Here is a 144,179-nt window from a genome sequence, read left to right on the forward strand (position 1 = left end):
TCATTTATTTGTAACTATCTGTCTGCATGAATTCTGTGCACCCATTCCTTAAAATAATCATTTTATTGCGGACCAGGGCTAAGAACTGCTTTGAACTAAATATGAGATTGGAGTTGTTGAAAACTATGCAAGCAGTATCTGGATTGCAGCTCTAAATTTAAGTGAATGTGGACATCTGATTAGGATTTCTTAAGGGAGCCCATCTTTATTTGTATTCCTCTTCTTAGAATTGAAACTGAGGCAGACCCACACACATCCAAAACTCCTTTGAATAATGTTTTGGCATTTCACATGCTCTTGATGTCACCTGTTGGGAAATTAGTCGTTACAACATGGTCTCTGACTTATACTGTTAATATGCCTTTACTTTATTCCTGAGCTCTAAATAGTCTGTGATGGGCAACTTTCCTAAGGCTCTAACATTCCTTTATGACCTACTGCCTACATTCATAGCCATCTGTGGTATGTTGTTTCCCTTACTTTACTATGAACTTGGTCCTGCTATTGAAAGCATATTTATTGTTTTATTAGCATACACTAATTGCATGTAACAACCAGTTTCAATGTGACATTTTCATACATTTATATAATGTATTTTGATCAAATTTGTATCCCATTATCCTTCCTTGTCCCTTCCTCTTCTCACTGATCCCTTTCCTCCTCTTGTCTATTCTCCTCTTCTACTGCCATAGCTTGAAGGAGGAGGATTTCATGAGACCACACTCCTTGCGGAGAATTAATAGTTAACAGTAGCTAAGGGAGAGTGGATCATTAGTCCTCAGATTTCCCTAAGGGTTTCTAGGCAATTAATGGTTGCTACGAGAACAAGAAGCATTTTCTTCTGGCTGTAGCCACTGGAATCTACTCAAAGACCTATAGAGAATCCCTTCCCATCCTCCTGTAAGCACCCCTAATGAAATTTATAGAATCAAGCCTGAAAACCTTTTTAATATATTAAAAATCATTTTAAATGTTCTTTACAAGGAAGTATTTGTCTGCATATCAAATCCACTATACAGAAGAAAAATGACATCAGTAACCATATTTACAAGTATATAACTAGACTAAGCACAAATGGAAATTCCCTTAAATTCTTAGTATTTAAAAATTAAATATGCTTGAAGAGTGACTTTGGACACACAGAAATGCATCTTCCTAGCTTGTAACGAGAGTTTAGTATTAATTGGTTCTACATTAAAATTTGTTTGTCTAAATGACACATCATTTGATAAATATCTCATGCTTAAGGTTAAGTAGATTCTGTGTAGGGGAAGAACAATAGATTTTTGATTAAGTATGTGCCTACTTTATTGATATGTAAGAAATAAAATGTAATTTCAGTATTCTGCTATAATTATATTCTTATAAATAAACTAACCATTTTATTATTGTTGCATTATTTAATTATGTTATTATTCTCTTTATTAGTCATTTGAAAACATTTCAATTGTACTGAACATAGAGGGGAGAGTTGTTTTCATATCGCAGAATGTGTCACCTCTTCTTGGCCACCATCCAGTAAGTTCTTTCATTTTTTGGGGAAAAGGGTCACTTTGGTTTTCTCTTTATAGGTTATTTCTTTTTAGTTTCATATAAGTCACTAGTGTCTAACTATGCCCATTTTATCATCATCTCTACAGGTTTCAGTGTTAATTCAATAAAAACAAATTCTAGTTTGAGGTAAAAACAATACAATTTCAATTTTGTTTGTGGTTTTGCGAAGAAGACTGGTTTTGGTTTGCTTTACCTGGAACTGATGAGTCACATAACTCAGATATTTTTGTTGTTGTTTTTGAAACAGAGTTTCTCTGTGTAGCTTTGGATCCTGTAGACCAGGCTGGCCTCAAACTCACAGAGATCCACCTGCCTCTGCCTAGCGATTGCTGGGATTAAAGGCGTACACCACCACCACCCGGCTCATACCTCAATTTATAGGGTGGCCTGCATCTCCACACAAGTATAACATGTATTTTTTGATGTAGCAGTTGCTTTGGAATCAGTCATGAGCATCTAAGTGCCTGCTGTAAGGGAAGGCAGCTCTCACCAAGATGAATGTGGTATGGGGCCTGCTAACATACTGAACGTGCAACAAGGGAATGACATGATTTATTTATGCTGGCTTACAGCATCTATTGTAGGTCGAATTTTTCTGTATCCTAATTTCTTATTTAATTTATTTAAAAAAATCTTACATCTTTTTAAATTTTATGTATACAAACATTTTGTCTGCAGGTATGTTTGTGCACCATGTACAAACCTGGTGACTGCAGAGGTCAGAAGATAGCATTAGATCACTTAGAACTGGAATGACACACACTTGTGAGCTGTTGTGTCAGTGCTGAGAACTGAATCCATGTCCTATACAAAAGTAACAAGTGCTTGTCATTGCCAATCTATCTCTCCTGTCTACCTCCCTTTTTATAAAAATGTATGTTAACTACTAAGTAGTTATGTATACATGTGTTTAATTTTTAAGATTTAAATTCATTTGTGTATGTGAAAGACAGTGAATGAATGCCACATGTGTGAAACTACCTTCAGAATTCAGAAGACAGCATTAGATCCTAAGGAGCTGGAATTCCAAGTGAGCTGTCTGACATGGATGCTATAAACTGAACTGGGATCCTCTGTAAGAACAACAAAGGCTCTTCTGAACCATCTCTCCAAGCCCCTTTTCTGCATCTTTATATTGAAGAGTAAATTATGAATAAATGAGCCATTTTCCCCTTAGATTCTTCCGTATACTAATTCTCAGGGAGAGGGGTAGGGTCTCATAAGTCCATCCCCTTAACTATTCTTAACTACCTGTAAACCACCAAGGAGGAGCATGGACTTTAGTTACTGCTAACTACCTGTAAATTCCCATGGTCTCATAGTTCTCATGAGATCCCCTCCCTCCAACATGTGATCATAGAATGGGTATGGTACATGGGTGGAGTAAAAGGGTTCATGGGAATGAGAAAGAAGATAAGGTAATGGGGCAATCCTTCTCAAAGTCTGTATCATTTGGTGAGGTTGCTATGTATATCTGAGTGGTTTTCACTGTATATTTCACATTACACAAAGTTGCCTCCTCAACCACAGATCTATAGTTGAAGCATGGAAACTATTAAAATTTATCATATATCCTAGAGTTATGTCAGAAGTAGATTAGAAACTATTCCACGGAAAACTCAAATATTATTCACCTTTTTTTCCTAATTAAATGAAATTCATCATCAGCTGAGATTACTTTTTCCTACTATATGAGGATTTCTTATTCTGATAGTGCTGGCTATATTATTCTGATGGTTTTATGTAGTTTGTTCAAAAGTTTCATACTCTTTAATATCTGTGGTAAAGCACACACACACACACACACACACACACACACACACACACGTGCTTACGCATCACATAATGTAAAGTATCTGAAGCAGAGACCTCAAACAATATGTACTTGATTACCTGAGACTGACCTAAATAAAAATAACAGTATAAGATCAAGGATGTAATTTAGTTGGTACAGTGCTTGCCCACCATATACAAAGCCCTTGTTTTGATCCAGCACTACATAAACTGGGAGAAGAAGGCTGGAGGGTGAGAATTTGAGTCTATGCAATGAGTTTAAAACCAGCCTGGCATTCATGAGATAGTGTCTAAAATGCATAAATAAAAATACGTTTGCATAAACACTAAAAGGGAATGAAAATTTGTTTATTAGACAGGATAAAGAAAGTCTACCTGAGGCAGTATTTAATGCCTTCTCATTAAATCTAATCATTATTCATTTTCATAATAAATTTTAATCTTAGAAGTTTACACAGAGTCATTCTCCTGAGTAGTCCTTAAGCAAACAAACCTTTTCATGCATACAGTTCATTATGTGAAGAGGTTCTCAGGCTTGGGACGTTTGGAGACATGAGCTTACAGCACTGTAGAGGATTAGGAATGATGAGTCTGTGGCCTTGGTTTCCAACCTCGGCCTTCTGTAGAGGCTCTTACCCTTCACTGGGCCTTTTCTGCCTTTCTGATACAAGTTTAGTATGAAGAAAAACATGCTTCTTGCCAAGATACTCAGAAAATGAAACTGACCAGTGTAAGTTCCTTTCTTCTTGTGGAATGACTGAGACCAAACTGACATTTGTGTGACAACTCATAGCTATTCAAATTTCACTTTTGAAAACGTCCTCATTTATTTTGCTGTTATTTCTTGCTTCATAAACTTTAAGTACTTTGAACTTTCTACTTGTGTAATAAGAAGAGTGAGTGCCAGACATAGAAAAAAATAACAGAAGACTAATCTTTCTTTTTCCCCCTTCCTGCCCCTCTCCCTTCAACACTGGCCTCCCTCTTTATGTATATGTGTATACATGTACACATGCACACAGGACTATGGGATGATTGCTAATGTTCACTGTTTGACTTGGTGATTGATTATAAGGCTTATTGCAGCCCAAGTTGGTCTTGAATCATAATGGTACTCCTTTCTTGGCTTTTAAAATGCTGTGGTTACAGGTATTAACGACCATACATCTAGGAAGGATTCATGTGTATGTGTGTGATTACAATCATGAATATTTTTAAAGCACATTAGCACATATTGTACGTATATGACAAACTGTATTCTTATTGAACTCATGGAAATTATAATTCACATAATGTTCATCTTCTGTAATGTTTACTCCCCATAAAACCATTAATCACTTCATATATAGTGTCTATAAGGAAGAACATTTCTGTAGCACATTTTGTGGGATGGGTGGAAGTTGAGTTTGAAGCAGTTATGGTGTAATAAAAAGAATAATAAGCACGAATAAAATCGAGAATAATTTTTCATCTTGTAGGGAATAATGAAGGTTCACTATGTGTAAATATATAGACAGTGTCTGTTTAAGGTGATTATTTTATCATTTATTGGATGGTAAAATCAATGAAAGTCCAGATTAATAAGAGATAAATTAGTCTGGGGATTTGAATTGTATTTTATAAATGAGCCAATGAAAACATTTTTATTGAAAAGTAAGTATTTCTTTATGGTATTGGGAATTAAGCATTCCCCATCAAAATAAACAAGTTTAGATTAAAATGCAGAGAGGGTTTGGGACTTGAAAGTGTGGTGAGGAAGGTACAAAAGAGAAAGGATTCACACTGAAGAGTGAGGAAGTAAGCAAACGAAGGCAAGGCTGTGTGGTGTTTCCCATTCACATTCAGTTGCTTGGATCAAGATCCAAGACAACACTATGGAAGAATAGCTGGATTTTTTTCAGGCATGTAGCCCAGAGGGAAAGAACACATGGTGATGCTTACAATGTCGGTGATCTCTGACATGGTTAGAGAAGACTTCAACTGCTTGTGGGAGATAATGTACAGGAAAACTGTGTCCAGAATGGATTGTAGCATCGGGTATTTGTTGGGGGATAATGAAAACTGGCTGAAGCACAATGCCAATAAGCATAAATGGACAAGGGGAAAGCTAAATTTACTGATGCTAGGGAGACAGAATAGAGTAATTGCATTAGTATAGAAAGCAAAATCTTCTTGCTCTCTCTCCCTTCTCCAGGAAGATATTGTGGGGAAGAGTTTATTAAATATTCTCCTTGATGAAGAAAAAGATGAAATATCTCAGAAGATTGTTCTTAAACTTCCCTTGGCACACTCAGGTATGTATACATGGTTTTGTTTTCATTTAATTTCTGAGGTGTTGAGTGACAAGTAACACTCAATTGAATAATTTCTTGCTTTCTTACCCATTACTAATTTTACTAAAATTAGTCACTGTAGCTGCTGATCATATATTTATTTTAGTTTATAGCTTATAATATCAAACACTATTTTCCTAACATTTAAAAAATTCTCTGGAGGGGACTTGGAGAGGAGCTAATGGCTGCTTACCCTCATCTTAAGAACTAATGACAGTTGATGGATTCTGGTGGAAGGAAGTGGGTTTTCTTCAAGGATGTGGTCTCTGGCAGGCTGACCATGATCTATTGCAGTGATTCTCAACCTTCCTAATGGTATGACTCTTTAATATAGTTACTCATGCCGTGCTGAACCTAACCATAAAATTGTTTTTGTTGTGACTTCATAACTCCAATTTTGCTATTGTTATGAATTATAATGTAAATATCTGTGTTTTCCGATGGTCTTAGGTGACCCCTGTGAAAGGTTCATTTTTCTCCCAAAGGAGTTATGACCCACAGGTTAAGAACCACTTCTCTACAGGATGCTTAACTTTCAGAAGTATAAGGGTTGCACAAATTGGAATTGTGTGGGGTTTTTTTTGACACAAAATTGGGAAGTACTGGGTGGGGATGTAGAACTGGATCTGAAAGTAGCTAAGAGGACTGGGATATGAACATGATCAAAATATATCACATGCATATATGAAGTTATTAAAGAATCAATAAAAGTAATTTGTTGAAAAATCATCCCCAAACCTGTCTTGTTCTTTACCTTATACCCCAATTACAGCAGTATTTCTCTAATTGCACTAGTGCTATATAAATACCTGTGTATTATATTCTAGCTAGTACCCTATTCTACAGATTATAGCCCTGTGAGTACTAGCATTTGTGGAAAGAAAACTGTATTCCTTAAAATGTTGTCTTGAGCCAGGTGACACATGCCTTTAATCCCAGCAGTTGGGAGCTAGTGGCAGTCAGATGTCAGTAAATTCGAGGTTAGCCTGCTCTCCAGAGCAAGTTTCAGAACAGCCACGACTACATGGAGAAACCCTCTCACCCCAAAAAAATGTTGTTTTGACTACGGAAGATTTCTATTATCTGAAATAATCCATCTGACTATATAACTTTGTTTCTTGCTCTCTTTAGTTGGAAGACTTATTGAATTTTGCTGCTATTTAAGAAAAGGAATTGTAGGCCAGGATTCCCAGAACAGAGGAGTGGACAAATACGAGTATGTGAAATTCATCTTGTACCTGCAGGATTCTTATGATGGTAAGCAACCCAGCCCATGATCTTTAAATGTTGTTCAGGAATGATGTATTCCTGATTGCTAGTACACGTGTTCTTATATTATTGGTATTTACAAAATCTCTGATAACCCTACACTCACAATTTATGGCTACACTTATTGGACATTTTAAAAATAGTGGAATTTATAAGGCTATAAGGTGGAGTCATATAGAATCATGGTGGATTACATTGCTAAAGGACAACTGTCTCCTCTTACAAATAAGGATAAAATTTAAAACATATTCAAAAAAGTTTAATTCACTGCCTGGCTTAAAGGGAACTCCATGAATACTCAAAGTTACAAATGGATTTCGTAAATCACACCACAGATTTGATTAAATGATGTCTAGAATTCTAACATCCTACAAAGGGCAAATATATAAAATATAGACACTAATGTTCTGTATAGTGACCTGGGAAAAGAAGTTTTTCATTTCTCCAGAAATTTCAATAGGTAAAAATTATGCTCTTCCCACATTTATGGCATGTGTGCCATGGGGCCTGGTGTATAATTTTTGAGGTTTAAGAAAGCGCAAGCTGATAATCAACATACATAATTCAAATTAACTGCTTCAGGTCATAAAACATCTGAGGTAATCAGTGGTAAGATATGCTTTGTGCTTCAGGTACCCAAATGATTGTTCAAATATTTCTCATGTTTCTTGAAAGTTAAAGGGGAAAGATCTTTAAAAAACACTTAGACAAATCCATGCACATCTACACACACACACATACACATGCACACGCACACACACACACACACACACACACACACACACACACACACACCATATTCCTTTTAGAGAGTACCACAACAATCCATGGGGCAACAGCAAAAAACTGATTTGACATCAGTACAAATTCACGTTGATTTTCAGTATGAGTGCCTCAAATTTTAGTTCTAACCATTTGAAGAGCTGGAGTGGAATGGAAGGAAGACAAGGAAAATGCCATGGTTCAGAATCTTGAAAAATGCCAATGGAATGGTAAAGGACATTGTAATGTGGCAGTTGTGTGTCTCCTTGCTTATCTGGTATATCTTTTACTTTAATTATCATTTTGTCTACCACCCTTAGAGTCGTTTGTATTTTTTGGAAACTATGGCCCTAGTAGCAGAAACATTTGGTCATCAACTCCAAGGCAGTTATGGGAGCAAAAGTACTATCTTGTGGGAACCATTTCAGTTCTTCGTACAAAGGCTGGATCAGTGAGTATGCTGCGTGTTTCTCCCTCTTTGAAGAGCACATCATTTTCAGCCTCTGGACATTAGTACACAAACACTCTGTATTCAACAAAGAGAGAAAAATGTGTATTTCTGTTAGGAAGTGAGTTTCCATGCAAACAGCTGCTCTTTTTTCCCTAGGTCGTTAACTGTAAAGGTGTTTTATCTGTCAAAGGAAAAGCTAGATTTTAGAATCCAAATGGTAGCTATAAATTCCTTTAGTTCATTTTTCGATAACATGGGATACTTTCCATGTCCTAGTTATTGTGGTAAGTGCCAGGGGGAATACACAGAGGTAGACAATAAACAAAGTATTGATGGCAAATGTCATAAGGGTGAGATTTGGTAGGGTATCTCTTTCTGGTGATTAGTGTTTGTAGTACAGGACCCCAAGGATGATAACAAAGTCAATCTTGGCAAAGAGTTCCTTGACCCCAGTTTGTAGAGTTTGAAGGAACAAAATTGGTTATGTTCTTCAAATAAGGGAAAGAGATCTGGGTATAGTGGAGACAGTCAAGAGACAGATTGTACAGAACTTCACTATCTGTAGTAATGCATATGGCATTTGTACTAAGTACACTGGCAAGCAGAGGGGGTAGTGTGATCTGGACGGAAATCACTAGGATGCTTATAGGTGGGTCATGAAAAATAAAGAAACAAGAATGAAACTGAACAGATATGGATGGCCGATCTGGATTCGTTGTAGTCCAGGATTTGGGATGAATGGAGGCACTATCAGCAGATACAGGCAGGACTAGAACATTGTAGACTGGGCAGGGCTGGTGGCCCAGATAGTAGAGCATTCAATTTTAAAATAAACCACTTCTCTGCATTGAAAGCAATGAGGAAAGTGGTATAGAGGGGAGAACTGAAGGAAGCTTGTCTGATTTGATTGCCTCGCTCATTCTTCCTTTGTACTAACCCACTGGGACCTGAATTCTATCATCTATGAGAACTCAGACTTCTAGGATGTGGGACTTGGCCCCAAGATCCACTTGCTCTTTTGAGAAATAGAAAACAAATCTTACCTGGCTCACCCACATCCCACTCGTTTCCATCACGACACCAGGAAGTCTTTTTTGTAATTTCCTCCAGTTTTTCTCTCTGGGCCGCTATGATATTGTCTCTATATTGGTGGATATTTTGGAAAACAAATACGAAGGGAACAAAGAGATAGTGGCATAAAATAGTGAGCAGTGAGCTTGAGTCAAAGAGAAGTTCTTCTGGATATACTAGTGTCAGGCTAAACCATTTTATGTGTGTGCCTTGTTTTCATACCTGTAACCCAAGTGTTTTCCTCATGTTGACATGTGGATCAGTTGTAATTTGAATATGTAATGTAAGCTATAAATGTAAAGTAAGTTTTAGCTTACAAATACATTTAGGTGCCAATTATGTGGCTGGGAGATGGTGTAGCTGTACTCTGTACAAGGCTGTAGGTTTGTTTCTCAGAGTTGCAAAATGATGATGACAACAATGGAAACTAATTTGGTAATTTTTCTTCAGGAACATCCCATTAAAATTGAACCTCCTATTATAATTGTTGACTCAGATGATGACAGTACTATACAGCATGACAGGTAAGATATCATGGCTGTAAGTAACGCTGAGCTGAAAACTATGTTTTGCTAAATAAAACCCAAGCAATAGAAAGATCATCTAAGGATTTTAATGAATCTAAAAATAACCAATTTGTTAGTGTGAACCTATCTTATTATATAATATACTTTATAGTTTTCTAACAGAATAGAGATGATTGTCCTTTTATTTTTAATTTTTAAATATTTATATAGAAAAGTGCATATTTTCTTGTCAATCTATCATTTATCTATCTGTGTGCATGTTTGATAAAAATTAATAATATTCTGCAACCAAAGCACTGGGTTGAAAAAAAGTCAGGGATGACAGAAGTTATCAATCTTCAATAATTGGTTTAAAATGAGGAAGAGGATGAGTCTGGGTCTAGTACCGTTGTCTGTTGGGCTTACAACCACATGCTCTCACAGCCCCCAAAGCCTTCCAAGACACTTTTGAATTCTGCTCTTCTGTGAACTTTCAACAAGGAACTCTACAGACACTGAAAGTGGATTAGTGGTTGCTTCTGGCCAGGTATTGCATGTGGGTGGGGACAGACAGGAATGATTGCTAGAACAGTATAGACTTTTCCTAAGATATGAAAATGTCCTTAAACTCACTTGGGGTTGGAGATTTCTCTTTGTGTTTTGCCCAGAAACTGCAAAGCTTTTGGTCACCAGCACCAAAAATAAATAAATAAATAAATAAATAAATAAATAAATTCATACATACAAAAGGACTAAAAACCTCAATCACTATATAATGTGAATGTGGCAGAAATCACTGATTGAAAGGCTTTAATTGAATTGTATGTAAGCTTTTCCCTGGGGCTGGTAAAGAAGGGAGCACAGTTGATAGAGTGCTTGCCTAGCATTAACCTAGAGTAGTTAGTATCACAAGCCTATAATATCAGACTTGAGAGGTGGTGGCAGGCAGATCAGTCTTTTAAAGAATTATGTGTCTGTGTATTTTGCCTGCCTGTATGTCTGTCACATGTATATAGTGCCCATGGAGGCCAGAAGGGGGATTACAGTTGTAAGCTACCATGTCTGTGCTGGGAATTGAACCTGGATCCTCTGAAAGGATAGCCAGTGCTCCTACCTGCTGAGTTATCATCCCTCCAGCCCCCAGATCAGAATTTTAAGGTCTTCATTGGTAACATGCTGAGTTTAAGGCTATTTTTGGATACATGAGATCCTGCCTCCAAATCAACATGTATGTGTGTATATATGCACATAATACATATATGTGTGTATGTTTGTTGTCTTAGGATATTTTAAGTATTTAGATATAAAAATGCATGACTTTATGTTTAAATATTTTCACACTGGAAATCAAACCAAGAAGAATAAATATTAAATATTTCATGTCCAAATCATTTATGCAAATGAATGCAATAACTCATTAACTGGCTTTCCCCCCCCTGTTTTATCTCCTCTGAATGCACATATGCACTTAGAATTTCCCAGGTATCATTTATCACATTTACTGTTAGGTTATCTTAAGTTTTAGCTTTTTTGTTTGTTTGTTTTTTTTTTTTTTTTGATTTTTAAAACCTCATTTCAGCCTCTCATATTTTTGAGTGAAGGGATTTTTCTGTTGTTTGGCCTCTCAGATATAATCCTGTTTTGTGTGTGTGTATGTGTGTGTGTTCATGTGTTTTACAATGTTAGGATTAATGAGAATTTTAGACTTGTTGGCTAAGTGTTCTTCTACTGAATCAATCACACCTTTAATCCACAGTACATTTTATAGGTAGGCATACAAAGTAATGGGTTTACATTATGACATTTCCATACTTACCTACTTTCATATAAAATAGATTTTTAACTCATCTACTATTATATAAAATTGATTTTAATATAATATTCTTATTAAATCTTCAAGAATTTCACCCAAGTGTATTTAGGTAATATTCTCTTCTTAACTCTTCCTAGATCCATTCTCTCACCTGTGGTGATATATAGTTTATGATTCATTAGAGCTTGCCTGAGGGTTCAAAATGCAAATCTAGCCACAAGCCATAGAGCCAGGCAATGGTGATACACACCTTTAATCCCAGGACTCAAGAGACAAGCAGATGGATCTCTATTAGTTCAAGGCCACACTGAGCTACATGAAATTGAACTAGTTTAAAAGAGAAACAGCTCATAGAAAGGTGATCTCAGCACCTTGGCCTCAAGTTAGAGATAGGGGTTTATGAGTTCCTCTCCATTCCATGCTGGAATGTTGACTGCTCTGACCTTGTGTAGATTTTATACAGGCTACACCACTACCATGACTTCCTTCATAAGTGCAGTGATCCTGTGATGGTCAAGATGACACTGTTTTCATCCTTGATCTGTGGCTCTTACAGTCTTCTTGCCCTACCTTTTGCAACAGTCCCTAAGCCTACAGGCAGATGGTCATATAGATGTAGCAGGTATGTCTAACACTCTAGTAACACTTATTCTCTGAACTTTGACCAGTTGTGAGTTTCTATGTTAACCACTGAATACACCAATAAGAAACTTCTTTGATGAGTTCTTACACATATACTAATCTGTAGGCATAAAGATATGAATTTAGAGAGCAGTTTGATACTATGTTCCTATAGCAAAATAATGGCCAGTAGATTCAACCTTGGGTCTGGTGAGCTCCCTGACCTTGTGTTCAAGGTTACATTTATAGTACTAGGCATGTGTTTTTCCTTCTGTGGTGTGGCCTTCAATCCATTCAGAAATGTGTTGGTTGTCCACATAATATTCATGATACTATTGCAAACATGGATATACCTTGCTATGCCAGTCATTATTGATCACAGTGCTCACAGCTGAGAAGACTATTGATGACTTTTTCCTCCATCAGACTATGTAACTCCTTCCAGTACTGTGAAATCTATCCAGCAGAGAAAAAACTTCCTAGCTAGTACACAAAACACATTTTAATAATGATTTCTTTGTGGCTTTATTAAGGCTCCGAAAACGACGCAGGAGTAATGAAATTGAAAGAAATTGCCAAGCTGAAAATGTGAATATGGAATATCCTGGATCAGACAATGAAGTATGTAAATTGACATCCATTGAGTAGAACCCTGGGCCTTTATCACTGTAATGTTATTATTTATGTTTCCAACATAGAAAGACTTTCATTTCAGTGACTGTACTGTGAGCAAGACCGTGTCCTACAGTATGCTTTTTTTTCATATTGTAAGTAATGACCATGCTTAGAATAGTCCCTGCAAAACTTAGAAAAAAATCAAGCTAATCTCCTTTTCCAGATATTATTAAAAGTGTTTATCTTTGTATTTCATAAATAAAGGTAGGAATTTGGGTATGTAATGCAAGAACTCAGGGCAATGAAGTAGGAGGGTGGCTGCAAATTTCAGTCCAGATTGGGATACATAGTGAGTTACAAGAGATCCTGGACTAATAAGTGATATTTTGTCTCAAAAAAAGTTTATCAAGGCTCAATGGGTAGCAGAACTTCCAGTGAGAATATGAGGACCAAAATTTAAGTCCCCAACACCCACATAAAAATCTGGGAGTAACTGCTCATATTTGCAACCCTCGCCCTATAGAACAATGGTTCTATGCCTTCTTAATATTGTGACCCTTTACTACAGTTCCTCATGTTATGGTGACCTGCCATCATGGAGTTATTTTCATTGCTACATCATAACTGTAATTTTGCTAGTTATGAATCATAATGTAAATGTTTTGGAGATAGCGGTTTCCCCAAGGGTCATGACCCACAGTTTGAGAACAACTGCTGTAGAGCGTGGAGACAAGAAAACTGCTGGAACTCACTGAGTGCCAGACCTCGATATAGGTTCAATAAGACGTTTGGACTTAAAAGAATAAGATAGTAATAGAGCAGGACACCCAGTATCATTCACAAGCATATGCATTTACACACACACAGACACACACACACACGGGGGGGGGGGTATATTGCTCTGTTTGCTACACTAGGCTCTATGAGGAAATTTCAGACCATATTGCACATCCCAGTGTAGGCAGTATGTGATCCCTAATTAGCTTTTCTTGTTCTTATACTTTCCTTAAAGCGTTTCTTTATTATCATTCATTCTTCATTGTTTACTGGAATGAATCAATCAGGGATAAACATTAATACAAATATAAAATCTGGCCTTCCTCGTGGTGGTCTGAAACTCAACTCCAATACAATATTATAATAAAACTTTAAGAAGAGATGTATAGAGGGACAGGCATTTCCCAATGGTACTCAGTAAAGATATCTTTCTTTCCTTGCCATTCCATGTTGCACTTAGCCTAGATGATATTATGCACTCACCACAGAAGAGTGCTTTGTTCTGATCTCTGTGAGTACCAGGCTCATACACGGTATACAGACTGCAAAAACAACATATTCATACAGGTGAAATAAAAGCCTTTTTAAAAGTAGGGTATGTAAATAACATAGTCCCAAACTAGGGTTATAGTCTACTGTTAAGTACTGACCTTGCATACTCTAAACAAGTACAACAGAGTCAAAGATTCCACCTCTAAAGAAGTACTTAAACTGAACCTAGCGTTTTGTTCAGAAAAGAACAAAACAGAAGAAATAAGATAAAAGACCAAATAGAGATATCAAAGACAGAGGGGCCACCACACTCCACTTGAACTTTAAACAAAATGATACTGAACAAGTTGAATGGCAGTTGAATATAAGGTCAACAGAATATCTTTATAAGTAACGAGAAGATTGCCATATTTTCAATATTGTAGTAAGTAGTGCAGGTCGCAGAACACTTGAGCAGTCAGGTTATGCCTATTTCCTGAAGGTGAGATGCTTTGTATGATCCAAGAAACAGGTTTCTAAAAGAAAAATTGCCATAGAACTATATCTTAAGCCAACCCTACCCATCCAAAGACAAAAACAAACAAACCAAAAAAAAAAAAAAAAAAAAAAAAACAAAACCACCACCCTGGAACCAACTAAATGTTTAGGCAGAGATGTACTGGATTTGACTGATGAACACATTTCATAGGAGGAGTGGTCCATGTTCTATGTAAAATGGATCAGGTTGAAGGTAGTTAAGGAGATAGAGCTAACCATACTAATTATTAGGAATAAAATATGCAAATTCCTACCTTATCAAGCAAGGTCTGGCATGAAGATCACCAAAATGGTGATCACTAGAGTCTGAGGAGATAGCTTAGTCCATAAAGTGCATGCCTTGTAAAGACAATGTCTTGAAATCATCCCCAGAACAAACCTCAACATGGTGTATATAACAGCATAGTGCTTTGCACTTATAATCCCAGTGCTGAAGAGGCAAGGGCAGGCAGAGCTCTGGGGTTTGTTTTTCAGCCAGACTAGCTTGGATAATGTAAGAAACTAGATACCTATGGTTGTCATGTAGCTTGCAAATGCATGTTCATATGTGCACAAGCACTTACACATATGTATATGTATAATCATACACACACATTATTTGTAGAAACCCTGGTGGCAGGCTGTTTCATAAAGCCTTGCAATGCTGAAGAGGCTGTTCTGTTTACTCTTGCAGTACTGGGATGCCACAGCGAGCAAAAGCTCCTATTTGCCACATTGTCAAGAACTGTAATGTAGTTGGTGGAAATTAAACTCAGGTCCTGTGGAAGCACAGCCAGTGTGCTTGAGCATTAAGCCATTTTTTCCAGTCCCGTTAAATTGTATTTTAATCTTAAAGAACTTTCTATTTAAGGTTAGTTTCTTGGTAAGTAGGCTGGTCCCAAGGTGAACATCCATAAATGGTTTAAATTAGCATTTGAATAAAACATAGCAACCTTAGGGAAACTGACAGCAATGGATTCCTTTTCTACAGCCAAAAAAAAAAAAAAAAAAAAAAAAAAAAATTCTGATCCCACCCCATTTAATCAGCCTAAAACATTAATTATCGCACACTTGGCTTTCAGCATACTCTGAATGAGCAGGAACTCTGGGAAATCCCATAAGTGGGTACAGCCCTATAGTTTTTGAAGCTTAGTACCTTCCAATTATTTTTAGGGATATATGTGAGGATTTTGTGTTAGCTTTTCAATTGACTGAAGTATGTTTAAAATCATGTTTGAAGTTTGAAGCTCTGCCTGTGTTTCCATTCCTTTGTGTCTTATTCTATCTGCTTAGTGAAATGTGTTCTCTTCTTTTGGAAATCCAGGTTGAGATTATAGATATTCGACCAGCCACTCAACAAATGCCATTTGAATTAGTTCCCAACAGGACACCATCTCCATCTCCATCAAGTACATGCACAAATCCAAGTATAATTTCAAGCACGAGCACAACCACAAGCACAAACACAAGCATGTCGTCCACAGATTTTACAGCATCAGCAGCAGCAGCAGCAGCAGCAGTAGCAGCAGCATTATCATCACGTAAGTGCAACCAGATAGTCACATGTGAACTAAATAAATGAGATGACCTTTGAGGTGGTTTCAAGGTTTAAAATATAGTGTCCAGTTCATAATGGTATGAAATTGCAGGTGTCAAGTCCAACTCTGCTCATTTTCTGTATTTTTTTGAGATGATAATTTCAGAGCAATAAAGTATCTTCTCACAGATTCAAGCAATTGGGACTGTTTCACGTTTTAGAATTCCCAGCTAGAAATGTCCTCCTTCTTGTTGAATTAATATTGTTCACTTGCTTTTGATTTTAAAAATGCAAACATTGTGAAAGATCTGTCTTTGAAGAAATAACATTTTATCGTTATGTACATACAGCATATTTTACTGCAGCAACATATTTTTGTTAATGTTTTGGGACAGAGTCTTGATGTATAATTCACCCTGTTCTAGAAGTCACAGCAATAATTTTCCCTCCACTGGTGAGTGCTAGAATGATAGAATTACAGGCATGTGTTTTGCCAGAATTTTAATGGAAATGGAGGTGAAGTGGGTTAATCCCTCAAAAAAAATACTGCTGTTTCATTTATGTATTTCAGTAACAAAGTCCTAATTACACAATTGTCTAAAAATTGCAACATTAGAGAAAACGACAGGTATCCTGCGTGTATCTTATTTTAGAGATTTGTATTGTAGAATTTTCTTGTACTGTGGTTAATCATTTATTTTGCTCTTTTTTTCTCAGTTCCAGATGTAGTTTTAAGGTTTAAATAGCTTTAAATTTTTTAGTAAAAATACATCCATTATTTCTGTAAGTTTCAGATTTCTATGTGAAAACAGCACAAGGGTGTTATGAAAGAGAGAGGGGAGAGAGAGAGAGAGAGAGAAAGAGAGAGAGAGAGAGAGAGAGAGAGAGAGAGAGAATTTCTTACATTTACAGGAGCAATGATTGCTCTTAACGTACTTATCTGGATTTATGTTTACATTGTTCTGTGGAATTAAATTCATTACTGTTAAACCAACTGTGAACAAATCTCTATAAGCTCTCACAGCTGTCCTTTCCACTCAAAAGAGCACATCCAGATATCTAGCAACAAACTTTGAAACTGAGTAGCTTCTGGGTCCCTTGCTATGGCTTACTAATATTTATTTGATTTTTTTTCAATTTGGAACCAGAAAATTGCAAATATACTATTACAGTGCAAAAGTGATTTGGAAATGTTTGATAATAGAAGAGTTTAGTCAAAATTCTGAACACTTAAACCATCAAGAAACTAGAATTTTCCAAAATTACTAAAATGGAGACTCTAAAACTAATACAGTGATTGAAGGACAGTTTGATTGTGTCCATAGCATTCTGGTGAGTTGTGCATCCTGAAGCTGAGTAGAGAAGTTGGAAGATGCCTGGTGGGTCACTCTGCCTGAGCCTGATGTTTATATTTTGTATTATTTTTCATTTTGAAATAAATTTGGACTTAGAGAAAAGTTTCAATTTAGTACTCAGGAGGCAGAGCCAAAAGGATCAGGAGTTCAAGGCCATACTTGGCTACACAATGAGTTCAAGGCCACCCTGGGATTCAAGAGGCCCTGTCACAAAAAATAAAATAATTTGAGTTGAAAGAACATTACAGAGAAAATGGACAAAGGGGGTAAATTCTAGCCATTTTATTCTGATTCCCTTAGTGCTACACATCACATAATCAAAACACCATTGGGTTTCATGCCTCTTCCTAATGTGAAGCCTTTTCCATCTGTCTTCTTGCACTTAAGAAATATTCAGTTAACAATTTTACATGTCATAGAAGGAAACAAATCCATTTCCTTTCATGACACTTGATGAATGCACTACAGGATTTTACTTTATCCATCAGATAAATCAGAAGTATATCCTGGTTGCTTTCAAGCTTTTGATGATTATAAATAATGTTATTACAAACATTTTCACAGAAGTTTTGTGTGAAATTTTTAGTTTGCTTAGGTAAATACCTGATGGTGAGACTTCAAGGTCATATAGGAAGTGTGTCAAATGGATTTTCAAAATGGTGTAATAATTCTTTGTTGTTGTCGTCCGTGTTGCTTTACTCAGCTATTAAAGCAAAGGTGTATTTCAATGCTTACATGGCGATCTGTAACTTATTTCAGCTTTATTATTTGGAGGATATCAAATATCCTGAAGTAGAGCACAAAGGATGTTGCCATGAAAGGTTACTAATAACTGGGCTGGATTTACGCACTAGTATAAACTGGGACACGGACAGAGAGAATGTCAGATATTATTTGCCCTTTACTTTCTGATATGAATGACTCTTAAAAATAGTATTCTCTGAATGATTCCTAGTGCCTGGCACATCTTCTTAAACATGAAATTAAACTATACTGCTCTGTTATATAAAGCTGGCACACAAACTATACTGCTCTGTTATATAAAGCTGGCACACTTTACTGTTATAGTCATGTTGTCCTCTGTGCTTCCTTCTTTAGCCTGTGCGATAGAGCCAAAGAACATGCTAGATCCTGTGGACATGGAATTTGAAGTAAGTTCAGAATTCCTTCTGGATGACAGCCATGAAGAACAGGCATACCTAGAACATGATGAAAGTAGTGATGAGGATGTGGAGAAACCCTTGGAAGAGGCAGAGGGATCCAATCTCAAGGAGCATGTTATCAATGACACTTATAGTGCTTCTTCAGATGACGATTGCTGTATAATAGAAGATGTTGAAGACAAAAAAGGCCCTAAGACCAAAGAAGTCATCGTGGACCAAGGACGAGGACATCAAAAGGCAGTTGAGACAGCCCCAAAGCGTCAAGGAACAGCAGTACAGCCTGTGCGCCCAGAGGCAGTGGTGGGACCTATGGTCCGGAAAGATTTGCCAGCCTGTGATGCAGTTGAGGTACATCTGAAAGTCTTTCACAATTCGTTTTTCTCTTTGATCTTAAATCCACTCTGTTTACTTACACAGAAAGCATGATCTGTATTTTTCAAAAGCATATCACGGTTTGTGATGTACTAGGTTTTTAGGTACAGATGACAACCTCTTAAACCCTTACAAACAGGGAGGCTGGGTATTCTCTATGGTACACCACACACCTATTGAACAACATCTTGTTAAATATACAGGGATGTTTTATGCTTCTGACAAAATTGGAAGTGGGAAGTTGAGCTGCTCTGAAAATGCAGCTTTTCTAAGGGCCCAGCATTTCATCACTTGTGAGGTGATGGTAACTATCTCAAGAAAAAACAGCTTTCTTGACAACGAATTCCATGCTTGCCTTCAGCATGCATAAACACAACCTACATTTCTCCTCTTCTGCTCTGTATATCTTCTGTCCTTGAGACTGTGGATATAACCATGGATTTGGATAATCATTTTTATTAATTTATTTTATTTTGTATTTTTATTGTGCATATCGATCCCAGTTCCCCCTCCATCCCCCCTTCCCTTCCTCTTTTCCTCTCTCCCACCCTCTCATGCCCCCCGATCACCCTCCCTTCCACATGTAGGGTGATAACCTCCAGGAGGGCTCATCTAAATCTGTCAAGTCATTTGGAGTAGGGACTAGGCCCTCCTTCCTGCCTCTAGGCTAAGGGAGTATCCCTCCATGGGGAATGTGCCCCCAAAGTCCTTTTGTGCACCAGGAATACATCGTGGTTCCATTATCTGAGGTCCCTTAGACTGCCCAGGCCTTTCAACTGAGACCTGTGTTCCGGGGGTCTGAGTCAGTCCCATGCTGGATTCCCAGCTATCAGTCTGGGGGTCCATTAGCTCCTCCTTGTTCAGGTCAGCTGTCTCTATGGGTTTCTGTAGCCTGGTCTTGTCCTCCCTCTCTGCATCCGGATTCCAGTTTGGCTCAGTGTTTAGTTGTGGGTGTTTGCTTCTGTTTCCATCAGCTACTAGATGAGGGCTCCATGATGGTGGATAAGTTAGTCGTTGGGCATTTATGGTAGCCTTTCCACTGTTCCTCAAATTATTAGTTGGTCTCTCTCTCTCTCTCTCCCCCCTCTCTCTCTCCTCTCATCTGTTTCTCCTATGACTCAATCTTCTTAGTCTCACATTTTTTCCTCTTCTCCCCTTCTCTTTCTCCTAGTTCCCTCTCCACTCACTGCTCCCCACTCCCAGTGCTCTGTATAACTTGTCCCTTTCCCCTTTTGTGAGAAACCTTATGTGAAACTCTTAGAATACTCTTTGTATCCTAGGTTCTCTGCCGGTGTGAACTATAGGCTGGGAACCCTTTGCTCTAGGTCTAAAATCCATACATGAATGAGTACATACCATGTTCCTCTTTTTGTGACTGGGTTACCTCATTCAGGATAGTTTCCTCAAGTTCCATCCACTTGCCTGTGAATTTCAAGATTCCATTTTTCCCCCCACAGAGTAGTATTCCATTGTGTAGATGTGCCACATCTTCTTGATCCATTCATCTAGGTTGCTTCCAGGTTCTTGCTATTACAAATAATGCTGCTATGAACATAGTTGAGCACATGTCTTTGTTGGATGGATGTGGATCATTTGGGTATATGCCTAAGAGTGGGATTGCCAGGTCCTGTGGTAGACTGATTCCCATTTTCCTGAGGAACTGCCATACTGATCTTCAAAATGGCTGTACAAGTTTGCACTCCCACCAGCAGTGGAGGAGTGTTCCCCTGTCTCCACATCCTCTCCGGCATAAGTTGTCATTGGTGTTTCTAATTTTAGCCATTCTGGCAGGGGTAAGATGGTATCTCAAAGGTGTTTTGATTTGTATTTCCCTGATAGCTAAGGATGTTGAGCACTTTCTTAAGTGTCTTTCAGCCTTTTGGATTTCCTATTAAGTTCTGTACCCCATTTTTTAATAGAGTGACTTGGTGTTTTATTGACTAGTTTCTTGAGTTCTTTGTAAATTTTGGATATCAGCCCTCTGTCAGATGTAAGGTTGGTGAAGATATTTTCCAAGTCTGTGGGCTGCCATTTATTCTTGTCAACTGTGTCCTTTACCTTACAGAAGCTTCTCAGTTTGAGGAGGTCCCATTTATTAATGGTCAATCTCAGTGTCTGTGCTACTGGAGTTATATTCAGAAATCAGTCTACTGAATCAATTCGTTCAAGGGTACCTCCCACTTTCTCTTCTAAGAGGTTTTGTGAGGCTGGATTTATGTTGAGGTCTTTGATCCATTTGGACTTGAGTTTTGTGCATGGTGATAGACATGGGTCTATCTGCAGTCTTCTACACACCATCATCCAGTTCTGCCAGCTCCATTTGTTGAAGATGCTTTCTTTCCCCCATTGTACACTGTTAGCTGTTTTTAAAAAATCAGGTGTTTGTATGTGTGTGGGTTAATATCAGGATTTTCCATTTGATTCCATTGGTCTACTTGTCTAGTTTTTGCCAATACCAGGCTGTTTTCAGGACTATAGCTCTGTAGTAGAGCTTAAAGTCAGGGATGGTGATGCCTCCTGAAGTTCCTTATTGTACAGGGTTGTTTTGGCTGTCCTGGATCTTTTGTTTTTCCATATAAAGTAGAGTATTATACTTTCAAGGTCAGTGAAGAATTGTCCTGGGATTTTAATGGGGATTGCATTAAATCTGTAGATTGCTTTTGGCAAGATTGCCATTTATACTATGTTTATCCTACCTGTCCAAGAGCATGGGAGATCTTTTCATTTTCTGTTATCTTATTTAATTTCTGTCTTTAAAGACACAAAGTTCTTGCTATATATGTCTTTCATTTGGTTGGTAGTGTTACCCCAAGACACTTTATGCTGTTTGTGGCTACTGTAAAGGGTGATGTTTCTCTTATTTCTTTCTCAGACATTTGTCATCTGAATAAAGTAGGGCTACTGATTTTCTTGAGTTTATCTTGTATTCTGCTAGTTTGCTGAAGATGTTTATCAGCTAGCTATAGGAGCTTAATGGTAGAGTTTTTTGGGTTGCTCATGTAAACTATCAGATCATCTGCAAATAGAGAAAGTTTGACTTCTTCCTTTCCAATTTGTAGTCCCTTGATCTCTTTTTGTTGTATTATTGCTTTAGCTAGAACTTAAAGTACAATACTGAAGAGATGTGGAAAGAGAGGGCAGCCTTGTCTTGGTCCTGATTTTAGAGGAATTGCCTTAAGCTCTCCATTCAGTTTGATGTTGATTGTTGGTTTACTGTATATTGCTTTTATTATGTTTAGGTATGTTCCTGTTATCCCTTGTCTCTCCAAGACCTTTATCATGAAAGGGTGTTGAATTTTGTCGAAGGCTTTTTCAGCATCTAGGGAGGTGATCTTGTGGTTTTTCTCTTTCAGTTTGTTTATATGGTGGATCACGTTGATAGATTTCTGTATGTTAAACCATCCCTGCAACCCAGGCATGAAGCTTACTTGGTCATGATGGATGATTTCTCTGATGTATTCTTGGATTATGTTTGCCAGTATTTTATTGAGTATTTTTGCATTAATGTTCATGAGGGATATTGATCTGTAGTTCTCTTTCTTAGTTGTGTCTTTGTGTGGCTTGGGTACTAAGGTAATTGTGGCCTCATAAAGAGTTTGGTAATGGACCTTCTGTTTCTATTGTGTGGGACAATTTGAGGAGTATTGGTATTAGCTCTTCTCTGAATTTCTGGTAGAATTCTGCACTGAAGCCATCTGGCCCTGGGCTTTTTTTTTGGTTGGAAGTCTCTTGATGACTACTTCTATTACATTGGGGGTTAGAGGTCTATTTAAGTTGTTTGTCTGTTCTTGATTTAATTTTGGTAAGGGATTGTTATCCAGAAATTTGTCCATTTCCTTTGAATTTTCAAATTTTGTGGAGTACAGGTTTTCAAGTATGACCTGAAAGTTGTCTGGATTTCTTCAGTGTCCGTTGTTATGTCCCCTTTTTGTTTCTGATTTTGTTAATTTGCATGTTCTCTCTCTGCTTTTTGGTTAGTTTGGATAAAGGTTTGTTTTGTTGATTTTCTTGAAAAAAAAAAACTCTTCGTTGCATTGATTTTTTTTTCTATTGTTTTCCTTGTTTGTACTTTATTTATTTCAGCCCTCAAATTGATTATTTCGTGGCATCTACTCCTCCAGGGTGAGTTTGCCTTTTTTTGTTCTAAGGCATTCAGTTGTGCTGTTAATTCTCTAATGTGATTATCCTCCATATTCTTCATATGGGCACTTAGTGCAATGAACTTCCCTCATAATACAGCTTTCAAGGTGTCCCGAAAGTTTGGGTATGTTGTGTCCTCATCCTTATTGAATTTTAGGAAGTCCTTAATAGCTTTCTTTATTTCTTCTTTGACTCATGTATGGTGCAATTGCACATCATTCAGTTTCCATGAGTTTGTAGGGTTTCTGCGATTTGTATTGTTGTTGAATTCCAACTTTAAAGCATGGTGGTCTGATAAAATACAGGGGACTATTCTAATTTTTTTTGTATCTGTTGAGGTCTGTTATGTCGTCTAGCATGTGGTCCATTTTAGAGAAGGTTACATGTGGAGAAAAGAAGGTATATTTTTTTGTGTTTGGATGGATTGTTCTACAGTAGTCAGTTAAACCAATTGAGCCCTAACTTCTGTTAGTTCTTTTGTTCCTTTGCTAAATTTGTAACTGGTGGTCCTGTCTAGTGGTGAGTGTGTTGTGTTGAAGTCTCCCACTATAAGTGTATGAGGTTTTATGTGATCTTCGAGTTTTAGTAGCATTTCTTTATGAATATGGGTGCCTTTGTATTTGGGGCATAGATGTTCAGAATTGAGAGTTTGTGCTGATGGATTTCTCTGTGATGAATATGAAATGACCGTCTTCATCTCTTTAATTGATTTTGGTTCGAAGTATAACTTGTTAGATAGATATTAGGATAGCCATACCTCCTTGCTTCTTGGGTCCATTTGATTGGATGATCTTTTCCCAACCCTTTACCCTGAAGTAATATCAGTCTTTGAAGCTTAGATGTGTTTCTTGTATGCAGCAAAAGGATGGATTCTGTCTTCATATCCATTTTGTTAGCCTGTGATTTTTTTTTATAGGTGAGTTAAGACTATTAATGTTGAGGGAAAGTAAGGACCATTAATTGTTAATTCTTGTTTGTTTTAGATATGTTGTTGATACTATTGTGAATATATTTGCCCTACTTCACTCTTGGGTTCTGGTGAAGTGGGATTATCTATTGTCTATGATTTTGTAAGTGTAGTTAACTTCCTTTGGTTGGAGTTTTCCTTTCAGAACTTCATGTAGGGATGGATTTGTAGATACGTATTGTGAAAATCTGGCTTTGTCATTAAACATCTTGTTTTCTCCATCTATAATGTTTGAGAGTTTTGCTGGCATACGTGGGCTCTTAGTACTTGTAGAACATCTATCCAGGGCCTTCTGGCTTTGAGAGATTCCATGGAGAAGTCAGGTATAATTTTGATAGGTCTGCCTTTATATGTTACCTGTCATTTTTCCTTTGCTGTTCTTAATATTCTTTCTTTATTCTGTATGTTAGGTGTTTTGATTATTATGTGTCTAGGGGTCTTTTTCTTTGGTCCAGTCTATTTGGTGTTCGGTATGCTTCTTGTACTTTCATGGGCATATTCTTCTTCAATGATTTTTGTTGAATATGTTTTCTGCACCTTTGAGCCAGGCATCTTTGCCTTCTTCTATGCCTATTATTTTTAGGTTTGGCCTTTTCACGATGTCCCACATTTCTTGTATGTTTTGTGTTAAGGATTTGTTGGATTTAAGACTTTCTTTGGTCGATGAATCTATTTCCTTTAGTTTATCTTCAGCACCTGAGATTCTCTCTTCCATCTCTTGTATTCTGTTGGTTATGCTTGTGTCTGTAGTTCCTGATCGTTTGCCCAGTTTTTCTACTTCCAGTATTTCTTCAGTTTGTGTTTTCTTTATTGTCTCTATTTCAGTTTTCAAGTCTTGAACCGTTTATTTCACCTGCTTCTCTTGGTTTTCCGTACTTTCTAAGAGATTTGTTAATTTCTTCCAATTTTTTGTTTGTTTTTCTTCCATTTCTTTAAGGGATTTTCTAACATTGTCTTTGAGGACCTCTATCATTTTTATGAAGATATTTTTAAGTCTTTATCTTCTGCTTCATCTGCTTCAGGATATTCAGGGTTTAGTTTGTGTAGAGTCCCTAGATGGTGGTGGTGTCATGCTTGTCTTTTTATTATTAGGTGTTCTTTTGTATTGCCATCTTCCCGTTGCTTCTTCCAGTAGATGTAGGTGGGGTCTCTTTCTCTCTCTATGATACTCCCCAGTGGCCTTAGGTGTGCCAGAATTTCGATGTCTGTGGCTCTGGGTGGTCCAAGCTCTCTAAGAAGTCTCTTTTCAGGCAGGGGCCTGGTGATATGTGTCAAAGATCCAGCAGGCAAGAACTCAGGATGGTCCTCTAGCAGAGGGCTGGCGATGGGGGTCAAAATCCAGCAGGCAGAGACTCAGAATGTTCATATGCAGTTAGGCGGATGTAGCCAGGGCCAGGCATTCTCCAGCTGAGGCCTCTAATAGAGGCCTGGCAATGGGGGTCAAAGATCCAGCAGGCTGGGACTCAGGATGGTCCCGAGGGAATAGGTAGATCTCTGGGAGGGAATGGAACTCCAGCATAGAACTGGTGTTGGGGGTCAGAGATCAGGCAGGCAGGGATTCAGGGTGGTCCCGCGTGGATAGGCAGGTCTAGTGTCTTGGATAATCATTTTTGGGGGAGGGGGAGGAAAGAGTTTGTTTGGCTTACACTTCCATATTGTAGTCATCACTGAAGGAAGTCAGGTCAGGAACTCAAGCTTGGCAGAAACATGGAGGCAGGAGCTGATAGAGAGGCCATGGAGGATTGCTGCTTACTGGCTTGCTCCTCCTTGGCTTGCTTTCTTATACAAGCCAGGACCACAAGCCCAGGGATGGAATACCCCCCATCAATCTCCAATTAAGAAAATGCCCACAGGCAGACATTATAGTAACATTTTCTCAGTTGAGATTCCCTCCTTTCAAATTACTCTGGCTTGTCTGAAGTTGATATAAAACTAACCAGCACAATGGCAAAGGAATTAGATCTTAAAAATTAATAGGAAGGGACTGGTGAGATGGCTTAGGGATTCAAAGCTAATTCTGCACAAGCCTGATGACCTGAGTTCGACTCTCAGGATCCATGGTTGAAGGACTCCTGAAAGCTATCTTCTGATGTACACAAACACAGCCTGGCATAATCATTTTTATATTAGACAGGATTCTTAAATATACAGAATGAGCAAGTTAGGAAATGAGCCTTGTATTAATTATGTGGAATTGTGTGTACCTATTACTGACCCAAAACAAGATAATCCATGTGCCATGTCCAAAGCAGTCTTCATAGAATTAAAAGCTAATAGACAAGTGTATCAATTTATCCCTGGCTATAGGGCAAGTTCCTTAGCCTTGGTGTATCCATATTTGGAAATGCCTTTTTGCCTTTTAGGAATTTGTGGAGTACCATGAAATTTCTTTGAGCTAGTTAGTAAATCTATGTGGATATATTTGTCCCTTAAAAATGTCCTTATGCTAAAATGTCTTGGGTTTATTCTTCTTTTTTGGATTAATACACAATTTAACACTCAACATAGATATGGTCTTAAATTCCTGAAATAATCAGTAATAGTTCTGCAATCTGGCTGTGTACAGGAGATGAGGAGAGACAAGCCAGGTCTTAGCAAGTGCCAGTGTGGCTTCTATACTTTGGACTTTTTCTGTGGGCTTGGGTGAACAATCCTTCTCCATGTTCAATACATTTTGTGCAGTAAGGAAAAGCATGGATTAACAGCAAGACTTTTGTAATTTTGTGTTCTTACAAACACAGCCAAGATCAACACTAAACTTCCAGCAACCACTTTTGGGGGGAAGGTTTCACCAACTCTGTGGACAACAAGTGAGGACACAAGTCTATGATTTGAATATAAACAGAAGTTTCGAGGATGAACTACCTTCTTACAGAAACATTGAAGAAGAGGTATGGAAAATCCATTTTACTTTTATAACTGCAAGGCAATTACATTTGCATAAGAAGTTTGATTGGCTTGGTTTACTTTGCTCAGATGAATTGCCACTTAGGCTGCAGATGAATTGCCCCAGGGAATTAAAAATATCTGTACTAAGTAGACCTAAATGCAGGTTCAATGACATATACATGTTTGTGCAGGTGTTCTGGACTCTCTCGGATGTCTGTAAGGCAGTGGCATGTCTGTGATTAGTGTGTTGCCAAAGCAACCAATAGTCTCCATTGGCCAGTATGCACAGACACTGGACTTCCATTACTTTGGGATTCATTTGAATGTTGTTCATTTCTGGTGGGGTACTTTTTCAGGCATCAAGGTATTTTTATGTTTATTTTTGATGCATGAATACCTTCAGGAAAGGGAACAAGAACAATGTGAGTATGGGTTGGCTCAACATATTGAGATTCTTCACAACTTGCCATATGAACGGTCGCCAGCACAGCAACAAATAGTGCAAGGACAAAAACATCGGGTATATTGGCCAGAAATATCAGGTACAGGAACAACCAAAGCCTGAGATGTGGCTTTGGCATGCAGATTGTGGCATACCTGTACCTTTTTATAATAATTTTGTTGCTTGTGCACAGGTGGTGACTGTTAACGATGTGGGACCACTTTCCATTAATTTCTTTGGAAATGATAACTCTGAGTATCTACGGAATGACACACCTAGGTAAGAGATAGAGGGACTTGGGAAAATGGTGGAGACCACTACTCTTGCTCCTGTCCCTGCCTATGTAGCACCTATCTCAGTATCTGATGTTGATATGGAGGTTCTTCCACACAGACAGACTAGATAAGACAGCCTACAGCCTAAAAGCTAGGGATTTCATTTCTAAATCTGGAAATCATTTGGCTTCATTGTTCAAGTCCAGACTCTGAGCACAAGGTGTTTGTAGAGAAGCTTTTAGTGACCACAGCTGGGTAATTCTGAATTTCATGTCCATTCTTCAACTTCTCTGGAATGAAGACAGTGACCAGAAAAACCAGGAAAGTAGATGTAAGATGATTATTACATGCTCTGAACAGGCAATAGCATATAAAGGCTGAACAAGGATCATGGAGCATAAGCATGCATCCATTCCTGTCCAATAATAATGGCTTTTAAATGAGATTATTTAAGTGATTTTAAATGAATGTTGTCTTACTGAAACAGAGTCTCAAAAAAACTTTGTGGCTTTCCATCTAGCCTTACGTGTGGTGACCCTGTCATGTGAAGTGGGCCAGTCATGCTTTGTAATGCTTCTCATCATCAGAGCCTACCGAAGAAGGAGTAAAGTGCAGATTCAGGGTCTTTGGTGAGGCTTTGCAATCCATATTATTCTCTGAATTGCCCAAGATTTTGCTTGTGGAAAAAGCCCTGGACTTGAGGTTAGGAAATGTGCTTGCAGGTATTGCTCAGCCACTAGCTCCCAGAGGTAGTCATTTTTTGCCCAATGGAATGGCATTTACAAAACCACAGAGAACACATTCATGGTGGAACTATTTACGTAACACAAAAGAAACCAGGTGAGACCAGTGACGACAGTAATTTATCTCAGCATCCATGTTCATTTTACCTTGGCAAGTTCTTATACTTCTTATACTGAAAACAAATGTGTACCTAACATCCACTGACGACCAGGGGAATTTCTCATAAGCCATCATTCTTTGACCTATGTCACTGCTCCAATTTCTTCTCTCTCTCTTACAGATTTTGGGATGGTCACGTTGATCATACTCCTCCAATGCTGCATGTCCCATTGACTAGGTCACGTCAAAGAACATCAGTGCCATATCAACCAGTAGCAACAACACATCCATTGACAATGACATTCCAGTCATTGGCAACTGTGCCACATCACTCATCTGCAAGGTCACAACACCCATCAGAAAGGTCACATGTAAGTGATTCCCAATCATCTGAAAGTCTTGATTCAAACATACCTGGCCAAAGAACCTCAGAATATTTCATGCAGCTATGGAATAATGTCATGCATCACATTGCAGAACATCATCATTTAGTAACGGTCAACAAGCCTTGGTTTTATAGCAAAAAAGAAGCAACATGCTACATATATCCTATAGTTTTTTGCTTTTGGATCAGGAAGGATTCTGGGCCTGTTCTTCATAAGAGGAACAACCCCAGGAATATGTTTTTTGTTTGAAGCATTATCAACTTGAAGGAAGTTATATATGTGATGGCAGAACTCACTGCTGAGTAACACCATTGTCTACTTGGATCCTTGTATAACAGCTTCACATATAGTTTTTAAATACAACCCAACTTCCAGCTTCACCTGCTGATAAAGGGCTCTGTCATGGGGGATTCTAAGAAGATGCAAAAATCCTGGCTGTAGTCTGCAAAGCTGCTTTGTTCAAGCTGTTTTGAATGTTGGATCACCAGGAATGCTGTTTCAGGGGGTCTGGCTTGCTCAAACTACATTAGTCTGGAAGGAATCCACAACCTTTTATTTTCTGTGGAAAAAAAAAAAATAGAAATCCTTTCCCCAGTAACTTGTCTTTAGACTTAAATTTTGAAGTCAAAGCATTTTTAAAATATATAAATTGAATTAATCCAGCAGTATTTCCTTTAACAGGTGTTTCCTCAGCAGCCAAACGATATATACATAACAGAACAGCATATAGTATCCAAGCCTACATATATTTTAGAACATACTGTACACCTTTAGCATTTTTTATTAATGTGAATCTGTCTTTACTGTAAATATTTATCTTTTTCTGGCCATGAGTCTTTTATCTGGTAAACAACAACATTGCTGAAATGAAAAGTCATAGTTGTTTCTGCCGCAGTTATCAAAGATGGTGGTGGGTACCTTTACCGCCAGCCATGAAAGCTGTGGTCACTGACCTGGTCAACGCTGCCATCCAGCAGGCATGCTGCCGGCTTGGAGATGTGGTCACTGCCATTGCCATCTCTCATGCACGCCAATAAATTGTTAGGAGAGTTATTTAAAAGCCGTACAGTTTTTTGCCGCTTATGCTGAGTCAGGAAAATTCCCTTAAAGGAGCCGCACAAATACCTGCTTGTCTCTCGCAAAGCAGAGTCCAACCTAGAAAAATGCTGTTAGTAAGAAGCCTTGCTTGTCTCTGTTCTTTTCTTTCTAAAACCCTTTTTTAAGCTTTTGTTAAATTTTAAGTGGAAGTTCTTACTAGCCACGTGGGCGCCATCTGTAAGGTGTACGGTTTTTCTGCCCGCCGCCCGGTCTTGTCCCGCCGCCGGGCCAGCCCCAAATTATGCACAGAGACTCTGTATTTGATACAATGCTATTGGCCAGGTGCTAGTTTCTTACCGGCTAGCTCTGTCTTAATTATTATCCCATTTCTATGTATTTCCACGTGGTCTTACCGAGAGCAGAGGAATGGCAGTTCTGTTCTCTCCAGGCTCTCCATCCTGACTCCTCCTTACTACTTCCAATTTCCTCCTTGTCCCCTAGTCCCTCCTATCTTCCTTTCTTATTGGCCAACAGTGCTTTATTCATTAACCAGTATGAGAAACATATATACAGAATGACATCTCCCATCAAGTTCTTAAATACAACCCAACTTCTAGTCTTTCCCAACATAGAATACCGTAATGGAATTGAGCCACACCTCATTTTCAATGTCAGACTCCTTGCTGAGTTCAGATTTCTTTCTGGAATTACAGGATTTATAATCCTGCAGTACAGTCTAAGACCTACCTTGGATATGTCTCATTAAATTGAGGGAAATCCTTAAAGTTCCCTTTTGCTGAGTGTGTTTAGCATTCGTCTATGAGGTACCTTACATCTGTAGGGGCTACACTTGCAGTATACATGGAGATCCAAATGACAATAACTTAGCTTAGCTCCTCATATAAAGTCCCAGCTACCTTACGAGGAGCAAAAACATTCAATCTGACAAATTAGCAACACATGCTAAAGTATTTTCATCCCACAACATAACCTACCATGAACTAAAACAGGAACGAAAAGAATGATTAGATATTCTATTTGTTTAGAAATTCTAAACAGCTGAAAGTGTGATGCTTTCAAATACATGCCTTGACCAATTGAACCATTAGTATCACCCGAAATTGGGTCCCTATGAGGGACTGTTTATATAGAGATCAAAATGAGCAAATGGTCTAATGGTCCTATTAGCAAAGTAGACTCCAAAAGTACCCATTTTTTTTTTTTTTTTTGCCTATTACCAACACAATGATGCCCTTGAATGGGGTCCTAATAGTCAAGTTGTCACCAAATTTATCTGATAGACCAGGTCAGTAGGGTTTCAGATAGCTTTCTCATTGGAAGAGAGGTAGAGTAGGAGTATCAAGGGCTTCACCACGAGGCCATAGTACTCTGACTCAGCTCTTTGTTTTCTGGTTACTCCTGCCATGAATGCCCTAATCTCCAGCCGTCTGCCCAGATTGAAGCCCAACACCAACTCTATTGTTTTTCTCATTCATAACATTTGGTTCCGCTTACTGGGTCCTGTGTTACTTTAAAATAAAGTCAAAAAAGAGTCCTACAACTGACATCTTTGTAACACTGCCTTTGTGCTTGTCCTCTTCCATGTCCTAGTGGGAGCTGACATCTCTCCTTCCACTATGTGAATGTGGAAATGCAAGTCCAAGGCTAAAGGTGTACTTTGGCTAGGTCTGGCTATAGAAGAGTGGAGGGCCAGACACACATGCTGCAGCTTAAAAGGAAATTTTGAGTTCTTGGGACTGGCGACAAGCCAGGAGGTAGCTGGCAGAAAGAATGGGACAGGCCTCGTGTCTTTCCCAGTCCTCTCTCTACTGCTAGCACCCTGGAAGCCCCTACTGCAAAGGCATTTGTCAGTTCCTTGCTAGTTTGAAGTAAAGGGATTCTCCAATCACCACCAAAGAACTCTAGCAAAATATTTTACTTTACCACCCTCCCCCTCTTTGTTTCAGTTTGTCTCTCCTGACTACCAAAGAGAAGATGGGCCACACTTTGTGCTCCCTGGTCAAGGAAATTCTGGTTATTTTCTGGCTGGAGAGGACATCGATCTTCACCCATGAGGGGAAGATGAAGCAAAGACAGACCACCACAGTCTGTGTGGGAAAGGGGCATACAAAGTGGACACAGTCCCTTTAAGGGAGGGGTGGGTGAATTATTTTTTTTCCCTACTCACAAATTGAGTTTGTAGTTATTTTTAAGCACAGTCAGTTTATTGGAAATGATGCTCTGCAAAAGCAAACTGTCACATCCAACTTTGGATGTGATAACAAGTATTTACTAGCCTTTGCTTGTTCCGCAATTATTTCATGTGGCAACCTAACTTTAATGGACAGAATTTCAGGAGATGTTTTTGACAAAATAAAAAATGCCACAGCAGTTTGAAATATAGAAAAGGCCATTCCATCATGCCTTTTCCTCAAATTCTGGGGCCTTAATCTTGATGTATTCACATCTCTTTTTTAGAATCCTATAACCCGCTTATAATGGGTAGCATATGGTAAATAGGTATAGAATTGTGAGAAATTAATATCTCAAAATAAGCAAAATACACCTTTGCTTAATAAAAACTGTGCTTTACTACAAGCCGTGTGTCCTTGTGGTTGACTTTGAGATCCTAGGAATATTACTGACTTGGTGCACTCATGCCTATGTCTCGATGAAGACCCTGTGTTCTAGAGCTAAACATCTCATGCAGTGCCTGTTCCTAGCATATCAACCTATTTGCTACTTTCCTGTGTGGCTATGAAGATAAGCTCCCCTCTCCTGAATGCAGCATTTTTGTTTGGTTAGTTTGCCTTTGTGTTTGTGTGTGTGTGTGTGTGTGTGTGTGTGTGTGTGTGTGTGTGTGTGTGTGTGTGTGGTCTCCATATACTTTTTAAGACAGGGTCTACCATTGAACCTGAAGCTCACAATTAGTATAGACTGCGTGACCAGTGTGCTCCTTGGATCATCTTCCCAGCATGGCATCCAAAAAGGTGATTGTGCTCATTGGTCATTTCTGGCATAAGTAACTCTGCCAGAAATAATCCCATGTCTGTTGGAAGATGAAGAACTGTCATTGCAAGAAAGCCAAGGAAACAACCAAGAGTGCTTTGGCAATCCCCAGGCCACATGGTTTATACCAATATGTTATCAAAGGAATGTTTGTGTGTTCCCTAAATTCATCAGAAGCCATAGCCTCCAATGTTATGGATTTGGAGATGAGATCTTTCAAAGGTGATTATGGTCCTGAGGACAGCAGGAGGATGGTAGTGGTACATGGGCGATTGATAGCTACTCAACAACCCTGGTACTGGTGTGACTTTGAAGTCTACTCAGTGGCTTTCTTGACAGCAGTCATAGTTCTCAAAATCATAGGTAAAACTTTGCATTTGGAAATTCATTTTAATTCTTTGGTCTACAGCTGGAAAACAGAGCACTTTCCCCAGAGAGCATAGTACTGATGACTGAAGAACTAAGATTGAGTAAGTCTTAGGGAGAGGCAAGAGTAGCCTGGGAGTCTGGAGGCCACTATTTAGGATGTGGCCAGTATTGATGGCAACCTTCTTGAGCAGCCCTGGAATGGTTGAACACAGTTGCTGTCACATTGCTAGGTAGCTAGGTAATGCTGGCATGTTAAAGTTTCCAGGTTTGGCTGCTTCCCTCATTCTGTATGCAAAGAGAAGTTCTCTGGAGCTTGTGATCACAGGGTTCAATAGCTGTAACTGGCCTGACATTGTGATCCAGTAACCAAGCCCCTTCACATACTACAGTAACAGCTGCAAAACCCTCTAGATTGGAGACTGAAAATGAAGGCCCAAGCTACAGCCTTCTGGCACTGCCCCCAACACAGTAGTCAGAGCCTCAAGACTCAAAGAAGGCATCTGTGATCCCCTCTCCTATGCTTCTTTGCTTCTAGCAACAGTATTAATAAGGTGGCCCCAAGATGAAGCTGCCTACTGTAACCCTGTGAGGCTCAGGAGTGGTAGAGTCAGTTTGATTTTGTTTATCTTCTCAGCATGAGAGCAAGTTCAGTTCATCTATGTGGGAAAGCTCAGGAGTTGCATTTGTGTGGCTTGTGGACACGAAAGGCTAAACACACCCCGAATTCTAGACAGTCACTTTAATCTCACACCTGCTCATTCCTATGTAGACAGGACAAGGTTTGGTGTGTATATAATGTAACATTCCATTTGCAGTCTTATAGCTGCATTTCATAAGTTTTCTGTAGCACCAAACATTTATAGATATTCCTGTTCCCAAATGCATTTTATAATAAAAAGGAAGAATGTTATTAAAACTACCAGCCTCAGTCCATACCCTTCCTCAACTCTTCACACTACACAATACAGCACCAGCTAATACCCAGGTATTGAGAAATTGTGTCATGTGAATCTTGACAATGAAAAGGAAAGTAGCCTTGGAACGTTCTAGCGTGTAAATACTGTTCAGCCTAACTGAGCAGTGCATATATTCCACCTACTGTGATCTCAAGCCATCTGAAGACTTGCCCCTGAGCCCCTGATACAGGGAAACCCCTTTGCTCCCTCTAACTGCTGGGATTTGATAATCCAAGTACACATCACCACTGGGTGGCCCCAAGACTTTCAACTTCAAACAACACTCACCAAAAATAATAGAGAGGGAGAGTTGGGTTCTTTCCTGGGGAGGGGATCTGGCCTCTCATAGGCTGTCCATATTCCAGTGAATGGCCCTACACCCATGAACATACTGGCTGTGCTAAAGAGAATCAGTGGTTTTAAAAATGACTACGCGAAATTGGTGGGGAGTGATGGTGGGGAGGGCAATGTGAGGGGTTAGAGGGGGATACGTGTCACAGATTGATCAAAACACATTTTATTCATTTTCACACATCGAATTAAAAAATACTTTCAGGTTCAGAGCTAGCGTAGGATTAAATATGCCACAGGTGATGTTAAATGGGCTTTCATATCCCTATTCATATCCAGCACAATCCAAGTTCTTCTTGTTGGTCCTATCCTTTCCTTCCCTCTCTAGTTGATTTTTTTTCTTTCCTGCTATCATACACTCTGCCCTCAGCTTCGATGAAACATTGGGTTAGATAAAAAATTTTGTACCTTTTTGCTTTCATGCACTGCCAGTATTCTAAATACTATGAAGTCCTTCCCTTCTGCCTCTGCATCTTCAAGCCTTGCCCACAACGAAGAACTCAGGTGCGAAGTGAACCCTTGATCTCTTGGAGCTGCTATATATGCATCATTGCCTCTACTAAACTGCCTCACAATGGGTAGAGGTTGGATCAGATCTTAGATGTGCCTAAAACTCCCACAACTCAGGGTCTTGCAGAATTTGATTGGTTTCCCATAAACATTCAAGGTAAATGTCTTTGTGAATTCTGTGCTTAGTCAACACCAGGAAAATGTGTCATAAAGAAAATCAATTGCTTGATAAGAGCAAGTGGAAATTCAGGCCTGGCTGGGACCGTTGCACAGAAGCTGTCAGGACCTGGCAAGAAAGTGTTTCACTTCTACTCAGTCTGTTTGGCTCAAGCGTACTTAGCCTATAAATGGGCAGACCTTTCTCAGACTTTCTCTGCCATTAGAGTTCTGCCTGCTGTGATAGCTACAGTTTGAAGAAACCAGGGAGGTAAGTGGTAGATGAGACACTTCAATACACTACCAACAATTTGGTGACTCTAATCAGCTTCTGGAAATTCCTGCACAGCACACACAAGTCCTGACACTGCACAGAGATGGGGGTGGTGAATGGGTGAGAGATTGACAATGACAGTTAAATGCCAAGACACCTGAAACTTCTGGAGCCATGGATGTTTCCTGCCTAGATGGAGGCCCTGACCCTAAAAGTCAAAGGGTAATTAACAACATAGTCACTTTGTTGATGAAACAAAACCCACAACCCTACAGAATCAAAACATGTCAATGCAGAGAGGCAAAGGTCAGCAAACAGGACAGACAAATTGCAGTATTTAGAATACCAAATTCAAATGTTTGTGTAATTCAAGTTCCAGCCTGTGGGGGAGGTATTTGAGAGAGGATCTGGAAATTCATATGACTGCATATGGGGCATGACTTCAGGAAGGAAATGGGCTCTATGTTTTAGGTGAGAGCCGGTATCGTGGGATGATTTAAACCTGTGCCTTTTGACATGTGGTCTGCTAGGCAAGTCTGTGTAGGGTATGTGTGCACAGTAAATTCCCCAAGACAGATGATGTGGCTTACTGGCTTGCCTTAGTGCTGCTCTCATATCCCACATTTCTCACCTGCCAATATTCAGTGTCCACCAATGTCCATCTGGGATTTAGAGTGGAGAACCAAGACAGTACTTCGACTTTTTACCTGGACCAGCTGTGAATCCCTTTGTTGACTCATGGGATTGCAGGGTGAGAATAACACAGTTGCTTGACAGCAAGGATTTCATCTGTATTCTAAAGCTCTCCAGGGACCTGGAAACAAGGAACAAATGAACAAATCAGTCATCTCTAAGTCAGTCTGTGGCCTCCTCCTAAGCGCTTACAAAGGCACAAAGCAGGCAGTGAGCCTACTGCCCCTCTATTTTCTTGGTCTAGTTGGGTCTTCTATCTTGGTTCCCTCCTCTAATCACTATTCTTTCTTCTCACAGAAATAGTCCTTCCCAGCCTCTCGGTCTCTGTGATAGTACTCGGATATCTGTCTGTCTCTTCCTTTTCCTCCTCTCAATCTATGGGTCACAAACCCTTTGGGAGTAGAGCAACTCTTTCACAAAGGTCACCCAAGAACATCCAAAACACAGATATTTACACTGCAATTCATAGCAGTAGCAAAATTATGGTTATGGAGCAGCAATGAAAATAATTTTATGGATGGGGATTACTACAACATGAGGAAATGTATTTAAGGCTCACAGCATTAGGAAGGTTAAAAAACTGTCTGTTCGTCTCCTCTCCTGACATGTAGGAAGGGACAGGCAAGGAGTAAATGAACGAGGAGTAAAGGCAAGAATGAGGAGTAGAGTTTACATTGTCTCGTCTACCCTTGCTCATCTTGGGGTTGGCAAAGAGACACTAAGGAAGATTTGCTAGCTAATGTCTCACCTCTTCAGCAAGAACACTTTTGGAAGACTACATATTTAGTTATAGTAGTGCCTAGAGTCTGAGCCAGCTCATGATGCTACATACCATGGTTCCAATTTCATGGAAAAGGTCTGATGGCTTTTTAAGGGCAGCATATACATTAGGTTTCTTGTCCACACAAGCTTCCCATAGCTTGGGGTGCCCCAAAAAGCTCATACATGAACCAGGGGCATAAGATAGGTGGAAACGAAAAAGGTTCTTCTTATTTCTTGAAGCTCATAGTTTCTTTTGCTCTTTCACACCACACCACACCACACCACACCACACCACACCACACCACACCACACCACACCACACCACACTACACCACACCACACCACACACACCACAGATCAGTCATTGTGTGGTGTCAGCACTTAGTGGGCATTTGCATGCATTTGAAGTTCCAGAGTTGCTTAGGATGGATAGCAGGGCTAGAGACACTCTGGACACAAGAGTCCCAAGCCAGATGGGGGTGTGGTCAGACCAATCCCTTGTCATCTTTTGCCCCCTAGTGCACAGTTGTGGTATCGAAGCTCTTCAGTGACCTCTCTGGTGACCTCTTCAGTTAACATTTCCTGTTTGTTCTGTTCTCAACCTTTTGAGACATTCTGTTCTCTTACCATAGTCACTTTGCCCCCGGGGACTGTGCTGCAGTTGATCAGAAAGAAAGTAACCAACATTGAATGAACCCATCCTTCTGCTCTCCAAGTATCCGTGTGATCAGAGAGAATCACAAAATTTAATGGGCAAATCGCATACCGTACAGGCTCACTACCTCCAGCATTGTCAGCTAGGCACTCTTCCCTGCTTAGGGTGTTCATGCTTTGTATACTCCCATGCCTAGACTGCCAGTTTTTTTTTTTTTTCTCGCGCTCCCCATACGTTCCCTTCTTATGTTCAATTTGGATGTCAGAAGCCTCGAACAGAAATTGCTTCTGAACTTTTTCAGTAGGGCTCATTTCACCTTTCTCTGTATTCAACCTGTCCTCATGCTAAAAGAGGAGTTTCCTTCCTAATAGTGATATCATTATTTATGTTCTGCATCTCATCCCATTCTATTTAACTCTCTCTGTAGCATCATTAAATTCCCCCTTTCTACTCCTCCAGTCCCATCAGCATGCAAGCATGGTGTTAACATCCCTCACCTTAAAGTCCGTTATTCCTTGACTTTGGTGTGTTTCCCTCTAGCAAGTATCACAGTTTCCTGCTCCATTTCTAAGCCCTTTTCTTCATCACCTTCTCTCTCCCTGCCCAGAATGCTTCTTAGCGCTTATGTGCAGCCTTGGTGCCTACCACTCCATGGAAACAGTCCTTATCAAAGACATTGAAACTTAGCAGCTTGCCAAATCTATCACTCATTCCCATGGTCTATGGCTGGTAGCAACTCTGATTCATTTTCCAACCATTCCCTTCTCTGGGTTCTTCACCCTTACCTCTGTTTCCCCTCACTTGGGTCTCACTAACATCTCCTTGTTACTCGTAATTGCTGACTGTTCCTCTCAATATTGAAGGACATAGAACTGGAATTTGGATTTATCTATCCTTTTACACCCTAGGTGCGCGTGCATGCACACACACACACACACACACACACACACTTTAGTTATAAAGACTAATATTTGTAGATACTTACATTTTACCCTAAAATATAAATACCTGAGTGGTCTTTCAGTTCTATTCTCCATGGACTCAAACTTCAACACCTGCCATTATCCTGAAGCTTTCAGTGGATAGAACTGACATCTTTCTAGTTATATTAGCTAGAAATGCGGTGCTGTGGGTTTAATAGTATCTTCCCAATATTCCTGTGTAAAATACTAAGCTTCAGTGTGTGGGAATTTGGCCTTGGAAATCGGGTCACTGTATCTTTATAGCATTCATGTATTCACTGCTAAAGGCCTACAACATACTCATGAAATCTTGAACAATAATTACTATGGAGTCAGTATGGTTTGGCTGTTCCCAAAGCTTCATTTTGTTGAAATTTATTTTCCATTGTGAAGTATAAAGGATGGAAACCTAATCTGAATATGATGTTTAGGTGAAAGGGACTTTATGAGGTGATTAGAATTAGATAACCTCATCGGGATACAAACTGGTGGTGAATATTATGATTTTATAAGAAACAGACACAGCGTGAATATGCTCAAATGTGAACACTTCCCACATCTTACCAATTCACCCCTTTACTTCCTTCAGACTCTGTTAGCAAGGTCAGCATTGGTTTCCTCACCTTTGCAATAAAAATGTGACCTGAATCAGACTGTTTTCTTTGTAACTTTTGCACTTGGTGGTATTTTTCTCAAAACAACAGAAAATGGAACAAGTTCAGTTACAGCTGCATGTAACATTCTTTTCCGGTCTTTACTCACACCTGCATAGATCTCTCTCTCTCTCTCTCTCTCTCTCTCTCTCTCTCTCTCTCTCTCTCTCTCTCTCTCTCTCTCATAAAGCAAAGGTTTTGTGTGTGTGTGTGTGTGTGTGTGTGTGTGAGAGAGAGAGAGAGAGAGAGAGAGAGAGATAGACAGAGACAGAGGCAGAGGGACACAGAGAGAAAGACATGCTATCTATATTCCTGAAATGTTGCTATACAGTGCCAGCACCGATCTGTCCAGACATGCTCTATGCCCTGATGCTTCTTTGTGTCACTATTCCCGCTGCTTCGGCAGGTAGCACGGACAATGTAAATACAATAGGCAAAGGGGTCTTTCTCATCTTGCACAGGAAAACGTGAGAATTTTTTCTCACAATATTCATAATAACATACAAACCAAGAGTTATGAAGTAGTTGTTGGCAAGGTGGGAAATATGGGAGAGCAAAGTGGGCCTTTTGATTTTAGTTACCTATTTTAAAATTTTCCTTTTGGGGAGGATACGGGGTGATATATGGTCAGATATATGGAGGAACTGGGAAAAGAGTGGGGGTACATGAAATGAAATTCTCAAAGAATCAATAAAAATTAAGTTAAAAGAGCCAAGCAAAAAGACTTATGACATATGGGAAGAAACAGAGTGGAGTAACTCTTCCATCCTCACAACAATCAATGTGATGGAAGCCATAATTTAAGATTTGAACTGCAACACAACAAACACATTCCTCTCACACAAAGCCACCTCCCAGTTATATGTCAAAATTAATTAAAGTTAATTGATGTCAGAAGAAAGGGGCCCTAATGTGGTAAGTAGGGTGTGCACAGAAGAAAGCCATGTTAATAGAGAAGTGTTGGGAAATTGAAGTACTTGTCCCTCATAGCTCTCTTCCTCCCCACCCAGCTGTAGAACTTCCGTGCAAACAAGGTTGAGCAAACAAGGTTGTTTTCAGAACTCTCCTGTAGGCAGTGCCAGTACGTTGACCCAGGTGTGGGTGGAGCATGACTTCCTCCTATGCTTAGCCCATCCCCTGGCTTGGGTATATAAGCCCATTACTCTCGGTAATAAAAGGCAGCAGCTTCTTCTTCACTTCTCATGATGATCTGTTAAGTGTTTCAATGCCGACACCCTCCACCAAGCTCAGTACTCTGGCTGTGCAGGCACGGCAGAGAAGTGTGGTGCTGGCTACAAACCCTAATCAGGAATGCCATTTGTAGACACCATGACCATAGAATTCTAGCTTTTCAGCAGTTTGGGAAAGGATATTACTATTAAATCACGTAGTCTATGGTATTTTATTATAATGACCCAAACTAACAAATACAGATACTCTATTACTGGCACTTGCTTAGGCAACTCCAGAAACATAATTAGCCTGGGGTATCCCTGGATACTTCCTTTCCTTCAGCTCCCAACAGCCAACTAAAGGGCACATCTTTTTGGCTCTGCCCTCAAATTTCACCTAGAATCCTTCTGTATTGTATCTCTGAAGAGCCATCATTATCCTTCATGTGGGTTGCTGTTATTTTTGCAGCATTTTCTGGCCTGGAATTCACTCTGTAGACCAGGTTGGCTTGAAATTCACAGTGATCTCCATACCTCTGCCTCCTCTGGAGTGCTTGCATTAAAGGCTTATGCTACCATTCCCAGCAACTTTCCTCACGTTTCCATCTGGTCTTCTTACTTTCTTTAGTGAGCCTTGTAGTCCCACGGTCTATACAGCATCCAAAGTGATCTCCACACAGCCTGTCATACCACTCACTCTCTTGCCTGAAACTCTTCCTACCATTTGCATCATACTAACTCATTATTGAACATATATAAGAAAGGTATTATTTTTAAATGGCTTGGATACATTTATCTTGCTAAATTTTTTCTCAATGTTGTCCATCATGTTATATATATCATATTATATATCATATGTAGTCAGAGTTTCTGTCCAGCCTGGTCCTGCTGCCCTTCAGCCCCAAATAAACACACAGAGACTTATATTAATTATAAACTGCTTGACTGGTGGCTTTGTATTCTTATTGACTAGCTCTTTCTTATTTATTAACCCATAACTATTAATCTATGAATTTCTACAAGGCCTTATCTTACCCGAGAATGACCGGACCTGTTACTGCTTCATCAGCTACATGGCATCTCTTTGGAGGTTGCTTTGTATTGATGTTTTATTATTATTATTATTATTATTATTATTATTATTATTATTATATTTACTTTTATATAACAAAGTCCAATTAAATGAAAACAAACATTTATACACAATATTTGGGAATTTGGGCGTCGTTCTTTCCAAACTACTTCCTGTTGGTAAGGGGAGCTGTCATGGGGGATTCGAAGAAGATTCAGATATCCTGGCTGTAGTCTGTAGGGCTGTTTTGTCCAGTTGTTTTGAATGTAGGATCACCTTGTACTCTGTTTCAGGCAGTTTGGCGTGATCAAACCACATTAGTCTGGTGTATTGATGTTTAATAAGGATCAGGAGAAACAAATAGGCCAAATAGATGTTTATTCAGGGAGAAATAACTCACAACAAAAACAGATGAACACCAGCAGGTTCCTGGTCCCAAGGGTGCCTCCAGAAATGCTCCTGTCCCCTTGCTGCAAGCAAGAGAGCTCTCTCATCCTCCTCCTCAGCCTTAGTTCCCCCAGGTCACGTCCAGTCCTGTCTCCACCTCCATGGGCGTGGTCTATGCCACAGATGCAGACAAGGTAAATATCTCACTACACCTTTCTGCCTCCTCTCCCTAGAATTCTCCTCTTCTGATAGCCCTGCCTATGATTCCCACCTGGCTACAGGGCAATCAGTATTTTATTCATCAACCAGTAAGAGAAACATATATTAATAGCATACACAAGGGCATTCCCCCATCATCTCCTCTTTTCTGTCTAAAAAAAAAAATACATACATACATATATATATATATATATAAAGAACTATAACAATATTTAGTCCATTAACATTTGGCAAATTTTAAATAAAATATATTATCTTCTATCTTTGTGAGACTAAAGTTTTATGTGTAACTTATCTTTAATCATAACTAAGGAAAACCATAACCATAACTAACTCCATCAAAGACCTTAGAAGGATAATATATAAACTCTAGAATTCATAGAGACATCTCAATGCCTGAACACTCATCCAAATTTCCTCTGTAATGTTGGAGCATCCATCTTCAGCCCATAGGCCATAGTGTGTCAGGCAGACTTCTTAGCGAAGCAGGAAACTTTAAACTATACATCTGTATTGGCATTTTGTCAGTCACTTTTGTCTGTGTCCTGCAGACTGTCTGGCAGACTCTTCCATGAAGTAGGAACCCTGTAGCAATGTCCATCTTGTATCAGCAGTCACTTTCCAGTGGGTCCTGCATGTCCAGTTTACACAGCATATAGTCAAACAGGTCTAGGCAAGATCAGTTTCTTGCCCACATGGCTATTTCTGCCATGTTAAAGGCAATTTACATAACATTTACATGCCCATCTTCCTCTCGGAAGTAATTGGTGTTGCCAGGAGCAGTTGTGTATCACTGTCATGAAAAAAAAGCTAATAAACCATTTTAAATGCTATACTGTGTAGGTCTTTGAAAGGTTTGAAGACTATCATCTATCCATCTCAAATATATCTCTGTATATCTAGAAAACCTACCTAACATAACTATAAATTTTGACTATTATAGGTGACTATATAATCTGGATTTAATTATACATTGTGTTTTATAATGAGCTGTGATGGGAGATGTCATTCTGTATATGTTTCTCATACTGATTAATAATAAAGCACTGTTGGCCAATAGGAAAGAAAGATAGGAGGGACTAGGAGACAAGGAGGAAATAGGAAGTAGAAAGGAGGGGTCAGGATGGAGAGTCTGAAGAAAGCAGTATGCCACCGGCTCCCCGGTAAGAAAAATACATAGATCAACAAAAATGGGTTAATAATTAAGGTAGAGCTAGCCGATAAAAAACAAGTAACAGGGCCAACAACATTGTATCAAATACAGAGTCTCTATGTATTATTTGGGGCTGGCGCAACAGCAGGACTAGACCTGGCGGTGGGAGGAAAAAACCGTACTCGTTACAGAGCTGTATAAACAATTCCTAAACAAGAGTAGAAATATACGTATAACAAGATTGAACTTAAATTTGTAGCAATAAACCAAAACCCATACCAATGCAAAGCACTCATTTCTATACCATATTCCCTTTTTTCCTCTATAAAGAAATTGACTGTGATCATTAACCATTTCTAACCAATTCCATTTAAATAAAAACAATAGTTGGGAATGTGGGCATCATTCTCTTCAAACTCGATGTTAAAGACCTGAAAGCTGAAACCCTGAAAACTGCCATCATCACAGATTTTAAATGACAACCGTATTAGACGTGGTGACAGCTGAATTTCAGAGATAATTACAAAATAAGTCAGCAGGAGATTACTTCTGTCCCTCCACAGAAAGTATTATACTTTCCTTTAAAAACATACATACATACATACAAAAAGCATTCCTCTAAGAGGGAAATGAATTTGATAAGCTCAACCACCATCCAATTTGAGCAGTGACTGTTTAAGAATTTTTGAAAGAAGACAGTTCTACTTTCACCACTGAATCCACTTTTTCTTTTTAGTATATTGTTGATTGAACATAGGCCTCCTGTGTGCCAATCAAACATTGTATCTCTCAGCTGTAGCTTCAGGCTTTGTATACACTGCTCATGTTTTAGTTTTATTTTTTCTGTTGTTTGATGTGTTTGTGTGTTTTGCCTGTGTGCATGTCTGTTTACCACACACATGCCTGGTGCCCAAGAAAGTCAGAAGAGGGAGTTGGATCCCTCCTTTCTTCCCTTCCATTTCCTTTTTTATACCTAATACTCTTCTTTCCCTCATCACCAGAGATGCTTCTGCTAAATCAGTGTCACAACAACACATCAACACAACTCACAAGATTGGAAAAGTTTGAGTATAGAATGCTCATGTCCATGTACATTGAATCAGAAACTTTCCAAAAAGAACAGTGCCTGGCAACTCCAGCTGCTTACATTCAGAGTGCAAAGGCCCGGGCATATCCAGGAGACAGTACTTCACAGTAGTACTTTCTGATCTTTAGTTCCTACACTCTTTCTACCTCCTCTTCAAGATGCTCCTACACATTAATTCACCTCTCTCCCTGAACTTGGGCCATCACCCCTCACCACAGGTAAGGATGAGCCTACCCAAAGGGTATGTATGTAGGTATGTGGGGGAGCTGACATCACCACATCCCAAGCAGGTGGCCCCAGTGTCTCGATCTGACCTTACCGGCTAATGCCCAGGCCCACAGCTAGGCCTTGGGTTGATCCACCCTAGCATCTACCTCATCTGGGAACTGCTAGAGCTCATGAAAGGACTGGACCTGCAGAACAATACCGATTAAGAGCTCCAAGACACAGGGTACCCCAGAGGGGCTCCAGTGAAGGTCCAGTGAGGATAGTGCACCAAAAACCAGAGGTCTTGAACCAGACCAATGATTCATTGCAATGGTCAGTTGCTGTGGAAGGAGGTCGGAGGGAGAGCCAGGAAAAGCTCTCTTGCTGGCGTGACTCGGACAGGAAAGCATCGGGTTGAATTTCCTGGTGTTCATCTGTCTAGGTTGTAAGTTATTTCTCCCTGAATAAACATCTATTCGGCCTACTTGTTTATCCTGATCCTTATTTAACCGTGATATCTGGTGTCAGAAGTGGGATACGAACCCACGCCTCCGGGAAAAGCTCTCTTGCTGACGTGACTGGACAGGAGACATTTTCCGGGCTCTCCCTCCGACCTCCTTCCACAGGTCACTTCCGCCCATGGCTCCACCCCCCAATGGGCGTGGTCAGTGCCACAGAAGGACTATCTCACTACAAGTTGCCACTCAAGCTAATGGGCAAAGGGGTGTATGACACACTGAATCCTGAATCCTCCAATACTACCAGGATGGATGAAGAGTTGATGTAGAGGCAAAAGAAGAAGCAGAGATGATTTTCTTTTCCTGATGTGTGTGTGTGTGTGTGTGTGTGTGTGTGTGTGTGTGTGTGTGTGTGTCTATGTGATGGTAGAGCACTTTTGAATCTCAGATATGGCACTTTCCTAGGGGCATTTATAATTTTAGTTCACTTTCTTAGAATATTCTCCAAATAATATGCACATGCATTTTTCTTACCTCCTTTAAAATGAACTTAACTGTTACTTCCCAGAGAACCCTTGGAGAGTGAGCTCACAGCTGCCATCTCTGATGCTTCTCACACCATCTTTCTGCTTGGCTTTCTCCCACAGGCCTGGCACCATTACACACATTGCCACAGGTTAGTGATCCTAAGAAATATATAGTCTACATTGACTTCACACTTTCCCATTTTCATTGTGTGCGTCAGGCTATGATGTGAAGATGAGTTTCATGTGATAATGTTGTGCCAGTGGGGCCATTGGAGAAGAGACTCCTAAACATATGTAAGGCACAGACAGGTGTGAGTCCAAAGGTGATTTAGGAACGGTGAAATGAGAGTAAGTGCTCTTTCACCACTTTATTCTGCCTGTAGTTTACTTTCACAGAAAGACATGGACAGAACTGTCAGGAGAAGCTCAGAGCTCGTTGGTACCAAAGCCAGGCAGTGGGTGAAAGTAGAAATCCCCACCCCTGCAATGACATGACAACTTCCAGGCTTATTTGAAGGCTGGGATATCCAAAAGAATTAATGATGCCATTGTATCTTACAACAAGGTTGGAAGAAGGCAGACACTTTGATTTACACAATGAATATGGGTGTACAGGTAGCTCCTTTGAGTGTTTTCCCACATCATTATAAGTTTTAGAAAATATGGCAAATCTATTTTCAATTTTTGGAGCAACTTGTACATTGATTCAATGATGACTCTACTAATTTACATTTATATTCCCATCCACAGTGTGCAAGGGGTCCATTTTCTCCATGTCCTTGCCAAAAATTGTTATCAAGACTATATATATATATATATATATATATATAGTCAATTTGACATAAAACAAGGAATTCTGCCACTTACAACATACAACATAAGGCATGAACCTAAGGGAAGTCATGCAAAATGAAACAAACAAAGATCCAAGCACAGAAAGAAAAGTACCCATGCTTTCATTTGTATGTGGAAACTAAAGAAATGAAACTCACAGAACCCCTTAGAGTGTAAAATGGCAGATACTAGGGGTTAAGGTGCCAGAGGTGAAGATAATGGGGGGGGGGAGGTGCTGGCTAAAGGGCCCAAGACCTCCCCAATGTAATATTTTTATCTTCTATTTTGGGAATTTCACATCACTCCTATGCCAATCATTCTTAGTCCTCCCTCATCATCCCCCCTATAATATATAATATGCTATAATATTCATCTATTTAAAGGAGGATGAAGAAGAGAGAAGGAGGAGGAGAAGGAGAGGTGGCTCAGAGGCAAGGAGGATTGAGAGGCTTCAGCTCAAGGAAAAGCTCCTTAGGTGGTAATACTGGTGGGGTTATGGGCAGGACAAGGGAGGTTAAGGGAGCAGTAAGGCTTTAGGGTATGGTGACAGTTGGTGATGCCGCATCCCTCAAGTTCATAATGAAGTCAAGGCATGAGATAAGTAGTTGTCAAACAGAGAAGGCTTCAAGGGACTGATATTGGACATACATGGTGATTTTTTTGTTAAGACTGGTAGTTCTAGGCCCTGCATTTCTACTACCTGACTTACTGTGCTCTCCATTACCATAGCTGCTTACTTCTTTCCTTTTTTTAATTTTTATTATTTTGTTCTCATTTTACATATTGATCCCAGTTCCTTCTCCCTCTCATCCTCCCTAATACCGCCCCCCTCCTATGTCCTCCGTCCAATGTCCTATTCCACATCCAATCCACAGGGAGGGTGATGCCTTCCAGGAGAGATCAACAAAATCTCTCAAGTCATTTGGAGTAGGGACTAGGCCCTCCCTCCTGCCTCTAGGTTAGGGGAGTATCCCTCCATGGGGGATATGTTCACAAGGTCCTTTTGTGCACCAGGGATACATCCTGGTTCCACTGTCTGAGGTCCCTTAGACTGCCCAGGCCTTCTAACTGAGACCCATGTTCAGGGGGTCTGAGTCAGTCCCATGCTGGATTCCCAGCTGTCAGTCTGGGGTTCATGAGCTCCCCCTTGTTCAGGTCAGCTGTCTCTGTGGGTTTCTGTGGCCTTAACTTGTTCCCATTTGCTCATAGCAACATTTTTTGTAATAACTAGAACCTGGAAACAACCTAGATGCCCCTCAACCGAAGAATGGATAAAGAAGAAAATGTGGTACATTTGCACAATGGAGTGCTACTCAGTGGAAAACAAAAACAAACAAACAAACAAAACCAATGTAATCTTGAAATTTGCAGGCAAATGGGTGAAGCTAGAAGAAACCATCCTGAGTGAGGCAACCCACTCACAAAAGACAAACATGGTATGTATTCATTCATATATGGATTTTAGTCATAGAGCAAAGGATCACCAGCCTACAATTCACACCACCAGAAAAGCTAGGAAACAAGGAGGACCCTAAGAGAGACATACATGGTTCCCCATAAAAGTGGAAAGGGACAAGATCTCCTGAGTATATTGGGATACAGAGGGGTGGCCGGGGGGGGGGGGGAGCAGAGAGTAGAGAAGGAGTTAGGAGAAAGAGAAGGGGAGAAGAGGAGGGGAGAGGTGGACATGAGGGAGCAGGAACATTGAGTCAGGGCCAAATAGAGAAGAGAAAAAGAGATACCATAATAGAGGGAGCCATTATAGGTTTAAAGAGAAATCTGGCACTCTGAGAATGTTCAGAGACCTACAAGGATGAACCCAACTAACAATCTAAGCAATAATGAAGAGGCCACCTTAAATGCCCTTCCCTGATAATGAAATTGATGACTACCTTATATGCCATCCTAGAGCCTTCACCCAGCAGCTGATGGAAGCAGAAATTCACAGCTAAACACTGAACTAAACTCCTGGAATCCAGTTGCAGCAATGGAGAAATGATGAGCAAATGGGTCAAGACCAGGCCGTTGCTTACATCTATAAGTAGCATCCTTCTAGAATCTTCGTGTTTTGCATCCATCTCTTTAAAAGTCAGTTCAATTTTCTGAGTGTGCAGAAATCCTGTGTTTGGGTTACCAAATCTTGCTCTGTCTTTACCTCCTTCCTTATGGAGCCAGAGTCCATAATTAGTTCTGCGAGTTTCTTCCTTGAATCCACACACCATTTTGGCAGTCCTCTGTCTTTTCCTTGTACTCACCTGGCAAAACCTCAATTCTGAGTCTGCACCTGTGCAATTAAATGTAGCTGCAGAAATCAGTACAGACACGCTGAATAAATACTTCCACTTTAAAGTAAGGGCCATTAATACTTAAGTGAGTCCTTGATTCAGTTTGGCAGTCACACCACAGTTCCAGAGAACATGCACCCTTTTGACTCCCAGGAGACTGTCAAGTTTTCTCGCTTCAAATTGTCCCTCCCTGCTAACTATTTGCCTGGGCTGGTAGTCCTATGAAGTCCACGATATCCGTAAACGCAGTCTTTTGGATTAATTTCCCAAATGAGGGCTGGGATTACAGGTGCTCCCCACCCCAATCTTCATGCTACTCTTGGTCAGCTTCCTCATATCCTGGTGGTTCATCTCTTCTCAGCCTTCCTTTGTGCTTCTTGCATTTGCTCTTTGTCTTCTATTCTTCTTTGAAATACAGATTGTTCAGGGCTGAATTGTGATGGTGCTTTTCTTTCTGCACATACAGAATTTTGCTGAGTGTCTGTCTTGTGACTTATTAATAACTGCATGATAATCTTCCATCCCCATGTCCAGCACAGATAGCAACTCAGAAATCCAGATTCTTCAATGTAACCAGCTCCACCCCATCTTCTGCAGCCCAGTTAAAGCACTTCCATCATTCCTGCTTCTTGGAGTAAAACTCTGTTTGACTCTTGTTTGTAGGTATTTACTAAATCCCATGTTGCCATCTAGTATTCTCCCATCAAATTCCGTCCAGAATTTGCTTTCCTTCCCACTGCTTGATACTAGGTAGTCACTGTTAGCTTTTTCATGGATTTTTTTTTTATATATACATTACTCCCTATATAGTGCACCATCTTCCACCCAAGGCAACCATTTTCATAAGGATGTCAGTCTGGTAGTTTACATAAAAACAACAAAAGATTATATGCTCCTCATTTTCTTTTTACATCATTTTAACTTTCAGTCAAAGTCATTGGTGGTGGCCTGGGTGGCATGATTCCTGGCATACCATAGAAAATACTACATGAACTTTTGCTTCTGAGGTACTTACATTTGTATGTAGATCTGTCAATTCAGAACAAGATAGTTCCTCATGTCCTTCATGTATTAGCAATAAGGGCATTTTGTCAGTAGAGTCCTTCCTGCTTCATTTTTTCTCCATAGAGGCAGTTATTTCTCACTATCTTACATTTTTTTGACTTCCTGAGGAGGGGGTTGTCTAGTGTCCATGAGGTAAAAGTTTGTGTTTGGCTCATTTTTATCTTTGTTCCTGGGTCCTGGAATAGAACCTGGCATACAGCATCACTGAACAATACAGGATATATGACTTTGGTATATCAGAGAAAAACCCCCAGGTCCAGTAACTTCAACAGAAAATATATTGTCTTGCAGCTTCTAAAGATGTAAGTTGAAACTCAAGATTTTTGGAAAGGTTGGTTCTTTCTTGTGATCTCCTTGATGGCAGTTTTCTTCCTATGTCTCACATGATCATCCTGTGTGTGTGATTGTGTCAGAACCACCTCTTATAATCCCAGTTACACTGTACTAGTGTCCACTCTAAAGATATCATTTAACCTCAGTTCCCTCATTAAAGACCTACAAATACAGTAAGAGTCTGAAGTAGTGAGGTGAGGTATACCATGTGAAGGGCTGGGGAGATTTGAGACTACAACCTAACCAGTGAATAGTGTGTAGAGTGTGAAGAATGTGCAGAGAAAATGTGAGGTTTTTTTTTTTTTTTTTTTTTTTTTTGTCATGGAGTGAAGATCAGTGCTTTGACTTCAGGGTAAAGTGAGGCTTGGAAAGTAGAGTCAAGAAGACATATAGAAAGGTTCATTTCTGATGAATGGGTATCAGGAAAATAATTAGTGTAGTGGAAAATAAGCATAAAAGAAATGCAAGAAGGAACAAGGAAGACAAAAATTAGGGAGAGGAGTTGATGGAACTGGTGAAATTGAGGGACAAGAAAGGAGAGCATGATCAAGGCTTGCAGAAGGAGGAAGCAGATCCAATTTTATGGTAGTGATTTAATAGCAAATCCTGACTCTAGCTCACCATTTCTTTTTCTTTCTTTTTTAAAGATGTATTTATTTATTATGGATACAGTGTTCTGTCTGCAGCTATCCCTGCAGGTCAGCAGAGGGCACCACATCTTATTATAGATGGTTATGAACCACCATGTAGTTGCTGGGAATTGAACTCAAGACCCCTGGAAGAACAGCCAGTGCTGTTAACCTCTGAGCCATCTCTCCAGCCCAAACTCACTATTTCTGATCTACAAGGATTTAGTAAACACCGATTGTGGATGAGCCTCTGTGTTGAATGCCAGTAATACAGAAGGATACAGGGCCCTTGGGTCCAAGAGAGAGGAGGCACTCAATGCACAGAATGCAATCCAGAGTTACTATGTATTAAGTTCACTTGTAAGCACCAGGCCAGTATTAACTTAGCTCCTCATTGGCCCTCTGGGCAACCTTTTGAAGCAGACACTGCTAGCCTCATTCCTATTGGGAAGATAAGCAACCTGAGACACAGAGATGCCAACTTACTTGCTGAAGATCATAGAGCACTATGTGGTCATGCCAAGAGGTGAGATGGGGTCCTGCTCTTGAGGTCCTGCTTGTCCTCCTTTCCCTCCCTTGCCATGCACAGAGGTCCCATGTTTCTAGACCCTGTAGACAATGTTGAGAATGCACTGGTCAGTGTGGGAGTGGGGGGAAGGACTTGCAAGACATCACAGTGCAAGTCGCATTGGGACTGTGTGGGCAGAATGAAATAAGTGCCCTCAGCATTGGTGGGAGGAAGGCATTCTGAGTGCAGAAGGAACTAGAAGTAGGCTGGTGTTGCTGAAGCTCAAATGCAGGTGCTGGGAGGACAGTAGATGCCATATATACTATTTGGGCATGCAGGTACACTCCACTCTGACACCTTCTTTGGGGTTGTGTTCCCGTGGTTGAAATGAGCTCAGGAACATGCTGATGTGCTAGGAGACTAAGGCTTGTGGCGAAACTGCCTTGGTCATTTTCCCCACTGACCATGATTCCATCCAGCTATTTCACCATCCAGTCCGAGCATCTGTACACAGCTGTTTGCACCAACCAAAGGCAATCTCATCCACAGGGCATCTTATTTTTCTCTGTGCAACCTGCCCATGGGCATGGTTCTCTTGGCCTTCCATAGAGTAAATGTTACATAGGGTCTGCGATGGACAAGGGTCATTCCTGAAGCATAGAGAAAGGAAGAGAGAGAAGTCTGAGTTTAAGAGGCAGGTGAGGAACAATGGGGGTGTAGGGCCAGGGGCAACAAAGATTCAGCCCTGGATGCTGGAATCTTGGCCTTACTCTGCCTCATTCCCATTAAACACCGTGCATGGGGTAGGACAGCGACCCTAGGTGTAGGGATTTGCCGATAAGTGCTCTCTCTGTTAACCTATTAAGTCACACTGGCACTTCCTAGCTTTTCCAAGACCCAGATCCTAACCATCTTACCTCCCTCTGTGGTCCAACGTCAAATAATGCTATCTCTACTACTAGGGCTTTGTCCAGCAAGGCTGAACCTCCCACAGTACAGACTGAGGTGCACTCTGCCCAACACAGCTTGCAGGCCCACAAGATTGCATCTTCTTTCCTTTCTGTTCCTTTTCGGGAGCCCGTTTCCCCCTCCTTCTAGCTGCAGGCCTGCAAGGAAAGCAGAATTCTCCCCATTTCTCAGATCTCACAACAGTTAAGTCCACCACTCCCTGGCAGGGTGGGGGATGTAAGTGAGGAAATCAAGGTCACTCAGTCATTGGCTGAAGGAGAGGGACCAGAACTCTGAGGACCCCCAGAAGCCTCCAAGACTACCCGGGCCTGCTGTCACGTGCCTGTCTCTTCCTGGCTGGCACCAGGACCAGGCTGGCTGGAATGGCAGGTGAGATTGGGTGGGGCCCAGGAGGCAGCTTGGACTGTGCCACTCCAAAATGCCTGGAATGCTAGCTTTGAGCTCAACAGCTACAGAGGCCGATCTTAGCAGGGCTTGAGCCCTGAATCTCCAATTGGCCATGGAGGTGTTCAAGGGTCCCTAAGGGGGCCCAGGCCAGCCGGTCAGGCCCCGCCCCCCAGCAGCACGGGCGCGGGCAGGGGCGGCGCCGCGGAGTTGAGCGCGGGCACGCGGGGCTCGGTGCGCGCCGCCGCCCCTCGGCCCAGCGTGCTGGCCTTCCCCACCTAAGCCCTTGACCGGTTCAGCTGGCCCCACCCCCTCTTCCTCTCCTGGCCCGGAGGCCCGGTGCGCTGGTTATCCGGCAAGGTGGTTTTAGCGCTTGAGGGTGGTACTCCAGGCGCGGGGCGCCAGGCCAGAGCTGGCTCGGCAGGGTGTAGGGGGAGGGTCCGACGGAGTCCCCAGAGGAGAGCAGGGACAGGCAGGGGGGTACCGAGGTAATGGGCAAGGCCTGCACGTCTGGTTGTGAGGGGCGGGGGCTCCAGGCACTCTGGCCAGGGCCTGGCGGGCAATGGGGCGCCAGGGGCGGCGGGAGGGAAGCAGGACAGGGAGGGACTAAGGGAGGAGACCGCTGGGATGGGCCGGGGGGCTTGGCCGATGGGGAGCAGGTGGGCGGGGACAGGGGCCCTGCTAGAAGAGGCGCTGCAGAGAGGTGGCTGGCTGCGTGTGCAAACAGGGCGGCAGCCTCCTGGGCCCGGAGAACGGTGAGGCCATTTGGTTGGATGACGCCAGCCCGCGGGCATGGTTTGGTGTTCAAGACCCCTGAGCTGGGCGCCGGGTACTGTTGGGGAGGGAGGATCTGGAGGTCAGGCAGGCCAAAGTGTTTTGGGCAGAGTGTGTTGCTGGGCCAGACACAAATAGTAGTTCTTCACCAGGGCGCTGGTGTCCAGGGAAGGTGGGCGAAGCCAGGCACTTTCAGAGCTGGCATGAGAGGCAGGGGGCAAAAGACCCTAGAGTTTAAGTTTGAGCTCAGTGTGGAAGTTGCCGTGTCACTGGGTGGATGGATGAATCACGAGACTTGGAAATCGCAGAACCCTTTTCTGGCGAGTAGTTTGGAGTGATGGGAATCACAGTGGCCAGGATTTGGGGACGAGATTTTGGAGGCCAGGTCTGGGGTCAAGTGGGCCTCCAGTCCCTGGGGGGAGGCACTTTGGGAGTTGTGACCCAGAGATCTGGGATTCAGAGGCCTCAGCCTGGGGTGGGGTTAAGGAAGGTCTTTGTGATGGCCAGTTCCCTGCCTTCCTTCCTTTCTAGAATGTCAGGATTCAGCTGTGTTCCTGTGGGGAGTGGGTTAAAAATTCCTTCAGCCTACAGTCAGCTGTACAGTATCCACCAGGGGCTGGAGGGACATATACATGCGTGAGTGCAGCTGCATTCTCCGTCATGGAGCCCTAGTGCTTCCACACTGTTGCCATAGTAACTGCCTATTGATGGTGTATTTATAGGGGAAGAAGCAGGCGCTACATTTTGGGGAGGGAGGGGAAGAAGCCTTCCTGGAAGCAGCAGCAGCAGCAGTGATGGTGGCTACAGAATTGCTAATGGGGTGGGCGATGCCACGTGAACTGTCTAGGGGAGAACCTGGCTTCTTTGAGGCTCAAAAATGAACTAATGACTTTTCCAGGCCAGATTAACACAAACTTGGGGCTATGATGTATTTGTGTATGAATTCACGGAAGTCCATGTGTTTGGTTGAGACCAAAGATGGCTGTATGTAAAGCTATTATATAATTTTTCCATGTTTTTTTTTTTTTTCGAAACTCTGCAATTCACTTCAGTAAGCAATGGTTTCTTATTAGCAAAAGCTTTGCTCATTCTTTTCCAACTCTGCTGTGGCAGCTTTATTTTTCTTTAATCAAAACACCCTGTTCTTAATCCAGTTTTCTCTGTACCCTCATCTTATGGACCCCATAGATCATAACGAGGCTAGGTTTTGTTTTTGTGAAAATTGAGGCATTTCAGTGAGGTAATGATTTGTTGGTAGTTTCCCGTGAGTTCTAAAGAGAAAGCCCCTTGACACAGTGATAGTACTATTAGATGTGCTGTTAGATTGGTTACCTTCCCCACCATTTAAATCTTATTCATTATTTGTATCCTTTTTGTTTTCCAAACAGACTAGAAGCCATATTTTAAATACACAATAAGGATAAGACTCTGGAAGAATAAATAGAACACTGTACCAAGTTGTGGGGAGAAAAAGCATATGTGCATAACAGCTGGACTTCCAGAGCACTTGTATTTGGCCATCAGTGTTAACACTGAACTTCCTGGCAGCCTAGGCCAAAAGGGTAGCATAATGGCTTACAAAGCTCATGTGCCTTGCATCCCATTAGTCATAAAACATGAGTTTCTGCTTGGGGAGGGAGCTGAGGGGTGATTGCTCCCAGATGTTGATGGCTTAGACAGTGCTCCAAAATATGTGTACAAGTAGGACTGTGTCGGCAGAGAAAGACTTTATGAAAATACTTCTAGATAGCAGCCTCTCCTCTAGGTTACCATCACAGATTTATTATATTGTAATGTACTGTATTTGTTTGTTTGTTGTGGTCCTGAAGACAAAAGCCAGAGTGTTAGACATGTCTGGCATGTGCTATATTAATAAGTTTTACCTCCAGACCTGTGTCTTCATGCTGATCTTTTAAATATGTATTTACCAGGGTTCTCTGTTGCAGTAGTCTTTAATGCAAAGACAAAAGAAGTTCAAACATCTTGTCTCTTTCTGTGGAAGATGGGCAAAGCAGATTGTCTGAGTTTGGGCCTAATGTATTGGGCCAGGGATTGTAAGAGTACGTCTGACCATGTACAACAAATATCTGCAGATTACTGGAGGCCAGCCTCAGCTAGGCTGAGACATTTGAGATGGCTGTTGTTTCTACGTTAAGTTTGGTATTCAAGGAACATGTTCATCTTTAGAGGCATCTGGGACTCATCGTCACCACCAAATTCAATTCTAAGTCTTGTCTCTGTCAATTTGCTTAGCCTTGTTTCTACCCAACCCCATCTCTGTACTTGCATTCTCATCTGTCTCTGGGGTCCTTTCCATTTTGAAGGGACAGAGAGTCACTAAGTGTTTGAGGAATAAAGACTGATAGCCCTGATGCTTTCCATTTGAAAAAAAAATGTTAACCCTTAGGTGTTTGTGACTTACAGGAGTGTGTGTGAGAGAGAGGGGGGAAGGGAGGGAGAGATAAATGCATAACAAGTCTCTGGTGGGTTTGGAGAGTTCTGGAGAAGGTCTTGAGGACAAAAGCAGCAGGTGTTGAGTGATGGCATCATGAGGGTCCTTGCCCCATGGAATGCTACTTTGACCAGGTTGGTGGGAGGTCACAGTCTATACCCTAGAAGATTTCATCATAACTTTCTTTTCTTCCTTGCCAGGCAAGTGAGACAAGAAACGAGCGGAGGGAGCATCATGGCTGGTGAGTGTTTGTGGAACTATCTGAGTTGGACAGGCTCTGGCAAAAGCAACACATCCATCTTTTCAGCTTTGCTCTCCTTGGGTGGCCCTGAGGTATACTAATTCAACAGCCTGTGGATCTTGGGAAATAAGGCCTAGAGGACCTCACCTACTGTGAGGCATGAGCAGTCTCACCATTAGTGACTGCTCTCATCCTTAAAGCCATAGCTCATGCCTCACTTTACTCTCACCAGTAAAAGCCTGGCAAAGGAACCAATTCTCATGCTGAGGGCTCTGGCTTTCCTTTTTCAAGACAAATGCAGAAGCTCTAAATGTATTCTCACCAAGAATTACAATACATAGAGTTAGTTCTTACTGGTCCTTTTTCCTGTGCAACTTGAAATTCCTTCTCAATTAGGTCTTATTTTCCTTGGTATGGCAAAGGACCTGGCCCCTTTGTGACCCGGAGGTCATGCTGGAGAGTACAGCATTATAGAAAGTCAGTCCTCATCTTCATTGCAATAGGCCAGGTCTGGTCTTTGGTTGGAGGCCTGGCTTTAGGTCTGTTGGATTTGCTCTATTTCCCTTCATGATTGAGCCAGTCTGATTTGTTGGAACTGAATTTGGATTCACTGTGGTTCTCTTTTCAGTGTTTCTGGAAGCCAAGAATGCCCATGCAGTCCTGAAACGATTCCCTCGTGCCAATGAGTTTCTGGAGGAACTGCGTCAGGGCACCATCGAGCGGGAGTGCATGGAAGAGATCTGCAGCTATGAAGAGGTCAAGGAAGTGTTTGAGAACAAAGAAAAAACGGCACGTACTGCCCTGGGGCTGGGTTCTGGGATGAGGTACATTCTTGGGAATAATAAGAATAGAACAAGGGAAGAACACCATCCCAGGCTACGTCCTGCCTGTTGGCGCCTAAAGGAGCACGGGGTTTTTCCTGTCGGTCTGTTGCATGATTTGTGGGAACTTTCTAATCTGGTAGCTTTGCCTTTAATATTTGGTGGATTCCCAGGCTTTCTGAGAGCTCTTTCAGGCCAGTAAGATGCTTCAGGGTGGAGAAGGAATCATAAGCCTGTCCTTGGTACATGATTTGCTGGAGGTCTCAGATGTCCAGAGCATGGATATTAGGTGAGCACTGCCCGGTTTGTCTTCCTCAGGAGTGAGTAGCCCTTCTTCTTTTGCAGATGGAGTTTTGGAAGGGATATCCAAATGCCGTCTACTCAGTCCGAGATCCCTCACAGAGCTCAGATGCCATGTATGTGGTAGTGCCCCTTCTGGGAGTAGTCTTGCTGATTGTCATTGCCTTGTTCATCATCTGGAGGTGCCAGCTGCAGAAAGCAACTCGTCACCACCCCTCCTATGCTCAGAACCGGTACCTAGCCAATCGCACTGGACACAACCTCCCCCGAGTCATGGTATACAGGGGCACTGTGCATAGCCAGGGGGAGTCCTCTGGGCACCGGGAGGCAGGGAATAACCCACAGATAGTCCTGGGGCCCAGCCGGGGAGGCAGAACCACTGTCCGACTGGAGAGCACCCTCTACCTCCCTGAGCTCTCTCTCTCCAGACTGTCCAGCGCTACACCTCCCCCCTCCTACGAGGAGGTGACTGCACCCCAGGAAGGCAGCAGTGAGGAGGCCAGTGTCTCTTACAGTGACCCTCCCCCAAAGTATGAAGAGATTGTGGCAGCCAGCCCCAGTGCAGACAAGTAGCTGAACACAGGTCCTGGCCTGTATGAAAGCCTCTTCCAGAGGTAGCCTGCTTCCTTTTGGACTTCTGAAAGACTGTGCCACCACAAAACAGCCTTAGCCTCATTGTTGCCAAATAATTCCCCAACCGTGGATTTGTAGGAAGTCAGTTGGCAGAGACAGTTGTGGGTGTATGCGTGTGTGTGTGTGTGTGTGTGTGTGTGTGTGTGTGTGGTGGGGGCATAGGACAAGTGCATGATCCCCCTGGGAAAAGCTACAGACCTGAGAGCCTGGGTCTTTCAAACCACCATCCCCTGCCCCTGCCGCTCTCAAGTCCCCACTGTCTTGCCCTTTCTTTAGGGACTGGCTTCTCCAATGCCAAAGGAACCATCCCATGGTCTTGATTGTGGCCAAAATGACCACAGGCTCATCTCTAGGGCTGTGGGGCTGTCTGGGGACCCCTGTGTGTCTGGAGACCTAGGCCACAGAGATGAGGGGGTCAAGTCAGCCCTGCAGTCTCCCCTCTCTCAAGAACCCATGCTTACTGTCCTCACTTATATTATGACGATAGAAATAAGGTTGATTTAGGAACAAACACAAGTTATAAGAAATAATGAACCATAGATGCAAACACTAGCACCTGGACCCTTTGAAACCCTCCAAAAAAATCAATCGAACAGACCTTGGCACAGCCTTCCTTCAACACCCACCTCTATGCTCCTGACCAGGGTGAAATCTATGTGTAGATCAACCTGGTAGGAGGGTAGGGCATGGGAAGGAGGAGGGAAGGGGGCTGAGTGGCAGAGCTCCTTCCAGACCAATTAAGGGGCCCACTTGAACTCTGCCATCTTGTTTCTGATGTGTACCCGCTGTGTTAAAACCAGGCCCCCTGGCATATGTCCACACGTAGCCCTGGAGTACTCTGTTAGGGAGACTAATGTTCCCTTCCCCCATGGAGTCCAGGGCCTCTCCCTGGTTGTTATGGACTGGCACAGAAAGCTCAAGTTTCCTCCTTTGTGGGGTTGATAAATCCATAAGATAGTTAAAACCATGAGCACTGTGCTGTCTGGCTTTGAAGTTTTAGGATACTTCCTTTTTTTTTTTTTTGTAAATAGGTGCATTGAACTTGAAGTTTAGGTTGTGATCTCTCCTAATGATGGTGCCCATAAAGGGAGAAGTTCCCGAAGTGTCTCTTAAAATTTTTCTTAATGGGGGAGCCCATGACCTGGGGTTTAAGGCCTACCTGGGGTTTTCTCTGCCATGGCCAGGTGCTGATGTGTTTTCAGTGAGGCTTTGGAACATGTTTGGGCAGAGGTGACTTGCTCTTTAACTGTCAATGAAGTAAAAGACACTGTTGATACCATCTCTACCCACCCCAGTTCTATTCTCCTGGTCTCTGTGCCAAATTATTTTTCCTCTGTGGTGCTTTAAAAAATGTAGCACATTTTTGTGGGGCCCCAAAAGACTGCATAGCGTGGGTCTGTTGGCAACTGCAGTGCTTTCCAACCCGCAGAGTTGACAAGCTTCCTTTTGTCTAAGCAGCCCTCTGAGGCAGGCACTGAGACACATTCCTTGAATGCAGCCCTACCTTAAGACCCCAGATGACTTCTAGAGGCTGTTCCAGTGCAGGGCACTTTCCCGGGGGTGTGTTTCTAGTTACACTTATGTTCTTACCCCAGTGAGGTTGCCCGTTTGGATAACTCAACCATGTGGCTCCCCTACCTCACAGACCCATTGGAGGCTGATGGAGCTAATGCTTGTGAAATGCTTGAAGCACCTTGGAACCAGTGAAGTTTTCCCTTAGCAAGATTCTTCCAGAACTAAGTATAGCTGTAAGGGACTGGTTTTAACTGAGGTCTTCAAATGCCTCTGATGTTGAGTGTCAACTTTGGGAATCACTCTCTTTCCATTTGACCCTATGTGGGCCTTCCTGTCTTCCCAGGGTTTCCTGATACCAGAAATGCTGGCCTATGGCATTCTTCCTTTTGTCCCTCCATTTACATCTTCCCTCCCTTTCTTCCTGCTTTCTTTCCTTCATGTCTTCCCTCTTCCCTTTTCTTTCTTTCTTTCCATGTTTCTTTTCATTATTTCTCTCCATTGGACTTCTAGTATTGTACTCTGGCCCTTCCTAGTGAAGGGATTTGGGGATCAGAAGTCCCCTGCTTTTTCCGTGATGGAGATTGGGATCAGTCTCATCCAGACATGATGGGGATCCTGGGTAAGCTGGAAGCTCTGGGTCATCCAAGCCTCTCTAAGCATTTTGTTAAGCTGGTGCCTGATTGTGACCTGAGATGTATGACAACAGACTTACCCCAATGTGACTCTTCCCCCATCTAGCAGAGAGTCAGGCATAGGCACCACTGACCAGAGCCACAGAATGCCCACTGCCTTTGGCATAGGTTGAGATTTTTCTGTTGAGCTGCCTGGCAGCTAAAGGCTAGAAATGCAAGGGTAAGGGGTAAGGGCAAGAAACTGACCCCCAAGCCAAGGCCTATCAAGAGTGATCTGTAGCTCCCAGGAGCTGAGGACCATGCAGGGTGAATGAGAAGCAGTTCCTTGCATGTGGCCTGTGAACTCTGGGTCAGGTGCTTCACAGAGCTCTTCCAGGTACTTGTGCCAAGGCCTCTGCAGTGGTTTTTCACAGCATAGTGCTTAGTATATCTAATGGGCATAATCCCTCAAGGTGCACACTTGGCTTTTACGAATGCCCTGTACATATCTTTTCAAACTCTGTCTTTGTATAGACATTGATTTGATATAATGCTAACACTTCAGTAGCCACATTTTTGTTTGTTTGAGACGTGTGTGTGTGTGTGTGTGTGTGTGTGTTTGTACACGTGGGCATGTTGTCTTTTGTCATTGTTTTTATGAAATGATAACTGGTGTGTGGTTATATTTGTTCCAGGGGGGATCTTCTCTGAAGGGAAGACTTTTTATCTTGTGGGGCCCGTACTGTGTGGGAACCCCTCCCATTCACATGCCTATTCTGTAGGTGTCAGCAGCTGAAGGAAATCTGAGAATTCCTGAGTGTGTGTGTGTGTTTGAGAGAAAGAATGTGTAAGAGAGAATGAGTGTGTGTGAGAGAGAATGAGTGTGTGTGAGAGAGAATGAGTGTGTGTGAGAGAGAGAATGAGTGTGTGTGAGAGAGAATGAGTGTGTGTGAGACAGAGACAGAAACAAAGTGTGTGTGTGTGTGTGTGTGTGTGTGTGTGTGTGTGTGTGTGTGATTTTGACTTTCGGAATGGTGGGGTTAGTTACTTAGATATTTTTCACTAAAAATGAAAAGGCTTTAAAATTTTCCTTAAAATAGGACTGTCACTTGTTTTCAACCAAAACCTTTTTAAGACTTTTTACATAAGAATGGCAACCCTGTCAGTCCCCTCCCAGACTGCCCATCACTTCGGGTTTTCAAAATGAAAGCACAAAAGAGTGGGCGCACAGGTGCCTGGCATGTGCATACCGCTGCACAGCTGTGTTGCGCCCTGGCTGATCACAGAGGTGTGATCCCGAGTAGTCGGACCTGGGAAACAGAGGCCTCCTCTGCTAGTTGCCAATCCCACTGCCATTAGTGTGAATTCCTTAGGGTGCTCCAGCAAACAAGCATCTGCCCAATTGTTTGGACATTGTCTTTTTGGTAGTTCAAGCATTAGGGATTAGGGACAGCAGTGTTTTCTGTTTAAGCAGTTAGAACCAGATGCTTCCCCTCTCCCAGTGGATGGTGACTCCCCAGATTCCAGCCAGAGTTGATGGATCTTTTGACAACCAAATGGCATCCCATTAGAAAACCAAGGGAAAAAAATAGCCAACATTGTTACTAGATTGTCTTTTAATTCAAGTGAGAGCAAAATGGCAGAGAGAGCCTGTGAGTCCCCAGGTCTGTGTCTTTTTAGAATAGTGTGTGTGTTCTGATTATGTGTTTGCTCACAGCCAAGCTTAAGCTGCTGCAGGACTGGGCTGCTTTTCAGCTTGTCAAGTGCTGAAGCTCCATTTCCAGGCGTCACTGATTCTGAAACAGTCACATCTTCCCCACTGAAGTCTCCTAATACTAATCAGTATAATTAGCTAATTTTAGACTGCTGTAGTCAGACTGCTTCCAACCACAGTAAAAGCCCATTAATTTGAGCCCACTAATTCAGAACTTAGAGGAAATCCAAATTGGAGATAATTCACAGTCACTGCTACTCTTGCTACATAAAAATATTTGAAAGTGTCTTCCCTTCAGTCAGTCTTCAGGGGCTTCTTTGGGAAAGGAATTCAGTTTAAAATTGGAACCCTTTCCCAATGAAAAGCTCCAGGTACCTAGGATCCCTTCATTGTGCCTTCAGCTTGGAGTTTAGCAGTTCTTGTGTGTAAGGCTCTTTCTGTGCGGGGTGATCCCTTGTTCTCTCTCCATTATGGGAATGTTAGATATTGAAGCCTTCTTCTGTGTCTGTATTTATCCTGTGAACAGCATAGTTTGTGATTGTGACTGCTATTCCAACACAAGTACATGTTTTTCTAAGTGTTCTGTAAAGCAGATGTTGCACTAGCAGACTGCCTGCTCTCACCCACCCCCAAGTCTTCAAACTTGGAGCTTCTCCTTTCCCAGGCTGTAGGAGTCGAATTTCTCTCTACCAAGAATTTCTCTGACAAAGATTTCCAAACAGCACACCCCCTCAGTTCAATGCCTCAACAGTTGTTTGCCAGTACTGCTATCTGACCGCTGACCGTGCCTGCCCCCTTCTCCAACCCCCAGCGAGCATTAAGACTGATACTTAGGATTGGGACCAGCCCTCCAGCTGCTTTTTGCCTCCCCACCTGTCTGGCCTCACTGATGCCACTTTCCCAGGCCTGAATTCACCTGCTCTTTTACTCTGTCATTGTGAATTTGTGACAGTGGCAACCCCAATATGTGCAACTGAGCTTATAAAAATGATTGCTGTGAAATGGATTAATTTTGGTACCATTTGAAACTGTGCTTGTATTTCTGTGTTGACAGATGTAAGCTGGGACATCTGTACATTCAATCATATGTTGGGATTTCAAATGGAGCCTGGGGGCAACAAACCAACTTGCTTCTTACCTTTCCCATGCATGCTCTCTGGCTCCCTTTTCTCAATTGTTGAGTTTAGCTGTTAAGTTTTGTCTCTTTCTGTATAAGAAAATAATGAATAAAAATAAAAGCAAATGGCATCAACTTCTCCCTTGTCCTGGTCCATCTTAGAGCCTAGATGACTCCCTAAATTGCCCAGAATGTGGAAGGCTGGAACCAAAATCAGATTGTGTGGATAAGGAAACAGCCCAAACCAGTTTAGGAGCCAGTTGGAAGCAGAGATAGTCTGGATCCTGAAGTTTGTGCTCACAGTGTGTAATATGATCTTTTGTCCCAACCCCCTGTGGGATGAGGTTAGTAAGATCTGTCAGAGATGTTGTTTAGCAACTTCCTAGTCACATGATCCCTGGTTAAGTGAAGGCTCTTTGAACAGATCCAAGCTCGAACTGTGCTCAGGATTTGAAGTTCCAGAGCTTTCCCAAGAGATAAGTGCCACAGGCTAGCACCTTCAAGGAAGTTAATACACAAAGAGGCCACAAACTTCTGAAGTGTTAATGTGAGGAGGATACATGTGCTGTTTCTAAATGTTCACAGCTAGAATTTATTGAATCGTTTGTGTTAGGTCTTCTACCTGTATGAACTGAAACAAGCCTCACAAGTTATGGGGTTTCTAATCAACTCTTACTTTACAACTGGGCAAAGCACAGCCTGATTGGACATGCCATTTTACTAAGGGCTCATGGGGAAGAGGTGTATGCTCATCTCATGATTACAGACCTTTTCTCAATTATCTCACCCCATGCTATTCCAATGGCCCTAGGTGGCCTCCTGAAGAGAAAGGTCTGAGTGCTGTGACTTAGCTTTCTGGGCTGCTATCACAAGCCACCAGAGTCTGGTGATTTTTACAAGAACTTGTTTTATCACAGTCCCGAGATTGGAAGTCAAGATCAACATCCCTGCAGAGTTAGCTCTTCCTATTTGCTTGGGTTGAAGCCCTCTTCTCCCTGTCTCCACATTGTCTTCTTTCTGTGCTAGTTTCAAACAAGACTCTGGACATGTTCCTTCCCTATGGGCTGGCAAGGCTGGAGGAGAAGATACTATATCCCTATCACCCAAAGAAAAGACAAAAGGTTTGGACCCTGTCCTATGATTTTTCTAGATGAAAAATACTGTTTTCAAGAATCACAAGAGTAGTAACTCCAATAATAACAGTGATTTCCTACAGTGTTGCCAAAGCATTCAATCTGTGGGATTTATTCAGTTCAACAAGGATGTGTATGTCATTAAAACAAGACACTGTGGAGCTAGAGAGATGGCTCACACTAGCTGCTCTTCTAGGGGAACCAGGTCCAAGTCACAGACCCACATGTTAGCTCACAACCACATGTAACTCCAGTTCCAGGGGACCCTCAGCCTTTTTTTGGCCTCTGTTGGCACTGCACACGTGTGGTAAATATGCAGGCATGCAGGCAAAATAGCCATACATATAAAATAAAATAAATAAGAAATACGAGAATGTTTTTTGTTAGGTTGGTGGTACTAGATAACAGGAACCCAATGGGTAGGGCACTCAGTGATGATACTTTAAACCGAGGGTACATACAAGGTTAGGTGCTGATAGAGAATCGACAAGCTAGGATAGTCTTGTCTTAAGCCAGGAGGCAAGTTTCCTGAAGGTGTATAGTACAGTATTCTAGGTCCCAGCCACCAGCATCACTGGGTACAGTTGGGGTTTGTATATAAAATCCATAATTAAGGTGGCAGAGGGATAATATATAAAAAATTCAAGAGTATAGAAACCCCTTCCTGTTGTTAAGGGAACAAGAAGCCAGGGTAACATGAAGGAAGTCTTGTACAAGATGAGGTGCAAGGCCATTTAGGCAATATTCTGAATGGCTCTCTACCCTAGTGATAATGGGAGGCCACAGAGAATGCTTTAAAGAACAAGAAGACCTGTCCTGGTGTGCTCTAATCTGCTATATGGAGAAAGGTCTTGAGAAGACCACGTACCAGATAGGTGGGCCAGGTGTTTGCAGTCATCCTGAAGAGAGACAGACAAACAGAAATATACTACTGATAAGGTTTTGCTCTAATTTTGGTAGATATTGTGGCCATTTCAAAAGGGAAGATTATGAAGATGACTATGTTTTGTTACTGAAATGGACTCAGTTGATTCTTTTGTTGGAATGTTTGGGTCACTCTGGGAAAAATGCATGCTATAATTAGGAGGCAGAACTCCGAGAGGGAGCTGATAATTGGAAAGAGGGGAGAAGGCATTCAGATTTAGATGGTAGAGCCATTACTGGTGAATAGTTTCATTGGAAGAGCAACAGGTTGGGAGAAACACAGATGGAGCTTCATTCTGGCATGGGTGTGATGTGGAGGATGTGGGGCTAAGGAGGGTTAGAACAGGAGGAATCACTGTTGCCCAAGTTGCCTGAAAGATAGTGAGTGAAGGCTTGAGAGAAGCCATCGAAGCAGAGGGAACTGTGAAGATTTTGATGAGGAGGAGACTGTTTCTAGAAGGACAGATTGGACAATAATATGAAATGTTTCCAAGAAGTGAGTAAAGGTGGCACCTAGAATTGATTTATTAGACTGAGTCAAGGAGGAAGGTATCTGATAACTCCAACAAGGGCTAGTTTCAGCTGGATGATAGAGCAAATGGGATTAGAATAAGTAGTGTGGTGCCTGAGAAATGGAAGAGGAGAGATGATGTTCATGGAGGTCTCAATTTCAGAAATCAAGAAAGGCACTAGGAAGGTCTTAGATACTGTGTGAAACTTACAGCAATTCAGAATCCCTAAGCATGACCTCTGTGCAAGGAACAGAATGCTTCACATTACATGACCTTTTAGCTTTCTGCGCCTCAGGTTATGGAGGCACAGAGAGGATACCTTGGGTGCGAGTCTTAAAAAAAAAAAAAGAGTCTAGCAGTGAAACCCAAAGACTGGCCGTAATTGGAGGCTCAGTTAGAGCTGTGACTCACTTTCGTCTTCATTTGTCAGCAGGGTGTTGAGATACAACCTGTCTACTCACATCCTGTTTCCAAGAGTGAAGGGCAGACCAGCACAGAATAGTGGTTGGAGCAAGTTTCCGTAAACTTTCTTTACTGAGCAAGCTCTTCCCCAGTACTTCTTAACTGCCTGCCCATCAGAGACTATGACAGATGTGCCACTGAGTCAGTGAACTGGGTCACATCTGGACCTCTGTGCTAGCCCTCCTCAACTTTTCCATCTGTATGTTGGAGAGATTCTTGGGAAAATATCAATTGTAGACATGAGAGTTGTAATGGGAAATCTTACTGTTAACTTGGCCTGATTTAAGAGCAGAAGAAATATCTTTTGGTGTGTCTGTGAGGGTATTTTCCAAGTTTAACAGGGGTGGGAAGTCCCACCTTGAAAGCATATGATATAACTCTATAGGTTGGGGAGTGGAGTCACTGATGAACAAGAAAGAAGAAATAAGCTAAGTACCAATATTCATCTGTCTCTGCTTACTGACAGAGATGCAGTGTAACCAATAGCTTCACCATCCTGTGACCATGTCTTCTCCAGCTTAATGGACAGCCCCAAAATCAACTCATCCTTTTTTCTGGTGTCTTGTCATGGCAGTGAGGCCAGTAACCTATACAAGAGTGTTTGCTGTGCACCTCGTGTATGAGAAAATGTATATCGAGTCTATTTACTTCTTTGACAACATCTCTATCCAGGTTACAGGGGCAGCTTCTGCTTATCCGTTTGCACTGGCTAGTATGAGGTGTGCCACCACTTTTGTTCACCTCTTCATTATCTGTGGCCATTTTCCTTTGTCTTTTGCTATTCCTGACTTTTACATCCATATTACATTTCAGCCAGTGGCCATAGAAACAGTTGAAAGCAGAATAATTTTCATCTGAGAAATCAGCATGTAATTGAGGATTCCACAAGGTCCGTTTATCAAACCCTGTTCCTGGGAACTAGCAAAAGTACTATCCACCATAGGCTTCAATGGTTCTTTGGAAACAAAGGTCACCACTTTAAGGGACATAGACATTAGGCCACTGTATGACTTAGGGGCATGTGACAGAGCCTCTTCAGGTCTCAAGATCTGCTAGTGTTTTGGGGGGTAAGGATTCTTGGGTCAGCAGAGAGGAAAGGAGAAGATAGATTTTGGACTTGGCAGTGACAGAAGTTGTCTACACTAGAGTACTCCCTCTTGTTGCTCACTATTTTTAGTGGGCAAACACTGGGAAACTCTGACTTATCCCTGAGGCCATCAGCCAAGAACACCAAAATCACCCTAACCTTGGCAGCTCCTTCAGTTGTTGACCCAGTTTCCCTCCCCAGAGGAAGCCATTAGGTCCTGTTCAGCAGCAACCTACAGGTACAGCAGCCTCTGGCTATGAGCACCAAGGTGTACGGTAAGCTTCTTGGCATCGAGTCCTACCTCCTGGGATGTAAGCTAAGACTGGCTCTGTCTGAGGCTCCAACTTGACTTCACTGGAATAGCTCATCCCTTCCACTGAACGTATTTATACTCATTGCAGAGTAGGTGTTGCTGTGATTGAGCAAATGTCTCTTTGCTCTCCCTGTTATGCTGGCAAAGCTCTAGACAGCGCCCATCACATTCTAAAAAGAGCAGGCATACTAGAGTTCCCAAAGATCCATATACTTTTTCTCTGTCTGATTAATGCTATCTGCCCACAGAGCATAGCTTTATCCTTGTTCGTAGCACTTACCATACATAATCGTGACAAAAGACAAGCATTCTGGGTGAGCTCAAAAAACTAGAAATTGAGATTGAAATTTGAGTGATCCTATGGCTGCTCCAGGTAGTGCTGTCACATTTTTTCCATTCAAGGTGTTTTATTTACTTATTTAAAAGAGATTTGCACATACGTAAGTGTGCAAACTGATGAGGTTTCACAAAGACAGTATCATTCAAGCATCCACTTTGACCTTAGCCATCCACATTGTACTTGAGTTTTAAGGCAGAAGTCCCATATACAAGCCTCAACAAGCTCGGTTTGACCTCTGACTTCTAAATATCAGTTAGATGGTAGTGATGAAAAATAGTGAAAGGAAATTTATTCAAAGAGGTGGGAAGAGAAACAGATAAAGGGGACCACTGACCCCTAATTAGTCTTTAGATTATTGATGTGAACTATAGTTTTAAATTGAGGAAGAGGGTCAAAGAATATGCATGATTAGCCAATCATGCTCAATATACAGTCCTCACTGTATACAATAATATACAATCTCTCACTATCATCTCAGTTCCAATTCTACAAGGTGGTCTTCTAAGTTGTTAATATGTTATTACTGTCATCATCCCTCGGGGATCATTTAAGCTGCTTCAGAATGTAGCATTGCCATCACAGATGATTGCCTTCATATGGGGGCTGCATGTATAATTGTTTTCATCTTGAGACCAGCTTTTCCTACAAGGGTTTGCTGTTCTTGGAATCCAAGGTGACTGCAGGTTTGGGACAATGACTTATCCTTGTGTCTGTAGCCTTGAAGGAGGATGAATAAGCCAGGGAAGCAGCAGATGTTCCTTGAAAGATTGACATTTGTATGTAGACTCAAGTAAAAGTCAGACTCAGAGTAAACAAGATAGACATAAGGGGCAGGCAGAAATGGCAGACCTTCATCCTGTTGTTAGTCAGTCACCTCCTGGGTCTAAAGCCAAAGCAGCTCCTGTGTATCTGTTACAAAGGAACCTTCTGTCCACACACCTCATTTCTAGTCACCTTCCTTTCCACGTGAGAGAAAACTTCATATTTGTTTTTCCAAGTCTGATGTATTTCTTTCAGCAAAGTAGCACATTTATGAAACCCAGGCTGCAGATAACAGTAGTCTTTATATAGAGATATAATAAACATGCTAAAAAGAAAAGAATCCCATTAACAGCAGCCTTTAAAACACCTTACAGAGTGTGTGGAGAAGTACTTCTACCATGAAAAGTTTAAAATTCTGTAGACAGTGAAGAAGACTTTAGATGTTGGAACACCTCTCATGCTCATGGATCAACAGAAATACTACCATGAAAGGGGGCCTTCCACTTTGTATTTCCCTTCCTCTGCTCACAAAGACCTTTCTTCTCCAGCCGACTCCAGCTTGACCCTGAACCCCTTTGTTTGTATATCCTGTCTCTTTAAGGCTCCACTGGGCCCCCTTCTCTTTCCTGTCTATTGAGGGTAGCAGCAGCAGCCTGGGGCTTGAAACATGACATCAGTACCAGCTGCTTCCAGGAGGTTGAAGATTGTGTAAACCTCATTAGCAAAAAGAAGCTCCCAGCTGCCAGATGATACGATCTGGTGGCTTACTTGCTTGAGTTGGGGAATGCAGCTGTCTAAGACTAGGCTGTAGGCAGGCCTTGGAGGCAGGAGGTCATTGCTCTCAGTGGCATTTAGGTTTTCTCTCAAGACCTTCTGTTAATGAATTATTGCATGCTGCAATTGTTAACATTGCCTTCTTAACACAACATAGAATCACCTGGGAAGATGGTCTCAATGAATGATTATCTGCATTAGGTTGGCCTTTGGTCGTTGTCTAAATTAAATTAATTGATGTAAAAGTGCAAGAACTGAGCTGAGCATGCATGCATTCATTTCTCTCTGCTTTTGGCTATGGATATGATGTAACTAGCTGTTTGAAGTGTGTAAATTGAATTTTCCCCAATAATGGAGTCTAAACTGGAATTGTGAGCCAAATAATCAACCCTTTCTGTCTGAAGTTGCCTTTTTGTCGGGTATTTATCAGTGAACAGAAATGAAACTAAAACATAAAGGGACCCCAAAGAAGAAAGTGGTTAAGAGCAGACTGCTCGGTAGGGAGAGTGCCTAGGGTCTGTTAGAAAGCCCTGTTGGTTCCAGTGCACTTCCCTGAAACCATGAAACACAGTTTGAAATTTTACACAGTTTGAAATTTTGATTTGGCTTATTCTTTCACATGAAGATGGGAAAGTGAGTTTCAGAGAACAAAAAAGCAACTTATGCAAGATTCTCCATTAATAAGCCTAGGAGTCACTTCCTGGTAGCTGACTGTAGACCTGGGCTGCTGTCACCTCACTGCCAAAGCAGGTGGAAAAGGGAATCTGAGTAGAGTGTTCAGCTCCTGTAACAGCTGGAAGAGGCTAATGGCTGAGAGGCATTATTGGAAGCAAGTGATGATGCAAGCTGAGAATACCCCCCCACAGAGAGAGAGAGAGAGAAAGACAGAGAGAGAGAGAAAGACAGAGAGAGAGAGAGAGAGAGAGAGAGAGAGAGAGAGAGACATCAGTTTGTGTGGTTAGACACCTTCTTTTTTGTACGAGCTAAATACCTTTCAGGGTTCAGTCTGAAACTCGCAAATAATTTAACTGGATGTGTTTAGTCCCAGTGGAGCAACACCTTAAGGGAAAAGATGATACATTTCCTGTGAAGAAGCTTGGCTTGAAGGGAGAGAGTGTTTTCACCCCGTCCCTTTGTGCTAATAACACAGTTCATATTTTAATAAAGATTCAAGCCCTCCAGCAGATAGTTCATAGGGAAGAAATGCAGATCAATTAACATATAAAAATTGTTCAGCTTTATTCATAATTAAAGCAAAGTAAATTAAAGCAACAATGAGATAGATAACACTTTTCATCCATCATAATGATGTCCATTTAAAGAGTCCCATAATATCTTTTGTTGATACTGATATGAAGAAAAAAAATTATTTCCTGGGTGGACCTCACTTTGCGCATCCTCTTTGAATGTACTTTTATAGTAGTTGGCCTGTATAACTCAAAGGCATCAGCATGCATGCCTTTGACCCTGACAGTGCCACTCCTTGTTCTATGGACACATTCATGCAAAAAAGGAACGCACAGAAACACCCAGTCCCACTGTTTTGTAGACACAAACAGCGCTGGACACTCATGGTGTTCACAGGTGAAGGAGAAAAGTAGTGGGATGAATTGGAAAGAAATTTTGTACTTCTGTTCTGAAGCAGGTGGGGACTCCAGAACATACTGTGGCTAATAGCACACTCCTCAGATATATGATTTCATTTGTGAGAGGTCTTTGTACACTGCAAACATACAGAAATACCTCGAAGCCAGAAGTGTTCTGATCTCTTCTTTCCCATTTGCAGAAGCATCTGTCTAACTTGCATGTGAGAACGCCTTGGCTTTTCTCTGGGAGCCTACCATTGAAGCACCGGCTTTCTCCAACCCACTTTGCACATTTGGTCATGACCATCCTTCCAGACCTGAGTATGACGGAATTTCTGGCAGAGCTGTAGACCTTTGAAATTCCAAGATTAGCAGAATATACAGTCGAAGACTTTCATAGTATTTGTATTCCAATTTTAGGGACATTTCAGATGGAAATTAAGATATTGATAAGGTTATATAAACGATATGATGCTAGACATGTACTATGGAACAAATTGAAATTAATGCAGAGGATTGTGTCTTATTGCCCAGCCATCCTTGGCACTCAATGCAAGAGAAGGTATACAAAGAAAGTAGAGTATTTCTGGATGGCCCCAGGGGCCCAGGAATGGGGAATCAAAGTCTCCCCGCTCTTGCTTTGATGCAGGTGTTGGGTCCCTGTGCCACCAGGGGGCAGTGCCTCCATGTGCACAAGGACCATTGTTCCTGTTCCCAGGAAGCCCTAGTGGGTCAAGTCCAATTGACCACAGAGGTGTCTGCTAGGAACCTTAGCTCAAGTCTATATGAAAAGTCAGTGCTGCTGACTTCTGAGCTCTTGTCTCAATCCAGATCCAGATCTGTTAGTTCTATTGTCTTTCAGACAGACTGGAACACAAACAATAGCATTGTTCAACCAATACTGAGGTCTTGAAGAGGAAGGGCAAGACAGGGTTCTCAAGTAAAATACAGGACATCCATTTACATTTGAATGGTGTATTAACATGAATAATTTTACCGCGAATAGATTCCAAATGTTGCATGGAACACAGTACTGATGTGAATAATGATTTTTTTCTTATCTAAACTTCATATATTTCATACATTCTTATTTGCTCAATCTGGCAACTGTGTTTGGACAGAAATGTAAGGCCCAGCTTCTGGAGCTCCTAGGTTTTACTGAAGGCACCAGATACTTTCTCTGCCGCTAAGACGTGTTCCTCCACAAAGCTCAAGTTTCACTGTAGCCCTTCCAATGTGAGAATTGTTCAGGACCCCAGGAATGTAGTAAAGTCCCACTTAAATGATTTATGAGCTGGATAAATGAGCTGGGGGTGTCTCCAAGCCACATTCTCTCTATTAGTCTTATTTTCTCCCCTTCCCTCCTCCTTTTCCCCCTTCCCTTCCCCTCATCTTACTTCTCCCTTCCCCTTGCCATCTGGACTCAGTTGTGATTGATTCCTTTGATAAATAACCTTTTCTCCCTTCGCTGGCTCTAAGACTTTGAGCCAGGGTTTGACCATTAAAAATAGCATCAGCCCAAGGCACTACAGAGGAACATAGCAGAAAGGGTGCACATGCAGATTCCTAAGTATATAGAAATTCATTTCAACAATTGAATACTGGAACTGCAGGGAAGTTGGCTGGCTGGGAATTTGAGCAAGACTTATTGCTGAAATCCTGGAGAAGACCTTTGTATTCCTACTGGAAACCTTAATGTTTGCACTTGATTCTTTCAACACATTGGTTGAGTACTAGCACCTGACTGAGAGGAAGCCATTTTGTTTAAAGTCCATTAGGGATAACATTCACAGCTACAGCATACATTCACAGACATACTGAGAGCTGAATGTCTGATGAACTCTCTGGTGATCAGGACCTGACTAAATTGACACATGCAGTTGGTCTAATCTATAGGAAAACTAAGGCAGAGCTGAAACATACATCAGGGTACACAAGCCCAGAATGTCCCTCCTTGCTTCCTGCCCAGGATTCAGATCAGAGAAAGCCATCTATTTTGCTTGAAGACTCTTCATTGGAGGAGGCAGGATGTTCTGTACAGAGAATCTCCTCTGATAGAGTGTTGTGCCCTAGATAATTGGCCAGTGATGGGCTTGTAGAAACCATGATAAGCATGGTATTTATCACTGCTTTGGGCACTTATGGATGCTTGGGCCCTATGCCAGCGCTTGTCTCTTCCTAGACCATGATGGAGGATAGACCCTCCTACACGTGAGTAGCAAAATCAAGGGGAGATGAATCAGGGCATCTCTCAAAAACAGCATGGCTTAGAGCACTATCTCTTCTCCAAGTTGCTTACATTGCAGAAGAGAAGGCCACGAGACCCACCAGAAAAATACAGTGGGAACATAAGGTGCCAATCCAAGGCCTGAGCACAGAAAGGGAGAACTGGCCCCACCCTCTTGTGCCAGTATATCTCCCTCACATTTCTACCCCTGGAAGAGGCGAGCTTCCCAGTGTCTTCTCTGTGCCATCCACCCTGAGCATCCTTACAAATGAATACCTGGTGGTGATGGCAGAAGTCCATTCCCATGTCAGAGAAGAGTATAAAATGTCTACTTATGAAGATCTAGGGATTGGAAACATTGAGCAAAGCCAAGGACAACCAGTGATGGCAGGTGAGAATCCTCTAAAATGACTCTTGGCTATAATTAATCTTGTGGGTCAACTTGTGCTTCTACATCGCACAGCCATTGTGTATGCTGTTCACTTAGTCTGGAAGGCTATTTGTCTGCTTTTGGTATTTCAGTGTTGATTCCTGCTTTTCTTCTGACATATTAGCTTGTTTTTGTTTTTAATCATTAATGAACCATTTACTTATGTGAATTTATGTGGATGGATTATTTTCTTATTTGTATTTTCTGTTCTCTCTTATATAGAGATGTTGGTGTTTTGGATTTCAACTCTTGATCATTGCTCACTTTAAGGAATCCTAGGCCCAGAGTCAGGTCTTCAGTAAATATATACTTATCTGCTGTACAGAAAAACAGATAGGCTGAGCATCAGAACTGAATGGGTATTGGGTGATTTCTGCTGTTTTCAGTGCCCGGAAAGTTCTGATAAAAACTTTTAACAGTATTCATAGCAGTCTTTGTTCTTCTTTCTAGAAATGATGGAATGTGAGTCCTGGTCACTAGGGGGAATCCAAAGACGTCCAAGGGCAGAGCAAAAACCTGGTGGATCTGGTTCAGGCCAGTCATTTTGGAATGTGACTGGTCCTCGTCCCAAAAAAGGGGTATTGACAAATGGTGGCTAGCTTATGGTGGGGAGTACTTACTTTTGGGGCTCCTGTCTTCCCACGGTAGGTAGGTCTACCTAGAAGTTGATGGTAGGGAGGAGGAAGCTTCCATATATCAAGAAAGCAAATGAGAGCAGGGTAGATCATTGGAAGTTTAGGGATGTCCTGTATGATGCTGGAACTTGAGTGTTAGAAGTCTGCCTAACAAACATGTTGACCTGAGACTACATTTAATAGATCCTCTACATTCGTAGGCCTCTCATCCATCAGCTCAATCAATCCCAGATGGACAATATCAGGAGGTGAGAGTGGTGTGATTACATCTCTAGAGAATACCTGCAGGATGCTTCATTGCCATGGTTCTCTACACAACATGGTATAAGAACTACTTAGATAGCATTTACATTTTATTAGACAGTATAAGTAATATAGAAATTATTACAATGATATGAGAAGATATGCTTGTGCTATATTCTAATATTATGACCTTTTACACAAGGGATTTGAGAATCTGCAGAATTGGGTAACCACAGGGAGGGGGTTATTCTAGAAACAGTCTCCATGTGTACCAAGGGATGACTATACAATTCTTTATAAACCTCCATTGTGTGAAATGATGTTTTCTTTTAAATTACTTAAAATCAAATGGAAGGTTTACATTATTCTTCAGTAGGTAGCTTGGCTTTTCAAAGGGTGCCTTCCTGTAAAATATCTACCAAAGGACAGAAAAGCCTGTTACTGCACTTTCCTTGCCACAGCACACAAGGCTAGAAGCTGCCAATAGGCATAGTGTGGGGGGCACAGGAAGATGAAATGACATCGGGGGACTCCTATGGGGTACACTGTTGATTCATGCACAATGTGGGGCTGAAAAACTGACTTGGAATGGTGTTTCCTTCCTTTATGTAGGGTCATCAGGTGCAGATGCCCCGTATGCCAAGAGATCAGAATCAGGGGGATGCCTATCTCCAGGAGTTTCCTGGCAACTTCCAAGCAGGGAGGTTCCCTTATGAGCGGTAAGAGCTCAATTATCTTGTTCCTAGCTACTGGGGGAGGAACAAGCAGAGCACAGGGCCATAAGGACTGTGAACATCCCAGTCAAGAAGCAGTTGTGTGTACCTGAAGTATTGTGGTAACATTGCCTCCTGGCCATTTGGGATCTTCATATGCTCTGGCAAACCCTCACACAATGGAAGGACAGTGGCCTTTATCCAAAAAGCCTTCAGGCTTACCTTATTGCTCTGTATCTTTTCTATGCCCACCAGCACCTCTGACCCATGTAACCTTTCCTCCCAACAGTCTTGAGGCAGATATAGTGGCAGAGATTGGCCTAGAAGAGCTCAATTGGCTGGAGATGGAAGTCATGAGAAGGCAGGTGAGCATCTGTTGTACATTTGGAGGAAGCATCCTAGTACTTTGGAGTGGGTAGTTTGGGCAGCTATGAACAAAACCACCCCCTGAGTTCTCATAGCCTTTGTCATAATTGTATCCAGTAGTAAAAGAAGTGAGGTTGGGCTCTCCTTTCTGTTTTTCTCAGGCCTCAAGGCTTGGATACCTCATGTTGTTGTTTACCTTTGACTTTCCTTTAGGCTGGAGATGCTAGACAGGAATCAGGGAACAGAAAAGGAGGTGGAAGGGGCAACAAAGACTCATTTTGTCTTAAGGTCACGCTTTCCCCTACCCTTATGCCGTGCCTTTCTCATGAGAGTGATTCCTACTTACAACCCCTGTGTTTGGTCCCTCCATAGATGCAAGTGATCTCTGGGCGGCTGAGTGACCTTGAGGAAAAGGATTCCACCTGGCGCCATAAGGAGACTGTGCTGTTCAGCTTGCTGGTCTCAGTCTGCATAGCCAATGTGTGGCTTTGGATGCGCCAGTGAAGTTTCACAGACACCACAACCCCGTTAGAGCCATCCCTCCCTCTCCTGTTCCCTTTGCTTTCAGGGATGCCCTTGCCCACCCCATTCTATCTCCCAGTAGCCCCCCCACCCCCCTGGTAGTAGTTGAGTCATTTTACTCCTCTGCTCAGACCTCCTGCCTGGAGATGAGCTCACTCTATTGTGAGATTCTAGCAGCTATGAGGCTAGGGAACCACAGGTGTGCCTGGGTTGAGACATCTTTCCTCTAGAGGGATTAAAGAATGGCGAAAGCCCTGAAAGAAACACTGGTATAAATACCTAAGCATCCTGCCCATGGAGCAGGGCTCTGTGGCCTGTCCTCTGTAACCCAGCATTGCTTCTCCTCCATCCTCTGTGGGCAGGGTTTGGTTTTGGACTACTCCCTTGTTTGCTTCCACACCACTCAAGCCTTTTCTTAAAGAATATGCTCAATAAATGCTTCATGACCGCAGCAAAACTTGGTGCCCGCAGTTCTTCGCCAAACTTACTTTGGGCAGGGTTAGGAGGTACACTAGGGCCCTGATAGCCTTCTGCTTCAAGAAAATGTGCCTGGATCTGGGTTGCTGCTATTTCCCCTAGGTCCCTGGGTGTCTTCCACTGCTTATCATTCCCCACCCTCACTGTCTCTAGCCCAGGTTTCCCATGGGTGTCATGTCAATGATTGCTTGTGGGACAGGTCAGGTGGTATAGTGACTCAATCAGAGAAAATGACATGGAAAGGACCATTAACCTTTCCATTTCCCAAGGGGAAACCATGAGTTCCTGAGAGGAACTATAGGTCTCTGGGGTTTTCTAGCAAGACAGGGAAAACACTGTGCCTAGGCTAAATTCTCCCTAGTCCTAGGCTAGGGAGTGTCCTGCTTTCTACTGAGTATCTCAGGATGAGGTCCTGAGAGAGCTCTAGAGGTGACAGCCCTGTCCTTTGTACTGATAGCCTTAAAAGTTACATCTCAGTTAGCTCAGCCAATAGGCGGTCTTATGTGACAGCTACTCCTTTTTCTGGGACCAAGTGGTTGACACATTTGATAGCTTTAAGGTTGATTGCCTGTTGGCATGGAATTAGCATCTTCACTATCTGAGTTCAGATTTGTGTGTGAGAGCGCTTTACATAGATTTTTTTTTTTTTTTAGCTCAGGGGGGCTCTGATGGAATGAATGGGAGAGGGGCTCAATGACAGAAAAGTAAACAAGACAAATCTTTCTGGGAACCTAGAACTTTTAAGTCACCTTCCTGGCTAAGTGGAACTTCTCTAGACAGCGAATATATCAAGACATCTCCATCTGTAGCAGAATGTGTGTCATCAAATATGAAGAGAACTGTGTATGGGGGTGGGGAGTGGAAAGAGAGGAGAGAGTAGGAGAGAGGAGGTAAGAGGGAAATGGCGAAGAGTGAAGAGGCTTGAGTCCCAAATCCTATTTGGCCATTACTCTGTCACCTCTCTCTCATCCTTAGGGGCCCCATGCAAAGCAAGGCTTCCTCTATTTCCAATATTCTGGGGACTGATGTGCTACTGAGATGAGAATACAGGGTCTGCTGTCAGGTCAGTGGGACCCTAGATATGTAGCATTGGAGCCTCACCCTGCTAGAAGGTGAGAGAAGGCCACTTAATAGATGCTTAGTAAGTTTTCTTTCTGGCCCCAGAGCAGTAGGGTGCCAGAGGAAACCCTTTGCAGAAAAAAAAGAAAAGCCACTGCCTAATCATAAGTGTTTTGCCCTGGAAGGGAGAGCCAAGAGCACCATGTGCCCCTCTAAATGGGCCCTAGAGACTCAGCTCAGAGTAGGGTTGGGGGATTTTGTGGAAGACATTCCCTCCACTCTCTGCAGCCCCAGGGAAGAATGGGGTCTGTAACGGCTCTTTCTCTGTCCCACCAGACAGCTCCCAAATAATGACATGGAGATTTATTATTATGAAAGCTTGGCTTATAGCTTAGGCTTGTTCCACTAGCTCTTATAACTTCATTTAATCCATTTACATTCATTTACATTTTGCCTCATGGCTTTTTACCTTTCTTTCATTCTGTATGTCTGACTCCCTTCATGTCTCATTGGCATCTCCTGCACACCTAGATTCATCTCCCACTTTTTCTTTCTCTTACTTGAAGTCCTGCCTATACCTCCTCTTTGTTGTTCAGCTTTTTATTATGCCATGTGTTTTCACGCAGTATACAACTATCCTACAGCAGGGGTCCACAATGCAGATGGTTAAGAGAAAAAGGGAGAACTCATTTGTTCTCACCCATTTGTTCTCACAAAGGTAGCAAGCATGTGGCACTTCCTTCCACCATCACAATGCTCCCACTGCTTTGGTGTTGTGAAAGGCATACCTAGGGTAGAGATGGGCTTATAAACTAGACACCATGAGAGAGGTCATACCTCACATGGTTGGTCTAAAGATGCATCTTCTATACTGTTCCAACTTAGCACCACAGGGCAACTACAAGGAAGAGAGGGCTGCAACTAGGTTCAGGGAAGTCTGCCCTTTGGGGCCTGGGTGCTCCTGTGCCTGCGCAGACAAGACATGTTTTCAGTAAAGGTCTGGTTGAAAATATGTTGTGAAACAAAGGCATCCTCCTGGGAGCAATTTAGCTGAGTTGCAAACAAACAGGCTGGTGGTCCCCCTGGAGGAACACCTCCTGAGCTAGGTGAGCTCAGGTGGAGCCTTTGGAAGTGCTCTGACTGCCTCTCTGACTACCCTGCAGTGTGGCTGCTGAGATATTTCAGACAAGGCTAGGGGTGGGTTCCTTCCAATAGCCTGCTCCATCTGGGAGATCTCCCAGGTTAAACCTGAACTGCAGCCACAGCTTCCCTCGATCATCTGTGTGGCAGCTTGGAAAGTTAGCACTGCCCCACTTTGTGGGTTTCCTTAAGAGCCACAGGGACAAATTGGCTAATGGCAGGGTCCTCTGCTTGTCCCTTAGGCTGTGATCCATCTGAAGCATTTGTCCTCTGATTGTATTCTCCTCTATTCAAAACTGTGACTCTTTTCATGGAGAAGCAGCGTGTCCAGTGTGCATGGAATTGGGAAAGAAGTCATTTACATCTGATGACAGGGGAGGAAACTTTTCAAAGACATGCTGCTTAAATCACCATGAAACATTACCCATACCACCTAGGCCTAGGATTAGAGGAACACAGAAGCATCTTATTGCCTAGTGGCTTCTGAGCGTGTAGAACCTAGTTTTCACTGCCTGATGCATCACTGAGGTACAGCAGAAGGAACAGGCTGACAGGAAGCTTTCCACCAGTGTTCTCAGAGAATAATTTTGTTCACAGCTTTGGACTTGGAATTTTAGGAACACTTTTCTGGGAACTAATCTTTTTTTTTTGTGGTAAATATCAGTATTTGCCATCCATGTTACATTTTCAAAATTTCCAATTGTACATGCCACACATGAATACATTCTCCCGAAAAAGGCAGACATTAGCTAACACAGCCCTTACCTCCTCCTGCCAACCCGCTTCACATGGCTAAATGTGTGTTCCTGCAAACTCTCCAGGCTGTATTATGCAGAGTTAATATATATCTGTGCTTATCCTAGGGTTTGAGCCCAGGACGTATGTAAGTTAGAACTCTCCTGGCTATCACCTGAGGGAGGGGCTGGTCTTCCATGACACCTGTGCAGTTGTGGAAACTAGACGCTTCCAGTATAGCCCTCTCTACCAGTCTGGCTCCAAGTCACAGCCAGCCCTGGACAAAGGCTGAAACTTGATATTCCAACTCTTCTTTCTCACTTAGTAGCTTGGGGAAGGAAAGAAGACAGCAGGTTTTGGGACCGGAAGGTGTGGGCAGGGACCTAGGAATACCTTGGAATCCTGATCTCTTGAAAAAGAGCCAAAGGGTTACTTGCCCCTTCAAGTCTCAAATTCTAACCCCTGTGGCTAAGTCCGTCGAATTTCCCTGTTCTGGCCCATTCTCAGTGTCTGTTATTTCTCCCAGATTTCTCCCTGATGTAGCTTCCATTCAGGTAGGCATTCTGGAACTCTGTCAACATTTTAAAGCGGTGGTTTGGTGGCCATGAGTTTGCAGTCTTCAGACAGAAAGCTGTGTATCTGCTCTGTGCAAGGCAGAGTCCCGCAGGGAGCTTGGGAGGGGCCAGCTAAGCTGCTTGGACAGATAGGAAACCCAGTATCTAGTTGTCAGCTGTTGGCAGCCTGGGGTGCTCAAGGTCCATATTGAAGATAGCTTCTCCAGGGCTAGGGGAACCCTAGACTAAGCTCTCAAGCTCACCTAGCTGTGATTATGTGCTCCATTGGGCCTCTATTGGCTTCCTGGGCTGGCATCAGGCAATGTGGAATAGCTCTCTGATTGGGAAATTGTTGCTCTTTGTTGGGGTCTCAAAGAACCTTCCCTGGCTGAACAATAGAAGAAGTAAGACATCTCTGCACATTTCAGTGCTCATGAGCTCCCAAGAACTTGTCTTTGATTGGAAGTTGTGTGGACAGAAAAACAGATGCTGACTGTGGCCTTGGGACTCTGCCTCTGAAGCCATTTGACTGGTGAGCAAATGGGGCTGAAACTTTCCTGTGTCCATGGGCTAATGACTTCTATGGAGGGGAGGTCGGGGCTGGAACTCATGAAAATAAAACCAATAGACGCTGAAGCTATGATTGCAAGGACCCTTCTGTGTAGGCTCTCTGGTGGGGTAAGGGCAACTGGTTATTTAGGGAAAGTTTTGTATCTTATCAAAGCACCGAAGTGAAATACTGTGTCTTCTAGGAGAGTTGTGGCAGGAAATGTCACATTAGACTTTCCCTGAGACATCCAAACTTTATTTTTTTAATAGGAAGATGGTGAAGAGGAAGACCGACTGCTTGGCTGCACATGATTTTTGCAGGGGAGTGGGGAGCCTGTGGGCCTTCACACAGCATTTTTCTCCTCTGTCTTTCTGGCCTAGAGCATTTCCGGGCCTCCAAACCTTAGACCATGGGGTTACACAGCTTGCAACTCTATGGTTGTGAAACAGCCATTGTAGGAGAAGTCACATGGTCTTTCTCCAAGAAATACTGCTGAGATTTCAGCCTTTCCTCTGGCTCTTAGAGGGTCACTCTGTCTGTCCCAAGAAATCCTTAGAGTAAAGCACCTACCTTGGAAAAATATTCTAATTATCTCTTTAACTTCTTGTCCTTCAGAACTGTATGGATGCCTACAGCAGGCCACTCAACTTGTCCCATATTTTACTGATACTTTTTTTCTCAGACACTTATAGCATTGACATTGTGTTAGGTATTATAAAGCATCTAGAGATAGTTTAAGGAATTTGAAAGGGATTGGAGAGATGCCTTAGCAACTAAGAGAACTCATTGCTCTTACAGAGGACCTCAGATCAGTACCAGTGCCTACATGGTGCTTCATAACCATCTATAACTGTAGTTTCAGGGGTTTCAATGTCCTCTTCTGACATCTGTGGGCACCAGGCATACAAGAGGTACGTATATATGCATGCAGGCAAAACACCCATACTCATAAAATGAAACAATTCATTTTAAAATTCTTAAAGAATGTGGTAGAACCTGCTTGGTTTATAAAGAAATATGTTGCTAGACCATTTCTGAAAAGGATTTGAGCATTATCAGATTTCTGACTCTCAGTGGGACCCTGGATTCAACTACCCATGAGCATTCAAATACCACTGTGGTGTTTTTTTTTTTTTAATTACATAAATTGCATTTTCAGTCTCTAGGAACCTGTTTTGTGTAGTTTTTTAAAATATAAATTCCATACTAAAACTTAATTTTTTGAATATATATAAAGGTTGTAAAAACTTTTAATGTATTGTCTGTTATTTCTAAACTAATTCTAGGCTTATTTCAATGCATAGCTTTGTTTACTTCTCATTATGGGGAAATAATTTGCATATCTTGTCATTTTTAAGTGGACACATTATACAATTTACCTTGTTGAATGTTGGAGTTTATATAATTTATTTTTATATTTTATTGAAAATAGGTTATTCTTTCATACATTGCATGCCAACCACAGTTTTCCCTCCCTCCCCTACTCCCAGCTTCCATCTACCTCCCCTTTCCCTGAGAACCCCCCTCCGTTTTCTCTTCAGAAAAGAGCACGCCTTCAAGAGATCAGGTAAACAGGTAAAAAAATTACAATAAGATAAGTCAATGGTCTTCATATCAAGGCTGGACAAGGCAGAAAAAAAGTCAACGAAATAATTCTTAATGATACTCTTGTACTCAGAGATCAGTGCCTTGTGCAGTCATGATCAGAGAGACTTCCTCTGGCAGCAGATGGGAATAGGTGCAGAGACCCACAGTTAGACGTTACGCCAAGAGAAAGTCTAAACTGGAGGTCTCACTTGGGTGGCTCCCCTCAAAGATAGGGGACCCCACTGAAGAAGGGGAAGAAAGGCCATAAGAATCAAAGGGGATGGATGACAGCAGGAGAAACTGGCCTACAGAATCTACTAAGCACATATCATAGGGCTCACAAAAACTGAAGTGGCAAGCACGAGGCCTGCATATATGTTTTGGTTCTCAGCTTGATGTTTTTGTGGGACTCTTAACAGTGCGAGAGGGTCTATCTCTGAATCTTTTACCTACTTTTTATGTTTCTAATAACATTTTGGGGCATTTTTATGGATTGCATTTGAGTTGCTTGGGAAGAATTGAGTGCATTTGGTTTATACTTTTATGAGTTTTCAGTAGGTTCACAACATTGCTCAGTGTAGGGACTACTCATTCCACACTGGTGATCAAGGCCCTTCTAGATACTCTAATCAAGACCCCACAAACAATCAGGTGTCCCTGGCAAGTTGCATCGGACTCCATCTGAAGACTGAAACCTCTAATAATATTGAATTTAGGAGGAAGGTATATGTGCTAAGCTGAATATGTGACAGGGTCCAGCTTTATGTTCCCAGAGCTTGTTTATATGTCCTCTCTGTGAGTCTGTCTATGTCTCTCTATTTCTGTGTCTCTGTCTCGTCTCTCTCTTTCTGATGCTCACCCCTCTCCCAGTACCCTCCTGTACACACCACTGCTGCTCTGGTCCCTGGAGTCTTCTTATTCCAGGGAATCCATTAAGGTCCGTTTTCATTTCTTCCTCTATGTTATAGCCTAAAAAGATCACAGGGAAAATGAGGGTTCATTACAATGCTCACTTTGTTTCCTTCCTCCTAAGGATAACTTCTCTTTGTTGCCTAATGTTTAAAGTCTTGAGAAATGCCATTTTTATACCCTTTTCCCCAAACTATGGCTATTGCATTTTTGGAGAATATATTATATTTCTGTTACTCTGTCTTAACCAATAAATAACGTATATTTTTAAAATGAACCTATCTAATGTGAAAGAAGCATGAAGTGAATAATGGAAGGGGATAGGTGGCTTAGAAAAAGTGAAGGATTTATTGGGAGGGGCCCATATGGCTTCTTATTCTCTCTCTTTCACACATAGCTGTGTTACACCCACTAAAGTTAAGAATGCATCCGTTGTAGTTACTTTTCTCCAGGGGTCCTGGATTGATCAGTTTTTAAACTACACACACACACACACACACACACACACACACACACACACACACACACACGCTTTAGCCATGCAGATCATTAACATCAATGAAACCCGAGTACCACCTGCCAGTGCAGAAGACCTTTCACAAGGACTTCAACTTGCTGGCAGATTAATTAGAGAATGGGAAAGCTCTTTCTCACCGGGGCTCATCACCCTTGCCCTTGGTGCTATCTGCCTGATCTGCGTACACTGCCACAGCATTAGACAGACCCAGGGCAACTTTCAAACAAGACAGATTCTTTAGCTCAAGAGAGTGCCTCTGCCCAAGTATGGCTGACAAACTAATCACCAGAGATGGGTAAGGTAGAAGAGGGAAAACATACAACCCAAGACAGGAAGGTTACTGGCCTGAGTGACCTCTCCAATGATGGGTAAGGAATTATGCAGACGTCCTCTGCCATCTAAGATAGGTGTTAGTTTAAATTAAAAGAAAGGGGGACCCGTAAGGCTCTGCATGGATCTTCAAGGCACCTTGAGCAAGCCTGAAGCTGTTGGCTTGAACATCTTGCCCCCTGAGTTGTTATTGGTACTCTTCCTGTTTTGCTAACACACATCTGCCGGGGAGGAGCTAAGAGTGAAAACCCTGTTGTTTTCCACCTTGCTGTGAGTCAGTATATAAGCCCGCTCCTTACCCTCAATAAATGGCATTCAGCATTCTGCATTCTGACATTGCTGTTAAACGGGGAAAAAAGAAGAAAAGAAAAAGAAAAAGTGAAGGGACAATTCATAAATTATTCATCCAAAGCTCATTCATTATCTACAATGCCAAGAGCCAAGAAAAAATGGTAGCTTGGATTAATTTAACTGTGATAGAGATATTGAGCTGGTGATGTTTTGAATGTAGAGCTTTGAATGTATAGTATGAAAAATGTGAAAGGAACAGTGAAAACACAAAGGGCTTGGACCCTAGTAACTAGAAGTGTGACTTTGCCCTTTCTGAGATGTAAATGATTATGAAGGATAGTGTTTAGAGTGGAAGATCAAGGCCTCCATTCTGGATATTTAATCCCTAGGTGCCCATTCCACATCAAAACGCCTATAGCAGGGAAACAAACTGAAGTTCAATGAAGAGTTTGAGTTGGTGTTAGAGGTTTTCAAGTTGGGGCATTCATATGTATTACAAGCCACCGCACTGAGGAGGGAATAATAGAGAGAGAATCATATGCTCCAGTGAAGGGTTGAGCTACAAATGAAGCTTTATTGTTTTGAAGAGTGGACACTCCTTCAGAGAACAGGGGAAGCAGTGGGCAAGGAAGTGGGAGGGGGATAAGTTGAGAAGAACTTACTATTTCAAGGAGAGAAGGAACAATTATTGATATGTTGCTGGAAACAGAATAACATATGAACAGAAATTGACTTTTAAAATAGACGCTGTTCCTTGTTGTCTCTTTAGTTCATTTGGGTTCCTATAGACTCTGCTATACTACCATCTCTAGTTTTAGCATACAGCCCGAGGACTGGCTCCCAGTAGGTGGCTGGTGTGTAATTGATGAGTGACCATTGAGAGAATTGAACAGCAGTGAGCATTTTAATGAGCTATAAACCAGAACTTCTGGTCTTTCTGGCTTTCACATCTCTATGTATACTCCGAAGAAACTCTGAAAATATATTTGGCTAGGATTCAGGGAATTCATTGTGCTAGGTTGGTTAACTATATAATACTGATTACTCAGTTAGTAAGCTAGTGGTTGAGAAGAGGTCCAGAAGGTCCTTATGGCTGAAACTTAGCTCTTTCAAAAATGGCATTAGCATGCCTTACTCTAGGTTTTAAAGGCACTTTTCTTGGGTATCTCATTATTCATGTAGGATCCCCCATCCATGTCTTTTCTTAGTGGCAACTATGTAGCCTGTTATCTTGCTTGACATGATTGGTTTTGTACTTAGAGTACTTTGAATTCTCCTACTTGTTCCTACTTCAAGTCTTGCCTCCTCTAAGACATACAAGTCAGCCTGACATCCCTGAAGTTGGAATCTCCTCCCACTTCAGTTATATTGGAGTTTTGCAGACGTGAACCCTTCTAACTGATTCTCACTATAGTCCCACTGCCATTGAAATCAGCTAGTAATTTCTTGACTGTTCCTCAGTAGCCATTCCTGATGCACTTGATAAATCTTATCTCTTCTTCTGGCACCCGACCCCAGTATCATACACTATAGTAAAACTGGCCTCAATCACAAAAGTCAATATTCTAAATGAATCCCTTCTCTAAACTGCTAAGCTTGCTTTGTTATCTCCTTGATGTAAAACAAAGCAAAACCCCCAAACAAAGGACAAACAAACAAACAAACAACAGCAACACAAAAATAAAAGTTAACAATAACTATATAAAGAGAAACTTTCTTAACCTTATCTGTTCCTACTGTATTTCTATCCTTTCTCATCCAAGATTGCAGAGTTCGTTACAGCGCTGTCTCTTATCCCCCAGCTCCTACTCCTTCTTACCTCCAGAAACATAATTTATTTATGCTGTTTTTAGTGTTGTCCCTCACAGGATAATATTGCTCACCCCAGCTTCTATGCCATCTCTCATCTCAGGGGGCAGATGCATGGACTCTCTGTTCAGACTGGGCATTGGCCTTGAGGCATCTGTCTTCCCTGGCAACTTTCATATTGTGCTTTTTTTCAAGCCTTCTACCTGTTCTTACCCTTGTCTTCCCTTTGGCCAGCTACTTGGACTATTTGCACAGCTGCAGCCTTTTCAAACTCGGCCTTCATCCTCCATCCTTGTCCATTCATGATATGAGAATGCATTTGTCCCCATGAGAGGTTAACTTTCTTTACAGTTAAACTTTGACAGTGTCCAGGACAGACTCCAGGGGATGCCATCCTGGAATAGCTTGTTGCAACAGGATTTGGGGGCCACAGTGAAGACTGCAGAACTGGTAGAGGGGGATTGAAAGACCCCAGCTTGATAATTTGAAGGAGGAGGGATTAACTCTTGAGTGACACTGCTTGGATATGATCAAAAAGCAAACGATTATGGTATAATCCAGATTTCTGACTTGAATGAGTTGGCAAAAAGAAATCCCTGTTAGGAGACTGGGAAACTGAAAAAGTAACTAATTTATAGGTGAATGCATCAACTGTGGTCATGGTTATGGGGGCTTTGACAGTCACAGGTGCCTCAAAGGAACTGGTTAGCAGGCAACTGGAAATATGGGTGTGGAAGCTGATTAGAGACCTGTTGGTAACAAATGCCTTGTGGGTATGTGAGCTGATTGCAGAGTGTGCTAGTGAGGACCACTTGGCTTACTGGGTGAGCTGAAGCAGTTGTTCACTGCTTGTTCTTGTTCTCCTAAGTGGGTAGCTCTGATGAAGGGGCATGTGTGGCTGGGTGTTGTCACAAGGGAGTCAGAAAAGTAGAAGGGCCTGTTCCTGGTAAATAGGGTGCAGGGAGTCACAGGGGAGAAAATGTGTTTAATGTCAGAAGCATAGGCACTCTCTCTTGATCTGCAGGTTTGCACTTCGACACCATCAGCCTTGAAATTGATCAGTGTGACTGGCCTTGGATTTGTTTGCACTGCCTGGAACTTTCAGTTTCCATGGTCTACTGCCTCCAGGGTCCAAGCAAGTGCTTGTGGATGCTGGTTCCTTACCCTCAGGTGTCCTCATTAGTATCCCAATGCCATATTCCCACAGAGAGCACCAGGAGAGCATCTCTGAGGCTGCTTGATGTGACTGTTGTCACCATGGTGACAGCTTCAGATGAGGGAAGAAGTGAAAGGAGGTGGAAAGAGGTCAGCATTGAGGGAAAGTGCTAGGGTTCAGGCCTGACCAAGAGTGCATCCTGGGGGTTGGATGTCCTCACAAGGTTTCCTGTGTAACAAGAGGAAGATCTTCAGGGCAAGATGGAGGCTGTGCTCAGTCAGGCTGGGCCAGCACAAAGGTTACCCCTCACTTCCTGATTTCTAAATGGAGCTTTGGCTCTGTGATGACAATTTTGGGATCCTATATGTAAGCTCCTCTGCTGTGAAGGATATTCCATCTCCCCCAGTGCTGAGGCAAGCAAACTTTGAAGGAAAGCCTCCCCTGCCCATTCCCAGTTTGCATCACTGGAGTCTTGAATTACACAACTCTCTTGGGTCTGAGAACTCACAGCAGTGATGTGGAGCCAGAGGTGGCTGTGAGTCCAGCAGTATAAGCCACGAGAACCTGGGGCATGCCAACCATTTCAGCCCACATCTAGTGGGGCATATGGATCAACCTTAGAACAAACCGAAAAGCTACTGATCCCCATTCTTTCTGACTGTGGTGAGAGATACTGGATACTAACTTCTCTCCCCACTTCTGCTTTGCTCTTTCCTCAGCTTTTATTTGGCTCAGTCGATTTGGTGAATACGTCTTCTGTTCATGTCTTCCGCGTTTGAGCAAATCTCATGACCTCCCAAATAATGACTGCTATAGCGATATGTATCCATGGGACTCAGCGTTAGCCTCGCTCTGTGTTGAGCTCTAAGGGCCAAGCGCACGGATTCTATCCCCTGACTCTGGTGTGTCATTTCCAATGTAAACAGTGCACAAGTACAAAAGGTCAGTGGGCCTGGCTCTACCCTCACTCTGTTCACCTCTAGCTCCCCTGCTCTCTACGGGTACTAGAGCCCACTGGTTGTCGCCTTGTCAGGTGAGAGCCCTGCATATACATGGAGGATGACCGAAAAATCCAATGGTGTGAAGAGCTCTCCAGCTAACAACCACAATCATCACCCTCCTCCTTCCATCAAGGCCAATGGCAAAGATGACCACAGGACCGGTAGCAGGTGAGTCCACTGAAGTTGGGTGACTTTTGTTTTCCTTATCTTCTTCCTTCTTTTCTCTTTCTCACTTTTTACCTCACCCTCTTTCTTTTGCCAGACTTAGGCTAGAACCCCAGGGTCTTGTACATACCAGGAAGGCACTCTACCCCTGAGCTACACTCTCAGCTCAGCCTGGGTGATTTCATCACTAATCCCGTGTTTATATTATCTCCTCGGAGCTCTGACTTAGTCATAGAACAAGCTACGTTTGGCTCTAGGACATCTTCAAAAGGGACTATGAGATGTTTAGGCATGTGCTAAAAGAAAAGACAACTCATACTGACAGAACATGGCTCAACTCTGTTCCTTTGTATGCAGACCACAGTCTGCAGCGGCCGATGATGACACTTCCTCAGAACTGCAAAGGCTGGCGGAGATGGCTACCCCACGGAGGGGGAGGGGTGGCTTCCGAAGGTGAGTTCTCTGCTGAAACTGACCTGCTGCTACACCTTCTGTTCTTAGGTCCTGTCAAAGGCTAATATGGCCCTCCTCTCAGCTGCACCAGGCCTTTTTATAAAACTCTAGAGCAGTGGTTCTCAACCTGTTGGTCACAACCCCTTTGGGGAGTTGAATGACACTTTCACAGGGGTCACATAAGACCATCAGAAAACACAGATATTCACATTATAATTCAGAACAGTAGCAAAATTACAGTTATGAGGTAGCAACAAAAATTTTCTGGGTTGGGGCCACCACAAAATGAGGAACTAAATTAAAGGGTGACAGGATTAGGAAGGTTGAAAACCACTGACTTAGAATCACTTGGATATCCTTTGGATATCCTTTAGAAATCCCAGTGCTGAGGTGTTATTCCACTGCTCTAGAGGCTCTTGTGAGGCAAAGCAGAAGAGGCTTCCCTACATATTTGACTGCCTCAGCACTGGGAAGAGGGAATTATTTACAGCAGAAACAGCAAAAGGATATATATATATATATATATATATATATATATATATATATATGTCTATATGTATGTATGTACACACACATACATATATATGTGTATATGTATATATGTATATATATACATATATACATACACACACACACACACACACACACACACACACACACATATATATATATATATATATATATATATATATATATATATACTCTCAAGGTCACAGGTATCACAGAGAAATCAAGAAGCCTGGGACTGTCTTCATACTGGCCTGTCTTGACTCTTTACAATCTTAATCTTGTCTTGAGGCCAGCCAGTTTGTGTTTCACAGTGAACTGAAAAGTCACATTAGACAGGAAATCTTGGGAGGGCCCCCCCTCCCCCATAGGATGTACTTCAGATAATTCCTGAGCCCCAGCTCCTACCCACAATGCTGGCCTCTTTCCAGATTTTAGCATACAGGAAATCATGGCCTGGTCTATTTCTGGCTTTCTCTCTTCTCTCCTCTCCCTCAACATACAATGAACACTTTTGAACAGGTCTTGTCTAAGAAGCACACAATTCTTCTTTCTCCCCTCTAGGATTGTCCGCCTGGTGGGGGTCATCAGAGACTGGGCCAACAAGAATTTCCGTGAGGAGGAACCAAGGCCTGATTCATTCCTAGAGCGTTTCCGTGGGCCTGAGCTCCAGACTGTGACAACACATCAGGGGGATGGCAAAGGCGACAAGGATGGAGACGGAAAGGGCTCCAAGTACATCTGTCCAGTCTCTGAGGGGGGCCCGAAAGCTCTCATACCTGTCATGGGAGCTCTCAGTGGGAACTCTAACCATTGTCGGGGCCTTGCAGGGATGCACCAAGCTCTATGATAGCAGACAAAGAACTGAGCAAAGATGACCTCCTGTTTCTTTTTACTCTGAACACTTCCATTGCCCTCACCCATGGCCTCCCATGCAGCACCGGATCTCCTTTCCATAGGAAACTGAAGTATACTTTTGAAACCATAGTGCTTCCCTTGTCAGACATTCTCTTGCTGCCCATGGAGTGAATTTCAGCAGGAGAGAAGCTCCAAGAAGGGCATACTATCTCAGCCCTGGTTCTAGCAGTCAGTATGTGATGGTCAGGCAGAGGCAGTAGTCAACAGAGTACTATTGAAGCCATGCCCATTCCAGCTCCACCATGGCCAAGAAAGCAGATTTTTGAAGGGGCTTATGTAGGAGTCAGGGACATGACGCCTAGATAATTGAGCAGAAGCTGGGGAAGGGAGAGGTAAAATAGAATAATTGGAGGGTCTGATGTTCAATGAATAAGTGGAGTTCAATGACAGTGGTTGTTTGGCTAAGTTGACATCCCACATCTCTGCTCAGTAGAGGGAAAAGGCTCTTGTAAAGTTAGGATAAAGCATCTGGAAAAGTGATTTGATGGCTGAAGTCTAGAGAATTGAAAGGAAGTGTGGGAGGAAGGAAACACATACAGATCACTTACCTGGAGTTTCTCTCTTTTCCCAAAGGGACTGTGGGGACAGGCTTAAAGCTCTTTTACCATCCTGATATACACCCTCCCCAAATCCCCTCAAAGGCTATCTGTGCTACAGGTTCTGTCCTTGTTACATCTTCTGGGAAGAACAGGGGAGGCAATGAAACTTTCAATGGTCACAATGGGTCACATCCCTGCTATTGATCAGAGTGGAAGCCTGCTGTGGGTTACTGCAAAGGGAACCTGTAAAACAAGCTACTCCTCAACCCACAAGCCTTTTAATTCATTGAATTTTTTTTTTTGAGAATTTTGGGTTCTGAAACCTGGAGTCCTATCACCCTAGTGACCTCTATTTGTCTCTTCAGGAAGAAATTTGAACTATTTGTCTTGGACCCTGCTGGAGACTGGTATTACCGCTGGTTGTTTGTCATTGCCATGCCTGTTCTTTACAACTGGTGCCTGTTGGTAGCCAGGTAAACATGGACGGGCTTGGGTGGGATTGATCGCAGAAGCATAGTTCCTAGGAAATGGGATTAAGATCACAGCAGTCTCAACTCTGGACAAAGAGTATGCCATAGTCCAGTGTTCTTTCTGAACTCTCTGATTGATGGATTCTCTTTTATCTACTCTGTTATCCCAATGCTCCCACTATTCAATATATGATCACGTCTTCCTGCTCCTTTCCTGTAATCTTAAACTGCTTTTTCATGTACATCAGTACTGTCCTTGCTAAGTCTATGGTAGTCCTGCCTATATGCCTTGGAGGTATACTTGACCCCTCCAGTACATCTGCCACAGTTGCAACTAATATTCTATGTAGAAGCTGGAATTTGGTTATATTACACTCTCTTCCAAAACCATTTAGTGCTTGCCCATTGTTCTCCTGATAAAACTCTAAGGTTGACCTTCAAAGTCCACTGAACTTGGGCCTCTCTTTTTCTGACAGCAATCCACATAACACTACCCCTTGTCAGTCATTCACTCACGAAGAATTACTTGTATACTTACTGAGTTTTGTGCTCTGCGTTGGGTGTACAGTGGAAAGCAGGACAGACATAATCATTGTTTTTTTTTAGTATTCTCAGTTAGACTTAATGTAAATGTGCAATGAAAGAAATGAGCAAGACAGAACCAGGGACTGGAGGAAGCAAGTTCCTAGAGAAATTAGGACAATAATGGGCCTATCAGAGAATTTAGCTAAGATCTTGGTGGGAGGTAGTAATCTGTTCAAATATGTGAGGTCGGCAGAGAGGGCCTTCTGGACAGAAGGGATAACATGAGCAAGGCCCCTATCTCTCGATAGCCCAGTATGGCTGAAGGCTATGGTCCAGTTTCTTCTGCACATTGTGTGGGAGTTTGGTTCTAAATATGACTATTCTGTCCTTGCACTGGTACATAACTTTCCCTTTCCCTGTCCTCTCCCTAGGCCCTTCCCTAGGGTCTACCCACTCATTGCCCAAATCTTGCCAATTTCTTCTTACAAAGCTCCTGTAGCTGCTAACATTTCTTGATTCTCACCATTCCTATGTTAATCCCCACTACTATCTATATTCTCATCCTGCTGGGGTTCAATGATGTGTTCAATAGGAATCTATTGAAGTAATGCCTTATTAATTTATTCAATTTAAGCCACTGATGCCTGCAGTCTGAGGCCCTGGACCAGGGATGTGGCATATAGTCATGACTAAGATGTGTTCTGTTTCTGAAACTCACAGTCTAGGGGATGAAGAAGACTAATGATGGTCAATGGTGATGCATATGCAGCGGTGTCTATTTAGTAATAAGGGTTGAAGTAGAAGTCATAGTCATTACCACTAAGCTGACTGTGACTCACTGGTTTCCCTGGTAGCCATATGAAGCTCTTCCTGTAGAAGTAGGTGTAGAACTAAGGGATCTTACCAGGCTTTGTTAGTGAAGCCAGCCCTATCTCCCACAGAGCCTGCTTCAGTGATCTACAGAGAAACTATTTTGTGGTATGGCTGGTGCTGGACTACTTCTCAGACACTGTCTACATTGTAGACCTCTTCATTCGACTACGCACAGGTGAGTGAGCACCTGGGCTTCACAAGCAGCATTTGGACTCCTAAGTTCAAAGAACTGACTGGATGTGTTGTTGAAGCCTATTTCCTGGATGTAACTCTGCTAAGATACTCTTTAAATCTTATGGTCTCACATACTTATGGAGGTGTAGATCTTGCAGTGGTTTCTTAATGTTCTTCTGGCCAGCCTTGCTATGTGTTCTATAGTCCTCTGTGGGAAGGAAGGCTAAGTAGCAGTTTGTTCCTTGTTGAGAATTGTCTTCTAGGGAGAGACTGGACTGAGGAAGGAAGTGACATGTTGCCTTGTATCTCTATTAGGCTTCCTAGAACAAGGACTCCTTGTCAAAGACCCCAAGAAATTGCGAGACAACTATGTCCACACCTTGCAGTTCAAACTGGATGTGGCTTCCATCATCCCCACTGACCTCATCTATTTTGCTGTGGGTATCCACAGTCCTGAGGTGCGCTTCAACCGTCTGTTACACTTTGCCCGTATGTTTGAGTTCTTTGACCGCACTGAGACACGCACCAGCTACCCCAACATCTTCCGAATAAGCAATCTTGTCCTCTACATCCTGGTCATCATCCATTGGAATGCTTGCATTTACTATGCCATCTCCAAATCCATTGGCTTTGGGGTTGACACCTGGGTTTATCCCAACATTACTGACCCTGAGTATGGCTACCTGGCTAGGGAGTACATTTACTGCCTTTACTGGTCCACACTGACCCTCACCACTATTGGAGAGACACCACCCCCTGTAAAGGATGAGGAGTATCTCTTTGTCATCTTTGACTTCCTGATTGGTGTCCTCATCTTTGCCACTATTGTGGGAAATGTGGGCTCCATGATCTCCAACATGAATGCCACAAGAGCAGAGTTCCAGGCCAAGATTGATGCTGTCAAACACTACATGCAGTTCCGAAAGGTCAGCAAAGAGATGGAAGCCAAGGTCATTAAATGGTTTGACTACTTGTGGACCAACAAGAAGACAGTAGATGAACGAGAAGTCCTCAAGAACCTGCCAGCAAAGCTGAGGGCTGAGATAGCCATTAATGTCCACTTGTCCACCCTGAAGAAAGTACGCATATTTCAGGATTGTGAGGCTGGCCTGCTGGTGGAACTGGTACTGAAGCTTCGTCCCCAGGTCTTTAGCCCTGGGGATTATATTTGCCGTAAAGGGGACATTGGCAAGGAAATGTACATCATCAAAGAGGGTAAGTTGGCAGTAGTAGCTGATGATGGTGTGACTCAGTATGCCTTGCTCTCAGCTGGGAGCTGCTTTGGAGAGATTAGCATCCTTAACATTAAGGGCAGCAAAATGGGTAATCGGCGCACTGCCAATATCCGTAGCCTGGGCTACTCAGATCTCTTCTGCTTGTCCAAGGATGATCTTATGGAAGCTGTGACTGAGTACCCTGATGCCAAGAAAGTTCTGGAAGAGCGGGGTCGAGAGATTCTGATGAAGGAAGGTCTTCTGGATGAGAATGAAGTGGCAGCTAGCATGGAGGTAGATGTTCAGGAGAAGCTGGAGCAGCTGGAGACAAACATGGAGACCTTGTACACTCGCTTTGCCCGCCTGCTGGCTGAGTACACTGGAGCCCAACAGAAGCTCAAGCAACGCATCACAGTGCTGGAGACCAAGATGAAACAGAACCATGAGGATGATTACCTATCAGATGGGATAAACACCCCTGAGCCAGCTCCTGCTGAATAGCCATAGGTGCCCATCCAGCATTGCTTTGGCCCGAGGAGTTAGAAGTGCTATATAGAACTCCACATTTACATGTATCTGTCATCATGTCCCCCTGAACTCCCCCCAAAGCTTAGGATTTGGGCTACATGTCTTGGAGTTCCCCCTCCAAGTCCAGCTGATAGCCAACTTGTGGACAATGGGGGTTATGTGGTTTGGATTTCCAAGTGCTTACTGTCCAAGTCTGAAAAGGAACCAGAGAACAGCTGAATTGTCCTTAGGGGGGATTTCCTGGGACCAGAAATCTGGACAGTGTTCTTCTCTGAAGAACAGTTTGCACCACAATGAAGAACAGTGTGTACATTCCCTCTTTGGGCTTTTATATAGCTAGTCACTTCCCACTGCATTCTGCCCCATACTTTTCTAACATATGCTCTAAACAGCCAGTTTTCATGCAGGTATATGCATTTAAGAAGTGGCTGCTGACACTGGGCCCCTGTATGCTGTTTCCCAAGGTATGCAAGGGCTGTGAGGGGAGTGGTAGGGTGGGTTTGAGTGTGCTTGCTTAGGGCCATACCTCCTTATCAGATGGTGTCATTGTGAAAAAGAGGTGGCTGCAGCTTTGGTCACCACACCTCTGTGCACACAAAGTCTGAAGAGTTTGTGAAGGCTATAGTACTGGGTGAGACGCTGAATTAGAGGCACTTAAAAGTTAATAAATGCCTTTTAGCTACTTGTGGTTATTGCTCAACTGTACTTTCTTTCCTCACATTTCCCCATTCCCAAGAGTTTTCCTCCTGGCATACATTTGGGCTTATTCGTCTGTCCACCTGTGTCTTACTGGTCCTTTAGGACTCAAGCCTGGAACCAGAACCTTGGAGAAGATCCTCTTGCCTACACCTGCTCACCGATTAGGCAGTCTCTCCTTGTCTAGGCTTCCACACTTCTCAGAGCACACTCTTTTCTCAGTTAGTTTTGACAGATATGGCTTCCCTTCCAGATTGTGGGCTCCTGGAAGGGAAGGTCAAAGCAATCTCCTCACTGTTTTGCCTGTAGTTTTGGTGACATGTCTTCCACAGAGAAGGAATCCACTATTTAGCCACCTGGAGAGTAAGGGAATGTGTAAGTGAATGGATGTGGACAAGAAGGAACACAAGTGACTGAGAGCCCTACGCTTCCACTTGCAAGCAGCCAGATACTGATGCTGGAGGCAAAGGTACCTAATTCAGTATTGCAAGGTGATCAGGACTTACAGGAATAAGTGCTACTGGGTACTGTCTACACACAAACTTCAGCTTTATCTTCAAACATGGTTTCGCCTCATTATTTCCCTCATTCGTTCACGTATCTACTCACCATGGGAAAATACATGGAAAATTTACTATCTTAACTGTTGTATAAAAACAATCATCAACAGTTTTTATATTGAGAAACTCAGTATCCATTAAACAACTTCCTATTCCACCTCACCCAATTCATGACAACACTCTTTCAATTTGCTACAAAGGTGACAGCTATAGGAACCTCATATAAATGGGATCCTGTAGTATTTGTTCTGTGTCAGCTTACTTCACACAGTATCATTAAAACACGTCCACTTGTCATATTTCCTTTCCGTTTCAAAGGCCAAGTAATAGTTCACTGTACAGATATGACACATATTACTTATTCATACAGCCATTTATGAGCATTCAGTTTCTATCAATGATTGGCTACTAAAATAGTGGTGTGAATATGGATAGGCAAATGTCTCTGAGATCCTGTTTTTAGATCTTTAGGAGACACACAAATTTTGAAGTGGAATTGTTGGGTCCTATGGTTTATTTTATTTTTAGGAACTGCCACACTTGTTCAGTTTTCCAACTTTTCCATATTCTCACCAAAATTTATTTTCTGTTTTTGGATATGAGCCTTTCTACTGGGCATCAAAGAGTTTTTTTATTTTGGTTTTGACTTGCCTTTCTCTTATGAGTTATGAATCTGTCCCCTTTTTTCACATGTTTGTTGGCCATTTGGATGTCTTTTTTGGAAAAACATGTTTTCAAATTCTTAGGTCTCTTTTGAGTCATAAAATTATAAGTGATATTTATGTGGCATAGATACTAAGTCTTTACCACATCTGCAAATGTGTTACCTGTCCCTCGCGTTGGCTTTTCACTCCCTTGACTGTGCCTTTCAATGTATTAACTTCAATTCTTTTACCTGTACTTATGTCAAGTTTAATGTACTTCCTTGGCTCATTCCTTGGCTTACAGTAGGAAGCCTCCACTAGAGGAAGTCTCACCTGGACAGATCTGGAACATCACATAGATTCAGGTCCTGGGTCCATGGTGGTGGCAGTAGGGAGATGGCACTGGTGATGGGTCACTACTTTGTGTGCATTTGGCTTTTGTATTTTTGCTATTATGCTGGGAAAAAGCCCCTCTAAGCTCTTCAGCTTAAGAGAGATACAGCCAACAGGAAGAGGAGCCCCTGGAGCCCTAGACAGCTGCTTGCCATGATGCTTGTTGCTAACTGCATTTTTTACTAAGCACTGGGACTTACAGATGTTATTCTTGTGAGCTTAGAAGAGCACCTGTGTCAGAAACACGTGGATGGCTGAATTGAAAATACTTGCCTTCCTATACAGAAGAAAATGATAGTTTCTTTATGGAGTCTGGTTCACCTTCAATCAAGCCTCACAGCTGCTTGCTTTGACAAAGCAAGGCACCCCTCTGCTTCACTGGGTTTAAAACACAGACTTAAGGTGCAGCTTCCCTTCTCCCAGATATCTTTGCATTTAATCTTCCACAAATTTTTTCTGTGCATCAATGTCTATGTTCTCTCAATCGTGTGTGTGTGTGTGTGTGTGTGTGTGTGTGAGAGAGAGAGAGAGAGGGGGGTGTTGGTATTTGTGTTATTTGTGTTTGTGCGTCTGTTTGAACACCGTGCAGACATCCGGTGAGCCTTTGGACGTCAGCCTAGTCAGACAGTGTCTATTTCTGACCAAGTCGTATCCACCCCCACTCCTCTGTTCTCTCAGCAAGATCGTGACTTTCTGCTGCCTGTTGCTGGCCACCACCCCCGCCTCTCTCCTGTAACTGGCTGCAGTGTAAGAACTGAAGCACATTTTCCATTATGTGCTGTATTTATTCAGTACAACCTGATGTTCTCTGCTCTTAATTTACAAATGTTTAAATTACAATGGTTTTGTTTTGCTCTGAAAATATCCACCAAAGATAACTTGCCACATTTGTACATGACCATCAAATTTCTTTTGTATTGGTGACTTTCTATAGAAAACAAAAGTCCCCACTGCCTCCCACTTCTCATCTCCTTTCTGTCTGACCTTTGTTGGTCCCTGCTTCTCTTACAGACTGCTACCCCCATCCTGGCCCAAGCTGATTTCTGCCTCAGCAGCATTAATCTATCTGTTCCTTAGCCTGAGGCTGAAATATAGACCACTTATCACATCCTTCATTGAAGGGAGGCTGAAGAGAGTTCTCCTCGCATTGTGTTTATTTAGTCCAGAAACAAGGATGTCCTCAGGGCACAGACTAGGAACCCAGCCACCAGAGGGCACACTTACATCAAGAAAAAGGGGTGGGTTTGTTTTTGTTTTTTTGTTTTTGTTTTGTCACATCCCCTCTAATACATACACACACACACACACACACATCACACCAGGCCCTGCTCTTACAGTTAGGTGACACCTTTAGGGCCTCACATGGCTGTAGGAACAGTCTCTTTCTCAGGACCTCTCTGACTTCTACTCTTCTTGTCCTGGCCAAGTCTTTGTTGGATACTCACATCTGTTTCAGTGACATCTAAAGAGATATTCTGGTTTCTGACCTTGTCACTTTACTTAAAATCTCCCAGTAGGTTTCCATTATTCTTATGATAAAATCTAAGCCCTTGCCTCCAGTTTCATCGTCCTAAAAGATATAGATGGCTGTGTCAGGGTCTCTGACCCTGCTGACCTTTTTTTTTTTTTTTTTTTTTTTTTTTTTTTTTTTTAACAACTCACTTCCAGTCTCCTTTTGATTTCCTCACACATACCAAGCTTCCTTCTGCTTCCATAGCCCCATATTGCCCTGCCTCTTCTGTATCTTGTCAAGACTGGTTCTTCTGTTTTTAGTATTCTACATGATCCCTTGTAGATCAACTATGAAAAGATGCTCTAGTCCTTCCATAGAGTGCTGTCACACTACCCTGTTTGACCTTCCACTTTAGTACTTAGCACCCTTTGTGTCAGCACCTGAAGATAGGCATTTTTGTTAGTTTCTCACTGCATCTCCAGTAATATATCAACCATTGGAATGTCACTGTCTCTAACTGGAAATGCTGGTAGAGTCTTAAGGTATTGGCTTCCTCTTCTTTCTCCACTGAATTAGACCCTACTCCTCAGCCTCACTTTCCTGCCTGTTCTCAGCCTTGGGTATACTTCATCCACACAGCTCCTGGGCATTCCACTGCCTACCCCAGAATTCTACAAGGTACTCAGCTTACTCCTATTACTTGCCTCTAATCTTTGTCTGAAACATTCTTCTTTTTCTTTAATGTAACCTTCTCCCTGAAGCTTCCTTTTATCTTAAAAACAGATGTAAACTCCTCTTGCCAATGCTCATGGATGTCAGTGCCTTTTTTATCCCTTTCTCATGGGGTGATCTCATGGGGAAGGGAAATTAATTTTACCTGTTTGTGGACTACTGTAGTGTAGTGTAGTGTGTGTGTGTGTGTGTGTGTGTGTGTGTGTGTGTGTTTTCCTTAGGCTCTGGAGGATTCTGCTGAAGGCAGAGTTCTTCAACTAGAACAAGAAGCTGGGATAAGCAAGGCTGGGGTGCCATCTGTTCACAGCAGGAGGAATGGTGTGCCATGCTGGCTATAGGTTCACTTGCAGGTCACTTTTCCTCTGATAGGGACTGAGCTCCCAAATATTAAGTGATTTTTGGATCTCTCTGAATTGGACATTTCTCTAGAAGGGCAATCTAGCCTTCATTTAGGCTCTTCCAGCAAGTCAGCCACAGCTGGCCACAATAGGAAGGATAACAATGAAGAAGCACTTGGAGCTAAAAAGCTTGCCAAGCACAATTCAAGAATGTTCTTAGCTATGAAATCAGGACCAGTCCTATGAAAGATACAGTAAGATCAGAATCTGGGGAATCTTTGTAGCCAGTGTTTTTGGTGGCTTCTTCCAGGCACTTTCACTGTAGCTCAAAATGGAGAGTGCTGTAAGAGAGTCTGAGAACGTAACTATTTTGTTCCTTGGACATATTTACTTGTTCCTGACAACATTATGCTGGTTTTGAAAGATGCAGTTTGGCAAGTCAGATATAATACCACACCAGGGAGCCAACTTAGCAAAGATACAGGGCCACAAGGACAAGGGGTAAAAGTTTGTGACTGAGAATGGATGCAATCTGTGGGGTGGAACACAAATTGAATTCTTTTTTGGGCTTCACACATCCAGGAATTATATTTACTTCCCTGGTTGAGCTGAACAATTGATTTGTCTTTTGAGCTCAGGGCTTTTCAGGGCCCTTTGCAGCCCTCCTGGAGGCAGGGTGAGAATCTATTTGTCTTGTCTCATACCCTCATATCACATTGTTGAGGTGCTAACTTCCAGCAAGGCCTTTGTATTTGCCAGTTCCTGTGGATCAATGTTTTTAATTAGATAGATTTTCTTGTTTCTCCTTTATTGGATTGAGTAAGCAAATTAAATTGAGCAATTTGTTGTTAGGTCATTTAAATGCCAACTTTATTTCATAACAGGGTTTTGTGCCACATCCAAGTCCTCCTAACTTCTCCAGGATGGATGCAGAGAGTAGCCAGAGGAGTGGGTATCCTGAGTTCATTGGGTATCTCTCTGGTTCTTGGGGTCAAATCCTTGGGACTCTGATTTCCTTTGTGGTCTAGAAGTTGGCTAAGGTGAAAGTTCCAGGACTTTAGGGCCAGGATTGGATGGGGACACTAATGAGATGTTACTGATCAGAACTTCTGCTGTTGTCCATGGCCAAGGGGCTGCTTTACACTGTGCCATTTTTTTCTCTGTTTAGTGAGTACCTTCTCTTGAGACTCTTTTTGGCATTAGGGAACTCTCAGGCTCTAGGGCAGAGGAAAATACACCAGCATGACCAACATGCTACAAGTTTGTATTGAAACTGAGACCTTCAGAGGTGAAGCCAGGTGGGGTGAGCATGTTGCTTGAGTGGAGCCAAACAACACTTTGTTCCTACAACTAGCTGGCTACTCTACAGTGCCCAGGCTTCTCTCTAAGCTCCAGAAAGCTATTCCTCATGTAGTTCTGTTTCTGGCCTCAGAGAATTGTGGGGGCGCTCTAGCGCCACAAGTAGAGAGTGGCACAGGTGATTCCAAGCCTTAACCTGTATCTACATCCTGGGAGGCCTTCTCCATAACCTGGATTTCACTGAGGGGGGCTACACCTAAAACTCTTCATTATCAAAACATTTGGGAAGAATAGACGTGATCAAAAGACAAGGCAGGAAGAAGTTTTCAAATGTTGTCTCTAAATCTCATCTTCATGGCTCTGGTGGTTTTGACCCTTGTCCCATCCTTTCACTACTGGAACATCTGGTCACATTAGCTAGAAGCATAAGGCCATGTTGCAGCACTGTTGGTAACAAGTCACACCATTTCTTGCCCTAGAATATGGAGGAGTTGTTCAGTTGTAGACCATTCACCTCTCCCATTTGTTCTAGGAAAGGATAGGGCTGGAGACTGTTCTGGGAAGGTGTAAGGTGGGGTCTGTTGTGCGAGCAATAGGATTGGAGACTCCAGGCTATAGTTCATGTTCTGGAGATGCAAAAGTGAGCAAGCAGGTCTGCAGACAGGCTGCCAGGACCTGTTGAATTCAGATGCAGTGACAGGATGTGACAAACATACAGGGGCAATGGCTGGAAGGCTCCTGCAAGGGCTGGGGACTGGCATTGACACCATAGGGCTTGGTAAATAACATTAATAAGGCGAGAACCTGAGCAGGCAAATTAGGGATGCAGACAGAGATCTGTGACTGCACTGGCTGTCTGCCTCTGAGTCACTGCTGCAGATCGATTGCGGCTCTGAGCACTAGGATATGAAATGTGCTTCAAAAGAGCTGCTGGGCTGGATCCCCTCCTTGAAAACAGAGGAACAAGTCATGGGCATAGCACCAGTGGCCCAGGAGCATTGCTTCTTCACTGTAGGCCTCACAGTTTGGCCCCATGCCTCCTCCCCATTTTCTTCTTGAGCAAACCTAATTTCTGCTATCTTGAGATTCTTGCTCAGGGCCCATTGCAGCACTCCTGGTGTTTGATCAAGCTTCCTGTTGCTATCTCTGTTCAGTGCTTCATTAAATTTAAATGTCAATAAATGCTTGCTGAAAGAATGAGGAACCAACTGTGTTTCCTGAGTCTCTCTCTCTCTCTCTCTCTCTCTCTCTCTCTCTCTCTCTCTCTCTCTGTGTGTGTGTGTGTGTGTGTGTTTTGGGGCAGGGCATGCTGCACATGTGAAGTAAGACTATTGGGATTTTGTTCTTTGTTTCCATTACATGCTTCCAGGGATTGAACTCAGGTCCTCAGGTGCTTTTTAACAGAGTCATCTCATTAGCCTCTTGATTTCTAAGTGTGTGGATTTGTCTGTTTCCTACTCCACTTATAAAATAAAAATATAGTCTTTAGGAAACAAATTGTATTCATAGCAGGAAATCCTCTAGGCACATAGAGGAAATCTGTGAAGATGGGGGTCAGTGGGTAGGAGGCAGTGAGAGAGTATAAGGAAGAAGAAATGGGCCTGCAGAGTCCTGGGAACACAGTTCATTTTGCAGGTTCCACATTGCCCCTTCTTTTCTGTTCTGACTATAGTTTTTTCTTGGCTGAAGCCAAGGTGGGCAAAGTAGTGACTGTCCAAATGACTGAGGACTGACATCCTATGCTACAGGACAGCTTCATTTCTGCCTTCAAGAAATCTTTGTGAAATTTACAGTCTTAGATATGTGACTGCCAAAATTCCTAGGTTGCCTAGAAGACAGCAGTAGCCCTTCAGGTGAGCCACTGCGAGCATGAAACTGGATTTCTGATGAGGTGGTCACCCAGTTACAGAGATAACACCACAGCCAGTTGCACTGTGCTAACTGGAGACATTTGGGGCTTTTTATTTGGAGCTGTCTCAAACTTGATTTTTGTGTGTTCTCAAATATTATCACGTGTTACATCATTTTGAATGCTGTGAAAGTCATATCTACTTGTTAATATACTTGCCTGTGATTTAAAAATACTTTTATTTTTAATTATCTTACAACGTATCATGTTTCATTATGGTGTCTTCAAACATAATTTGTTTCTGTTAAATTCTAACTTGTAACTTCTCCCACACCATCCTCTGCCTTGGATCTTTCAAGCCCATACCCTTGCACTTTCATAGTGCATGTTGCCATTATACCATTAAACCATTTTTACCCAATATCTCTTTCCCCCTCTTATGGTCTCCTTTCTAATTTCATAACACACACACACACACACACACACACACACACACACACACACACACTGAGCAGGCTTTCTTCTGGGCCACCAATCAGCCCCCAAATCATAATATGGAGAAATATTACTAGTTATGAATGCTCAGCCTTATCTTATTATCTTATGCTTGTCCCATTAGCTCTTACAACTTAATTTAACTTGCTTCTTTTCATCTATGTGTTGCCTCGGAGATTTTTACCCTTTTTTCCTCCCTTCTGTATGCCCTACTTCCTCCGTGTCTGGCTGACTAGTCGCTGCTGGTTTCACTTTGTGAGGAAATACCCCAGTATTTCCTAGGAGATGTGTCAACTGGCTTTTAAATTTGAAATTAGATGTATTTAATTATAATTTAAACACTTGGTTTTTAAACAATGACTAACCTGTGTTCTAGTATGTAGTACTAGATTATTTTTTTTTGGGGGGGGACAGGGTTTCTCTGTGTAATAGCTCTGGCTGTCCTGAAATATGCTCTGTAGACCAAGCTAGCCTTGAACTCACAGAGATCCACCTTCCTCTACCTCCTGAGTGCTGGGATTAAAGGTGTAAACCACTATGCCTGGCCATAGTACTAGATGTTATTGATGCATAAATATACTTTCTCTAAAGTTTTAATGGGGCAGACAATTTCATAGAGAAAAATATAGGCAGGAGAGCATTCCAGTTGTTGCTGAGAAAACAGATGTAATTTTTAAAAGATAGAAACACTACTAAAGAGAAATTTCATCTGCTGCAATGGGACAATAGAAGTATTCTAAAGACAAAATTCTATTTATCAGAGGCTTCATTTTATGCAGATGCACATTTTCAAGGAAGAAAGCCTAACCTGAAGGGGTTCTCTGCTCCTTAAAAACAACTACTTAAGAAAATGTTTCTCTGGGGTGAACGCAGCTGAGGCAGCTGTGACCGAGGCATATCGCTATCCATTGCAAGCTGGCAGCACAACTTGGCAAAGTCATAAACATGATACTGATTTTGAAAGAATGCAAGGTACAAGGTTGAGTGAGTCATGTTGAGTAGTTGAAGCATTGTGTATCTGGGTCATAACTTCTGTAGAGAGGCCTTACTGTAGTTTGAGAGTTGTCCTTCATAGGTTTGTGTATTTGAACATGTGATGCCCAGATGTTTAAACTGTTTGAGGAGGCTATGGAACCCTTAGGAGGTGGAGTTCTGCTAGATCAAGTATGTCACTGAGGGCAAGATTTAAAGGTTTATATCCTTGCTCCATTTTGTGTTATCTCTGTTTCCTGTGTGTGTATAAAATTGTGATCAATCAGCTTCCTATTTCTGCTATCATAACCATCTGTCACCAAGCCCTCCCTTCCATTATGGACTCTATTTCTCTGGAATTACAAGCCAAAATAACTACCCTATTCCATAAAAACACACACACACACACACACACACACACAGGGGGGGGAGAGAGGGAGAGAGAGAGTTTAATGGTGATTATCTTTTCTGAGCAAGAAAGACAGAAAAAAGAGGAGATATGAACAGTCTCCTTGTGAAACAGGAGTTTCTGTCAAGGTCTCTGGGGAAAAGTGAATGTTGAGAGATGCATTTTAATCCCCTGTTACCCCTACACCAGACACACAGTATATGTCTCAGTTTTTCTAATTTGATATCAGGAAGGATGACCAAATTTTTGGCAAGCTCTGGAAAAGAAGGGAAAGATTGCAATATTGCCTCCTCAAAATCCCAAGTCATTGAAATGGAAATTGGCTGCCATGTCAGAAAAGGAATAAGGCAGAGAAAATTGCCTTGTGAGCAATCCAGCTTGGTCATAAATATCCTCAATAATCTTTCATACTGTGCTTTGCTTTGTCGGGCATTGAGCTGTTTTTCATCCATCAGCCCACTCAATCGTCACGATGTGTCTGTGAGGTAAATAGGTCCAGAATTAGCTACCAGAGAGGTAGAAAGACATGAGGATAGCAAGAAGACCTCATGACTTCAGCTCTGATTACTGCAGTCCATGCCAAAAGGTCTTTGTACTACAGCAGGAAAGCTGGCCTCAGGGGTCAAGATTTGAAAAGTAGGCTTGGCATGAGGAGAGGAGACAAAAGGGGAGCAGATTGAAGTGCAAGGAGTCCAGACTTTTCAGTCCCCTCACCTTCTACTAGCATTTGGACTATTTTAAAGTAAGTGTACATTTCGACGGCATTTAGTATACTCCAAATGATGTGTAAAAGCTTGGCGAGGTTGCACATATCCCTGATCCTAGAATGCACCAGGCTCAGGGGTGCTATGAGTTTGAAGTCAAACTGGACTACAAACAGATTTTTTGAGATAGATTGGATTAAGTAGGGAAACCTTGTATCAGTAAAATATTGAGGTTGAAGGGATAGTTTAGGCGTTAAAAATCTCTTTTTGTTTTTCCAGAAGACAAGTTCAGTTCCTAGCACTGTCACTGACTCCCAGCTTCCACGTCTGACTGCTTACAACTACTTGTAACTCCAGCTCCATGGGATCCAATTTCCTCTTCTGGCCTCCATGGGCACTTGCACACATAGTGCATGCATTCATGCATGAACACACACACACACACACTTAAAAATTATCTATCATTACTTTGTAATTCTAGGAAAATTTATTTAGCACCCCAAAAGAAAACTATTTGCATAAAGCAACCACTCATTATCCCCTTATTCATTTTTTAAACAAAAAATACCTATTGTTGAAACGTATTTGTGAACTCCAGGTGCGGAGTTGAATTAATTCTATCTATCTTTCACTTAAAAGCTAGCTGCCAACATTACCTATGGCATTGACAAAGCCCTTGTCATCTGGTTTTTTTTTTCTTCCTATATATCCTAAGTCCGTACACCCTTTGCTGCCTCCACGAGTAGTCACTCTATTGCATTTGACATGAGTTACTGAATATGTATGTGCTCTTATAAAATAATAGTGTTGTTTGGGGGTATGAGTTTTTTAATTTACATAAATGTTATTGTGCTATAAATCTTGCTATGTTTTTTACTTAAAAACAAATCAGCACTATAATCTTGAGATTATTCCATATTCTGAATATATCTGCTTACTTTACAATGATACTTAGTATTCTGTCAGTCTGTTCCTTCAGCCGGGCTTGGAAAAGTTAATATTGACACCCATATGTGAACTCCCTGAATCAGAATCCATGTATTTAACTCATTGGGCACCACTGATTTGTTTTCCAAGATAGCATAGCAGTTTATTGATCTTTAGTATATGTAGGGAAGGAGAGCTCATACTTTGCCCTTGCTCAACATAGTATCATCCAATGTCCCAATGACTGTAAATCCACAGAGACTAAGGGTACCATATTTCACTTTGTATTTTCTTAACTTCTAATGGGTTTTGGGATTTTTTCATATGTTCATTGCCCATTGAGGATCTTCTCATATAACTTAACTCCTTGAATTCTCTCCCTGTATCTCTGATTCTCTCTCTCTCTCATTTTATGCACACACATTTGGAGTTTTGAATTCTTGTTAACTGATGAGTTTCTGCTATTTTTTAAATACTATGCAAATAATCACCTCCATTACTTATTTCTTAATTTTCTTTGTTATATTTAGTAAAAGTCCATAATTTTACAAACTAAGTTGAATAGTGCCCACTGAATGCATGTGTCTTTTGCATGACTATAAAAAAGAAGTTCAGCCATCGCTAAGTCAGAGATTTTCCATACCTAATCTCATTGATGTATTTATCTCCTACTTGACTTCCAGGGTTAGACTTGGAGTGGTTTGGGTTGGCAGGGCCATTTATCTAGAAGTCACTGCTGATCTGAAGGTCCCAAACCATTGTATTTCTGCTCCTGGTCACCTAAGACTATCCTGTCTGTCTTCTAGCTTACTTAATCAATTGAGTACAACTTGCCTTAAACCTGTCTTTAACCTCATATTCTTGTATGTGAATGTGGCCTCATATACAGTTTCCTCTGAAGGTCCAAAACCCAGTGATATTTTCATAAACACTGTATCGTGTTTGTTTTGTGGTTTCGGTTTCAAGTATTCTAAGTTTGCTTTCTATGAGATAAACAAAATACACCAACTTAGCAATGATTAAGCCTAGGTCAGAGGGCCTCTGTAGCTTTCACATTGAAATTCTTAGACCACAGTCACAATTTCTCTGGCAACATTCCAGTGGCTGGAGTCCAAAGGGTGGAGGGGCATTTGGGTGTGTCTGAATGTGAAGAAACAGCACCATGAAGCTTCCAAGGTGCACCAAGGGAAGATAGTATTGAGAAAACTGAGCCATTTCAAGTCCAAGGAAAGAACTGTGCTCCAGTGATTGCTGAGGCTGTCATGTTAAGGGTTTCATGGTTGAGAAAGAGGTACTTACTGGATAAGATGCTGATTGTGCATCTTCTTGAAGCAGGGAAGTTTTCTGTCATGGCCCAGACCACTTCATTTCATTACAATTTTTATTCAGCATCCACCTTCCAGTTCCCAAGCTAAGCCCTGGGTGAGGGAATTCAACACTGAAGCATGCATGTCTTCAACTCCAAAGCTTGAGATCACAATGCAATAGAGAGGCAGAGGCAACAAGTCCTAATGGGGCAAGATCAACACTGTTTTTCCTTTCTTTGGTTGTTAGTTCCAGAAGCACATGGATCTTTCTTACTTACAACTGCATCCACAGAGCATGGTGCTCCCTCTGTATTTGCTGAAACTCCCTCCATATTCTTGTCCTGGATGCTTGGAACCAATAGCTGGTTTTATGTACAGCTTAGCCATTAGTATTCAAACACTAATCCATGTGCTGTTTTGCAAGTGTTGTTTATCTGTGGCTAACATGTATCATCAATCAATACGAGTTAAATGTCCTAGAAAATATGGGTGAGTTTCAGCTGATCAGTTGTGAGGCCTTAAGGGGGAAAACAGTGTCCTTGAGAAAGAACAAATTCCACCCAAAGGATTCAGTGCCATTTCCTATTTGAGAGTTTTCCATTTGTCATTTTTTTTGGCCCGTTTTTTTGGGGGGTGGGGGATTGAGACTTGTATAGCCAGGTTGTGTATTGAGTGAGTCAATTTTTGTAATGCATGTATCTACCTTTCTAATATCTATCTATCTATCATCTATCTATCATCTTAAATGTACTACTATACAGACATAGTTTGTTTACATGTATGTGTGCTTATGTGTGCATCTGTAAAACTCTTGGGCCCACAACTTTTTTTTTTATTTTAAAATAAGCATTCAAAAACAACAGGTTTCATGATGGATAAACTTATTTGTGACAATAAGTATATGTATTTAGAATACAGTTGAGAACTATATTGGTTTCAGAAAGAGGCAATAGCAGAATCTCTTCTAGATCCATGGCCTCATTAGCCATTGATAGTTGGATAGGTTTGTGGGCTTTAAGTCCAATATATCGTCTCAAATTCTTAGATTTCATTTCTCTCATTCTAACTGCTACCATCTTGCTTTCAATCATAACCACCTCTCTTGTAGACGTCTGCAGCAGCCTCCTAAATGGTCACCACATATCCTCAATTATATTTTGACATATAATCCTGTGAAATGCTTACAAATATTGTAACTTCCCCTTAGAATATTTCTACTACTGCATGGAAGGCCAGTCTCCAGCAATACAGGGATCCAAAGGAATCCATAGTGTCAGCATATAATAGACTTTTCTGTGTGAGGGGGTTAGGGAAAAAGACACATTCTCTCTTGATGGTTTCCTTCCTTATTCTCTATTCTTCTGTGTTCTTTCTACTGTATACTTTTTTATACAGTTTATATTCCCCAACAAAGTTTTTCCTGCAATATAGGAATTGCAATTTGGTTATATTGTGTTTTTCAAGTGAATGAGTATAATGAATAGAGATAAAAAGAAACCATATTTTTCATCTCCCTTAAATGATTGAACACTTCACCACATTACAGGTGAAAAAGGAACCCACATATATTCCTACCCAAGCAACTTGTTATACATTAACCATGTAGCAAGATATTTTTCTCAGTCATATTTCTTACTGACAGGATCATTTTGCAGTTACAAAGAAAAGGCCAGCTACTTTTTTACCTTTATAGGTAATCTTATAAGAAATCTTTATTATTATTATTTTTTCTTATTTTATATATCACTCCCAGTTCCCTCTCTCTCCCTCCCATCCCATCCTACCCCCCCAACTACACAGGGAGGGTGATGCCTTCCAGGAGGGATCATCAAAATCTGTCAAGTCATTTGGAGTAGGGACTAGGCCCTACCTCCTGCCTCTAGGTTAGGGGAGTATCCCTCCATGGGGAATTTTGCACCAGGAATACATCCTACTTCCACTGTCAGAGGTCCCATAGGCTGTCCAGGTCTTCTAACTGAGACCCATGTTCAGGGGGTCTGAGTCAGTCCAATGCTGGATTCCCAGCTAGAAGTATGGGGGTTCATGAGCTCCCTTTTGTTAGAAGTCAGCTGTCTCTGGGTTTCTGTGGCCTGGTCTTGTCCCCATTTTCTTATCACTCCTCCTTCTCTGCATCTGGATCCCAGGAGATCAGCTCAGTGTTTAGCCGTGGATGTCTGCTTCTGTTTCCATCAGCTACTGGATGAGAGTTCTATGATGGCAGATAAGTTAGTTATCAATCTCATTATCAGGGAAGAGCATTTAAGGTAGACTTTCCACCATTGTTCAAATTGTTAGTTGGGGTCATCCTTGTAGGTCTCTGGACATTTCTCTAGGTTCAGTTTTCTCTTCAAACCTATAATGACTCCTTCTATTATGATCTCTGTCTCTCTGTCTCTCTCTCTCTCCCTTCTTGTCTATTCATCCCCTGACTCAATCTTCCTAGTCCCACATCCTTTCCTCTCCTCCCCTCTTCTTTCTCCTAGCTCCCTCTACACTCACTGCCCCCCACCCCACTCCCAATATGCTCAGGAGATCTTGTCCCTTTCCTCTTCTGTGAGGGACCTTATATAAATCTCTTTGAATCCTCCTTATATCCTAGTTTCTCTGGCGGTGTGGATTAGAGGCTGGTGATCCTTTGCTCTGTCTTAAAGGAACCTAAACTTTTATATATGAGAAAGAACCAGTCAGTTTTACTTTATACCTTCAGAGACACCCACTCATCAACAGTTTTCTTTTTTAAATCAGGAGATGGAGGGCAGAAATGGGTATGAGGAATTAATCATCACCTTTGGTCATCAGGCAATCGTAGCCAGAAAGGCATGTCAGCTAATGATAATTGTGCTGCTTTGTTCTTGTTCCTTGACCTTAAAGAGTTCCTCACTCAACTATGCATCTTTCTAAAACTTTAGATTGTGTTCTTGAGTTTTTCACCTCAAAGCCATTTGACAAAAATATCTTAGTGTAACTTTAAATTATTTTCAAAGCTTTGATTCAGCTATCACACACTCTGAATCCTGTAAACAAATCTCCCAAAATGAAGAATAAAAGAATTTAAGCATTGTCAAAGGCTTTTTCAGTATCTAGTGAGATGATGCTGTGGTTTTTCTTTTTCAGTTTCTTTATATGGTGGATCACATTGATGGATTTTCATATGTTGAACCATCCCTGCTTATGTATTCATGGTGGATAATTACTCTGATGTGTTCTTGGACTCGATTTGGCAGTATTATTTTTGCCTCAATGTTCATGAGGGATATTGGTTATAGTTCTCTTTCTTGGTTGTGTATTTTTTTGGCTTGGTATCAAGGTAACTGTAGTCTCCAAAAAAGAGTTTGGCAATGACCCTTCTGCTTCTATTGTGTGGAACACTCTAAGGAGTATTGGAATTAGCTGTTCTTTGAATTTCTGTTAGAATTCTGCACTGAAACCATCTGGCCCTGGGCTTTATTTTATTTATTTATTTCTTTTGGTTGAGAGACTTTTGATGAGTGCTTATCTGTTCTTCATTCAATTTTGGTATGTGATATCTATACAGAAGAAAATTGTCCATTTCTATTTTTCCTTTTTTCCAATTTTGTAGAGTACAGGTTTTCAAAGTATGACCTGAAGATTCTTCTAATTTCCTCAGTATCTGTTGTTATGTCTCCCTTTTTATTACTGATTTAGTTAATTTACATGTTCTCTCTCTGTCTTTTGGCTAGTTTGGATAAAGGCTTGTCTATCTTGTTGATTTTCTGGAAGAACCAACTCTTTGTTACATTGATTCTTTGTATTGTTTTTCTAGTTTCTACTTTATTTATTTCACTCCTCAATTTGATTATTTTCTGGCATCTACTTTTCCTGGGTGAGCTTGCTTCTTTTTGTTCTAGGGCTTTCAGTTGTGCTGTTAATACCCTAGTGTGACTATTCACCATTTTCTTCATGTGGACACTTGGTGCTATGACCCTTCCTCTTAACACTGCTTTCAAAGTGCCCCATAAGTTTGGTTATGTTGTGTCTTCATTCTCTTTGAATTCTAGGAAGTCTTTAATTTCATCCTTTATTTCTTCCTTGACCCAGGAATGGTGTAATTGTGCATTGTTCAATTTCTATGATTTTGTAGGGTTTCTGCAATTTGTGTTGTTTAATTCTATGATTAAGGCATGGTGGTCTGATAAGATACAGGGGGTTATTCCAATTTTTTTGTACCTATTGAGGTTTGCTATATTGCCGAGTATATGGTCGATTTTAGAGATGGTTCCATGTGGCGCTGAGAAGGTATATTCCTTTGTGCTTGGATGGAATGTTCTATAAATATCTGTTAAACCCAATTGGATCATAACTTCTGGTAGTTCCTTTGTTTCTTTGTTAAGTTTCTGTCTGGTGGACCTATCTAGTGTTGACAGTGGGGTGCTGAAATAGCCTACTATGAGTGTGTGAGGTTTTATGTGCAAGTTGAGTTTTAGTAATGTTTCTTTTTACAAATGTGGGTGCCTTTGTATTTGGGGCATAGACGTTCAGAATTGAGACATCATATTGATGGATTTCTCCTGTGATAAATAAGAAAGGACCTTCTTTGTCCCTTTTGATTAATTTTAGTGTAAAGTCTAACTTGTTAGATATTAGCATTGCTATACCTGCTTGTTACTTGGTCCATTTGATTGGAAAATCTTTTTCCAACCCTTAACTCTGAGGTAATGTTTGTCTTTGAAGTTGAGGTGTGTTTCTTGTATGCAGCAGGAGGGGAGATTCTGTCTTCTTATCTATTCTGTTAGCCTGTGTGCATCTTTTTGTAGGCGTGTTAAGACCATTAATATTGAGGGATATTAATGACCATTGATGGTTCCTTCTTGTTTGTTTTGTAATTGTTGTTGTTGGTATTATGTGTGGATTTTCCCACCATTTATCTTTTGGCTATTGGTAAAGTGGGATTATTTATTGTCTATGTTCTTGTGGGTGTAGTTAACTTCTTTGGGTTGGTGTTTTCTTCCAGAACTTTTTGTAGGGCTGGATTAATTGCACATTCATACAACAAGAACATCTGTTCAGCTATGTTCATAACAGCATTATTTGTAATAGCCAGAAATTGAAAGCAACCGAAATGCTCCTCAACTGAAGAATTAATGGAAGAAATGTGGTACATTTATATAATGGAGTGCTATTCAGCCGGAAACACAATGGAATCTTGAAATTTACAGGTAAATGGATGGAACTCGAAGAAACCATCCTGAGTGAAGTAACCCAGTCACAAAAAGACAAACATAGTATGTATTCACTCATCTATTTATATTAGACATAGATCAACCCACACCGCCAGAAAAGCTAGGAAATAAGGAGGACCCTAAGATAGATAGATATACATGGTTCCTCAGAGAAGGGGAAAGGGACATAATCTCTCAAGCAAATTGGGAATATGGGGGAGGGGAGAGAGAATTAGGAGAAAGAGATGGGGAGAAGGGGAGGGGAGAGGAGGGTATCATGGAGCAGGAAGATTGAGTCGGGGGAAGAATAGAGGAGAACAAGAAAAGAGACACCATAATAGAGAGAGCCATTATAGGTTTAAAGAGAAATCTGGCACTAGGGAAATGTTCAGATATCTACAAGGTTGACCCCAACTAACAATTTAAGCAATAGTGGAGAGGCTGCCTTTAATGCCCTTCCCTGAAAATGAGATTGATAACTACCTTATATGTCATCCTAGAGCCTTCATACAGTAGCTGATGGAAGCAGAAGCAGACACCCACAGCTAAACACTAGCCAAACTCCTGGAATCTACTTACAGAGATGGAGGAGTGATGAGCAAAGGGGTCAAGACCAGGCTGCAGAAACCTGCAGAATCAGCTGACCTGAATACATCTGAGTTCATGCACCACAGTCTGATAGTTGGGAAACCAGCATAAGACTGACCCAGACCTCCTGAATGTGGATGTTTGTTAGGAGGACTGGGCAGTGTATGGGGTCTCTAGTAATAGATCAGTATTTATCCTTAGTATAGGAATGGACTTTGTTAGCCCATTCTACATAGAGGGATACTCTTTCAGCCTAGACCCACAGGGGAGGGCATAGGGTGAAGATTCCCCATGGAAGGCCTCTCCCCCCCCGGGGATCTAAAAGGGGATAGATAGGGATTGGGAGGGTGCAGAGGAGGAGGGGAGTGTGAGGGAACTGGGATTGACTTGTAAAACAAGCTTGTTGCAAATTTAAATAAAATTATTACATAAAATATGTTTAAGGTAGCTGGGCTACTGGGACTCAGATGTTTTTCTTAATCATTAACCTAAGCCACAGTCTACATGGCTCCTCAATAGAAATTCATGTGTTCTAGCAGTGTGACATTTCCTTGTTTATATTTTTATCATCAAACTCTATTTAAACTAACATTATTATTATCATTAGACAGTACAGCTTAAGAGGAAATAATTTTCATAGTAATTCAGAGGTGAAAACACCTAGTAGAACTCTATGTTTCCATGAAATAAACATTACATTATAAGCAGTAGGGATCTTTCCACACCCACTCACACCATGCCAGATACCAGAAAAAAGATAGCAGCATCAAACATACAAAGGCACACCAGAGGCAAAATACATTCCAGGGTCTGTGGTCTCATTGTCTTTGTTATATGAAATTGACCCATCAGAGAGTTTTCTCCTGGTGGACCGACACCTTGAACTTCAATTGTCACCTGCTGCTTCTCTGACATGACCACCAGCACACTTTAGTAGATGTTCATATAATTATAAGTAAATGGAAGTCTTTTCATTGGCCTTCAAACTCTGGTATCTTTGTGGCATCATCTTCTGCATCTCTCCCTATACTCTGCTAAATTCTGGCTGTACTGATTCCCTTGCTAGTCATCAGGGGACTTTCTCTTCATGAAAGTCTTATGCACATACTGATTGCTTTGGATGAGATCCAATCAATCCTTCCTATGTCTGTTTTAGTTCATACACTATGTAAGGAGGAATTCCCTGCCTTATACTAGGTCAAGGTTTCTCTTACAGGTACTCCTTGCATCTGGGACCCATCTTTCAGAGCTTTTAGCCTAGATGTCATTATACTTTTATTAATATCTTACTCTTTCTTTTTTCTTTTATAACAATAAAGTTATTGTTGTAAGTCTTCAAGTGTAAAGATTGGTTGTGCCATGCCTTGTTTAAAACTGATTACAATACCCAGAAGAGTGTCTGGTGCATAGTAAATATCCAATAAACAATTGTTAAATTTAACCCTTAGTTATGTGCCACCTCAAAAACACAGATGCATTTTCATATTCCAGGACAAGACCCAAGGAATCCCAGTTTTTCTCCTCTCCTTCTCTCCACTTACTGAAGCGTAGAAGAATATTTTTGGCGCCTAATGATGCCTGTGTAAAATTGCCAACACCAAATGTTTCAAGAACATTTGTTCAAAGTTAGGCAACTGAAGGCAAATCTGAAAAACAAAACCAAAATACAAAAAACAAAAAACAAAAAATTTGAGGGCTCAAGGGATAGATCACTGATTAAGAGAACTGGCTGCTCTTCCAAAGAACCTGTGCCCCATTCCCAGTACACACATGAAAGATCACGATTGTCTGTAACTCTAGTTCCAGAGGAGCCAATGCTCTCTTTTGGCCTCTACAGGTGCCAGGCATTCCCATGGTGCATATGCATCTATGTATGTAGCTCATAAGATACAATAATAATTTTTATTTATTTATTTTCTTATTTTACATATTGATCTCAGTTCCCCCTCCCTCCTTCCCTCTTTCCCTCCATCCCATGCCCCCTGACCACCTTCCCATCCCAATCCCCTTCTAAAAACATCTTCCAGGAAAACTGTTGGTGCTTCTGGGAGGAGTTTAGGTTTCAGGATTCCACATCCTGAAAAGTGGGCCTAAGGTCACTATGAAAAGAAACAGAAATGAGAGAGGGAGATAAGGGAGGAGAGAGAGAGAATATGGATACATACTGAAGTAATAAGAGAAAAACTGAGACTCGCCAGTATGCCAAACTGTAGAGACAGAGGTGAGGGTCAAGGACCTAGAATTCAGAGAGAGAGAGAGAGAGAGAGAGAGAGAGAGAGAGAGAGAGAGAGAGAGAGAGAGGATGGCAATGAGAAAGGCTAAGAAGCAGACTCTGAAGCTTGATACTTATGCTGGCTTCCCATCCTCTGACCAATGGCTTCTTTCTAGTGAAATGAGATATATAAGATCTGGAGATGGAGCTTAAGGAGGAGAGAGGTTTTAGGTAACAAAACCAGCATACCAATGAAATCCAGGTGAAAAATGAGCCTGTTATCTGGACAAGTAACTTGCCAGTAAGATTTCTATGCCCATCTATTTCTATCTTTCATGTCCAACTCATGAAAATGACACAGGAAGGCTTCTCACCCTAAAAATAGTGCTCAAGATAGCTAATGACAGTTGGGTACCTGACAAGAGGTGTGTTCTCTACTTATCCCATGGTCTAGGCTCCTGAGAGTGTCACATAAATTCCACTACCAGCACTTAGCCCTAGTCATTGTGATCCTGACCTCAATTTGCTTAGGGTCACCACTGCAGCATCCAGGGATCCAGCTCCAAATACAAATAAAGATGTAGGAAGATCAGTGTGAGTTCAAGGCCAGCCTCATCTACATACCAAGTTCCAGGCCACAAGAAAGAAAAAGATGGAATTGTCTCCTTTGTATGAAAATGGATGTAAACTTTCTGGATTACCACTGCTGCCTAAGAGTGAATCAACATTTGAATTTCCCACTTCTCTCCCAATGCCTTCCATCTGTCTGTACTCTGTGATCACTGGTCTGTCTGTAATTGTCTGCTATGTGTATCTAATCTGTGTATCCCCTGCTACCTGTGATGTAAACATGTGTGATACGCCTGTGTATGTGTATGAATCTGTTCTTATCCAAAACCAATGAGTTTGATCTGTATTTATTTAACAGCATAGAATGTGTGGTATGAGAACAAAAATTCTTTATAGAAATTTCTGAGTTTTACAAGGGAAGAAGTTATTTTACTGACCCAGAATAACACTCAAAACACCAAACAGATGTTATATCCACATATGGTTTCCAACATTATGGTGTATTTGTTGTATAAGGTTGCTTTCAATCCATTAGCTGCTTTCAGAAAAAGATTATCACAATGCGCGTGCGCGCGCGCACACACACACACACACACACACACACACACACACACACACACCTACATCAGGGGCAAAAAGAGCCTATCTATAGCTTAAGACAAAAACTTTGCCTTTAGCTTTAGTTTAGGTTGTTAAAGCTGATTGCTTTGGCCATCCAAGGCATGGTACTGTTAGCATATTATTAACTTGGCTGCAATGTCTAGAAAAGATTCAGTCTCTTTGAATGCACCAACATTTTCAGGATACTGTATCATCATCATCACTTGATTTAACTGGTTAGTTACACCAGTGACTGAACTCGCAATTTTCTAAGCAACAATTCCAAAAGAATATCTAGGGATAGTTCAATGCTGGGTGCATTTCTTTAGGAACATGTTTCAGAACTTATGTCTTTAGCTTAATCTGTCCTAAATTAGTGCACATTATTCAAATGAAAACATACAGTAGTTTTTGTGAAGGCACAGAAGAAGTTAATAAGTCCTGGAAAGGGAGACATTATCATTGCCCAATGTAGTACCTTAGCCAAACTCATGAAGACAATTTTTTTCATTGTTACTGATTTTAATGGAAACAATACTCTTAAAATATTTGCCTACAAGTAATGAAATTTAAAAATAATACTTTGCAAATATTTTTTCTTTCCACAGTATCATTTAGGAACTGCTTCAGTTATTACACAGCTATATAAATGTTATGAATATGTGATAATCATGAATGGGACTATATACAGCAAACAAATTAGCCTTTGCTACCCAAAATGTAAAGACTATGGTTCTATGTTTAGTATACAGTTTGTAATAACTTTCTTTTTGTAAATACATATCTGTTGATGCCATATTTATCATTTGTAATTTAATTATTGCTGCAAGTGCTGAGAACTGAACAATATTTATGGATAAATATTTTCTAACAAATTCTGTATAGCTTTTGATTATAACTGCTTTAGCATTAAACAATTATTGTTTTGAAAAAAGGAACACAATTTACAATTTTTTGAACCACTTTTTTGTTTTGTAACAGTCTCCTACAAATAGGAGATGTGAGTAAATTGAATCTTGCTTGTTGGTATTTGTAACTCACTGAGATCCATTGTTTAATTGTTGAATTATTCTTCTATTGCAGTATATAGATTCCTTACAATGACATGAAGATAATTTTTAAGAGTCACTTTAAGGTCCACCATACATTTAAAACTTTGTGCATTCCCAATGAAAGAGTTTGGTCTATGAAGAAAGGCATAAAACCGTTCCTAGTCTAGTATACTTTAAAGCTGAAAAGAAGCCCATGGTGCTCTCTTATAGGACTAGCTGCTGTGAAAGCTCCTTGAACCATTCAGAGTCTGTAGTTCAGTTCTGCACCCCACACTTCAATAGGCAGGCTCAGTTTGATTTGTGTGAAGTAAATGCCCAAGAGGAGCAAAATGGAAAAAGAAATTTAGGACATGTTCTGTACAATGAAGAGTTGATTTCTGGGACAATATGTTCACCCTCTGCAGGTCAGTGATCATAAGTTCTAAAGAGAAAGTGCCATCACTCATCTGCTTGTGTGCCCTAGACACCAGAAGATGAGCCATCAGGTGGCTAGGTAGTGGAAGTGGTTAAATAGCAGAAGGCTAGACCTTTGCCAATATACAAAAAATAATGCCTTTAGTAAACCCAGATTCCAGAAATAGCCGGGATTTTTCTGCGGCTATCCTAGATGCAAGTTGGAGAAAATGTTGCCAGATGATTAGAGGAATAGGTAAAATGGATTATACAAGCAGTAGCTCTTGGAGTGTGTCAATCATTTTGCTTATGTTGTTGATCATTCTTTTATTTTATTTATTGGTTATCTACTCATTCATTCATTATTTTTAATTAAGAAGAAAATCCTGTCAATACAGTGCTTCATGGCCAGAGAAGTTCCTGTGTTTCTAAAGATCCCAAAGCCATACACTAGTAAGATTGTATTGGAAACAGAAAGTTCTTTGCACATAGTGCCCTACATCTCTTGGTCGTTACCTGTGCTAGAGATGGAAGGAAATATGTCTTCAGGAGATCTGGATGAATTTCTGGGAAGAGACACAGAGCCCCATAGGATTCATGCTCAACTGCATGCCAGGAAGTAAGTGGTGACTTTGTCATTATTCACACTGCAGTTTGGGCAATATTGCCCTCCCACCTCCACTTTGCCAGAACCACAGTAGATTTGGTGGCACCACAGGCAGCAGAGACATCAAGGAGCCCTCTCTCAAGGGAGTGTGATTAATCAAGTATGAGAACTACCAGATTGCAATGATGTAAAGGCCTCAGAGATGAATTAGCCAATTAGTGTGGGCATCAATGTGGTACCAGGGGATTCACAACCTGTATCTTTCAGTTTTAGAGCAGCAAGAATTTTGGGAATGCCACAGAGTCCTCCCAAAAGCAGAAGATTCATGGCAGACCCCTTGAGATATAGTTGTTGAATCATACTATGAGCCTCCAACATCCCACAGTGTTTAGCTGGGAAGTTATCCACCGTGATGGAACTAGACACCCACAAATATAACAGTTTCCCATTTTGTTTCTCCTTCCACAGAGCTATCTCCTCTCCCCTTCCACTGGTGTGGATCCTAGAGTAGAGACAGCTACAGGTCCTCACATAAACCTTTTACTGTAACTGTCTACTTTGCTCAGGCCGCAGCATAGATGGCCTTGTGCATCTTTTTGATGAGGGCTCCATATTTGTTCAAGATTAAGAGGAGATTAGTTGTAGGACTACTCTCTTAGAAAGCCAGCATCTCATGCTATCAACTGGCCTCTTCCTTCTTGAGGTGACCTGGGGAAGTGATGTGCCACAAATGATATTGGACATACTTCCACAGATCTGAAAAGAATTCTTTCAGGGCCTGGGCTCCCTGTATCAGATGATCTTGTTGAATGAGCTGTTAATGCCTGTGCTACGGTGGCTTGGCATTTCTGCCTCAGTTGCATATGCCACTAACCAGTCTGATGATATTTAATCTGTAGCCCAAGTTTTAAGTGTATTGATGGCTTTAGACAGAGAAAAGGGGAGATCAATAGATGGTCTTATGAAGCAAGATGATAATAGAGGTGTCTTTATGATAATCACGAAAGGCTCATACTTGTATAGATTCAGCAGTGTGCTCTACTGCATTTAAAAGGAGGAAGGCAGCAAGCAGCTAATAAGGCACCCAGCATAGGAAGAACATCAGGATAGAGATCGGGCTGAGGGCCTTCTGGGATAAGCAGAGCACCTCCTAGTGATTCTTCCATGTTAGGCCACTCTGCCTCTCCTATATATATGTCTGTGATTGCAACTACCACCAAAGCCATGACCATGGCTGTTTGTACTCACTGGGGCATGTTTGTATTTATACCCAGACTCCTACAGAGGAATGATAATAGAATGGCCACAGATACTGAGTCATATTATTCACCGGGAGCCCAACATGAGCATTCTGTGGTGGGCTTTACCTGAAGGCGGCTTCTTTTGGAAAGTTGAAACATTTGTCCCTGTATGAGGGGAACTCCAGGATCTAGATTCAGCTGTGAGTCTACTTCCACACGCTACCTGTGAAAGACAGGGTCTTACTGATCCAATGGCTTATTAACTCTTACGGCTCCAGTTTTTCTGTTCCTCCTCTTCCTCATTATTATACATGAGGGGCAGCAATGGATCAAGGGGCTATACAAATATAGTCTAGATGAAAAAGGTTATTGGGGATATCAGAAAACATATCTCCAAATTATGCTATCAGCTACAGATCTGTCATGCTCATGAGAGAAAATGATGGCTGGCTGTGTGAATACGTAACACATTGTAAAACTCCTAGAAGACCCGAAGGCTTCCAGAAGCAGTTCTGTAGGCCACTTACTAGAGCCCAGTTGTGTAATTTGTTTGGTTACAAATAGTGGGAGGTGGGTGGGTGAGAACTCACTTTCATTTAGAAAGCTGCCTCTTGTTAAAAACAATTGAAGCTGATAAATGTGTCTACTAACCCGTTTAACTTGTGTAACAATGCATCTAAACTAAATAGCTTTCAAATTCCAGTTCCACCCTGAAATTTGCTTATTATGTTTTATGACGGATAAATGGAAAGACAGGTTACATTTACTTTGATCTAGTTAATATTTGTGAAAAGTCAAACTGTTTGGACCTTGAGGCAGTAACCCAACACCATCATTCCCTCAAAGTCCATTTAAACTGGACAAAGTATTAGGCAATACCAAAGTTTCTGATTTGAGTCCTAGAAGGGAGTATCGGGATCTCACTAGTGATCTTTCCCACTGACCCTGCGGACATATTTGCTGTTAAGTAGGCAAATGAATGCCTGCAACATTATCCCAGGCACATTATTTCCTAGGAAGTTGGACTCTTTCTCTAAACATCTTTACTCCCACATGCATTCCCATTGCAGAATGGAAGTAAGAGGGAAGTTGGTGAAGGAGACATGATTTCTTAATTGTGTGTCAAGGTCATCAAACAACACAAGCTCTCCTCTTGTTTCAAGCTTGTACTCCTTTCTCATTCCTGCTGAAAGTTTGGCCCTCAGATTTTACCATACTTGTGGCTTATGGGCTGCTTACTAAGGTTTCTGCCTGAACCCTACCTAATTCCACAGCAGTACTTTTCAGCTCTGCTGGCCAGCTTGAAGTTTCCCTGACCTATTGTAACAGCTGGCTTTGTTCCTTTGTCATCTCTTAACTGCTATGTTTTCCATGATTATGGACACCAATCCTAGAGCCAGAAGATCCTCAAGATTATTTTTGACAGCTGGTGTCTGGTGTCCAGGCTAAGTTTCATCTTCCATATTTCCCATATTATCAAGTTTACAGAGCTTTCTTCTAGGGCGAGCTTTGCTTTCCAGTTTCTTTTGGTCATAGCATTTGCCATTTCATTCTCTTGGACTGTTGACATCTAACCCCATTCACAGAAGTAGCCTATATTTCTCTCTTCCAAACCTTTAACAGACATCTTTAGTCTCAATACAGACAACACCTTCTTGATACTTTCCCAACTTCATGATAACCAAGATGGAAGAGACCCTGAACTCATACAATCCAATACCCCATTGTACAGATTAGAACACTGATCCCAGAGAGAGAGCTGATGTATGTTCAATACTGTGAAGCATAATAGTAGAGCAGCCGGGACTCAAATTAAGCTTGCTTGACATTTGCATTGTCTTACTCTATTTTGTTCTCTTCACCTGGTTGCCATCTGTCACTAAGCAAAAGAAAAAAAGCAAACACACACAAACTTTCAATGCTCAGAAAGATCAAAGGGAACACAGGAGCATAACATTTCATAATATTAACTGGGGTTATCTTTGGGTACTTAGACTGTGAATGACATTTTCTGCTTCTTTTTCATATTTTGAATGTTTCAAAGGTTCCCTGATGACAGTGTATTGCTGGAAAATTGAAAGAAGTCAATACATGTGCAGAGAAAGATTAGGAGGAAGATGAGCATAAAGAATATGATGAGGCACCCTACATGTGGAGTGGGGGAGGATGGGAGGGGAGGGTGGTCGTGGTGAGAGGCTGGGAGAGAGGGAAAGACAGAGGGAGGGGGAACTGGGATTGATATGTAAAATTTAATATATATATATATATATATATATATATATATATACATATACATACATGAATACGATGGCGGGGGAGAAACATTAGGCAGGGGCAGGAGGGGGAGAAGGAAGGTGAATAAGAGGAGGAAGAGGGACCTTTAGAAGTCAGCATGAGTATGGGAATATTTTGGAGAACTTAATGCTTCTTTAGAAGGCTTCATAATTAATTGTGAGTGGAGGACAGCAACCAGCCAGTTCTTTTCCTTTGAATTAAGAAACATACAGCACATCCTAGGGAAAGCTAATTCTCCTTTTCTTTGCAGTCATTAATTCCTTGTAAGTGGGGCCAATACCAAGAGCAAGAGGCCAGCACACACACACACACACACACACACACACACACACACACGCACGCACGCACGCACGCACGCACGCACTACTAAACAGACTCTGTGGGTTGTTTGTATGTATACAAACACACATATATGTAACAGCAAGAATTAAATAAAAAGATGACATGAGTTTGAGAGAAATGGAGGAGGCGACATGGGAGAGGTTGGAAGGTGAGGATGGAAGATATAATTATAATTTAGTTAGAAACATTCATTTCTCTCTTCAAAAAGTCATATAATTCTCACATCAGCCCCAGCCCCGCACCAGGGCTTGCCAATAGCTGTGTCCCAGGAGAAAGGATGCCTGTCCAAGATTTAGTGACCTCTTGACACATATCTACATTGCTGACTTCACACTTCATCTTCATAGACTTCTTGGATTACTGGTTTCCCTCGTGGACACTGAATCATGTACTCAGAGCCAGGTTCTGGGACATGAGCAGTGGGATGAATGTGATAGAAACAGGAATCAGATGCAAATGTTGGCTGAAAGGGTATTCACTTAAATTAAGAACACAGATGTGCTTGTAAATAAGGCAAAAGCAGGATGAAGGGAGCTCTCAGATCCAACCCCAGATGCCTAGTGGATGACATCACACCCCTACTGGAACACACAGCTATCTTCAAGCAATGATACTGCAACAGCTGCTTTCAGGGCTGATATATTCAGTATGTTGAATATGGGTTGGTTGGAGTGGTCTCATAAGTATGCGTAGGACCCTTCAGAAACCTTCACATGGGGACAAATACCTTATCTGAAAGTGAAAAGAGGGTCCACATCTGGATCAGGAAGTAGGTCTGCAGAGAAACCCCCAGGTCATAAGCCAGCAAGAATAAACAGAGTGGCCTCAGGAACCATGAGAGGTCTGACTGAGCTTTCATCTCCTCCAGCATCCACTCTCCACATCTAGCAGAGCTTCCGTAGCATCCTCTCTTTCCTTCTTCCTTTTACTCATTCCTTCCTCTTCCCTCCTGCTGCTTGAGAAGCCACTTTAGTCCTGTCAGCTAGCTCCCTTCCTGTAGTAGTAAGGCCCTCTAACAGCTTGGTGTGCAGTATGTAAGAAATCACCCTTAACTCCTCATCTTTGAGCATATCAGTAACTCAAAACTGCCCTTCCCACCCTGTATCATGTCCCTGAGACTCTTGAATGCTTAAGGGTCAAATACACACCCGCTTTCATATAATTAGGAGCATTATGAAAGTGTGAGTTTTCGAGCATCAGCTTTGGGCAACTAGGAAGAGGAATACCAAAATGTGCAGTGCTGTTTTTAATTACCTCTGGGATTGAAATTTCCCCTTGGTTTGAGGCTAATAGGAGATATGCAGGTGGAGCTGACTTACACACGTGAGGACAAGAGCCTGTCTTCACAAGTCACCACGTCACATACCTTGTGTCTCTTATAGACACATGGAAGAAAGGCTGGGCACAGCTTCTTAAGGCTTGACAAAGGCCCCTGTTGGATTTAGACATGTAGAAACAAGAGTAAGGACTCCTGTCTCAGCCAAGGTTAAAATACATGGTGCTATTTTTAGAAGGATTTGGAAGTAGGAGGAAAAGAGAAAGAGAAATGACTTGCTTCTTACTGGGCTTTTATGGCTTAAGAATCGTGCTTTGGTTTAAGATTTCCTGTAGAAACTACATTGTATTCTCTCAAAATTTCTATGTTAAAGTTCTATGTAAGTAGATTGTATCTTTAAAGCAGTGGTTAAAGTAAAATTCAAATGCTAATGTTGGTCCTAACCTAATGTGACTGCTGTCCTTAAAATGGATTAGGACACAAAGAAATCAGAACATATAAGGGCACAAATTGAACACAACAGTCATTGGCACAGTACTTATAAGAAACCAACTCTGCTCCAAGGTTTCAGGCCTCTATCCTCTGAAACAATGGGAAAATCCAAGTCCCTTTTTAAGCCACCTGGTCCATGGCACTCTGTCATGGCTGCCTGAATAAAGCAAAGCAATTATTATTTTCCCCAAGAGGAAATCTGAAAATTGGCAACTAGTTAAAATGAAGGTTCATCTGCTCATCTTCCAATGATTTGGAAGGCGTGATTTGGCATGCCTGAGATAGGGCTCTCAGTCTGCTTGCACAAGATCCCCTTAGAGGATTCTGTTGGACTTGGGCCACACTTTGAAAATGCAGGTCTAAGATACTGGACTTGAACTCTCAAATGGTAGAATTGAGTCACAACTCTGGCCGACATCACTCTGGGATCTTGGATCAGTGAGGATGCTTTCTGGAACTATTTTCTCCCTGGAGAATAAGGTCCACACTAAAATTGATTTGTAGGCTACAGAGCTGATTAAGAACATTCAAGTAAATGGCAAATCCATGGCTATTTGTTAGTGGTGTGTTAGCTTGTGCTTCTGGAATAAAAACCAGAAACAGGTGGCTGAAACAACAGATTTATCTGTTTGCTGTTAGAAACTTAGGTAAGTAAAAGACCAGTATGGCAACATGATTGGTTTATGGGGATAGTTGTTGTCATGTCATATAGGCAGCAATCTTCTTCCTTGTTATCTGCGAAGGATTGATTCAAAGATACCTTCTTTCTAGGCATAACAAAAGTTCTGGATGCTCCAGTTCCTTGTGTAAAATTACAGTGTTTGTATGTTTCCTATGCACATCCTCCTGTATACTTTGTTACTTGTGTAAAATTACAGTGTTTGTATGTTTCCTATGCACATCCTCCTGTATACTTTGTTACTTGTGTAAAATTACAGTGTTTGTATGTTTCCTATGCACATCCTCCTGTATACTTTGTTACTTGTGTAAAATTACAGTGTTTGTATGTTTCCTATGCAATCCTCCTGTATACTTTAAATCATGTTTAAGTTACTTTTACACCTAATACTCTGCAGATGCTGTGTGGATAACTGCATATCTGGAAAAAACTTGGTCTATATTCCCCTGCACCTCCTCTCACCAGTAGAGGCTAAAAAAGGTGAAGAGGGCAGTTCAGAAGAGAGGCAGCTTTCAGTAAAGATGAATTCTCATAAAAAAGACCAGATAGTTTGAAAAGTTATTTCCTGTATATCACCCTGTCTCTATTGGAAACAGTGAAATGCTTTAGTATCTGTCAGTACAATTACTGCTGGAGCTGTTAATTGTGAGGACAAGCCAGATACTACCTTCTAAAAGGACATGGCACCACAGAAGGGGTGCCCCATGGGGACTATCACACCTTGGCACTACATAAAGAAGGATATTAATAGCATGGCCTGTTACCATACAAAGCAGAGAATTCAGTTTGAGAGTGTATCATGTATGAGATCCTTGGATTTGAATGATTTCCTGTACCAAACTGAGCATGGTGGAACATACCTGTAATTGCAATGGGAGTTCCTCTCATACATAGCATGTTCTAGAACATCCTGGTGAAATATTCACGGTGAAAGCATGAGGGCCTACATTTGGATCTCCAGTACCAACAAAAAAGCAAGGCAGCAAGGCAGGGCAGCACAGACTTGTAATTCCAGCACTGGGAAGGCAGAGACAGGAGGCTTCCTAGGCTCCCCAGCTAGCCAGGTTTTCTGATAGAAGAAAAGACAGCACCCTATATGATATATGTGCAGGAAAGGACTTTCTTTTATAGGACTCAATTTGCCTAAGAATTACGGACAACAATTGACAAGTGGGACTCCATAAAACTAAAAAAAGCTTCTGCACAAATAGAAGCAATCAACTGGATGAAGAGGACGCCCACAGAATGGAAGAGAATCTTTGCCAGCTATACATCTGACAGAGGATTAATATTGAGAATATATGAAGAACTTCAAAAATGAAGAATTGCCCATTTGAAAAATGGGCCTAGGACTTTAACAGAATTCTCAAAAGAAGGAAAAATAATGGCTTAGAAATATCTTCAAAAATGTTCATTGTCTACAGCAATTAGGGAAATGTAAATCAAAATAACTTTAAGATTTTATTTTACCTGAGTCAGAATGGCAAAGTTCAACAAAACAAATAACAATCAATATTGTATGGACAAAAGGAAAAGGGAATCATCATTCACTCTTGGTGGGATTGCAAACTGGTGCAGCCATTATGGAAATCAGTATAGACAATTCTCAAAATGCTAAAAGTAAATATACTTTAGGGCTCAGCCATATTATTCCTTACAGTGGTTCTCACCCTGTGGGTCATGACCTCTTTGGGGTTAAATGACCCAACCCTTTCATAAGGGTCACCTATGGCCTTTCATGTCTTCTGATGAGGAGAGTCAGAACCTCTCACTCTGGTTCTGCCAACAGGAAGAGGTCAGCTGTGCCTTGCATACAAGGTTTGGCTAGAGTGTGAACTGGCTGCCAAAGTGCTTGGCAGCTCTCTTTCAGATTGGTCTGTATACATGAAGAGAAGCCCCAGTCCTTCCTTACTGGATGGGATTTGGGAGAAATGTCACGTGGTTGGTGCATCTTTAGCCCAACAACACTGAAATACCAGTGGCATAGGAGGAAAATACAAAAACGTTGGGGTCTTCAGATGGTAGGGCAGAAGCCAACGTCAGAGAAATTAAGTTCTAAGAAATTCCTGGGTCTTGGTTCCCTTAGCATCTTGTTTAATCCTCTGCAATTAATGTGTTTCTTTCCAATGATTTGCCTTAATTTGAGGGCAGAGGCTACTGTAATCAGTTGTTTCTTCTGCACTTCAGAGTTCTAGCCACAAGCCTGGCTATAGGTGGGACCCAAGGGAGGGTTCTGAGAGATGGTTAAAATGGTATTACTTAATGTTTTGAAATTTTTAATTTGATTTCTTCCCTCTCTATTTCTCTTTCCCTCTTCTTGTCCCTCTCTTCTTCTTTGACATATGAGTCTCATTGTGTTGTCTAGGTAAGATAGCAGCTCTTTCTTCAAGGACTACAGGGATGTACCTTGACACTGGCATGTTACTATGATTTGAGTTGACATACATTTTATAGATTTGATGAATAAATTTAATGGCTTCATTCATATGGCTATTATATAATAATCCAAATGAGATATTAATATTGCCTACTCCAGTATTAGTCATTATCTTCTCATGCACTTCTGATTGACCTTGAACTCACTGTATAGATGAGGATGTTCCTTTTTCCTTCATCTCCATAGTACTAGGATCATAAGCATATGATACTACACTCAGATTAATGTGAGGCTGGGGATTGAACTCAGGGATTTATGGATACCAGACAATTATTCTACTATCTGGGCTACATCTCTCGCCAGTTACTACTTTTTTACGATCTAACCTTTCCATCCCCTTGCTTGTAGGGGGTAGCTATAGTCTCCATGCTAGTCAAGGTGACCACGAATCTTCTTTCTGTCAAACTATAACCTAGTGTCCAGTGGGTAGCTTTTTCACATTCCTTCTTACATACCCCAGCTTTTAGTTGCTCTTGACTTCATGGAATTCACATTCAGTGTTCATGTCTTTCACATAAAAAAGCTTCCTTTAGACCCACCTAAGTCATGGAAAATCATAGCATTTAATTTTTTGGTGTTACTTATCAAACTTTGAGCTGGGAACATGATAAAGATGTCCTCTGCCATTGAAATAATATTCCCTAGCCCTCCTTTAAAATTGAATAGAATTTCATTGCAAATATATGCATTCATTGTTACCACTAATCCATTGATAGTTAAAGAAAAATTAAAAGTAATTAATGCTGATAAGTATGAGAAATAAGGAAGTCTTGTACTCTAGTCATTAAAATATGTATTGAGGCTACTTTATTACCTGCTCCTGAACCTCACATGGATACCCATCAAAGGAAGAACCAAATTCATCCTTCTCATCCTCATTCTAAAGCCACCAGGAATCTGGGTCTATACACTACATCAACCTCATATGGTACCACCTTTATGTTACCCTGTGGGCTTTCCTTCTTTCTTTTACTTCAACTGACAAGACTCAGTCCATTTGTAGGGCCAGGTCACTTGCTTTTCATTTGCTTGTAAAGCCCAGTAGATAATTGGCTTGTACTTTGTAAATTTGTTTCTACTCCAATGTCATTTTTTTTTTAAGAGAGGCTTTCTCTGAATAAGCTTAAGTAAAGACAATGATATAGCCATGATCCTAAGCCATTGTCTTTCCTATAGCACCCACCATCCGTGTGTGTGTGTGTGTTGGTGTGAGTGTACATGCATGCACTTACATGTGGGGTGCTGACATTGGGTGTCATCTCCAGTCACTCTCCACCTAATTTTTTGAGGACAGGGTCTGTCACTGGGCCTGGAATTCACCAGTTTGGCTAATGAGCTCTCCCTGTACCTCAAATTGGTGTTAAACGCATATGCCACTGTGTTTTGTTTATTATATGGGTGATAAGGATGTATTCTCAAGGTCTTATAATTGTGTGGGAAATACTTTGCCAATTTAGGTATCTCTGCATGCCTATGTTTTACTCCTTGAATAGTCTATTTGTGTTTACTTGTTTCATTATTGTCTATCCATTCTACTTTGCTGTGAGATCCATGAGTCTAGGTCATTGTTACCTTGGCTTTGATCTCTTTAGTACCTAACACTGATCAGGCACACAGGAGATATAATAGAGGAAGTTGAATGCTGGGTAGCTCATATCTGGAAAAAGGTAATAGTGAAAAAAATCTTTGTTCAATTTCCAGAAATCTATTAGACCTTGTACTGTGATCACAATGTGTGATAATATGCACCTATTTATGTTAACAACTGCTAAATCTCATCAGTTCAAGATGATTTTTTGTATCACTCCCTGATGTTTTCATTGTATTCAATTTGCCTGATACATAAATGGTCCTCAACAGTATTTTTCAGTTGAATAAATGACTGAATGTGTCCTCTTTAATCCATGCAGCATAGACAACATGAAACCCAACACATCCATATTTCTAAAGAGGGGGGAAAGTGAAGTCCAGGGACATCCATCAATGGTCATACCCACAGGAGGTCACAATGCAAGTCTTAGTGAGAAGACTATTTTCCTGTAAATGAATCCAAAGGTGGCCCAACCAAGGTGTCTTGCAAAGTTGAGAAACTAATAAAGCAGAAAGTTAATCCATCACTTTTTCTTGAAGATGATGGGATCATTTTACAGAGGAAAGGTCATACTTAATTATATGTCACATCATGAGCAAGGACTCAATTAGCTTTGACAAGATACAGAAACAGAGCAATTGCTTCTAGCTCTGGAAAATAACTGTTCCTTCTACTAGGGGCACAGAGTCCTTCATCATTGCAACAGTTTTGTGCTAGAACAGAGTAGTGTGCATGGTGTGGATTGTATATTATGCCATCATCCTCTTTGATGGGTAATGATCAAGTGGGAGAGGACAGAACAATTGCCAGTGCACTAACATCCATAGGTGTGTGTGTGTGCGTGTGTGTGTGTGTGTGTGTGTGTGTGTGCGTGCATGTGTTTGTGTGTGAGTGCATTTATGGGTTTCTTATGTGTGCACAGTGGTGCTGACCTTCTGTGAAGGCAGGATGGCTGTGATAATGTATCTGGCTGGCCCTTTGGAATTTTTATTTAATAGAGGCAGCCCTTGAACTGAACTCACAATAGTTGCAGAATGAAGTCACAGGTATATACATGTACTACCATGACAAATCAGATTGATTGGCATAGCCAGCTAGTCTCTAAACTAATGAGAACAGATATGGGCCAGGAAACCAGAGATATGTGTTCTTAGTCTTTGGCTTATTGATCAGGAGTCAAGATTAAAGCAGAGAAGCTTAGTCTAGGAGGCACTCTTTGGTTGAAGATCTTGCCTAGGAGGGAGATAGTAGCAAAGGTTGTAATACCCAACCAAACAAGGCTTTATCAAAGACCAAGACTGCAAAGTATTGAGACTGCAAAGAAATCAGTAGTTTGAATGGATTCAGGGTGACTTTGGTAAAATTATCTCTGCTATTTATGTCCATAATAAAAGTTAACATGAGGCAAATTCCTAAAATACCCAGATTTGTAGACCCTATTCTTTCATTTCAAGCATACAGCCAGTCCACAGCCATGCTTCAAGGAAATACAGAGCCAGTAACTTATTAGTGACCATTGGGTTGGGGAGAAGACAGTATCAAATACGGCAATATCTGATAAATAAATTTAAGACTAGTGCCTGGCAAGATTTTATTCTACTGCTATACCCTTTTCTTTGTTAGGCCATGAACATCGCTTGGATTTTTATCTCTTCCTACTGATTGTAATTATATTAATCTTTCCTTAATTAACATTTTAAAAAGTGATCTAACTTCTTCCCATATCTGCAAAAATGAAGTTTTCACCATCACCATCTTGCTATCATGACAGTTCTTTCACAAACTTGAATTGCTCAAGTCTAGAAGTTTCTTTAATCTTTACCCATTCTGGTTTCTTGGATAGCAGGTGACTGGAATAGACTTTCTCTTCTCTTGCTACTATAGAGTTACCCTTATTTAACTAGTTTGGCATTGTACTCTACCTCCTGTGTTAATTCTTCCTTTCCTGGGTGTTTCTGTTCCTCACACTTCTCTTAGTCCTTGTCTCTTCAACTTAGTAAGAGCAATAAGACAATGGCAGGAAATCAAGGGGATAAGAACAGTAAAAAAGGTGTCGAAGTATTTTTATTTTCAGATACGATTTTGTAGATAAAAGACCCTAGAATTCCACCAGGAAAGTTTTATTGTTGATGAACATGTTCAGCAAAGTAGCAGGATACAAAATGAACACACAAAAATCAGCAGCATTCCTATACACAACCGACAGAGTGAGAGCAGGTAATGAAAACAGAGCCTTTCACAATAGCCTCAAGATAAATATACCCTGGGGTAACTCTAAACAGGAAAGAGAAACCCTGTATAACAAAAGCCTCCAGACATTGAATGAAGACATGGAAGAAGATACCAGAGGGTTACTATAGTAAAAATGGCCATTCTACCAAAAGCAATCTACATATTCAATGTAATCCTCAAGATGATTCCCATAAAATTCTTTACAAAGATTGAAAGGAAAAGTTTTAGCTTCCTATGGAAACATAAAAGTTCAGGGTAGGTAAAACAATACTGAATGATAAGAGAATAATTGGCTGCATCACCATCTCTAATCTCAAGTTGTACTACATAGCTACAGTAGTAAAACAGTGTAGAATTAGCATAAAAGCAAAGATATTTATCAACAGAATTCAACTGAAGACTCACACAGATGACATAATTCCACATACATATCGGCACTATTTCTTTTCTTTTTCTTTCTTTTTCTTTTGTTTTTTGTTTTGTTTTGTTTTGTTTTTACAAGCAACCCAAAAATGCACAGTCGAGAAAAAAACAGCATCTTCAACCAATGGTGCTTGTCAAACTGGATGGCCGAATGTAGAAGAATGAAAAGAAAAATATATTTACAACCCTGCAGAAAACTCAACTCCAAATGGATCAAGGGGCTCAAAATAAGACCAGATATCTTGAATCTTCTAGAAGAGAAAATGAGGACTATGGTTGAACTCAGTAGCACAGGGAAAGTTTTTTTGAACAGGACACAAATTGCACAGGAATTAAGACTAAAAGTTAATATAGACCTCATGAAAATGAAAATCTTTTGTATAGCAAAAGTGACAGGTTGCTGAGTGGAAAAAGGGTCTTTACACATGCTATAGAGGACTAATATATAAAATATATAAAGGTTAGAAGAACTGGCTATCAAGTAAACAAATAACCCAATTAAAAGCTGTGATACACCAACTGGATGGCATTCCCCTACATATGGAATTGGGGTGGGGAGATGGAAGGGGAGGGTGGTTAGGGTGCATGTGAGAGGGCAGAGGGTAAAAGGGAGGGAGGGAGGGAGATGGAACTGGGATAAACATGTAAAATAATAAATTAAATAAAAAGAAGCAGAAAAAAACAAATGGGTGTAACAAGATTATTACTTGTGTCTTTATTCTTATGGATTTTTGTACATTTGGAGAAATAAAATATTTTTTGTAAAAAAAGCTGTGATACAGATATAAAAAGATAATTCTTAAAAAGTGAAATAAATGGCCGAGAAACACTTAAAATGTTCAACAGTATTAATTATCAGGGAAATGGGAAATGTAAATCAAGACTACAGAAATCAATGTGGAGGTTCTTCAGAAAGTTGGGAATTGATAAATCTCAAGATCCAGCTCTACCACTCTTGTGCATATACCCTATGGACTAATTCCTACTACAGAGATTATTGCTGAGCCATGTCTCCCTATTCATAATATCAAGAAAAGACAAAGAGCCTAGATATCCATCAAGGGATGCATGGATAATGAAAATGTGGTGTATTCATAATGAAATATTATTTAGGTGTTTATAAAAAATGGAATAGAGACTGTCCTGGGTACTGAGGAGGAAGCATTTTCCTGCCCAGTGTCAGAATGGACTGACTGGGACAAAGTGAACTACACAGAGAAAACATGGCCTTGCGGTATCCAGCAAATGGGCACTATTAAGGTGAGTACATGTATGCTATGGTATGGGAGAGAAGGGGCACTCATTTTCTGTGGACAGTGGCCTATCTGAAGAGATGAAAGTGATGAGGAGCAGGCTGAGGTGAGTGGCTTGATTGCCACCCAGGGCCATGATGATGTCCAGGTTGCTGCCAGGTGCCATGTCTGTGTCCATGGCCCTGATGATGCAGCCAGTCTGTATTAATGTCTGTTGCAGGCTTCTGATATCTCCGAAGACCAGGAGCATAAGGCTCTACAGCGTTGGCCCTGCCCTTCACCGACAGCAGCACTAAGGAATACTAGCACTGGCCCTCACCGGCTGAAGCAATCAGAAGAGAGCACCCTACACCTCAGCTTGGCAGCACAATGAAGCTCACCCTGTTTGCATGGGCGTAGGCAAGCTGGCCCTGAGGCTGTGAGAATGGAAGAACTGGTCACACCCCCTCTCATCCTTGAGAGAAACAAGCTCTCTTCCCCTGACCTCTCGACACCTGCAGCAGGTGGGGGATCTGATCAAACCCTACCATCTGCAGTACTCAGGAGAATGGGCCCTGTGCCTTGCCTGGGCACCACAGTAAAGCTGACCCTGTAGACAGGGGCATGCGTGAGCCAGGCCTGAGGCTGTGAGAGGGCCATAATGGGTACTGCCTCCCTTGTCTGTGGTGCGGGTGCAGGTGAGGGAAAGCTGCCTTCCCTGTTAGCCCTACTGCCTCCAGCCAACCACTCTCCTTTACCACAGCTGACCCTGTTGATGGGGGCACAGGTGAGCTGGCCCCAAGAATGTGAGTGTGGGAGGTCTGGCCCCACCCCCATCCGCCATAGGGGGAGAGATGGCCCCTATTCCTTCATGCCTGAGGCAGGAGAGAGCTGGCCCTGAAGTCAAAACAGCAGGAGAGCAGCTCCCGCCCCCCACCAGCTGCAATACTCAGGGTATCAGGCCCTGCACCTTGCCTGGGTATCACAACAGAGCCAACCCTGTTGGTAGAGGCATTTGTGAGCCAGCTTGGAAGTTATGAACGTGGGAGAGCTGCCCTCACTATTCCTCTGCCATGTTGTGAGGGTATGCTGTGGGAGAAATGACCCTCTTATCCCTCACTGCCTGTGACACACAAGGGAACTGACTCTTCCTCCTCCACAGTTGCAGCACTCAGGAAAGCAGGCCCTGCTCCTCACCTGGGCAGCGCAGTAGAGCTGACTTGGAGTGTATAGATGTGAGATCACTTGAAAGTAGGAGAACTAGCTCCATCCATTGTTTATTGCAGCAAAAGATGAACTAGCCAGGACAATGCTGGAGAACTCACCGTGGTGGTGAAGACAGGGAAAAGTTGGCAGGCTGACCAACCCTGCAATTACCCATGCCCCAAACCAGGCTCATATATTGTCCCACCCATATATCCACCCCATTTATGATCTGCTGGAGCATGTGAAGGGGACAATCCTGCAGATCCAAAGCTGCAGGATCTCCAAAAAAAACAGGACAATGGGATATCTAACGGGTACCAATGAAGACAGAGCACTGAGAGTGCAGCAGAAACCAGAGGCCTCAAACCAGATCAATTGCTCTTTGCAATGGACACTTGCAAGGAAAGCTATATGGACAAAAGTGTCTATTGTGTGACTCACTGTGTCACACACAGCTTCCAGGTCAAGATTTTTCCTTTTGGTCCTCTTAAATTTTATTTTATTTTTTGGGGGAGGTTGCAAGGGCAGAATATGCAGGGATGGGGGAATGAATGGGGTCAAGATGCATGATGTGAAAGATACAAGGAATAAATAAAGAGAAAGTTAAAAAAGAAAGATGAAATAAAATTTTCAGGTATATGAATGGATCTAGGAAAATATGCATGCCAAATAAGATAAGTCAGAACTCAAAGGTCAAATATTGCATGTTTTCTCTTATATGTGGATATTAGATTTTAGTCCTTCAATATTTGTGTTAAAATCCAAATAATCACAGAGGTTAGGTACCTAGTATGGAGCTGGAGGGGACATGTGGATCTCCCAAGGAAGGAGAACCAAAATATAATACTATGGAGTTATAAAGAAATGAGGATGAGGATAGGAGACAAGGAATATGAGGAGGGATGACTAACATTAAATGTCATTTATAAACACTATGGAAACCAACTACTGTAGAACTCTTGTAAATTTTATACTTGCAACCTAAATGAAGTCACCAAATTATAGGGGTGACAATGCCCCAGTTAGACATATGTTGCCTAAGAAAAACTCTAGGGCCAGGAACAGTTACATCTAATTGAGTCATTGGCCAAAGGGCTACCATGAAACATCACATGCAATTGCTAAGCTCTCTACAAACTAAAGGTAAGGGCCTATTGCTGAAGACAGAGCTTCTTTTCGTCACTGAACACAGAAATTGATGTGGTGTCTAATTAGAAACTTCAATCCTACTGACACGGTGCTGCACTCTAATGAGAAGAGCGATGAACATGAATTTCACCTAGCTACAAATCTTGTGACTTACAACAGTGGCACGAAAATTGCATGAGTAATAAACCAATTTTGATTGGGTTTAAAGCCCACTCTATGAAATAAAACCCATATCTGACACTGTTAAAGTGGCCAAAAAACCTCAGACAATATAGGTGACAGGTGTTGGGAAAAACCTAATTGTATCATTTTGATAGATAAAGGAACACAGCAACAAAATGACTTTTCATGTCATAACTCTATACTCATAGATCATTGTCTCATTCAGTCCTCACCAGAGAAACTTATTCTCGAAGCATGATGGAGATTAACACAGACACCCACACTTAGATAGTGTGCAGAGTGTGAGAGACTTCGGAGCACTCAATCCTAAATGTGATGTTTTCATCAAAACTATCCCCCAAGGCTTGGGTGTCAGTGTGGAAAGGGAGGTAGAAAGATTGTGAGACCTACATTGGTGAATTGCTACAAGGAAACAGTGCATTACAAACAGAACTTGTGAAAATATGAACTCATAGAGACTGTGGCAGCATGTACAAGATCCATACAGGATTAAGCAAGATGGTAGAACTTGGAGGTAAAAGGTCTCACCCATAAGAACATGCTATTTGTAATTTATAGCCATTGCTAAAGGGAAAATCAATTTTATCCATTGCAGTGTCACTGGGTATATCAATCATATTCCAGGGTGAGTCCCATGTTAAGAATTGGCCAATACCAAAAACACTCAATGTTTTTGTGGGGTTTGTGGTAGACATTGTGTTTGGCATTGACATTTTTGTCTTATTGTCATCTTCTTATCTGTTTTGATTTTTTGTGATATTTGGTAAGGTTTTCTTCTGTTAAAGAGAGAAAAGGAATGAAAGAACAAAGTTTCACACATACAAACACATATGAAAAAGGGAAAAAAGAGGAAGGGGGAATTTAAAAAAAAATTTATGAACTGCTTCTGAAGCCTCCACAATAATTATTTCCTCATTTGGACTCCTCTTGCACAACTCATATCACACATGTAAACTGGTTTCCTATCCTCTTTAAGTGTCCTGATTTCAATGAATCTTGTATTAGGCATTGTGTTAGTTAAACCAAATTTTAGGGTTCATTGTTTACTCTCACTATCCTTCCCATTAAAAAAAGTATTCTTAAATAAAGATTTAATAGTTCATGTAGCTTGCACAACCTTGTACACTGTGTTCTTCTGCCATATTTACCTTGATCATGCTGCAGAGCTCAAAAAGCAATTATTTCTGGTTCTTGAGCACACCACACCTCAAGGGCTTCTGTATTTTCTGTTCCTTCCCTGAGATCTTTGTCTGCTTATGCTTTCCTTCGTCATTTTGATGATGGTAAATAAAGTGTACTTTCCTCAAGAAGCCTTTATCTAACTTCAAGTCCCCCTCACATCGTGTACATTACAGCATGCTTATTTATTTAACAGGCATTATACTTAGAACATTTTAGAGTCATGTCAAAACAATCTAGCAGGTAGTTTAGTGAGTTCTCATTAACCCAAACTATTTCCCTTATTAATGTCTAACATCTGTGTGAAATATTTGCTAATAATGGGGAAATAGTGATATGATACTAAAACACTCAATAGTCTATTCAGATTTGCTGTTTTCATCTACTGCCCTTTGTTGTTTCAGGATACAACACTGTATTAATTTGTTTTAACTTCTACTAGCTATGAAGTAAATTCCTCACACTCATTTTTAATTTTGATAACTACAACAGTTTTGAAGAGCAATGGTCATACAGTTTATAGGAATGTCATTTTTTTGAGATTTACCTGATATCAAAAGTCTGTGTCTGCTTTCTCTACTATGAAATTACTCTCTCTACTTCCATGCTGAACTTTCTGAAGTCACTATCTATAAGCCACAGTTAAGGAGGGGATAATGTGATACTCTTCTGTTGGGTAGGGAATCTACATAATCATTTTGGAATTACAAATTGGAATAAAAAAGAGAGTTGCTTAGTGCTTGTCATTTATGAATTTATTTATCAAATATTCTATATCAATTTTGACTCATAACACTTTAGATTATATTCCATCTTTGCTTGGTTTACTTTGCTGGTTGTAATCTTTCAGCATTGGCCATTGAGAAATTTCCATGTGTTTTATTAATACTGTAATATGCTCTAATTGTTTGGGAGCTTTATTTTGTTTTTAGTACCTCCTTGTTTACTGTGGTTACAAGATATGCTAGGCTTATTATACATATTTCCTGCTGTAATTCTGTAAATAATTTCTTCAAGGAGACTTGGTTCTTTTTGTTGGAGAATATCAGCAGCAAGCAAGATCTAGATACTACATCCACTTGTGTAAGAGTACTTTATTTGTTGCAATTTTACATCTATTTGTGTGGTGTGACTGTTTAATAAGTGACTTTATCATCTGTGGAGTGTTCCTGTAAAGTGAGGACCTTGTGTGCTTTTGCTGCTGTTGTGTTCTTAGAGTTGAGCACAGGATTTGTTTAATAATATGCATTAAAAAGCTATAACTAGATGATAGAGGGTTTATGTTTCATGGAAGTATTGGTCCACTAGATTATCCAGGGGAGAAGTATTAGAGTAATAGAAGTTTCTTTCTTGCTTGCTCTCAGTAGCCATTCACCAATTCCTGGTGATTCTAATCCTGAAGTGCATTTCCTAATTGCCTCTCTACCAATACATTTATTCCAGCATATATTATTTATTTATGGCTTTCCATAATAGCACCATAAGAAATATTCATGCTGCCTATACTCCAAATTGTTGAGGAATTAATTCTCCTAAAGCACATATCTGATGAAGACACTTCCCTGATTAAAGCCCTATTGAAGGAATGGAAAACTATGCCACATATGTGAATAGGATGATGCTATGGGATGCCAATTTATGGAATGTCAATTAATCACCACAGCTTTATCTATAGAGTTACATAATTAATTTGAAGATTTATAAAGTTAACATAATCATATCTTATGTTTTTGGAGACTAATAAGCTAGTTCTAAAATCTATGTGAAAACGAAAAGACCCACAAAAGCAAGACAAATACTGAAAAGATGAGCACAGTTGGAGGATTAAACTTCTCTGACTCTAAGCCTTTTCCAAAAGTGATATTAATCAAGATTATGTGCTATTGGTGTAAGTACAGACCAATATATCAAAGTGAAAAATAAATATCCTAGGAGTACATCCACTTTAATGCAATCATCTTCCTTTAGACAGAGGTAACAAAATCATCTAATTAGAAAGGAAAATTAGGCTCAGAAACTGTCTATTGAATAATTGGATAGCCACATAAATAGATGGTCTCTGACCCTACCTTCATACCTTGTAAAAAACTAACCAAGTATGACTCATAGGCCTAAATACAAAATTAAAACCATAAACTTTCTAAAGGAAAAACAAGAGAACATTTTCATCACTCAGAGTTAGAATGATGCTTCATAGGTAGACTACAGAGAACAGAAGAAATAAAGACAATAGATAATCTTTCTTCATACAAATAAGAGGCTTCTAATCATTAAAAAGACCCTATTATGAACATGAGTATGTAAGTTATATTTGGAGGCAAACATATTTTTAAATTCAGACACTGTACTATGATCTGTCCTGAAGAATATGTCAAAACCTGCATAATTCATTAGTTAAAAGATGAACAATCAATTAAAATGAGCAAAAATATCCAATGAACTCCTTACAAAAGAATATTTCAAATGCCTTATGAACACAAGTAAGAATTCTTACATCATATTCATCCTAAAAATGAGATTAGAAATGACTAGATATCATTATTTAACAAAAATTCTTAAAAATAAAGAGTGACTATTCCAGATGGTGATCAGATTGTGAAAGAAATTATCATACCCTTTTTATAAAAATGAAAAATAAAATAATCACTCTGGGAAATTGCCTGGTATTTTCTTATAAACTCAGTATCCATTAACTATACACACAGTTGTTTTACTTCCAGGCAATTATCTAAGAGCAATGAAAACATGTAAAAAGAATAATCCCAAGTGAATGTTTAAGTAAACTCTATAAAAGCCTAAAACTGAAAATAATTCATGTTTTCATCAAGTCAGGAGGATAGTTTGTACACATTGAATTCAGGACAATACGATTCTGACACTATCCAACAATGTATTGCAGTGCCAGGTGATCCTACATTCAAAACAGCTGGACAAAGCAGCCTTGCAGACTACAGCCAGGATTTCTGCATCTTCTTCGAATCTGCCATGACAGCGCCCCTTACCAGCAGGAAGTAGTTTGTTTTCATTTAAATGGACTTTGTTATATAAAATAAATAAATAAAAAAGGAAAATAAATAAATAAATAAAAATAACATTTGTACTGGGACCTGCACAGTATCCAGAAGTTGGAGGCCTAGTAATCAGTGAAAGAGTCCAGCCAGCAGTCAAAGCCATGTGTCACAGAACTACAAGAGTCAGAGTTGATTCACAGGCTGGCGTGACACATTGAATCAGGGTGATCAAGAAGCCCCTACAGAAACTTGGTAAGATGAGCAAGCAAAGATAGTGGGAGTGCCTTTAAAGTACCCACAAAGCCCTTAAAAAAAAAAGATATCCTGCTAATGCCAATTTTCAGAGAACCCAGAGTCACTCTAGAAAGGACTAGCCCTTTGTTCCAGTGAGAGGCTCACTTGCAAGGTTTCTCAGAGCAAGACATCTAAAACTACAGGCCAGCTGATCACCAGAGGCCACAGAGAAATCAAAATGAGAAAGCTTAGGAGACAAACTACAGATGAGAAATGGAGGATACTTTGAGTCTAGCCTGGAGCTCAGGTTTCTAAGTGAGCAGAGTCGATTGTAAGCATGAGTGTCACAATGGTCACAGGAGAAATGCCAGCTGAGTTGAAAGAACTTGTGGGATCTCAGGCCATGCTATAAACTGGACATAACAAAAGGCTAATTCTCAAGCAGCCTCATACATTGGAATTGTTCTAGAACTTCTCTCTTCTTATGGGACGCAGGGCCTCTGTTTGCATTATTTCATTCAATTTGCTCCCTGTGTTCACCTTCTCTATTATACAAATGAAGTCACAAGTTCTTGTACCAAGTACTTCTTGAGGATATTCCAGTGGTCTTTTGTTTTCTTTCCTCCTCCTTCCCCAGCTTCTGTTTCAGTCATGCTGAGTATAGCATGCTTTAGTATCCTTCCATTATCCTAGCAAAAGATGTTCATCTTGCTTTCTCCATTTCCCAAACTCCTTCTTTACCTGAATTAATAGTTTCTTACCTCCAAAGCCATCTTTCTAGTCTAAAGAACAAATGACAACAATGATGCTTATCTCCTGATCAGATTCAAATGATCCTTTCCTATTTTGGGGTTTGCTGAACAGACAACTCAGGGGTGTCTAAGTCTGTATTTCTAGTCTGTGGAAATGTCACTATTGAATATTTCCTACTGAGAGTCTCAAACAGAGCTGCAATGCGGACTCATGTTGGGTCTGATTTTGCAGCACATGTGGAAAAAGCATTTACTTATGCCTATTTAGAAAACTGCTTATGGTCTTGGAATATTCTTTTAAACATTCTATTGTGGCAAAATTCCTTTTCCTAAGCCCAACTTCTAACAGAAAACAGTCTTGGGAATAGTAATTTCTAAGATACTATCCAGCATATGTTACGAATACCATATGCTCTGGTTTTGAGGATAAGAAACTTATGTTTAGAGAAGGAACATTTAATTTCCCTGTTGAGGAAAAGCCATTCATAGGATTTCATAGTGGGATGCAGCTCATATACAGCCATCTCTCTTTTCCCTTTAGAACCTCTCAGATCTGAGAAGACAGAAGCAGTGTGATAAGACGTTAGTAGACAGCTGCTAGAAAAGAGTCGAAAAATGATTCTTCCATAGTATAGCCTATGACAAGATGAAGGCGGTGTTAAAAAAAGAAAAGGAAAAGAAAGGGCCGTGTCACTCTTCTTCCTTAGGTTCTTTCAGTCAGCAGATAGTCCTTGAAGCATGCGCAGAATAAATCTCAAGTGGACAGTAGCACATTTAAGCAGTAATAGGAGGAGGAAGACACTAGGATGCATGAATGCAGTTTTCCCTAACTCTCACTAAGTTTCCTAGGGGCTGTTGTTTGTCTAAACTTTGCCTTAGTTGCATATCTCACTTAAATAACCCTTGTGATTCATCTTCACTTTGAACTGTATAATGTGATGTCTATTAAAACCGAACACCAAAATTGATTAGCTACTCTCTAGGTCCATTTACACTAGAAGGTCGTGAACAGAGCTCTGATTTCTACTAACTTGTGACAACCCTCATTATTACAGGATAGTGTAGAGTTGTGGGTCAGGATATCAGATATTTACATTACAACTCATAACATTAGTAAAATTACAGTTATTAAATACAGTATTAAGGAAGTAATTTTATGGCTGGGGGTCACCACACCATGAGGAACTATGTTAAAGTGTGACACCAATCGGAAGGTTGAGAAACACTGGTGTAGAAAGAAGGTATGTTGGTAAAGATGGTCAACACTGCTGGATGGGCCTGCAGCTGTTGTAACTTGCTTGTGTTGGTAAGATCTAGGCATGCTGGACTGAGCATTCTAGTCATCCCAGATGTGACAGTGCATCATCTTTGTTTGTGGTGGTCATATTAACTGTATCCCTGTATTTGACCTCGAGGTTAATCCTTTGCTAATATTCCATTTATTATCTTGGAGGTTCACAGAAGGAAGAGAGTTAATACATTATTTTCTAATTGACTAAAATCAGTGATTCTGACCTTTTCTGAACAAAGCTATGCAACTTTCAACAATGAAGCAGCACTTCACTTGATAGATTAGTCATTATCAGGTCGAGCCCAGACACAGACAGGACATCTCCCCAATACCCACAAGATGGACATATCTATGCTCAAAGATGCCATTAAGCATACCTCTGAATGTGGGCAGCGATTTACCTGCTCATTATGTTTTCAGGTGTAGTGAGAGCAGAGGGTCAGGGAATAAATGGTTGACATGTTGGTAGAGATTAAGGGTTAGTTAGCTTATGTAGGCATAAAATGAACCTAGAGTTTCAGATTCAGATCTGGCTGGAGGCAGGCTGTGTCAGACACTGGGAGAAGTCACAAGTGAGAAGGGCAGCAAGTTAGGACACATGCTATGCTTGATAAAATGTGGACATTTCCCACAGTACTCATGGATACTCATTCTCTAGCCTTGTCTAATGTGACTTTCTGGTGCTCTGCAGATACCTGCAATGAGCTGTTTCCACAGATGAAGAGTCCAACACTGAGTCCTCATGCTGCCAGTCAGTTCTGTTCTGGTGAAAACAATCATCCTGAAGTTCTAACAATGGAATATATCTTATCAATAAATTTGGCACTCATGGGAAGGCACTGGTTATTAGAACAAACCTATACTCCATGACTCTATTGAGATCCTCCACGATCAGTTCCCAATCTGGGTTTCTAGGCTCTTTGGCCGCCGTTCTATCCTTTATTCACAAAGCTTTCTCTTTAATTGCACAGGTTGATTTTTCCTTTCTCAAATGCATGGTTTTACTGCTACTATGCCTAAATTTTCTTTTCACTCCCCTAAGATATGCTACCTCTCTCTCCACCCTTCCCACCTACTCCTAATACCTCAAAGCCCAAAGAACAAAGTATGCTGATTCCAAGATGCCAACCCTGAGAGTAGCATTCTTATTAGAACAACCTTTTGTTCTTGTCCTCCTGTGCCACATTACTCACATTCTGCATTTATTGTCCTGCCTGTTTACCCTGACTCAATCCTGTCCCTGCAACAGGGCTTACCCAAGTCCCAGTTTGAAACTGGTACTGAATAAACGTTTGGGAGAGAGAAATACATTTTTCCTACCTTGGAGAAGAAAAAGTAAGCATCTTTTTTCTTCTTCCAAACTTTCTCAGTTTTGATTTATGGAATTCATTAACTTGGTTATTTTCTTTTCATCTTTTGTGCTTGGTTCTCAAGAAGGGCTGATCTTTTAGGTCCAAGGTGGAATTAAATAACTAACCTTTGTGGAACACTTTCCCATCCACTTGTGAATTATCTCTGATTTAGAACACAGGAAACTGTCTCCTACGTAGAGTGACTTGTTCAGGTCAGACCAATTAAGTGGTCAACCAGGGACTAGAGCTCAGGCTGTCTACCTCTAATTCATGTTCTCTCCACAGTCAGCAACCTTATAACTGAAACAACTGCCACAGCATTTATTGACTTATCAGTGCCAGGTGTGGTGATAAGGACATAGCATGGTTATTGTGTTTTATTTGGAATGTGTATACATACATAAGTGTGCCTCAAGAGTCATCCATCCACCTTGTTTTTGAATACAAGCTGATAAGACTAGACTGGCTGGTCAGGGAGCCCCAAAGTATCCTATTCTTTCTGTCTCCCTGTTGCTAGGATTACAAACAGAGCCCCATAGCTGGCCTTTTCTATGAGTTCCAGGGACCAAACTCAGGTCTTCATGCTTGCAGGGCCATCACTTTGCTCACTGAGCCACCACCTCCCCATCCTCCTATGTTGTTTTAGTTAATAATAATTTTGTGAGGTGAAGTGTACTATTATTTATGCCATACAGAGAGGAGTTGGGGATTTCTGTCTTTCCTTTTTTGTGTGTGCTATTGAAGACTGAACCCAGAGCTTTGTGGATTCTAGTCATGCACTGTACCACTGAGCTATATCTTCAGCCTAGACTTAAAATTTTCAAGAGCTTGAGCAGCTAACTACAGAGATTATGGGTAATAAATGGTAGAGTTAGTACTTGTACAGAGTTTCTGAGTTTCCTGAGCACAGTTGCTTGTATTTGCAGTTCTTGAGCCATGTTGACCCTGTTTGCTGGCAAGATCAGGTTTATTGGCAAAGCTGGATATCTTTGTGCAGTCACCTGTCACTTTAGCAGAACACATAGTGCCTTGGAATCAGAGGTCCTGTGCTTCAGTCCTGGCTTAATAATCTCTGGTGAGAAAATGACAGGCTGTTTCTGATCCTTAGGTTTTCATTTGTCAGAGAAAATTGTGTCTTTATGTGCTGTGACTGATCTCCCCCATCACCTGCTGAAGACTAACTTCCCACTTTGAGTCACATGTGGCACTTAACATATGACAGTATGCAGTGGTAATAAAGTCTCAGATCTTGTTTTTGTTTTCCCACATACAGGGACTCTGGATCTCTCTTCCT

At 41.4% G+C, this 144,179-nt stretch overlaps 2 protein-coding genes across 2 annotated transcripts; both read left to right on the plus strand.

The window, feature by feature from the left end:
* Positions 1 to 56,045: 56,045 nt before the first annotated feature.
* Positions 56,046 to 94,355, plus strand: Cnga2 (cyclic nucleotide gated channel subunit alpha 2). Its single transcript, XM_051178255.1, has 9 exons — positions 56,046 to 56,087; positions 56,716 to 56,876; positions 57,254 to 57,324; positions 87,975 to 88,110; positions 88,465 to 88,560; positions 89,632 to 89,802; positions 90,890 to 90,997; positions 92,461 to 92,567; positions 92,882 to 94,355. The coding sequence occupies exons 2-9, from the start codon at positions 56,770 to 56,772 to the stop codon at positions 94,279 to 94,281; spliced, it is 2,196 nt and encodes a 731-aa protein (XP_051034212.1). The 5' UTR covers positions 56,046 to 56,087; positions 56,716 to 56,769; the 3' UTR covers positions 94,282 to 94,355.
* Fate1 (fetal and adult testis expressed 1) lies at positions 74,782 to 76,273 on the plus strand. Its single transcript, XM_051178254.1, has 3 exons — positions 74,782 to 74,945; positions 75,229 to 75,304; positions 75,678 to 76,273. Exons 1-3 carry the CDS (start codon positions 74,854 to 74,856, stop codon positions 75,807 to 75,809), a joined length of 300 nt encoding a protein of 99 aa, XP_051034211.1. The 5' UTR covers positions 74,782 to 74,853; the 3' UTR covers positions 75,810 to 76,273.
* Positions 94,356 to 144,179: the final 49,824 nt, after the last annotated feature.

The sequence above is a fragment of the Phodopus roborovskii genome, unplaced genomic scaffold (assembly GCF_943737965.1).
Source record: "Phodopus roborovskii unplaced genomic scaffold, PHOROB, whole genome shotgun sequence".
In the NCBI taxonomy this organism is placed as follows: domain Eukaryota; kingdom Metazoa; phylum Chordata; class Mammalia; order Rodentia; family Cricetidae; genus Phodopus; species Phodopus roborovskii.

Coding starts and splice junctions, on each gene's coding strand:
- Cnga2 (XM_051178255.1), top strand. CDS start 56,770: ATGAGTTTCTGGAGGAACTGCGTCAGGGCACCATCGAGCGGGAGTGCA. Junction 90,998..92,460: donor TGGTGCCTGTTGGTAGCCAG/GTAAACATGGAC, acceptor TATCTCCCACAG/AGCCTGCTTCAGTGATCTAC. Junction 92,568..92,881: donor CTTCATTCGACTACGCACAG/GTGAGTGAGCAC, acceptor TATCTCTATTAG/GCTTCCTAGAACAAGGACTC.
- Fate1 (XM_051178254.1), top strand. CDS start 74,854: ATGCCCCGTATGCCAAGAGATCAGAATCAGGGGGATGCCTATCTCCAG. Junction 74,946..75,228: donor GGGAGGTTCCCTTATGAGCG/GTAAGAGCTCAA, acceptor TCCTCCCAACAG/TCTTGAGGCAGATATAGTGG. Junction 75,305..75,677: donor TGGAAGTCATGAGAAGGCAG/GTGAGCATCTGT, acceptor GTCCCTCCATAG/ATGCAAGTGATCTCTGGGCG.